This window comes from Rhipicephalus microplus, chromosome 9, assembly GCF_043290135.1.
Source record: "Rhipicephalus microplus isolate Deutch F79 chromosome 9, USDA_Rmic, whole genome shotgun sequence".
Classification (NCBI taxonomy): Eukaryota; Metazoa; Arthropoda; class Arachnida; order Ixodida; family Ixodidae; genus Rhipicephalus; species Rhipicephalus microplus.
The window spans coordinates 61,121,627-61,265,805 of record NC_134708.1 but is presented as its reverse complement, the minus strand read 5'-3'; the positions used below and the strand labels follow the sequence as shown (position 1 = coordinate 61,265,805).

At 46.0% G+C, this 144,179-nt stretch overlaps 1 protein-coding gene across 2 annotated transcripts; it reads left to right on the top strand.

Annotated features, from left to right (window-relative positions):
* The first annotated feature begins 38,067 nt into the window (after nucleotides 1–38,067).
* Nucleotides 38,068–134,267, top strand: Pxn (Peroxidasin). Of its 2 annotated transcripts, XM_037415247.2 has the most exons (23): nucleotides 38,068–38,293; nucleotides 53,346–53,417; nucleotides 54,255–54,326; nucleotides 58,219–58,290; nucleotides 61,252–61,323; nucleotides 61,444–61,515; nucleotides 65,926–66,089; nucleotides 69,032–69,149; nucleotides 81,469–81,659; nucleotides 83,209–83,487; nucleotides 85,635–85,751; nucleotides 86,865–87,029; nucleotides 97,374–97,640; nucleotides 100,235–100,522; nucleotides 101,249–101,482; nucleotides 102,354–102,598; nucleotides 112,815–113,120; nucleotides 113,553–113,812; nucleotides 115,227–115,509; nucleotides 118,189–118,378; nucleotides 119,806–119,923; nucleotides 129,979–130,190; nucleotides 133,952–134,267. In XM_037415247.2, exons 1-23 carry the CDS (start codon nucleotides 38,106–38,108, stop codon nucleotides 134,050–134,052), a joined length of 4,086 nt encoding a protein of 1,361 aa, XP_037271144.2. In that variant the 5' UTR covers nucleotides 38,068–38,105; the 3' UTR covers nucleotides 134,053–134,267. The 2 variants fall into 2 exon arrangements, with proteins under 2 accessions (XP_037271144.2, XP_075729831.1); XM_075873716.1 differs by lacking the exon at nucleotides 61,252–61,323 and having other exon boundaries at nucleotides 38,069–38,293.
* Nucleotides 134,268–144,179: the final 9,912 nt, after the last annotated feature.

Here is a 144,179-nt window from a genome sequence, read left to right as displayed (position 1 = left end):
GCCGGAAGCCCTCCGCTCTTCGGTTTTACGCGTCGTGTACGATCATCCAGGTGCCGGTAATTTAGGATCTACGCGAACACTCTATCGCCCCGAAGAATGATTTTACTGGCTTCAATCGCGCAAGACAACCGAAACCTACATAGCCAGTTGCACAGAGTGCCAAAGTCACAAAAGGCCTACCAATGCCCCCTTCGGTTGTCTATTGCCTGGGGCATCTCCGGACTGGCAGTCGGCGTGGAAGTGCTTTCATCCGGACTTGTAAGCAACGGCATCGGATTTTCGAAGTCTTAGCCTCCATCGTGTGAGACAACCTGAAGGGTTCTTCAAGTTAACTAGCCATCACAAGGCGTGGTGGTCGTTCACACAACTTTGAAGGGCCTGCCTTAGAAGTAGGGGCGAAACTTTGGTATAGCCCAGTTGATAGCAAACCTCTCTTTTTTTGTTGTGGAATAGTCGCCCTCTGCCTTCGATAGCGACCGGCTAGTATAACTAATAACCCTTTCTTTTCCGTTGGTCTTCTGCCCATGAACGGCGCCGAGACCTACGTTGCTTGCGTCGGTGGGAATTTCTGTATCAGCATATTCGTTGAAATGTGCAAGTATCGTAGGGGTCAGCAGTTGTCGCTTCAGTTTCTGAAATGCTTCAACTTGTGCCGTTTTCAACTTGAATTCAACATCGGTCTTTGTGAGCAGCGTGAGTGGCTCAGCGATCTGTTAGAAATCGTTGACAAAACATTTGTAATAAGCGCGCAAGTCAAGAAAAATCGGCCCACAGCCTTCTTTCAGTGGGTGATGGCAACATGGCGATGGCAGCTATATTCTGCGAATCTGAACACATCCCGGTCTTGCTGTTCGTGTGACCCAAAAACAGGAGTTCCGTGTACGTGAAGCGGCATTTTTCTGACTTCAGAGCGAGTTCGGGGCTCCTGATTGCGGGAAGTACGCATTTAAGGTGCTGGAGGTGTTCGTCTAAGCTTGAGGAAAACAGGACGACAACGTCCAAGTAAATGAGGCAAGTCTGCCACTTCAAGCCAGCCAGAACTGTATGAATGACTTGTTGGAATGTCGCAGGTGTTGAGCAAAGACCAGAGAACATGACCTTGAACTCGAACAGGTCGTCCGGCGTTATGAAGGCAGCCTTTCTCTTCGACTTCGATTTGCTAATAGCCGATCTTGAGGTCCATCGAAGAAAAGTACCTCAAATTGTGGAGTCGATCTAGGGTGTCGTCTATCTGTGAGAGCAAGTACACGTCCTTTGTTATTTAGTTTAGGCGACGATAGTCTACGCAAAAGGGTACAGTTTCGTCTTTCTTCTTCACTAACACCATTGATGACACCCATGGATTCCTTGAAGGCTGGATAATGTCGCGTAGCATTTCATCAACTTGTCTCTTTCTGGCTTTGTGTTCCCACGTCAAAACTCTGTACGGGCTCTGACGGAGTGGCATGACACTTTCTTATGTTAAGAATCGATGTTTTGCGACAGGGGTCTGTCGAATTCTTGACGACGACGACGACGAAAAGCAGTTGTATTTCAGGAGGAGGCTTCTTAGCTGTTCTTGTTTATGCGTCAGAAGGCTCAGGTTAGTGTGGAAAGCTAGTTGAAGGGCTTGGGTCGTCGGAATATATTCGGCAGAATCAATAAGGGCAAAAGCGTTGCTGGCTTCCAGTACCTCTTTGATGTAGACAAAAGTGCTGCTGGCTTCCAGTATCTCTTTGATATACGCAACCATCATACCTTTTCTCATCTGCTTGTACTCGTTGCTGAAGTTCGTGACTCTTGCGTTCTCTCCTCGTAGCTCAAATATTCCTCTGGCGATACGAATTTCGCGGTGTCAACAGATGCTGGTCGCCTTCGACGATGCCTTGCACGTCTGTTGATTCTCGAGTGTCGACAGAAGTGCTGACGCTGGAGCAAGGAGGAATGGTGACTTGGTCTTCCAGCATGTACAAGGTGTGCCTTACTGATAACGTGTGCGGCGGCAGTGCTTTTACTCTGGCTAGTGGTATGGACTTTGTTCTCAGGCTTACGATGGCACCATGAAGGATTAAGGAGTCCATACCGAGAGCGACACCTCTCGAGCATTGCTATGTACGATGAAGCTTGCAGGATAAATTTGGCAGTGAATGGTTACTCTGACTTTGAAGATTCCTGCCGGCGTAACTAGGTGACGTCCAGCTGTAAGAATTTCGGGGCCTTCCCAAGTGGTCCTAACTTTCATCATCTTTGTGGCGAATGTCCCGCTGATGACGGTATTGTCAGCTTCGCTGTCGACAAGAGCAGTGATGCTGTGGTTGTTGACGAGAACGTCGAGTTCGTTAGTTCGTCGCCTCGCGTTGCAGTTACGTCACGGCGTCGCATCTCGGCTACAACCGTTTGTACAACAGTTGTAAAATTGCATCATCAATCTTCTTCTGGCTGCAAAGTTTCAACGTTAGAACTCCGTTGCGGTTGCAGTGGGCTCTTGAAGTTTTGTCATGGCGGTGGTGGCGGAGGATCTTCAGCAGCTCGTCGCACAGAAACCGCACCTTCATCGATTGCTGCCCTTAGTTTTCCGAGTGTGGGCTAGGGGACCAGACCTGGATTGCGCCAGTGTACAGCGGGCGGTGAAGTGACATGTAGCAGCCGGGTGAGAGTGAACAGGAAGATCCTCGAGGCACCACTGTACACTGTTGCGAGGTAGCCGGCAATGCCGCGGAGTCTTTCACACCGCTGTGGATGCGGCACATCTATGGCAAAACCACGTAGTCCCAACCGGCGGTACTCGCATTGGTGGTTGGTGTGGCCATCTTCTCCGCAGTGGTAGCAGAGAGGCCGGTGGTCGGGGGCATTCCACACGTTGGTTTTTCTCAAAGTGTTGTGCTGGCCGGCGGGTGGATGATATGGCATCGACGGTGGCGGTGGCTGGTGGCAGAACAGTGACAATGCGGCCTCTTGACATGGGTGGTAGGGTAAGTTTAGCCTCGGGCTGCAGCAGTATGGCTCATCACTTATGTCTGACGCTGCGGTGCTTCGGAAACCTAAAGTAATTGCTATACTTCTTTGAGGACAACATGGGCAATTGAATCCACTTGGGGCTGCACTGAAGACAACAGCTTCCGTAGCTCCTCCCGCAGAAACTATCGCATTTTTCCACGTATGTCATCGGATCAAGGGCGTGAACAGCTGCGCTGTCTTGCATCGATCGGCGATTGTATTGGCGGGTGCGCATTTCCAGCATCTTCTCGATTGTCTTAGCCTTCAAAACAAATTTTTGAACTGTTTTGGGTGCGTTCCGCACAAGTCCCACAAACAGTTTTTGCTTGACCACTTGCTTCAAGAACTGGAGCTTCTTCTCTTCAGCCATGGCAGGGTCGGCGTGAAGAAACAGCCGGGCCATATCTTTGACAAAGATGGTACATTTTCATAATTGAGTTGCACCGGTGTCTCCAACAAGGTGGCGACGCTTTCCTTTGGAGCGATGCTGCCGAACGTGTCCATAAATGTGCCACAGAAGAGGTCCCATGTTATTTTAAGTGCAGACTCCTGATTCTGTGGGGGTGCTGACACCCCTCGTAATGATGTTTGCGCCTCGTGGCGTACCTGTCTCATGCAGAAGACGTATTTCGGAGTTGCAATTAGTGAGCGGTAGGTGGCGTTGTGTTCGCGAGCGTTGGTCACCACTATCGTCATTATGGTATAGCCCCGCCCCGCCGTGATAATCTAGTGGCTAAGTTACTCGGCTGCTGACGCGCAGGTCGCGGGATGGAATCCTGGCAGTGGCGGCTGCACTTCCGTTGTAGGCGGAAATGGTGAAGGCCCATGGGCTCAGATTTGGGTGAATGTTAGAGAACCCCAGGTGGTCGAAATTTCCGGAGCCTTCCACTACGGCGTCTCTCATAATCATATGGTGGTTTTTGGACGTTAAACCCTATATATCAATCGTGGTGTAGCGATGGCGGCGACGCCAGGCGACAAGCGTTATTGGTGAAATAAACCATGGTCTCTGTTGGAGTGAAGCAGTAGGGCGGACGGTTGCCTCCAGCAGTGGGTCTGCCATGGACAGCACCGCGGGCCGTCTGCGGTGGGCCCACGTGGTGAGTCAGGCGTTAGTGACACTACCTTTTTTGTCATGTTGTTGAGTGTTGTCTAATAGTATTGTATAAAGATGTCTTAGTGATGTTATAATGATACGGCTGACGGTATCTTAGATCAAAAGTAGTTAAACAAATATGTGTTTTTCATTTGGTTTGTTCCGACCGTGTCAATTCTGTCTGTTCTATCGAAGAGCGTGGCGTGACTCTCGCCATACCAGATCCCACAATTCTCAAACCAGGTCCTTGCTGAATTTTCCATGCAGAAGTAGGCGTGATGCAGCTTCTCTTTCATGTCCCAGTGGTTGAGTGTGGCCACTCAATTGTAGGTCTCCAACCAGGTATCCTGGTGGTCAAATGACGATACGCAGAGGGTCGGTGGCTCGTTTGGCTGCTGCATCACTACCTCTGCAAGAGACGTTGCGGCTGTCATTGTGCCCCTAGTCGCCATGGCTTTTGACTTGTTCGCTAGGGGTTCATATTTGGGGGCTATGCCTTTCAGTCTGTGGCTGGCTCGACTGTCGCTGACGGTGTTGATGTCTTTTCTGCGACGGGAACTGGGTTCAGAGCTTGAAGGGACCGTTCGATACATGGCCCGAAAGCACTTCCACCAATGTCACGGGGTCGTAACAGCGATGAACGCAGCGAACTGTAGGTTGGAAATCAAACTATTTGTTTGGCCGAACTTGTGGCCAGTCAATGAAAGTTCAGATTACAGCAATACACACTGGCACTGATAGCGGTGAATAGACCGTTGGCCGTCGGTCAACTGACAAACGGCGAAGCGCGTCGGCATTTATACTTGTGTCGTCGAATATTAGAGCTCTATCGCTGGCTGCCACGCAAGTCCCAGAATAATCTTTGATGTTCACATTGCATGCGTAGCTTTAACAAAATGGTCTACTACAGTCACAAAGCTTCTCGAACACTGCAGTGACGGTTTGCGCTAACGTTGTTTAGGGTCTAACAGGGCGATAACAAAACTTCAGGAAGGAATGTGGCAACAGCTAGTTAGAAAAAATTTTATGCACTAAGTGTTTCAAGTACACACTAGGGGCAAGATATCGCGATTGCGTTCCACTCTTAAAGACGAAGCTTAAGGGTCGCCCAATTTTTCATTGACCTTTGTTTTTCAAGATTTAGGCTGATCATTGCTTCTGTGAAGAGGTTTATTAGCCGTTAAAGGCAGCGACGAGACAGCGTGAAGAACCATCCAGCGATCGGCACAGCAACGAACCGAAGCACGAGCCAAGAGAGCCGGGCGTTGGCGATGCTGCTTGCTGCTGGCACATCTTCTTCTTCACAATCGCCCCCGCTGAAAAAAGAGCCATCCTGGCGACCTAAGAAGTTTCAGGGAGAGGCTCATGATACGGTTTTAGGCGGGAAACATGGACGATGTCACGTGCACGCCGGCGCATGTCATCCGATCGGGAAACTGGCTCAATTAGGTAATTAACCGGAGAGGTTTTCTCTAAAACGGTGTAAGGCCCCTCGTACCGGGGGACAAGTTTTGATGAGAGTCCCGGAGTTTGGTATGGGATGGCAAGCCACACGAGAGACCCTGAGGCATAGCTGGGATCCGGAAGAGAGGTGCAACGGTTTTCTTTCTGGCGTTGCTGCTCGTCCGAGGTGAACGCACGGGCGAGCTGGCGGCACTCTTCGGCTTGTCGAGCAGCATCGGAAATAGGTGGACATTCTGAAGCATCAGGACGGTAGGGAAGTAGAGTATCAATTGTATGGGAAGGGTCACGTCCATAAAGAAGAAAGAAAGGTGAAAATTCCGTGGTTGTTTGTATTGCAGTATTGTATGCAAATGTCACGTATGGGAGAACACGGTCCCAGTTGCTATGATTAGATGCCACGTACATCGAGAGCATATCACCCAGCGTGCGGTTAAACCGTTCCGTTAGCCCATTAGTCTGCGGGTGGTATGCTGTCGTTTTCCGATGAATGACGTGGCATTCCGAAAGCAGAGCTTCGACGACCTCGGAGAGAAAAGCGCGGCCTCTGTCACTAAGGAGCTCTCGAGGTGTGCCATGTCGAAGGATAAATTGACGTAAAATGAAAGAGGCGACATCCTGAGCGGTAGCGCTCGGTAAAGCGGCTGTTTCGACGTAGCGTGTTAGATGGTCGACCGCCACTATAATCCACCGATTGCCATCTGATGTCAATGGAAGGGGGCCGTAGAGGTCAACGCCAACGCGATCAAAAGGCTTGGAAGGGCACGGAAGTGGCTTCAATTCGCCAGTAGCACGTAGCGGTGTTGATTTGCGTCGCTGGCAGTCAGGACAGCACTGCACAAATTTGCGTACGAAATTGTACATGCCGCGCCAGTAATAGCGATGGCGAAGGCGTTCATATGTTTTGAACACCCCGGCGTGGCCACATTGTGGATCGTCGTGAAGAGAAGCGCATACCTGCGATCGCAAAGTGCGTGGAATGACCAGTAGCCACCGGCGGCCATCAGGAGAGTAGTTGCGTCGATGGAGAAGTTGATCACGGATGGCAAAATGGAAAGCTTGACGTCGGAGGGATCGAGATACCGGAAGGTTGGGCGTACCGGATAGATATTCAAGAAGAGATGCGATCCACGGGTCACGACGTTGTTCGGTGGCAATCGAGTCGATCGAGGTCTAGCGATGACAAGGTCTGGAGGCAAGTGTTTCCGCACGTCTGATCTGGTGGCAAAGGTGAGCGGGACAGGGCGTCAGCGTCAGAGTGTTTGCGTCTACAGCGGTATACGACGCGAATGTCGTACTCCTGGATGCGGAGTGCCCATCGCACAAGGCGGCCAGAAGGGTCTTTCAGCGTGGAGAGCCAGCAAAGCGCGTGGTGATCAGTTACTAGATCGAACGGGCGGCCGTATAAGTACGGCCGGAACTTTCCAAGCGCCCACACCAGAGCCAAACACTCTTTTTTTGTCACGCTGTAATTAGTTTCGGCTTTCGTCAGAGTGCGGCTAGCGTAGGCTACAACGTATTCTGAATAGCCGGGTTTTCGTTGCGCGAGGACAGCACCTAGCCCGACGCCGCTGGCGTCGGTGTGCACTTCGGTAGGAGCCGTCGGGTCGAAGTGGCGAAGAATAGGTGGCGAGGTGAGCAGACGGCGCAGAGTAGTGAAGGCAACGTCACATGCAGGGGACCAGGAGGAGAGGTTCACGTCACCACGAAGAAGCTGGGTTAATGGTGACATGATGGATGCGAAATTGCGAATAAAGCGCCGGAAATATGAGCATAGGCCTACAAAACTGCGAAGTTCCTTCATGGTCGTCGGCTTGGGAAATTCTGCGACTGCTCGAAGTTTTGCTGGGTCAGGTAATACGCCGTGCTTCGACACGATGTGGCCTAGGATGACGAGCTCGCGTGCAGCGAAGCGGCATTTTTTCAGGTTAAGCTGCAGGCCAGCGTTTGTCAGACAAGTCAAAACCTGCCTGAGGCGAAGGAGGTGCGTAGGAAAGTCGTGCGAGAAAACCACGACATCGTAGAGGTAGCAGAGGCACATATTCCACTTGAGGCCACGTAGCGTATTACCCATAAGTCGTTCAAACGTGGTGGGCGCGTTACAAAGCCCAAAGGGCATGACGTTAAACTCGTATAGTCCGTCAGGTGTAATAAATGCAGTTTTTTGGCGATCGGCTTCAGCCATTGGAACTTGCCAGTAGCCAGACCGCAAATCCAGCGCCGAGAAGAATTCCGCTCCGTGAAGGGTGTCGATGGCGTCATCAATGCGTGGCAAAGGATATACGTCCTTGCGGGTTATCTTATTCAAACGACGATAGTCTACGCAAAATCGGATAGATCCGTCTTTCTTACGCACCAAGACGACAGGAGACGCCCAGGGACTGTGAGATGTTCGAATAACGTCTCTACGATGCATATCTTCGACTTGATCGTTGATGACGCGGCGCTCTTCAGTGGAGACACGGTATGGTCTTTGACGCAGTGGCTGGTGTAGGCCGGTGTCAACATGATGCTTGACTTGCGACGTGCGGCCTAGTTGAGGTTGGGACACATCGAAGGAATTCCGGAACTCATGCAGAAGATCAAGCAGGTCGGCATGTTCGGTGGGAGTAAGGGTGTCGGCGATGGCGCTGGAAAACGTATCCTTAGACGACTCCTCGAGGGCCGACAGTGATTTTGGGTGGTCGCAGTAGTCATCCGGGACATCAACCAAAGACGAAGTCGAGATCCTGCACGCGGCCGAGACATTCTCCCGCAAGCAAAGTGACAGTTGTGGAAAGCGGGTTGAGTATGAACATATTGCTTCTTCCGGCAGCAAGGTCAATCGTTGCGAAAGGCAGCGGCAGAGCTCGACGACTCGTGAAGATATCGGAAGGCATGAAAAAGACTGTAGCGTCAGTGTAGGCGTTGCATGAAATTGGAACAAGTGCGAAGTTTTCAGGCGGAATATCGGTGTCTTCATGCACAAACAACTTCGGCGGCTGATGAAGAGCGTCAAGTAATGGGACATCACAAAAGGGTGAAAACTCAACTTCAGCGCGTGCGCAGTCGATGACGGCATTATGGCGGGATAGGAAGTCCCATCCTAGGATGACATCATGCGAACAGACAGCAACGACAATAAACTCCACAGTGTAAACAATGCCTTCGATGGACACTCTTGCAGTGCAGGCTGCGAGAGGCGTTACTTGCTGTGCACTTGCGGTGTGGAGTGACAGTCGAGAAAGCGGCGTCGTGACTTTACGTAATACACGGCAGACATTAGCGGCAATAACAGAAACAGCGGCGCCGGTGTCTACAAGGGTGAAAGTAGAATAACCTTCAACAGTTACTGCGACCACGTTAGCAGGAGAGGGGCGAGGGCTTAGACAGTTCGAAAATGGCGCAGTTCTTGCCTCTTGAACTGCGGTGCTTAGTTTTCCTGGTCAGGTCTGGGCCGGCGACGCATGGGGGAGGGCGATCGCCGACGAGGAGAGGGTGCGCGCGGCGTCACGAAGTCGGGGTCGTTAGGAGGGGCATAGCGAGGTGACGAGACCAGCCCGTATTGCGCGAAGGGTTGGCTGCCGGTTTGCGACGATCGGACATAGTCGCCGAACGCCTGAGGTCGACGGCGGCAGTAGCGAGCAACGTGTCCGGGAGTGAAGCAGGCGTAGCAAATCGGTCGGTTATCGGGCGTCCTCCAGGGATTGGCGACTGGTGCTGCCGCCCAAGGTGCAGTATAAGCAGCCGGGTGCGCGGGCTGTGAGCGCGTGGTGTAGGGTGGTTGCGGAAGCCTACGCACAGCGTCTGCATATGTGAACGGCGCTGCTACAGGCTGCATCATTTGCGAGCAGGCGACAGGAGGAGCCACAGGCTGCGCTGCATACGTTAGGGGCGCGGCCACAGGCTGCACGGCTGGCGGATAGGCGACAGGAGGGCCTACCGGCTGCGCGGCACGCTGGCAGTGGGCAAGGCTGGATAGAGGCGGCTCGTGGTGCGCAACAGGAACAACTTGGGCAACCTCTTCCGAAATAGCAGTGCGAAGCGGGGCAGGTAGACGGGTGGTGGTCTCGTGAGTGAAGGGCACTAGGGAAAGTTGGCGGGCGACTTCCTCACGGACGAAGGCTCGAACTTGCTGAAGCAGCGGTGAATTGTCCGGCAGGGTGTCGAAACTGGACAGTGACTCACCACCATGCTGAGGATGCCGAGTCAGAGTGCGTTGCTTCTTTAACTCGTCGTAGCTCTGACACAAGCTGACGACTTCGGAAACTGTGCTCGGATTTCTCGCCAAGAGCATTTGAAATGCGCCGTCGTCGATGCCCTTCAGGATGTTTTTGACCTTGTCAGATTCGGGCATGGTGTCATTCACACGTCGACAAAGGTCGACGACGTCCTCAATATAGCTGGTAAAGGTCTCGCCAGTCTGCTGAGAGCGGATGCGCAAGCGCTGTTCTGCCCTCTGCTTGCGGACAGCCGGCCGACCGAACACTTCAGCACATGACGTCTTGAAGACGCTCCATGTGGGGATGTTGTGTTTGTGGTTATTAAACCACAATTCGGCGACGCCAGTGAGATAAAATATCACGTGGCCCAGCTTCTCGGCTTCATCCCACTTATTGTTGGCGCTCACCAGTTCGTAGTGCTCGAGCCAGTCTTCGACGTCGGTCCCATCCGCACCGCTGAAGACCTTCGGCTCCCGTAGCGTAGGATGGCCAGGGCAGTTGAACTGGAGCGAAGGCGTCGATGTAGTGGCGTTGGCAGTCATGACAGGTGGTAGCGTGCGGCTTCGCAGCTCCAGGGTGTAGCAACGGGGATTAACAGCACCTTCCACCAAATGTGAAGAGGTTTATTAGCCGTTAAAGGCAGCGACGAGACAGCGTGAAGAACCGTCCAGCGATCGGCACAGCAACGAACCGAAGCACGAGCCAAGAGAGCCGGGCGTTGGCGATGCTGCTTGCTGCTGGCACATCTTCTTCTTCACACTTCTTTTAGTTTGGAAACCCCAGTGATAACACTGAAAACTTATTTCATGTGTCATGGTAGAGAGACACATTGCTGTTCGAAAGCACAGTACATGCAACTGTATTTAGTCGCTGGCTTAAATCTCGCATGTGTAACCATGGCCCTCCAGAGTGCCCGCGAAAAGGCCGCCAAGCTCGGCTTTGCGAACCGGTTCCTACGAGGGTCTAGTGAGATGCGGCAGGGTTTCCCCTGCATCATCTGTGGGCCAAAATAAAGTGTTTATTATCGTCATTATCATGTGTGTTCTATTTTGAACACAGCACCATGGCTCATTAAAGGCACATTTGAAATGTCCTTCGATGTGTAAAAAAGACTGTCTACACACTTGATTGCCTGAAATCAGTAGTTGACGCACACATCCCCATTTAGTCACAGGGCATCTGTTTATTATAGTCTACCCATATATTTCGTGCTAAAATCACGAAATGGACCCTTAGCTAATTGGTGTCATTTAGAAAGCATTTATATATTTCATGTCCTATATGCTAATACAACACAGCACCACTAATGTTCAATTTCATATTTCCCTCCGAATTCAAGTGCTTAACTTCATATTGCCCTATGTATGAGCTTGTCTCTAAAAAAATAAGTAGGTACACCAAATAAGTACTCAAAAGTGCTCACTCAATTACAATACTAAGAAACGATTGGTGAAGCCCAGGCAATCTTGGGTGTACTGTGCTGTTTGTGCTGGCTTTAACAGTTGTCTGTGTGCTTTTGCCGATGTGTTTATTACTTTATGGAGAAACGGAGAAGTCTCATGCTTCGGATATTGTCAGAAAATTATTGCTGCAGTGTCTTGCTGGAAGTCATTCATCATTTCATGAAAAGGTTGCTCCTTATTATTTTGTGAACATGGGATTGTGGTGGTGATGTGACCATGTTTGTGGACTGCTGCAAAGAATAGGTTTTATTAAACGAGTGAGATTGACTATTCATCTTCTGCCCCATTTGCAAATTGAAATTGGGAAGAATGTGAAAGATTTCCTTGTGATTTTTATGTATCGAGAGCTTAAAGCCGTATTGCTTATAAAGCACTAGATAATGTTAGGTTGGGGTGAAGAGAGCTCGTTGATTACAGGTTATGTTGAAAGAGTAGTTTGAGGATCGGAAGTTATCTTAGTTTGGTAGCTCACGATTGATAATGACATTAATTTTGGGGAGGAAAGGCGAGCGGTAGAAGATAGTGCAAAGGAGAGGCCGTCTTCTCGAGATAGTATCCACACTATCATGCACTACGTTTGGGTAAGACTCCTTCCATGAGAAAATCCGTTGAGTGGGCACAGGCTTTCAAACTGTGTGCCTCCCCAAGGAAGCAGGAAAAAAAAAATCTCCCCACCTGTCAAACTAGAAGCCGCAATTTTCTACTTACATGTCTGGTGATCTACATATTGAGGTATGGTGGCTGTGCTTTTAGGTACTTTTGTTCAGCTTGATTTGTTTCTCTTGATGTCATAATACTGCATATTAATGAGAAAGCACCAGAAATAATTATGGAGCATTTTTTTCGTCGGCCTACTCCCACATTCATCCTGCAAATCATTCGAATGTCTCGTAGATTGAAAGAACCTGAGGACAAGAATGTGTAGGTATTTTTAGTTATTTATTTTAGACAGACTGCAATGCTCATATTGAAGTTTTGTCAGGAGGGAGAAACAATAAGTATATTAAAGTCAGTAATAAATACTAGAAGTAATGCAAAATACTAGTACAGGCTTTCCTAGTTGAAGTGTGAAAATTATAAAGATCTACATTCGTAATTAGAACATCTAAATATACATCACTTACACAGTCACTCATACAGTCATATCATACTTAGAGGTATAAGGATACTATCATATTCATACATATTCAAGAGTTACCAAAACAAAAGGTTACACATTCTAATGCGATTTTGTGAAACCTATGCAGATTTTTTTTTCTTTCTCAATGTGGCAGGAAACTGTCATGACCCTCTTGGTGACATTGCTATGTTGAAGATGCCGTAATATGACAGCCATTATGAAGCACCATTTAATTCTGGAAGGAAAGATTTCATTGCCAAGCTTTTCGGTGAATTTTTTGAAAAAAACCTTGATATATCGATTTATTGAAATACTCTCTCTGAATTCAGATATCTAATAATATAGTTCCGAAATTTTATTTATATTTAATTTATCCATGCACCAATTTATCCATGCAACAACACACGTACACATTGGTTCGCACAAAGTTTTGCCAAAATGAGAAAGTTCGAAATTGATTCTGAAAAGTCACTGGCTAGACTAGCAAGTGTAAAGTGCTGGGCGCATCAGAAACAAATTGAATATACCAAAATTAACCATCCAAGAACGTCAATCACTGGTGATTAATTTGAATAGATGTGGTAACGAAAGAGTTAAACTGCGAGTCCGAGTGAATGATACCTTGATATGCTTGAGGCCGGCTGAGATTTTAGTGAGTCGGAGTCCGAGGGAGGGCTAAGCGCAAATTATAACTCGTGAATGAGTTCTTAGAGTTCTGCATTTCACTGTTGGCCTCTGGTGATAAGCGCTCAGGTTTATCTGTAGTATGAGCCTTATGTCGGCTAGCATTTATAATTATGCCCACTCGCACATACTTGAGTGCACTCGCGTTCATGCTCCAGCTCAGTATTTATTGAAGCACGAGTTACAGATGGCAGAGGTATACCTTGACCTTTCTCCCGCAATCTCCTTGGCAGGATGTTCTTATCGTTGAGTGTAAATCATATTATTCAATGTAAATGTCGTTACTGAATTGTAACAATAGACAACTTGTTTATAAAATACAAGACCAAATCTGTCCTGTAAAATACCGATTATGCGAGGTAATGCTTTTAAAGAGCATTGTCTCAATTGAAAAACTTGTGTGAACTAATGGACTCACAAGTCGAAACACTCATACTCAAATTGAGCCATGAGTACGGGGTATTATTGTTATGGTGAGCTTGATTCCGAGTGACTTTGGTTGAAATAAAGAAGTTTTAAAATTTTGTGAGCCTGAGTCTGAAGGAGTCCCCAGGAGGAAAATTTTGGTGTGTCTGAGTGCAAATGAGGCTTTCAAGCAAAATTTTAGAGGCTGATTTCGAGTCAGCTCTGCAGTTTTTGCCGATCTATGGCCACATTATCTAAATTTTTTAAAAGAGTTAGTGTGCAAGAATGTCTTTCACTTACAACAGTCATAGCATAGAGGGTACTTTCCTTGTTCCTTAGGATATGCTAAGTTGCTTAAAATAGCTTATGTGATGTAGTATTCATGGAGATGTTGATACTCTCTGGCATTGATGTCTGACCATATGTGCACCTCTTCTCCACCAAGATTCTGACACAGTGTGTCTAGCGAACGAGACCTGTTAAATACAAAGCTAGTATTAAAAACCATTCTCAGTTATCTATTACCCTTTTGCTGTTTTTATTATTTTTTATGCACTGTAGCTTGAAAAGCATAATTATTTTGAGCATGCGGCTTTAGGAAACCACTCATGTGAAGTGCAATAGCTAGCAGCCCAGTGACAACTGCCAGAGGACTTTAGAAAACGATACTTTTTTTAGTCTTCTGGAATTCACCTTGTGCTCTTTAAAGGCAGTTTTGACCTACTTCTAGTTGAATTACAATCTCCAATTTTCGTTGTCACGAAAGTACAGAAACTTAACTTGTGAAATCAAATAAAGCTGAAAAACAAATAATTTTTAAAAAAATAACATTTTTTTCTAAATTGTAAATGTTATTTTCTCCAAAATTGTCTATTTTTCAACTCCTATCTCACCTTAATTTGCTTGTCTCTCTGGTTTTGCGCACCAGCACAGCTAGTGCTGTGAATGTACTTCATATCAGTAAAAACCTACAGTCAATAAATTTTGAAGCATGTGTTTGTGAGCCTGCTCTCGCACTGATCTTGAGAATCATATAGCTGTCTCATAGCTTGAATGAGCCATAGGACTTATATATTATATACTTTTTAGATATTTGGGACATAGTGGCAGTCTCATTTTGAATTTTTAGAAAGGTCAAATATTTATTATTGTACAGTCAAAATGGTAGAAAGTAATCGTGTGCAATACAAGTACAAACATTTTAGTAGCAGTGTAAAGGTAAAGATGAACAGACGGGTCTACTGTTAAAGGGAACAGCTGAGTGCGCAGCACGTTTGGTTTTAGCTATCTTACAGAAGCATAGTGGCTTATATTTGCTTAAGTCTACTTGTTGTCGACCGTTGTTTTTCCCCTTGACAGACTAGCATTGTACATCAAGATTGTTTCTTTGTCCATTTGCTGTTAGATGGCCAGAAATATTGATGTTCATTCGAGTGATGTTCCCTTCAACAGTGAACTGTACTGTACATCCATGCATGTGAAACATCTCTCCATAAATAGAAACACTTTGATATACATCACTCAGTGATATCATATATATATGCATATAATCATGCTATCATATTTATAAAGACATATTAATTAGTTACTTGTTTGCAATAGAAGGTTATTTATTCTTGTAGTATTTTGTGAACCCCAAGAAAACCTCTTTTTTTTTCTGAACGTGGCAAAAAACAGGAATGACCTGTTACCATATTGTGCCTCATTTCATACGGCCAGTGCAAATTATGATTCAGTTTGCCGACAGACAGGCCTTATTCTGATATTCTGACTTTTTAATAATTTCTTTGATAAAGCCTCATGGTCATAGTATGGGTTAAGAAACTCTTCAAATATTCAATAATAAGTCTCCAAAATAAAATTTGCATTTAATCTGCTGCGGTGGTGTAGCGGTTGCAGTGGCTGCTGACCTGAAAGTCGCTGGTTAAATCATAGCTGTGGCCGTCGTATTTGAATGCAGGCGAATGGCTAGATGCACGTGGGATGTGAAACTCCAGATACTATTATTGTTACACATGCATTTAATTTGCTCATGCACTAATTGGTACAACATGGTATTTCTTTTAATAGCACAACATAACCGATTCCCTAAAAAAGTTCATGTAGTTCGCTATGTTGCCGCGACAGGTTGGCCACATTCAAGTAGCCCGCCGCAATCATCATGGCACGAGCACCAGGCAAGACCAGGCTGGCATGTGCCACGATGATTGATTAAGGATGATTTTACTTTTTTTTCAGGATCAAGTATGTTTTAGGGACAGCTATTTTGACACAGCAGAGATGTAATGTTTGGCAGAATTTTGAATAGTTTACTCAAGCATTTTCAGAAACTGTTTTAATGCAAGTGTAACAGTTTCTGAAATGCATGAAAATTTCTGATTAGACTTTTTTCACGTTGGTGCAGTAGGTGCGTTTGCAGCTTCTCAAACCTCTAGCAGTTTGTCTATGTCAATGCAAGGGAATTGCCGCAAAGCTTTCCCACTGTTCATTTTGAATGAATGCTGCAGTCACATCTGAGCCAAGGTCACATCAAGTGTTTCTTTAGCCTGCATGGCATATCCTCCCATGAAAGCTTGCCCCTACGGACATTACTGCCCCGGTATACCTATAAGCAGTTTATCCACAAGAAATATAAGTTCCTTCAAGAAAAAAAAAGAGAAAGAAAAAAATCAGGCCTGCGCAGAACAGTCACATCGAAAGCCTGTGGTAGACTTTTCTTCTTCTTCACCTCTTCTCATAGCTCTTACTCAATGCAGCGGATTAGCCGAGTGTTAGGTGAATTTTTTTTCAGTGTTTCTTCACAATATTTCCCGTTTAACTTGGAATAGTTATTAGAACAAACTTAATTATAGCATATTAGTCTCTTGGGGCAACTAATACAGGTACACATGCAGGGCACCCACTATGCCAACGTTACTTTCAGAAGGTAGGTAAGCACCCAATGTACCACAAGTTGATATTCTGAGGTTTGGCGAGGTACCCATTACAAGGATGTAAGGCATTATGCTCACCGAAACGCGACAGCACACTTTGTACACTTTGCTTGTGCTGTGGCTTACGACGATGAAGAATTGGTGCCGAGCCTTTTATTATGGGTGCGAGGTGTTCAGTTGCCCACCCGGTGCGAAATTCGTGTTGTGTGATGCCTGGTTGTTATTTCCCTCTTTAGAAATGCTATACTACATATGTTAAGGGGAGGTGAGAGTCGAAAAACTGAAGTCCTTTCCAAAATCACATATTTCTGTTGTTATTGGCTTTCTTGAATTTAGCTTCTCTACTTTCTTTACAAAAATAACTGAAAATTGTAATTAAGCTCAAAAAAAGGTTGAAATTACTTTGAAAGAGCCCAAGGCGGATACTAAAAAACTAAGAAGGGCTCATTGTCTACAGTACCTGGAAGTTGTCACCTAGCTGTTTGCCATTACATTTTGCATGAGGAGTTAACTAAAGCTGCATGCTCAAAATAACAATAATTGCCAAGCCCTCATGATGTAACACATCCAATTAAAATTGTATTTTTTCCACATAGATGACCTCTCACTTACACCTTTATGATGCATTTTTCTCAAACCTATGTTTGGGCAATTACTTGAGGAGATTTGAAATCATGTTTTTGTTACTTCTGACAGCCCGACTAGGATGAAATTTGCACTACGTGTTTTGTAACGTGCGAAGGACACAAGAACCTGCTTTAAAACTTCATATTGCCTGCAGAATCATTACAAACATTCATGGCGAGTGTATCATTCTCACAGACTGGGTGCCTTCAGGTAGTATACGAGGGATTATTGGTCAGCTACCATCTCGTATCAAGTTCGCGTGCAACGTGATGCCAAACAGGCTCATAAACAGTGTGCCACACTCGCCGCCGTCACTACTAACAGCGAGTGTGGCACATTTAATGGGCACATTTGTTTCACGTTTGATTCAAGTGGCACGTTTAATGCACATATATACCAAATGAAGTGAATGGGGGCATGGCCGCCGTGGTAGCTCATTTGGTAGAGCATCGGACGCGTCATTTGAAGGCGGCAGGTTTGGTTCTTGTCCATGGCAAGTTTTTTTTCATCCACCTCTTTTTTTCACACTTATATTACGATTATTTCATATAATATTTCCTGAACTCTTCCTGGCATGATTGTCTGTTAGATCTGTTTAATATTGTATCTAACAAAAAATAAGAGGAACCTTTAAGTGTATACTTCTTTTCTTCAAACCTTAAGTAAGCTAGAATGAACTGAAAATTCTACGAATTCTCACATTACAATTTTTTTTGTCCAGTAAAGTTTTTATACGCATTTTTTGATAATTATTTGCATTCTACAGCTAAGGTAAAGCAATATGAGCCATTAATGGCTCAGAACCGTAAAAGTTTAGTAGCAGAAAATGTTTGTTCAACAAAAGCTGAAATTTACACATTGCCATGGCTTTAAATAAAAATTGTGTAACCTATTGTACAACTTAGTACATATTTTAATTGGGATAAAAACCTGTATACACCGCAAAAATTTCATTGGCCTAGGCTACAAATAATACAACGGTTTTTTTATATCTTATCTCCCCTTAACACAGTTTCGTGCCCAATACGACACCTGTATAGTGTTGTGAAAAGTTTTAAGAACTGGCATGTTTGGCATGTTCTGATTGAATGTATACAAATATAGATACAGTGTAAACCCCCACTTTGCCAATAGTTTTAGAAGACACATCCCACTTCATCTATCACTTTTTATGTTATCTGACAGCTTCCTGTTTCATAGGGCCATTCTTAAGCAACAGCCACTTTTGTGCCTGTTCTTGAGACACTAGTGTCAGCCTCACCTTCATAGCTGAGGATAGGTAACGCTTGTATTTTCATGCTATTGGCTTGTTAGTACCTACAACCACGAGGCCACTTGATGAGTAGCCACTTCATTCTTTAGTAGCCCATGTTTTACTGTGGTTCTATATGCCTTTGTTCTTTTTACTTATGTATTCTAACATCACTGATGATCACATGCCCACTGCAATGACATGAGAGCTTAGTTGATAGTAAGCATTAAGATAGCAAATAATTTCTATCAAGGCGTTCAAATGATCACTGTTTTTTATGAAAGCATTCTTGGTATCTGTGCTCATAGTAAATGCATCTTGATAGGACATGTTTGCCGTTCATGTTCTCACAGGGATCAAGAATGGGCAAGAAAGACAGACGTTGCACCATTTATTGCATCAATGCGATTGTATTATTTTTAGTTGTGCCAGGTTTTGCAGTCAGGACTTTACACCCTTTTAAATTCACATTACCTTTGGCCATAGTCATTGATCACGCCAATGCGTATACATTTTACTCTATCTTTGTGCTCTATTCACTTTGTTGCCTTTACTTCATTAAACTTGAATACTAAAAAAAACAGTAGAGTGTAATAGATTGCCTTTACATTTTTTGTCGCTCAACCTTTATATTTCAGCACTCAACACTATCTGGTCTGTCTCTCTTTGAATCCTCTGCAACCCTGCTTGTCCTTTTAATTTTCACTGGTATTTGTTTTTCAACATTTCGGCTGATCATTCCTTCTTTCAGCGTGCAAACCCCAGCAACGACACTGAATACTCATTTCATGTTTCTGTAGTAAAGAGGCACAGTGTTATATGAAAATATAGTGCATGAAATTGTATTTACTCCCTGGCTGAAGTCTCACATGTGTGTTTTTTTCATAGCGCAGCACTTCATTATCACTACGACTCTAGTAAGACACATTCTAAATGCCCCACAATGTTTAAAAGTAACTCTCTACACGTTTGATTTTCTGGCATCAACATATAATGCACTGATCATTATTAACCACAGGGCCTCTGTTTATTATAGTCTACCCACAATTTGTGCTACGATAAGGGAATGGACTCATAGCTCATTGGTTTGGTTCACAGCACATTTAAATCTTCCATATCTTGTATGCACCTGCAACGCAGCGCAGCTCTAGTTCAATACGACATTTACCTTCCAATTCAAGTGCTCAAATTTGTATTGCACTATGTATAGAGGTTGTCTTTTCAAAAAATAGGTAGCTAATCAAACAGGTACTATAACGTAGTCACCAAATTACAATACTAAAAAAGTTTCATGAAGTTTAGCTGATATTGAATGTATTGTGTTGTTTATGCTGGCTTTAACAGTTGTCTGTGTGCTTTTGCAGATGTGTCCATCCATTTATGAAGGAACGAAGTTTGATGCTTTGGATATTGCCAGCAAGGTATCGCATCAGTGTCCTCCTGGAAGTCATTTACCATTTCGCGATTGTGCTGCTGCTTGATATTCCGTGAACGTGGGATTGTGGTGGTGACGTGGCAATGTCTGTGGACTGCTCCAAAGAAGGATTTATTGAAACAAATGAAACAGACTATTGAGTTCCTTGCACTGTTTTGTCAGTTGATATTTGAAAGAAATGTATGACGGATTTCCTTGCAGTGTTTATGTATCATAAGCGTAAAGCAGTATTGCATGTCTTTCAAAGCACTGGTTGATGTTAGGCATTTATTCATGCACTTCTTCACACATCCGCATGTGCCGAGAGAAAGAAATTTGCATCTTAATAAAGGCAACACTTAATAGTGACACTTTGATTTTACACTGTTGAATGTAAGCATAATGTGGGAACGTGGTGTTACTTTATAATGTATTTTTCCCTCCCAAACATTTGTGCATGTGTTTGTGTGTATTGTGTTTCCTTGTGAACAAAATGTTTGATATGGACACGTAAACTAATTTTTTTACAGTTTCACTCACTGAGCTACAACCATTTATATTTGCTTAAACCTTTCTCATTCTCATCTATCATCAAACATTGCACCATTCCTGATTTGATCATTCATATGTTTCTTTGCCTTTTCTCTTAGCGATGCTTAAAATGGAAGCAGTGCATTGAGTTGATTGCACTGTTTTCTAACATATCCAAGAGAGTGTGACCATACTGGTATATAAGAACAGTCGACAGTCATAACTATAAGTGTAATAGTCATTGTCTGCATTCAGTGTACAGTAAAAGTTTGATAATTCGAACATGTTAGTTGTTCGAGGCCTGAATCTGTGTTGTTCTATGGCACGAAGCTCTTGTAATTCGCTCATATTCGGTCTCGACCCGGATAACTTTTTTGGTGATTGTGGAGTGCTGAACGCTAAGTGCCAGCCATTTCACCTCCAGAATAGACGTGTGCACTTGGTATAGGTAATGGCAGAGGCTGTAGGTATGGGTATGGTGCAGAACACCTTTCAGGCTTATTAAAGATGGGGGGTCGTTGAGCTTGGCCACATTGTGAACAAAGTTACAGGATTAAAAAAACTTGCGACTCTTTCTCCTATTTTTTGCGAAATAAGTAGAGGCTCTACAAATTTATGAAGAAAAAAGTGTGTATATGTTAAATCTATTAGGGTTTTTTTTTTCATATTATCGGGAGTTTGGCATTTGGTCAACACAGATGTTTTGTCTGAGCTAACGAAATTTTTTCACGGTGAAGTGATAAACAAGAATTTGTGCTGATATGTCTCTTCGGTTAAGTGTCTGAAATATTGCATAGCTTGCTTATGTCATATACAATCATTATGCAGTCACTGATGTGCTAGTTTAGAGACATTTATGGGAACTGTGTAAACTGTACGAGTACGCAGAACCTATTTATTGTGCATTCCACATAAATTTTCCAGCAGCATTTCTAACCACCAAAACTGTGATGCCATTTCTATCCCTTCTGAATGATTTGTTTTCCCTTCTTTTATATTTTTTGAAGTTTGTTTTATATAAACTTTGTACACTCATATTTTAACTCTTATGTTTCATGCATTGAGTTATGAAGTTCTTTGATTGCTATGCAGTATTTTATGGATATCTTTATGGGGAAAGAAAAGAAAATACAATAAATGTATACTGGGCTGGTGCATAATCTATTAGCATATTAAAAATAAACTTTGTCATTGGGGTATAGTATCAGATTAAGATTGAAATTGCATTCCTGCGCATTCACTGGAGGCTTTTGCATGTATTAGACATAATATTCATTGAGAGGTAGAAACTGCTTGTAACCATGTCATTGTAGCGCGGTTATTGCTCCAGTCGCATGTAGCTCGCATATGCACAGGTGATTGTGTACTTCATCTACAAGTGCAGTAATCTTTCTTCATTTCCTCATGCCGTAGTGCAGTTGCAGACAATGCTTGTCCATGGTTTTCATTGCCTTTCTCTTGTCTCTGTGCTTTTGCAGGTTCCCTGTCTTCAGCGTCCCGTGAGGCGTACCATTCACTCGTGTCCATACATGGCAGACTGCATTCGTGTCGTGCAGCTATGTGACCAAAGACAAAGGAAACATGAAAAAGCACATTCACAGACACACAGGCGAGCGCCCCTTCCAGTGCCACCTGTGCCCAGCTGCATTTTTTCGGGACAGTGATCTCACAAGGCACCTTCGCACGCACACAGGAGAGCGTCCCTTTTCCTGTAACCAATATGGTGCATCGTTCTCACAGCAAGGTGGCCTCATGGGTCACATGCTCACACACACTGGGGAGCGTCCATTTTCCTGTGACCACTGCAGTGCGTCGTTTTCAAAGAAGGCGAACCTCATTAGGCACAAGCGTCGCCACACAGGAGAGCGTCCATTCCCCTGTGGGCACTGCAATGCATCCTTTTCGCAAAGAGACCACCTTGTAAACCACGTGCACCGTTATCATACAAGAAAGTTGACATAAAAAGTGAGTTGTCTACAGGCGCTTTCCTTCAAGGGGAGATTCAACTCACTATCTTTTTTCATCTGTTGAACAGTCCAATGAAATTTTCGCTCATTACATAACTTTTTATTCTGAATTCAAATATTTAATTGGTTTATAGTAATTTGCATAGCCTTGTTTTGTACCACGACTATGTTTAAGATATAAACGTTGTAGTGTATACATATCCCGAAGGATTACGGCCAGTAGCGTTGGTCCACTTTTAGCGAGCCGCAGAGCACGCGTTAACCGTCGTCGTGAGAACACGATACTGCTCAAGGTTCAACACTTTATTGTCTGCGGCAACACCAAAACGCAGTACAGAGCCCGATGCAAATTCACAAGTGTGGCAGCTTGGGCTAGTTGTTATGGCATGACGATAGTTATAGTGCGAGAACAAAACGACAACATTGAGACAAGGAGGACACCAAGGACACGACCGCTCGTGTTCTTCATGTCCTTCTTGTCTCTGTGTCGTCGTTTTGTACTCGCGCTATAACTATCGTCATCCCATTGCAAAGGTGCGGCGGGAAAGCAAATGGGCTTATCCATGCCACGGGCGAGAAGTATTACACAGGTGTGCAACGAGCACGTCTCCGTTGTAAAAGTTATTCTTGGAGACACCGGAACAAAGGCTCGGTTGCTTGAGCAAGGGCAAAGGCGCCCGCATTGGCTTCAGAGAGATACGGGTCGGCGAAACCTGGCCACGCACTAGGACACCGCACTGCTCTTCGGCCTAGCGCTCGGAAGGAATGACAAAAGACAAGCGTTTGCTGCGGGTGCAAGGTGCCGTTAGCGAAGTCGGAACGAGCCATGCCAAACAGGAGGATGGAGATGGGCACCATTCGTGATTTTCTGCGTTTTTTATCTCTTTCCTCCTATGTTTACACTTCTTTCTAACTTTGACCTTTTTCTCTCTTTATTTGTATTGATCTTTAGTATATATTTCTACTTTTTCTAATTTTTTTCTATGAGACTTTCTCTTTTTTTTCTATTTCTCACTTTCTTCGTCTTTAGTTTTACCGGCGCTGTATGCAAAGCAACGATAGCCAACGCCCGCCCAGGCCCCTGAAGGGCTCCGAACTCCATATCCTCGAGGAGCACGAAGAGCAAGAGGAAGAATACCTTTCCGTGGCGCGAGTGTACACTCACTGTGCCACGGATGTCTACGCTATACGGGATTTTACTAACGTCATGCCAATCTGCATAAGGTGACTATAGAACATGACACATCCGGGCCCCTAAAGCGTTTCGCACCTAATATTGCTGCGTTTTCCCGTTCCGAAAGGACGATATAGTTATGAGAGAAACCGCAGTGGAGCGGTCTGCGAATTTCTAGCACTTTACTTTCATCTAAATGCTAGCTCACGGAATCGAACCCATGAGTTAGCAGTTAAGCATAGCAACCACTGCGCCGCGATGGTGGCTCGCGTAATCACTTTAGAAGCACGCGTTTCCTGCATCCCCGTAGGAACGGACCCGTATATAGGATCAGTCTTGTTCACAATTGGTTCGGTGTTTTGGGGGTTGATATATCCGGAACAAGACACCCGTGGGAATACGCCGAGATTGGTTTGCAGACCAGCCGAATGCTCGTTGTAGAAGAACGGCAATTTTCTTAACGAGCCTCGTCACCAAAGTGCTGCTCCGCGCCGACATTCGACACTGTGTTCTTCAACGTATACTCCCGCACATACCACGGCCATTACGTGTATACGACTGCTTGCGAACGTTTGTGCAATCGCTGATTCAATTAGCGCGAATGCAGCGGGGCAACCCTACCGCAATTAGTGCAAAGCTGCGTTATTGCGTGAAATCCGATTCCGCCGTACGGAGAGGAAGACGGAGCTTATCGCATAGCCATGCACATGGATCTATAAGGCTCGCTTTCAGGGAGTTTGTAAATGAGCCTGAAATAAAGATTCAATCTTCTCGCCATTACGTTTCCGAATATGCAGTAGTGCCAGTTCATCAGGGCATTGTAACAGAACGTAAAGCTAGTGAACATCTGCCAGGCTCCTTCGGGTGGTGTTTATTGTGTGCAACGACTTTGTTATGAACTCTTGCAAATTTGTGGCCTGGGCTTGGGCCTTTCGCTGAGTAAAACACGTCGCCTCAATGCGTTAAAATACGGAGTGACGCTGTAATGTATGAACACTAAGGCTTTAACAAGCTGACACACAATAAAGGAAAATGATTGGGCATCACTTTTTCTGTGTTCATATCTATAGCATTCTTTCGCTCTTTATTATTATTATTTGTTTTACGCCACACCTTTAGTCTCACGTTCTACCTGTTTGCCATTATCCCACGCAAGACTGCATTTCTGGGAGGTAATGAAAGTATCAGTGCACAGGCAGGTTCAACTTACTCACAGTGTACAGCACAGAAAGGAGAGTTCGTCCTTACTCAATAAATTTAGCAGAGAAGAGCCAAACACTGTTGGGGCTAGTACAAATCGTGTTAAACTGTTCTTTGCTCATAGAAGCAAAATCGGACACAGATCGCGTTCGCGAAAATAGAAGCGTGTGTTACGGCATACTCCAGCCCTAGAGTCCACAGAAATTTCGGAAATATGGTGGGTGAAATATAAAGTTCCACATACATTCTTGCGCTAAACCTTGAAGCACGGTAGTCTTAGTTTATTTTTTTTATGTCATCCCGTTCTCGACATCAAGCGCCATGCGTCGAAAGTTGTTTTGTATACTCTTGCCTAGAGAGGCTCTCAAACACAAACACGGTTGTAATCTTCCACCACTGCTTGGATGAAGACCGAGTTCGGTTCAACATTCCGGGCATTACGTTCATCACTCCTGAATGCGAGATCACTTGACGAGCCACAGTACAGAGGCTGCCAGAGGATACAAGTACAGACGTCATTACACGTAAAAAGAGCAAATATACGATGTTTCGCTGCTCAAGGAGGGCGAGGCTTCAAAGCGGGCATTTATCACCATTGCATTCACTTCTCGTCTGTAGGGATGCGGCATACAACAAAAGGAAATGCCACAGTTTCTTGGCAAAGCATGCACTAGGAGCCAGTGTTACTATATTTCGCAACGTTACTGAATCTAGTAACGTTGCTAGTAGCTCTATAGGTGAAAAAACCACCAGGCCTGCACGGAACGCGCAGCACTGTCACAGCAAAAGGGGGAAGAGCGGCCATTCAGGGCCCTTTTTAACACTCTTAGGGTATACCTGCTGCAGGCCCACTTGCAGGGTACCCACTACGTCATACATCATTGCGTAGTTGGCAAGCATTCACTATGCCATCCTTCGTCATTCCTCGGAGAAGCGTGGCACCCGCTGCATACTTGCAAGGAAATTTGAGCATTTTTTTTGTGCTGTGACTGACGATGGTGAAGACTTATGGAAGCTTTTTGTGATCTCCACAATCCCTCTCAGTCGGTATCAACCACCATTAATAGGTTAACAAGATCAAGCACTCGTTGCGCAATTCACAATACTTGACACCTGGTTCTTTTTCTGTCCTAAAGCGTTTTATTACTCATAATAACGCAATATTTTTTTGGACATCAAGCCTGCCAAAGGCCCACTTGCGAGAGAGTTCCGAGCACCAGCATGGCTCACACGTGGGCTCACTGGTACCATGCTGGCTGGCACGCAGGGTGACCCGTGTTCGAATCCCATTGTGTCCTTGGTATTTTTATTTACAAAGTTTTTCTTTTGTATTTCGTGCGATAGTGGTTACGAACACCGGTGGCGGAAAACTACGGCGCGCACGCGACCCGCGTTGTGATTTCATAGCAGCTTTCGCTGTGAAATAACTACGTATACAGCCCAATTTCTACAATATATGAAGCACAAAATTAAGGGGTAGAACATCATGGCTGTGCAAATGCACACATTAAGTCGCCAAGCGTACATGTGCGTACACAGGCTGTATATGGTTTCCACTATGAGTCATTCGTACGGCCTTATTTATTAAGGCGAGAACTTCAAGTGCCTGACCACTCCCCGGCATCTACAGCAGCGCAACTAGCTGCTTTGCGCACTGCACTTTGTGTGGTCAATCGGGAACCGCCGCAACAATGGTCAATTTTCAGCAACTCGAGGGCTGCCCTACAATCTGTGCTCTCAGCGCTGCATCGCTGGTCGTACGAACAGCTTGTTTTCGAAATTCGATGCCTTCTCCACACTTCAGACGAGAAAGGGCATCATGTGACGTTCCAGTGGCTGCTAAGTCACTGCGGCGTCATAAGGAACGAACAGGCCGATACTGCCGTGCGGGCAGCCCTTGAAGGAACACGAGAAGAAGCCATACCACTTTCGCGGACCGATTCTGCCAGTCATCTTGAAGACTTGCACGTGAAATCACGTTTTCACTATGGTGCCCGCCAAGCATCGATACAAATCGTCAACACCACCTGTCCTCTTTGATGGCTCTCCGCATGCCCACTGGGCTCCACCAAAGAGAAGCCACCGTTCTTCATCGCTTATGGCTAGGAGTGGCATTTACAAAATCGTATTCCTTTGTCATAGGAATGACCGACAACGCTCTCTGCGATGCCTGTCATTGCGAAGAGACGCTACATCAAATCATGTGCGACTGTCAGTTGTATGACAACTAGAGACAGTCACTGGCATCCATTCTTGTGCGCATCGACAACAATCAAATGTCTGTGGACACTATTCTGTGAAGTGCCCGAGAGAAGACATTGCTACAGAAGGCGACAAAAGCGTTGCTGAAATTCCTACACGACACGGACTTGAACAAGCGACTGTAACAGCAACGTCACACACCGCGAAAGACAAGACTGGACAATGACTGAGTGTGCGCGCGTGTGCTGCCGAATGTGCTGTGTTTGGCTCTCTTCCCTCTCTGCTCTCTATCTTTCATCTCCCCCATCCCCCTCCGGTGCGCAGGGTAGCAAACCGGCTGCCTATAGGCTCGTTAACCTCCCTGCTGTTCTTTTCCTCCTATTTTCCTTCCTTCATTCAAGTGCTTCATCAAAACGAGAAAATGCACTTACTGCAGCTGCGAAGAAACGATCGCGCACCTTCTGTGTGAGTGTACCCATTTCAACGCGCAAAGACAAGAACTCCCTGCCGCTCTGGATAAACTGGACGATCAGCATTTGTCGGAACAAAGGATTTTGGGTCATTGGCCGAGCCCATCCTCAGCCCAGAAGGCTTTGAATGCTTTGCTGCGCTTTTTGCGGACAACTGGCTTCAGAGACAGACTTTAGTGTCTTATACTTTTTGATGATGCCTTTCCTCTGTCGCAGTTTTTTTTGTAATTTCTCTCTCTCTTTTTTTTATTCTGCTCACCCTCATGTTTTATTCCGCTCACCCCTTTCCCCAGCACAGGGTAGCCAGGCAGTCTAAGAACTGGTTAACCTCCCTGTCTTTCCCCTTTAATTTTCTTCCTCTTCCTCCGAGAAAATGACTAGCGTCCTTCGTGGGTGGCATCAACACGAGTGATAAAAAAAACCACCGCGGGAAGGGGTTCAACATATTGTCACGGGGTCGTGACGTGGCCGAAGACAGAAAACTTCGTGTTGGGATTTAACTGTTTATTTGGGCGAACCTGTACCCGGTAAAGGGAAAATCTAATTACAGCAGCAGCCTTGCACAGATAGCAGTCTCGGACTGATAGCGGCGAACGCAGCGTCGGCCTTCGATCAACAACTGACAAGCGGCGAAGCGCGCCGGCATTTATACCCTTGCCGTCGAATGTTCTAGCGTTATCGCTGGCGGTGGCGTAGGTTCTAGAACAATCTGTACCGTTCGCACAGTAGGCGTGATCTTATCGAAATGATCTACTACAGTCCGGAACCTTCTCGAAACCTGCAGGCGCGGTTTGCGCCGAGAATCGTGTGGTGTTTCGGAACGATAACAAAAACTTGGGAAATGGAACGTGGCATTGCCCCCCTCTGAAAAAAAGGCATCGTCCCGATGCTTTAACTAAAGATGAAGGTACAATAATAATGCAAGAAAGTACAATGAATAAATTACAATACAACAATACTACAAAAAACACTGTTTCAGTTTGTTAACGTGCATGAAACGGCTTGAGGCGCGCGACATGGACGACTTCAGGTCGCGATCGGCGTCGTTGAGAGTTCGTGATGCCGTCGGGGACAACCTCGTAATCAAGTGGGCCGATACGTCGAACCACCTTGTACGGTCCGAAGTACCGTCGCAGAAGCTTTTCACTTAGTCCACGTCGGCGTATCGGCGTCCACACCCAAACACGTTCACCGGGCTGGTATTCCACGAAGCGTCGTCGAAGGTTGTAACGGTGGCTGTCGGTCGTCTGTTGACTCTTGATACGGAGACGCGCAAGCTGTCGGGCTTCTCCGGCGCGTTGAAGGTACTCGCTCACATCGAGGTTTTCTTTGTCGGTGACGTTGGGTAACATGGCATCGAGCGTCGTTGCCGGGCTCCTTCCGTAGACCAATTTGTATGGAGATATCTGCGTCGTCTCCTGCACCGCCGTGTTGTATGCGAAGGTCACATACGGAAGAATGGCGTCCCACGTCTTGTGTTCGACATCGACGTACATTAACAGCATGTCGGCGATCGTCTTGTTAATCCGCTCGGTGAGGCCGTTGGTCAGTGGGTGGTACGCTGTCGTCCGGCGGTGGTTTGTTTGGCTGTATGCCAAGATCGCTTGAGTTAAGTCGGCAGTGAAGGCCGTTCCTCTGTCGGTGATAAGGACCTCCGGGGTGCCATGACGTAGGACAATATTTTCGACGAAGAACTTAGCTACCTCGGATGCACTGCCTTTTGGCAGGGCTTTTGTCTCGGCGTAGCGGGTGAGGTAGTCGGTAGCTACCACGATCCACTTGTTTCCGAAAGCCGACGTCGGGAACGGCCCCAGTAGGTCCATACCAATCTGCTGGAAAGGTCGGCAAGGTTGATCAATTGGCTGCAGAAGTCCCGCTGGCCTTGTCGGCGGTGTCTTGCGTCGCTGACAGTCCCGGCATGTCCTCACATAACGAGTGACGTCGGTGGTAAGACGTGGCCAGTAGTACCTTTCTTGTATCCTCGCGAGCGTGCGGGAAACACCGAGGTGCCCTGCCGTCGGAACGTCGTGCAGGGCCTGCAGGAGTTCTGGTCGCAGAGCTGAAGGCACCACAAGGAGGTACTTAGCTCGAAGCGGTGAAAAGTTTTTCTTTTGTAGAAGACCGTTTCGTATAAAGAACGACGCAAGTGCACGCTTGAATACCTTCGGGACTTCGGCGGTCCTGCCTTCGAGGTATTCTATTAGGGCCTTAAGTTCCGGGTCGGCCCGCTGTCGTTCAGCAAAGTCGTCGGTAGTTATCGTTCCCAAGAAGTAGTCGTCATCCGGGTCGTCGGGTAGCGGTTGATCGACAGGCGCACGAGAAAAACAGTCAGCGTCGGAGTGTTTTTTGCCGGACTTGTAAATGACAGTAATGTCATATTCTTGAAGTCTCGGGCTCCATCTTGCGAGGCGACCTGAAGGGTCCTTCAAGGTGGCTAGCCAACACAAGGCGTGGTGGTCGCTCACAACTTTGAAGGGCCAGTCGTAGAGGTAGGGGCGAAATTTCGACGTAGCCCAGATGATGGCGAGGCACTCCTTTTCTGTTGTGGAATAATTTGCTTCTGCTTTGGATAGCGATCGGCTGGCGTAACTAATAACCCTTTCAAGTCCGTCAGCCCTTTGCACAAGAACGGCGCCAAGACCTACGCTGCTTGCGTCAGTATGTATTTTTGTCTCGGCGAATTCGTCGAAATGGGCAAGTAACGGAGGCGTCTGGAGGCGATGTTTAAGCTCCTGGAAAGCGTGTTCCTGTGACGTTTCCCACTTGAACTCTGCGTCGGCCTTGGTAAGGTTAGCGAGAGGATCGGCGATGCGGGCGAAGTTTTTCACGAACCGCCGATAATAGGCGCACAGGCCCAGAAATCGGCGCACGGCCTTCTTGTCAGTGGGCGGCGGGAAGTCGGCAATGGCGGCTGTTTTTCGTGGATCGGGACGAACTCCAGACTTGCTGATAACGTGCCCCAGAAACAAGAGCTCCTCATACGCAAATCTGCACTTTTCTGGCTTCAGTGTGAGTCCGGACGTCTTGATGGCTTGAAGTACAGCTTTAAGGCGCCGAAGATGCTCGTCGAAACTCGAGGAAAACACGACGACGTCGTCCAAGTACACAAGGCAAGTCTGCCACTTCAATTCTGCCAGTACTGTATCCATAACGCGTTGGAAAGTTGCAGGCGCTGAGCAAAGGCCGAAGGGCATCACCTTAAACTCGAAGAGGCCGTCCGGTGTTATAAACGCCGTCTTCTCTCGGTCTCTTTCGTCGAATTCGGTTTGCCAATAGCCAGTCTTGAGGTCCATTGACGAGAAGTACTTGGCGTTATGGAGCCGATCAAGTGCGTCGTCTATTCGTGGGAGAGGATACACGTCCTTTCTTGTGATTTTGTTCAGGTGGCAATAATCGACGCAGAAACGTAGGGTCCCATTCTTTTTCTTCACTAACACCACGGGGGATGCTCATGGACTCTTGGACGGCTGGATAATGTCATCTCGCAGCATTTCATCAACTTGTCTCTTCATGGCCTCACGTTCTCGCATCGAAACCCTGTACGGACTCTGACGGAGTGGTCTGGCATTTTCTTTGGTTATGATTAGATGTTTCGTGATTGGGGTCTGCCGAATTTTCGATGACGACGAAAAGCAATCTTCGTATTGCAGGAGCAGGGCCTTGAGCTGTTCTTGCTTATCGTTCGGAAGTCTGGGACTGACGTCGAAAGCTATGGGAGGGGCTTGGTTCCTCTGAGCAGGTTCCGCAGAATCGGCGAGGGCGAAAGCACTGGTGGCTTCGACAATTTCTTCGATGTATGCGACCGTTGTTCCTTTGTTCACATGTTTGTACTCATTGCTGAAATTCGTGAGGATAACCGTTGATTTGCCTCCCCGCAGCTCTGCAATTCCTCTTGCGACGCAAATATTTCGGGTGACCAACAGATGCTGACTGCCTTCAACGACGCCTTCCAAGTCAGGTGATTTAGGAGCGCCGACTGAAATAACGACGCTTGAGCGAGGCGGAATGGTGACTTGTTCTTCTAGCACATTCAAGGCATGGTGTCCTGACGGCGTGCGCGGCGGTAGTGCTTCTTCTGTGGATAACGTTATCGACCTTGTTTTTAGGTTGATGACAGCACCATGGAAGCATAAGAAGTCCATGCCAAGGATGACATCTCTCGAGCAACGCTGTAGGACTACGAAGTCTGTAGGATAAATACGGCCGTTAATGGTGACTCTCGCTGTGCAGATTCCTGCAGGCGTTACGAGATGACCTCCGGCTCTGCGGATTTCAGGGCCTTTCCAAGCTGTCCTAACTTTCTTTAACTTTGCGGCGAACGACCCACTGATGACCGAATAGTCAGCTCCAGTATCGACGAGAGCAGTCACACTGTGGCCGTCGATAAGAACGTCGAGGTCACTAGTTCGCCGTCTCACATTACAGTTAGGGCGTGGCGTCGGGTCACGGCTGCGTCGGCATGTCCGCTGCTTCCATGTTGCGTCGTCCGGCCACCTTCGGTAAGTGAGCTTTTGCCTTCAGGGCTTTGCCTGGTTGGTGTTGTGTTCAAAAAGCTTCGTCGCGGCGGCGTCGTCATCGGAGGATCTTCGGTAGTTCGTCGCACAGCAACCGCACCTCCATCGGTTGCTGCCCTTAGTTTCCCGGATACGGGCTAGGAGACCGGCCCCGCGTTGGGCCAGAGTACTGCCGGAGGTGCGGTGACATGCGGCGGCTGGGCGACGGCGAACGGGAAGGACTTCGTGGTGTCCATTGAGTTCCTGCCAGGTAGTCGGCGATGTCACGTGGCCGATCTCCTGGCTGCAGACGCGGTGCATTGACGGCGAAGCCACGCAGTCCCATCTGTCGGTACTGGCAACGGCGGTATGTTTGCCCGGCCTCGCCGCAGTGGTAGCAGAGCGGGCGGTTGTCAGGTGCACGCCAAACGTTCGTTTTCCTCGGTGCACTGCGCTGGCCCGCTGGGAAACGGTAGGACGTTGGTGGGGGTGGTGGCGGCGGTGGCCTCTGGCCACGGAAGTGCGACGGGGCGGCGTTTCGGCGTGGACGGGGAGGAGCGTTGTGGCGCACTGCAGCGGCGTAGCTCATAGTTTCTGGCTCGGGCGGCGGTGTTTCGGGAATTCGAAGCGATTGCCGGACTTCTTCTCGCACAATGTCGGCGATCGAATCCACTTGAGGCTGCGCCGAAGGCAACAGCTTGCGCAGCTCTTCCCGCACGATCGCTCGGATCGTTTCACGCAGGTCGTCGGAGTCACTGGCTTGAGCAGCAGCACATTCTGGAGTCAGGTGACGATTATACTGTCTGGTGCGCATGTCCAGCGTTTTTTCGATGATGGTCGCCTCGGATACAAATTCTTGGACGGTGTTCGGTGGATTCCTCATTAATCCCGCGAAGAGCTCCTGTTTGACCCCTCGCATGAGGAAACGAACTTTCTTTTCCTCAGGCATGTCTGGGTCAGCGTGACGGAATAGGCGGGTCATCTCCTCTGTGAAAATTCCAACCTTTTCATTTGGTAGCTGAACCCGGGTCTCGAGTAGAGCAGCGGCCCTCTCTTTGCGAGCGACGCTCGCGAACGTTTGCAGAAATGCGCCGCAGAAGACATCCCACGTTCGGAGCGTGGACTCCCGATTCTCTAGCCAGGTACTTGCGGTGTCTTCCAGGTAGAAGTACACACGACGGAGCTTTTCTTCGTTGTCCCAGAGGTTGAGGGCGGCCACACGGTCGTATGTTTCTAGCCAGGTTTCCGGGTCTTCAAACGATGAGCCATGGAACGTTGGTGGTTCCCTGGGTTGATGAATGACGATCGCGGGCTGGGACGCTCCGGTTGTCATTGTCGCTGCAGTCGAGGTCATGGTTTTGGTCTTCCGCGCCTTGTCTTGTAGAAGGCCGTACTCCGGTGGGAGACCTTGCTGTCGGCGGCTCGTTCGCTGCTCTTGGTTGGCGTCGGTGTCTTCTCCGCGACGGGGGCTGGGTTCACGGCTTGACGGGGGCGTCCGGTACATGAACGAAGCAGCACCTCCACCAGATGTCACGGGGTCGTGACGTGGCCGAAGACAGAAAACTTCGTGTTGAGATTTAACTGTTTATTTGGGCGAACCTGTACCCGGTAAAGGGGAAATCTAATTACAGCAGCAGTCTTGCCCAGATAGCAGTCTCAAACTGATAGCGGCGAACGCCGCGTCGGCCTTCGATCAACAACTGACAAGCGGCGAAGCGCGTCGGCATTTATACCCTTGCCGTCGAATGTTCTAGCGTTATCGCTGGCGGTGGCGTAGGTTCTAGAACAATCTGTACCGTTCGCACAGTAGGCGTGATCTTATCAAAATGATCTACTACAGTCCGGAACCTTCTCGAAACCTGCAGGCGCGGTTTGCGCCGAGAATCGTGTGGTGTTTCGGAACGATAACAAAAACTTGGGAAATGGAACGTGGCATTATGACGTCATATATTGTCAGCATATCTGATGTCAAAACGTCCTCATTGCGACATCGCATATCGTTAAATCACATGGTGACTTCATCACACGACAACGTTAATTGGTGAAAAATTGGCTTACAATGCCTCCAATCCTGCAGTTGCTCAGAAACCACTTTAGTTGGAGAAACCTTTTGAAGTGGTGCGCGGAGGTTCAGTACATTGGCATAGAAGAAAAAAAAGGAAGGTGGTTTTACCTCTTAGCCCTCAGAGACGAATTCATAAGGGATATTGTGGGTTTCCGACTTAAGAATACGTAAAATGCCAAGTGTGGGTTATCTCGTGAGAGATGCGCGTGCTAATAGTTCATAGCTGTTCAAACGAATTGCTTGAAAGGCAGGGGCCCGGATTGCCTTGCGGCGTCGACGAGTCCAATATCAGGCTTTGGAAGCTCAGCGCTAGTTTTTGTTATAGGTAACATGTGTGTTCATAGCGGCTGCTGGCATCCTAAAATCTTCTTAACGTAGTGAAGTCAGTGTGGATGTTGGAATTCATTGTCTTATACCTATTTTTACAAATAAAGCAATTTTATGGAACTCTAAAGAACTCATCATCTCGTTATTTGTCTTTTTTATGCCGTGTTTTGTGAATCTTGGATCAGGCAAAGTGCGGGAGCACTTCTGCCTCCGCTACCCCTACCACTTGCTCAGCGATATCGCATGCTGTATCGCATTCGGTTGTCTCACTCGGTTAGCGTGCCAAGTACGAACGTGGCAAAGATAGGGCGTGACGTGACCTGAAGCCCCAGCAGGCCTCGTGAATTAGGTCAACCACGCAATAAACGAAACAGGCTCACTCGGGGCATCACATGTTTGGCGCGACTCAGCAGTGTGTTAACCCAGAAATTTTCAGTTCGGCGACAGTCTTCGAGGTTTCCTAGTGACTACATGAGAGCACAAGCATTCGGGTCTGTTATTTGAGCAGGTGTTCTACTGACATATGTGTGTGAGCAAATTCAGCTGTCTGCAAGCCTGACCGGACTAGCATGAGCGAAGTGTGGCTAGACTATTGATAACGAGAGCATGTCAGGCGCTCATAGAATGTTTCAAGAAAGGCTTAAGTTCACGTTTACTTGGCTACAGAGTTTGTTCATCCTTTACTTTTGGCCTGTACTTCAAGCGATGTGAAGCAATCATAGCCTTCTTTCTGTTCATGGAAATGTATATAGCGAGTTAGAAACTTGATGGGTTTTTGCTTCTAATACTGTAAATGAAATACATTCATTGGACTCACTGATGCTTTGAGATATAGTTGATCAAGGAATGTCACTGGCGCAAACGTTCTGACAAGTGACATTTCTTGGTCAAGGCAATGCCTTGATGAAAAGAAATTACCTATCCGAAACACATTCTCCAGTGGCATTCTCTGTTAAAGGATTCCTCATCGCTTCACGCCGCTATTTCATCTTTAACTGCTGTCTTGCTTAGTATCTTAATATCTGAAGAAAAATATTCTAGCTGCCATGATAAATGTGATTCAGTCAAGTACGACGCCACCTGCTTGTAAATGTTGACCACTTTTCTGTGGATTTGGATATTCTTGAACGATCTTTTGTTCACTATGTCCGTACTTCAGTTGTGAAATAAAGCTAGTGACTCTTCACATTCCATGGATGTCTTCGCTTTTAGTACGCCACGTGTGATTAAAAGAAAGACCAACTTGAGTGCGTTAAGCAAGTCTTGTTTTATTGAGAAATCGACCAGGTTTTGTTTGCTAACATGCACAACACGCAGACAACATTTCAAAATGGGTAACTAAATTTACCGGCTGGCAGCGTTGCCCGAGGCGGCCAGAGGACGTGCAAGAGAGCAAGAACAGATTCCGCTTGCATGCGAAATGGGAAAGGAATGCTTTCGTGGCAACTCTCCTCTCAATGGTTCACGTCCTTTCCTTCTATTTGCTGACCTCATCTGTGACGTCATGGAGGAAATGTTTTATTTACGAATTATTTACGGTAGGATACCCCGCAGCCGCCAGGGGTGGAAGCAGCGCTGTCATGGCGAATCACCATGCGAGTGCGCGTTTCATAAAAGGTACAGGCAGATTTCACCCCTGAAAGTATTGTCACACCCTGAAAATATTCCAAGCCATCGCTGTTATTTTGATAAGCGAAATGCTGCAGAGAACTACGGGACAATAAAGAGCCCTTTGGTGGTTTTTACGGCACTCAGTGCGATGAGCAGGCTTGACTTCCGTGTGTGATAGAGCCGTGACCGTTTGAGTGTCAGTAGAGAAAGTTACCCAGAAACGAGGATTAACTAGCATTAGCAAGAAACCATAAATATAATCTTGGCACGAAATGAACTGTACCAGTCTTTCTCAAAGTGCATTCTGCAGAGAGAGCCAAGGTTTTGCGGTAAGGGACTCTCGAACAAGTTACGTGAGTGCCTTTGCTTTTATTGCTTACTTTTTTGTTTGTTCAGCTTGCTTGCGTAAGTGATCACCACTGCTGATGCAGGCATCCCCGGAAGGTATTTTATTTCCTTCGGATCGTGTCTGCGAAAGGCAACCGCTGTTACAGCAAGCCTTTCGGGTATAACAGCACGAGGGTGTCCCCCATAGCGGTCGACAGCTGCGGTAACCCGACCTCGCGGCCGATAAGAGCGACGTCTCTGCTCTGGCAGCCGCACCCGCCCATGTGAAAAGCCTAGTGAAGAAACTTGCATGGGCGGGCCGTCTTTTTGCTTTACTAAGGGGAGCCACAGAGCGCAGACGGCTGTTCCTAGTGCGATCTGTCGGTGTCATTTGCTGAAGAGACGCATGATTGTCCCTATTCGTGTCTCCAGCGTACTGCTTGGCGAGAAGAGTACTTTTAGTGAAGCAAAGTCTCTCTCATAGTATCTATCTATCTATCTATCTATCTATCTATCTATCTATCTATCTATCTATCTATCTATCTATCTATCTATCTATCTATCTATCTATCTATCTATCTATCTATCTATCTATCTATCTATCTATCTATCTATCTATCTATCTATCTATCTATCTATCTATCTATCTATCTATCTATCTTTCTTTCTTTCTTTCTTTCTTTCTTTCTTTCTTTCTATCTATCTATCTATCTATCTATCTATCTATCTATCTATCTATCTATCTATCTATCTATCTATCTATCTATCTATCTATCTATCTATCTATCTATCTTTCTATCTATCTATCTATCTATCTATCTATCTATTTTTCTATCTATCTATCTATCTATCTATCTATCAATCTTTCTATCTATCAATCTTTCTATCTATCAATCTTTCTATCTATCAATCTTTCTATCTATCAATCTTTCTATCTATCAATCTTTCTATCTATCTATCTATCTATCTATCTATCTATCTATCTATCTATCTATCTATCTATCTATCTATCTATCTATCTATCTATCTATCTATCTATCTATCTATCTATCTATCTATCTATCTATCTATCTATCTATCTATCTATCTATCTATCTATCTATCTATCTATCTATCTATCTATCTATCTATCTATCTATCTATCTATCTATCTATCTATCTTTCTATCTATCTATCTATCTATCTATCTATCTATCTATCTATCTATCTATCTATCTATCTATCTATCTATACGAGGCATTTGACAGCATCAATACATCGACAGGCTCATTACATTTACTTAGAAGACAAATAGGATGGATGTCTTCATCGTCGAGCAATCTTGGGAGAAAGCATAAAGGAACCTATTGGTTTTTGGAAAATAAGTTTAATCGCTGACACTATAAACGCTGTCTAACATCAAGTTTAGGCAAATACGCTCTTTCATATCACATCTCGCATGCTATGATGTGGTTAAACTTTTCTCTCTTGTAGCAGTACTTTCTGGGTAACAACGTCCGCGAACATTCTGACTTGGCGCCCTGTATTGGAGGTTTCATTCAACAATAAAGTTTTCAAGGTTGAACAAATAAAATTACGTTGTTTCTCCCTCTCCACACCAATTAGGCCTCATAATTACTTGGACAGCTTTAAGCTAGCAGCTTTACTGATTTCGAAATTCCATCGCTGACGATGTTCGGGGCCGCGATCGAAAATCACATTCTTGCTAGGGCAGCGTGAAAACAATCATCTGGAGGATATTCGGACGTTAGTGACATCCAGAGATACATTCCGTGTATGTTTTCAAACAAGCCTGATGTTTTCGATCGTCCAAGCATATGGGCACCTGCTTTCAGGATCTGTCCTCAGTACTTCACCATTAGTACATCTTCTGTACCTGTCTATATTCTAGCCCACCCCCAGTCAAAGGCACTGAACTGAACACAAGCCATTTCGTAAACGCTTCCACTTCTCAGAGACAGATGGTGCTGCAAAGAGCGTAGCGTATCACGGCGTACAATCTTTCGGACCTGTTTGCTCTCCCATGACGACTGTAGTGTTCCCTCACTAAGCCAGCCTAATATGCCACAGCGACGCTGCACCCAAAGAGCAAACGCAGCCGACACATGCACGGCAAGATGCATCCGGCATGGTCGCTATTGCAATTTGTGTGTGTAGCGTGCCTACTGCGCATCTTCACTGCTGCGTCGGCTGCTCCATGTCCGCAAGGATGCCTCTGTGTCGGAACGACCGTTCGATGCATGTTCCTCAATTTGGACCACGTTCCCAGGGTTCCAGAAAACACAACCGTTCTGTAAGTTTTTATGCGACCCTGATTCAAGATCATAAAGCATATTTTCGATGCGGCACGAAGGCTGCAAGTTCCACCAAAGGCGACTGTGTCATTTTCATTGTTATTATCATTAAACTAATCGCGAGCTTCTTACTTGTTTCTCTGCAGATATAAGTTGCAAGTATAAAAACAAAATTCTTTTTCATGCCTAAACTTATTTTCACTGTTTCGTTTAACGTACGATTTTGGTTTAACAGAACCCCAAAAAGAAACAGCGACTTGGTTTAGATAGATGAATTAGACTCTGAGACCACTAATTCAATATTGTTCACACATAAGTTACCTATTAGCTGAGAAAATCAAGGATGAAATTTTATTTTAATTTTCGCGCTGGAATCTCCGCGCACGACGTCAAAAATTTTCACAGTGTATTTTTTGTATTTTCGAGACAGTGTCATAATGAAATTATCTTAAAATTCATATGCTAGACAATTTACCTAATCTCCAGGGCTTAGACGCTGCGTAAGACCCAAGCGCCACCTTAAAAATCTATGACGTCACGATGTTCTGGGGGGAAACTAAAGGTGGCGTTTACACCCTTATATTCTTTTCGTGCCTTTCTTGGCTTACCAAGCATTGTGTCGCGGCAAGAGTAGCGTTTTCGGCATTGTGAAATTGTACCTTATTGATACTTGAACATCATCTTTCTATCTCGTGTCTCTTTATTCCCACTCGATAAAGATATCTAATTCAGTTACCAAGAAATGCGTAATGTTTTGGCGCTCTTGTTTTTTAGAAGGTATAGTTAAATCATGCGCAAGGGTTCCCAAATATGTAGTAAGGCCTCACCGTGCAAGTTCTTTTCCAATAAATAGCATAAACTATCAGGTGCTGCTTAGAAAATCGGTTATTTGCTCAGTATAAAAATACCATGGCTATATAACCATCATCAAGATTGGCATATATGTTTTTACCGATACATACGTTGGTTTTCCTGAAACAGCGCGAGCCTTATGTGGCAGCCTGAAATTTTTATGAATCAACCGCAACTATACTTCCTAAGGCGTGAGTAATGTTTATACGTACATATAATGAACGCTGCTCAGAAAACATTCAGTCTAGTGAATGTTCGAGAAAACAGTCATTGTGAAGATAATTTTCTAGAGTCCACAAATAATTATAAGCAATTTTTCTCCTGCATCGAATATTGCAATACATCATTAGGCTCCTCCTACTGGCGAATCTCGCCAGCTAATATGGTCACGACTTCAAATTCAGGTTTGGTTAAAATAGGCCAACAACCGCGAGCCGCAAAGCGTTCCCTTTAGAGCAATGAAACCGAGCTTCTCAGTGGGCCCTTCTTTTACTCGTAGCACGTGTGGATACAGCATTTAGTAGTCTGGGAGAACCTTGCGGTAATGATAAGATGCGTTGGCACGCAACTTTCGAGTTACATACACTTACGCGAGTAATGTGAATCACTCTGCACAGTCTCACGCGAACGCGTGCTGCGCTGACCGATAAGATGGTCCGACTGCCAAGGCGGAGCTGTTACAGCGCGTTCAGTAAAGAACAGTTTCGCATTACGAAGTAGTAACTCAGCACGTGTCCCTATATACGTCTTCATGCGACGTTTTGATGACGTTCTTGAATGCTCAAACAAGAACGCTACTGAGAGAAAGTGACAAGTTGGTTGGGCCGTTAGCATGTGAACGGTGACTTGAACCGTCTTCAACAAGTAATCTCCTGCAAACGTCAAACATGCTCTTCAAGATACTCGTTTCGCACTCGCAGAGATATGCAAGTGCTTATCGTACGTAACCGTATATACTTATACGTCAATATATGCGCTAATGCGTTCTCTTGCACTGATCCACGTTATTAGAATATAGCTGTAGATGCAATCACTAGTACGTATATCTGACTCGCGACTGAGGACATTGTCTACTATTATATATATTTACGGGAGTTTTAATTACGACTCTGAAACGGCAATCAAATATGATACAGCCCTAAAGGCAGCGCCATTCCATTCTTTAGCATTTAGGAACTTTTTGCGTTTACTTTCCAAGCGCTGAAATCGCCCGCGACGTGTACACTCAACGCAACAATCACATAGAAGTAACCGTTTAGCTCACAAAAGCAGGGCGTGCAACTTCTCAGTTGACATAAAACGCCAAAGTAGGTGTGCTATCCGTCGAAATCATCAAATTTTCACAGTGTGGACATTCGGAAGCCAACAATACTAACTTTAAGCAAGGCAGAAAGAAGTTACGGGAGAATAAACGCATCCGAAAGAGAATCACAAGTTCAAAACCACACCAGTTTTCTTTTTATATGCAAATATGAAGTTTTAAACAGTTAATAAAAGGCCAGGTCATGTGAAGTTATAAAGTGATAGACGGCCAGGTGGTATTTGACAGTGCTAACAAAGTGCAGCAGAACCCCTTAAAGAGAGAGAGCCCAGCAGCCCAGCATGCGATGACATAATTTGATTCGAATATAGATTTTGGACCATTCCCAATAGTATATTTACTTAAAACACGTGAGTAAAGAATCGTTATAAAATAAAGAAAGAAATAAAAGAAAAGAAAAGGTCTGTGGTGCGGCTTCCCTGGCGACCACCTTCCGGTATTTCACTCCCAAATCAGAGCAGGATTGGCCACCCTGGTGCAGTACTTGGCCTCTACTTCGCATTAATACAGCAATTAATCCTTGGCCCTCACTCTCCAGCGGCTGCGAAGCAACTGTTCAATGCGGCGATCAAACCTGTGACTTAGCGGAGGGTGCTAAAAATCTCTGGGTCTGGACAGGCTGCCATTGGAATCTGAACTAGACTATAGTTCAACGCTAGAATGCTAATTTGTGAGGCTAGTCTGGCTCTGCTATTCTAGAAATTATGGGGTGTTAAATGGGATGTAATACGGCTCAACGAAGTTAAGAAGACACGTGAGGCTTATATATATATATATATATATATATATATATATATATATATATATATATATATATATATATATATATATATATATATATATATATATATATATAAATTGTAGTGAATAAGAAAGACGTTGATACCATCAGGTCAGCTATCATCAGCACAAGAAAAAAGCACGAGATCGGCGATCAAGCACCGTCATCTGGGTTCGCCTGCCTCCCTTAGAGCTACCACCCGCTTGCTGAGTCCTTCAATAAACCCCCTTTACATTTGGTGGATCGTGCTGGGTAACTGCATCACCTACACCCTGGAACTCCGATCCCGCACCCTGCCGTCGACCATGCAAGTTGACGCTGCCCAACTGACAGCACCTCTCGCGGCTCCTACTTGCCCCGGCCCGGTTCACCAGCGAGACCCCCCGATCTTTTCGGGCGCCGAAGACCAGGACGTCGAGGACTGGCTGTCGTCCTACGAAAAAGTCAGTGGACCAAACAGGTGGGATGATGCTGCTAAGTTGAGCACCGTCAACCTTTACTTGACTAATGTGGCGAAACTGTGGTACACAAACCACGAATCCGAGTTCGAGAACGGGGCCACTTTAAAGCAGGCAATATCCTCGGTTTTCGGTCGCCCTGCCGTGCGGAAGTTGCGCGCCGAACAACGCCTGCGCTCACGGGCACAAGAACCTGGCGAAACGTTTACCGCCTATATCGAAGATATACTCGATCTCTGCAAGCGCGTCGATGCCGCAATGAGCGAAAGTGCCAAGATCCAGCACATTATAAAAGGTGTTGATGACGACGTCTTTCAAATGCTCCTGGCGAAGTCTCCTGGCACGGTGTCTGAAGTGGTAACTCTGTGCCAGAACTACGACGAATTGCGACGGCAACGAGCTCTCACCCGTCGTCCATTTCAGCCTAACCAACCACTCGCTGCACTGGACGTCGTACCTGACCCCTCCCGCCTTCTAGCACAAATGAAAGACTTTGTGCGTGAGGAGGTCGCACGTCAGCTTTCCCTCCTGCATTTTGTCAGCGCCAAGAGCTCCCGCAGCAGCAGCAAGAGCAACCACCGACACCGTTAGCTCCCATGCTCCGACATGCACTTCAGGACCATATTGCCGAGGCTATGCCAGTGCCCTTTCAGCAGCAAGTTGTCGCCGCGCCTCTTACTTATGCTGACGCAGTAAAGAGGCAGCAGCCACACCAGCCCTCACCGTTCAATGGACTGCCGCATGTCACCGCTCCTACTCAGTCTTCCGTCGCATGGGCTCCTCCCCTCGCTACCACAGCCTCGACTCAGCCGTATGCCGCGTGGGCGGCGCCCCTTGCTGCAAATGCCTGGCAAACGCGCGATAACCGGCCGATCTGTTTTGCGTGCGGCGGACCTGGCCACATCTCCCGATACTGCCGTCGTCGCGTGCCCGCCTACACAGACGTCCGACCACGAAGCAACTACATGGACCGACCACCGTTTGGTTATGAAAGTTCGGATCGTCAGTCAAACACGTCTTCCCGTGACTATCCAGCAACTTCGTCTCGTCGCTCACCTTCACCCAATCGACGCTCCTTGTCCCCCATGCGTCCACGACCAGCCCCTCAAAATGAGGGAAACTAGCCTTCGCAGTTCAAGGAGTAAGAACTGCGCTATCGAAATCTTCAAGTCCACGCACCTTGCCGTCAAATATCGTCGAAGTTTTTGTAGACGGTGCCCATGCATACGCTCTTGTGGATACCGGTGCCGCTGTGTCTGTTATAGACGCCAAACTTTGCCGCAAGCTCCGAAAGGTGACCACGCCACTTGATATGTTCTTACGTGCAGCAAATGGAGAACCTGTTCGACCTATAGCCACCTGCACTGCCCAACTCAAAATCGCGGAGGATCACTAAATTGTTGAGTTTATCGTCCTTTCCTCGTGCTCTCATGACATCATACTTGGCTGGGATTTCCTATCCCGTAATCGCGCCGTTATATATTGTGCCCGTTTCGAACTTGAACTGCTTCCGTTCTTCGACCAGCCCTACGACCACACTAATCAAGCCGCGCACAAGCTAGTTGTTAAAGAAGACACTGGCATTCCACCGACAACAGCTGTTTTGTTTACTGTGGTCTCCGACGGCATGCGTGATGAAGTAGCATTTTTCGAGCCATCAAGCCTCTTTCTAAGTCGGAAACCACTTCTGCTCCCTTATTCAGCCCTCTCAATTTCTAATGGAGCCAGTGCTCTCTGCCTTACCAATCCCTTTCCGCATACCATCAAACTGTTTAAAGGCGAGTCTCTTGGATGCGTACAGCCCATTGATAACGGAGAAATTTTTACCGTGCCGCAAGAATCATCCCAAAGTGACCTCGCCGCCGTCAGTGCTCTTAACCACTCTCATCTACAGGCTTCAAAAGTGTTTGATTCGGCGATCGCAGACGGAGTGTCACCATCTGAACGATCTGAACTCCTTCAACTGCTGTACCAGGACCGCGAATCTTTCGATGTTATTCAACCTTCACTTGGCTGCACTTCTTCCACTCTACATTACATCGATACCAGCTCCCACGCGCCACTACGACAGCGACAATATCGTGTTTCTGTTGCGGAACGCCAAGTTATTACCGAACAGGTGAACGATATGCTCCAACGTGGCGTCATTCAACCTTCACAAAGTCCATAGGCCTCACCTGTAGTGCTCGTTAAAAAAAGGATGGTTCCGTTCGCTTCTTCGTGGATTACCGGCGCCTAAATAAGATCACTCGAAGAGACGTGTATCCTTTACCCAGGATTGACGATGCCCTTGATACTTTACAAGGTGCCGAGTTTTTTTCATCATTAGATTTGCGTTCAGGGTACTGGCAGGTCCCCCTTGCAGATGCCGATCGACCAAAAACAGCCTTCGTGACACCGGACGGTCTGTATGAGTTTAATGTCATGCCCTTCGGCCTCTGCAATGCGCCTGCCACCTTCGAGCGCATGATGGACTCGGTTCTTCGGGGTTTGAAATGGCAAATTTGTCTCTGCTATCTCGACGATATAGTCGTCTTTGCGCCAGACTTTGGAACACATCTCGAGCGCCTCAAACACGTCCTCACGTGCCTGAAAAATGCTCAGCTCCAACTCAACCTCAAGAAGTGTCACTTCGCTGCTCGGCAACTTACGATTCTCGGGCACGTCGTATCAAAGGACGGTATACTTCCAGACCCGGCTAAGTTACGTGCTGTCGCCGACTTCCCCAAACCAACGACTATGAAGCAGTTACGGAGCTTCGTGGGGTTATGCTCCTACTTTCGCCGGTTCGTGCGCAACTTTGCCTCTATCATTGCGCTTTTGACCAAACTTTTAGGCAGCACCCCTGATATTTCGTTATGGTCTTCTGAGTGTGACCAAGCCTTCTGTACCCTTCGTCGTCTCCTCACTTGGCCACCAACACTGCGTCACTACGATCCTACGGCAGCAACTGAGGCCCACACCGACGCCAGTGGTGTCGGCCTCGGTGCGGTTCTCGCGCAACGCAAGCCTGGATTCGCCGAGCATGTCGTCGCCTACGCCAGCAGAACTCTGACCAAGGCTGAATCAAACTACAGCGTCACCGAGAAGGAATGCTTAGCAATCGTTTGGGCGCTTGTCAAGTTCCGCCCATACCTTTATGGCCGTGCTTTTGATGTAGTAACGGACCACCACGCATTATGCTGGTTATCTTCGCTTAAGGACCCATCGGGTCGTCTTGCCCGTTGGGCTCTTCGGCTTCAAGAATATGACATTCGCGTGGTATATCGTTCCGGCCACAAGCATGCCGATGCTGATGCACTGGCACGATCTCCCCTATCCCCGGACATCGCATCTGTTTCCTCGGACAACACGTTGTCAGCGCTTGACGAGGACACCATCTCTTCTGCACAACGCAATGACCCATGGATCGCTTCGCTTCTTGACGCGTTATCCGAGGCACCGACACTTCCAACCACTCGAACCCTGCGCCGCCAGGCTCCACATTTCAGTATTCGGGATGGCCTTTTGTACCGGCGCAACTATTCAGCAGATGGTAGGAAATTGCTACTAGTCATTCCCCGAACGCTGCGCTCTACCATCTGCGCGTCGTTTCATTCCGACCCGCAATGTGCTCACGCCGGTGTTTTCAAGACCTACGAGCACCTACGAAAAAGGTATTACTGGCGCGGAATGTTTACCTTCGTCCGCCAATTCATTCGCGGCTGCCACGAATGTCAGCGGCGGAAAAGCCCGCCACATCCTGCAACAGGTTCATTGCAGCCACTTCCATGCCCAGACAGCCCATTCGACCGAGTTGGAATTGACCTCTACGGACCACTACCATTAACAACGGCAGGCAACCGATGGGCTATCGTGGCAGTGGATCATCTAACACGGCAAGCTGAAACTGCTGCTCTCCCCACAGCTGCAGCACAAGACGTCGCAACTTTCATACTCAATCGTTTTGTGCTTCGTCATGGTCCTCCTCGAGAACTCTTCAGTGACCGAGGGCGTGTTTTCATCTCCGATGTATTACAAGCACTTCTTCAACAGTGCCATATGGTTCACCGGAAGAGTACAGCCTACCACCCACAGACGAACGGCTTGACTGAGCGGTTTAATCGTACTCTGGGGGACATGCTCGCTACGCATGTCGCTTCTGATCAAACAAACTGGGACCTCGTTCTCCCATTTGTTACATACGCGTATAACACCGCTACACAAGTCACTACTGGGTTTTCCCCATTTTTTCTCCTGTACGGTCGCGAACCATCACACACCATCGACACTTTACTGCCATACTCGCCAGATCCCTCCGAATACAAGCCTGTCTCGGAAGCCGCTCGTTACGCAGAAGAGTGCCGCAAGCTAGCCAAGCGGCTTATTACATCCGACCAACAGCGCCAGAAGGAGATCCGTGACGACGACCATCGTTCTGCATCAACGTTCGTTCCTGGAGCACTTGTATGGCTTCATGTACCGCCCTGCGCCCCTGGTGTATCACCCAACCTACTCTCCAATTATCATGGTCCCTACCGCGTGGTCGAGCGTACTTCACCTGTGAACTACGCCATTGAACCCCTCACGCCACCGAGTGACCGTCGTCGGCGTGGACGTGATATCGTTCACGTAAACCGTCTGAAGCCGTACTTTGACCCGCTTGTCCCCCCCGTGTTAGATCGCCAGGATGGCTTCAACGTTTTCGCCGGGGGTAGTTGTAGTGAATAAGAAAGACGTTGATACCATCAGGTCAGCTATCATCAGCACAAGAAAAAGGCACGAGATCGGCGATCAAGCACCGTCATCTGGGTTCGCCTGCCTTCCTTTAGAGCTACCACCCGCTTGCTGAGTCCTTCAATAAACCCCCTTTACAATATATATATATATATATATATATATATATATATATATATATCATCACTAAGAGAGTTGCAAGTATCGTAAGTATGTTAAACAAAAAGGTACAAGATGAGGGTGGTACAGGCCTACGCACCTACATTGAGCCGTGGTGACCATTTAGTTCAACGCTTCTAAAAAGACGTAGAGCCAGCAATGAAGGAAGACACGATACATTATTGTGATGGGCGACTTTAATACCAAAGTAGGCAAGCAACAGGCCGGATATCATGAAGTGGGGGAATATGGCATTGCTTCTGGAAATCTTAAAGGGGAGTTATTAGTAGAGTTCGCGGAACGTAAGAATTTACAGATCTTCAATATCTTCTTCAAAAAATGGCATATCCGTAAGTGGACTTGGCAAAGTTTTAATGTTGAAGCTAAAACATGAATATACTTCATTCTGTCTACACAACCAGGCATTGTATAGAATGTAGAAATATTTGGAAAGATCTGAAGCAGTGGCCATAAAATGGTAAGAGTTGATATTCACGTAGATTTAAAAAAACAAAGGCGCGAACTGGTACGGAAGAAGCCATTTGATGAGATAGCGGTGAGAGGGAAAGTAGAGTAATTCAGGGTTTTGCTTCAGAATAGATTCACGGCTCTAAATGAGGTAACCGAAGTTAGCGTTGACACAACGAATGATAGTTTTACTAGTATCATCAAAGAATCTGCAATGGAAGTTTGAGGTACCGTTACTAGACAGGGCACTGGCAAACTATCTTAGAAAAAAAATTATTGAAGGACAACAAACAATGAAAGCCTCAAATGCAACCGCCGAAATTGAGCTAGTGGAGCTTTCGAAGTTAGTCAATAGGCGTATGGTAGCCGACATCAGAAGGTATATACCAGAGAGAATCAAGCAAGCTGTAAAAACTGGCAAAAGCCTAAAAGCTGCGATGGCAAACTTGTCTATAGGCAAAAAAAAACAAATGTATGCATTAAAAACAAGAAAGGCAGTCATAACCAATATGAATTGGATAGCTGAGGTGATGAAGGAGTTCTACAAAGAGCTTCATGGAAGCCGAAACAACCACGATGATATCGTAAGAAGCAATAGTAGGCCAAAAGAATCCGACATACTATCAGTAACGACAGGGGAAGTAAGAAAAGCCCTAGAAGCAATGCAAAGACGCAAAGCCACTGGTGAGAATTGATAACAACGGACCTAACGGAAGATGACGGAGAAGTTGTATTAGAAAAAGTGTCCAGATTGTATACGAAATGTCTCTTGACGGGAAAGGTACCGGAATCTTGGAAGAACGCCATCATCTTAATTCCTACAAAAAAAGACATGAAGGAGCAGCAGAATTACAGGCCGATCAGCTTACTGTCCGTTCTCTACAAATCATTCACGAAAACACTAGCTAATAAAAGTAAGGCGACTTTTAGAGTTCGATCAACTAAAGGACCAAGCAGGATTTTTTACAGGCTACTCCACAATAGTCCATATTCATACTATCAATCACGTGACAGAGATATGCGCTGAATACAACAAACCCCAATACACAGCCTTCATTGACTACGAAAAGGCGCTCGGCTCAGTCGAGACATCAGCAGTGACGCAGGCACAACAGAATCAAAGACAAATATGGTATGAAGAATGGCAGGAGGTTAACCGGAAAGCAAGTATCTGGTTTGCTACCCTGGTATTGATGAACCCTATGCATAAACATACCGGAAAAAATCTACAGCTGATTCACAGCCATCATAGTTCTCCATAAAGAAAGCGAGAAAACTCCCATAAAGAAGGGCGTAAGGCAGGATGGCATGGTCTCGCAAATGCTATTCACCACGTGTTTACAGGGGGTTTTTAGGGCCCTAGATTGGGAAGAGATAGGGATAAGACTTACTGGAGAGTACCTTAGTAAGCTGTGGTTCGCTAATGATATTGCTTTGATTAGTAACTAAGGGGATAAATTACAGGTCATGATTACTGAACTGAACACCGAAATCAGAGGAGTAGGTTTGAAAATTATTGTGAATAAAACTGAAGCAATGTGAAACAGTTTTGGCAGGAAAAAGAACTTTGTGATAGGTTTAGAGACGCTGGAAAATGCACAGGAATATTTCTACTTAGGACAGGTATATAATAACCACGGTGCCGAACCATTAAAGGGAAATAACTTCTAAAATAAAGATTGAGTGGACCGCATTCGGCCAGTGTGCTCAAGTAATGAATGGTAAGAAGAAGGAGGAGGAATAAATGAGGAAGGACAGGGAGGTCAGTCATAATGAATGGTAATCTACCACTAACCTTCACGGGGAAGATATATAACAGCTGTATCTTGCCGGTACTTACCTATTGTGCTGCAACCTTGAAGCTTACGAAGAGGGTTCCCCTTAAGTTGAGGACGACGAAGCGAGTGATGGAAAGGAAACTGATAGGTGTTACCTCAAGGGACAAGAAGAGTGCAGTGTGGGTCAGGGAACAAACAGGGGCTAAGGGTGTCATAGTTGAAATCAAGAAGAAATGAACATGGGCCGGGCACGTAGCACGTAGGCAGGATGACCGCTAGACATTGAGGGCAACTGACTTGATTTCGTGAAAAGGCAAATGCACGAAGGGGAAACAGAAAGTTAGGTGGACCGATGAGATTATCTCTACTGAGTGGATGATGGTGAGGTGGGCGAAGCTGTGGAGGTTTTTCGATGATACCGTGAGCCCTCCGAAAAACAGCATCCTGGCTTACCCGGCGCCACGCACGTTTCACTACCGCTTCTCGCTTTCGCACACCGGGGTCCGTTTCTCGTTGAGCCTGTTTCGCAGCTGGTTCCTTGGCGTGCACTGTATCGGGATCTGCCCGGCGCCGCACTCGCTTGACGGCAGCCTCTCGAGCCACCAAGCACGATCCAACTCGTACGGCGACGATCAAGGAGAACGAGAGATAACGGGCACTCCGGCGCTGCCCCGCGCATCCCGCACAGCAGCCAATTGGAAAGTAGTGGCACATCTAATGCCATCTAGTGTCTATCGACCTAACCACCATTTGCACACATCTCTATGGGACTGCGTCATCTATAAAACTGGACGAGAAATGGCGATGACGGCCCAGGATGCGTACAGCGCCATCTAGAATATTGTCACCCAGCTGTTTGGCATGCATTCATATGGGACAGTGCCATCTATTGTATGATAACAGAAACGCTAATGGGTACGCCGGAGGAACGAAGGATTGTCCTAGACAATAAGAAACTTCACTCCTAAAAGATCGTGTGGATAATGGTGCAGCGAAAAGCACAAGACCGGGATGATTGGTTGGTCATAGAAGAGGATTTTGCCCTTCAGTGGGCATAGTCAGGCTGCTGCTGCTGCTGCTGCTGATGATGATCTGTTCTTTTCTATGATTAATTATTGCTATGGGAAGGCTGAGGTTATTATATAGCACATTGGCTGCTTCTTTTTTATATGTTATGCAGCAATAACTATGGCTACCTTAAAACAGAAGGTCGAGAAATCAAATAGCCAACTGAAACAGTGAAGTGAAACAGGACTGCAATAGACATAACAGAAATAGACACTTCCTTTTCTTCACTGCGAATGTTATTACAAATGAAGTCAATGTTTTTGAAGTCGCCATTTAACAATGAACTATTCACAGTTCACTCGACTGTTATGTTGATACTTTGTTCGAGTTTTCTCATTTTTATTTATATTGTATGACTTTTAGATGTGAAGCGTCTTAGGGTCGAGTTGAATCGGGTGTGCGGCGTGACCACCCTTAGAGTGCATGTGTCCCTTCCGTTCCTACGCTTCCCCTCTCTTCCGAGTCGCCGACGAAGGCAACGAAATGCCTCCTTTGCAGTGCGGCGTCCACACCCCCACTACGCATGTGCATACCACTGCCCTCCTCTCTTCTGTCCTACGGTCCCCGCTCCTACGCTCACCGTGGAAACGCGTTCCACTTTTTCTTGACACAGAGCATGTCTGCGTTGTTAGTAGCCGTTGAATGTCAGCCCCCTCTCACGTGAGCGCAAGAAAAAGGAAGGACACGTGACCACCCTTACAGCGCTTATGCGCACCCTCCTCCCGCTCTTGCTCCTCTCCTACGTTCTCTCCTCTCTTCTGAGTCGCCGGAGAAGGCAACGAAACACCTCAGCAGCTCCGCATCCACACCTCCGCTGCGCATGTACATCCACTTGCCCCTCTCTCTCTCTCCTCTTCGTTTCCCCCTCCTAAGTTCCCCGTGGAACGCGGTTCACGTTTTGGTGAGACAGAGCGCGTCTGCTTTGTTTGTAGTTACTGCGAAGCCGTTGGTAGCCCTCATTCGCGCGGTGTGGACCAATCGTGCAGCTTTGCTTTCTGTCATAGGCTTTTTGAGCGGGAAATGGGGTAATTTTTGGTTACTTATTAACGTATTCATTATTTTATCATGTGGACATGACACGGTGTAATAGTGTAACTGGAATACTTTTCCATTACTCTTTCCGAAATACGCTTGTATAACAGTACACAAAAGAATATGCGCTACATGAATATCGAATTTCTGCCTAATATCTCTTTATTCATTATCATGACATAATTTTCCCAGTTTAGGGCTTTTAAAAGCTATTACTGTAAATAATGGCATTTCAGCCGTAATTTTTGTACATTTGGCAGTGGATGAACTAGCATGATAGTATACGTGTGACGAAGTTTTTTTTTTTTGCGCTTTGCTGTAGGTTGATATTCTAATTATTCCAAGGGAGCCATGTTTTCAAATTGCTGATTTTTTACGCACACATGCAGCTGCCGCTCCGAAAGGGTAAGTGCAGAAGCCGTTTCTAAGCGGCGGAGGCACACAAACTTGACCGAGACCTTGTGTACAGCTTTTCGAAATCAAGACGAGCCAATCCTTGACATTGAAACGACCAGACCACGAAGAAGTGCGCCGACCATTATCGTTCAGCTATAAACAGGCAAAACGAGACAAAAACGCGCTGAGAAATAATCTAAGGCCTTGGAAGTAGCATCTCGACTAATGGCAACAGGGAGCGTTGGGTGTTTCAGCAGCGACGACACACAATCTAGTCGCCTTCAAGAAGTCATCGCAATGAAAAAATGAAAATAATCGCCTCTATATAGCGTCGCGTGTACGGCAGCTTGTGCCAGAGTTTCAAAAAGAGCGAGGTCTGTAATTGCTAGAGGTGAGTCACCCGTATCAACACAAAGCACGTGACGTCGACAGCCTTGATTGGATGTTGCAAGTTTGCTACGCAGTGTGTTTTGTTTCTATTCCCTGGCTTAACAGTTGAGCGACTTCAATTCAAAGTGTATTTTGACGACAGTCATAAAGAGATTTCTACGAGTAGGATACTGAAAATTTAGCAAGCCATCCTTTAGGTGCTATTTAATATTTGCAATATTATATACAATGTAAATATTTATTAGTTTACGTATTTATTGACAAGATAAAGCGAAATGTGTGATTCGTAACATTTGACAAAGATTACAGATACAAACAAAATGCACTTTTGACATTAGTTAGACCGAATAAGCTCAGTGCATGATAGTTTTAGGGAGGTGTGTCTGTTCTATATGCCCTTATAGGTGTGGAAATGGAATGCTCAAAGCGCATAGAATGGATTGTGCACCCCGTACACTTGACGTGCGCATCGCATTTAGCTGATCTATAAGAATAAATTTTCGTGCTCGTTGCGTTTGAAGGTAAACTGCTGTGTGCGAATAAAGATAAGGACACAAAAAACATGAGACCGGGACGAGTGCAAACTTTTAACTGAATTTCATAATTGGCACTCTTCGAACGTATACTCACGGAAACGACATAGGCCCGTATTCACAAACCTATCTCATCCCTTCCTCGAGTTTTCCTTTTCGGTTTCAAGCCTTTATTGCACATGATGAAAAAATTGGGGCAGTATTTGTGAACCAGTCATGTCCTTATCTTTCACCTTGTTACCATTTTTGTGCCTTCATGGCGTATGCAGAGAGTACAGGAAGTTGAGGTAAACGTGAGGTAAAGCCGAGGTTGCTTTTTGAATACAGGCCATAGTCACGTCCTCAAAAGGTCAAAACCAAACAGCTTATACAAAGATACGCAAAACATCACGCTCAGTATCAAATAAAGAAACAGACGTGTCGCTAACACAAGCATTGCCTCTGGCAAATATATTGATTGATTGATTGATTGATTGATATGTGGGGTTTAACGTCCCAGTTCAGCTATCAGTTCGCGGGTGTTCTGTGAAGGGCCATGCACGAGCTTTCACTTGGAAATAACAGGAACGTGCATTTGCCCGCACGTTGCCAAGCTCGCATGTGCTCACGGATTTTCTGAGAGGTTGAGATTTTGGGTAGGAGAGGTAATACCGTAGCCCGCGAACTGATGGAAGCCTTTCATATATCTGCAAGAGCCAATGCTTGTGTTAGCGACACTTCTGTTTCTCCATGTGATAGTCAGCGTAATATTTTCGTGCCTTCTTGCGTGACTACGTGGCTTTTGTAGTTTACTAAGTATGTTGCAACTTGCCCAAAAAGCAACTTCCATGTAAGCTGTTTGGCTTTGGCGATGTGAGCAATCGGCTATGTCTTTTCCGTGAGTATATATTTGAAGGGCGTCAATTAATGAAATTCAGTTGTAGCTAGCGCTTGTTCCTGTCCCATCTCTTAGGTGTCCTCCTGTTTGCTAGCGAACACCAGTTTACCTTGAAATTTGAACCTACTCGCCCAGCTACAAGTTTTTCAGAATCACCAATTGCGTTTGTATTGACTTTTTCGCATCTTTTTTTCATAAATGCTCGTCTCGTAAACAACCAAGTGACCTGCGCTTCAACCAAATACAGCGCATACCGGCGAACGCATTTCAAGACCTACCCAACCTAGATACCCTGTAAGTATCGGCAGCATGTCCTACCCATCACTACCTGATTGGTCCTTCCTAACTGTGAATGAATGACCTCATAAATATGGATTCATATCAACATAAAATAGAACGCACTTTTCACCCCGCCTTTTCTAACTAAATGTATGCGCACAAATAATTAAATTGTGTTAGCGATATTCGATGCCTGTCATGAACACTTATTTTGTCTTTAGTAAGGTATACTACAGTATTCCGTTATTGGCAATTAAGTACATAAACCCGGGATGTAAACTAATAAGGCACGCGCCCATTACGATGGAAGCGCCATCAGCGAGCTATTTCTCATCGTAACAAGTGGCAGAGCTAGAGCTACTGTATATATACCGTATTTTTTGTTTTTCTTGCAGTATTTATTTTTATATTTCTTGCATGCCTTTCCTTGAGTTTGCAATAGTTTTTTTTATATTTTACTTTCGTGCTTTTCTCAAGTTTTTAGATATCCATTTTTGTACATCTTACTTTGACGCAACACTTTGTAACAGTTTCCAGATTTTTCACTCGCTGCATTATATTCCTGCAGAGCTATGCTTCACTTATGCTGCACACTTTCCCAATGTTGCCTGTAACCTACTCCTCTCAGTAACGCCCTGTTTGACCCTGAGGGTACAATGATTGAATTGAAATGAATTATGTTGAATTATTATATGTTAGACAACACTACAATGTGTACCTAGTCCATAATTCCAATGTCTGATCTAGTTTCGTGTGTTGTGTCATGAACTGTGTGAGATGTTCTTTCTTGCGTCGTATACCGCACGCCTGCAATAACCCGAACGTTTGCAAATATGCATGACTCATGTGCAGGATGCTGGACAGCAACCAGTTGCAGATTGTTGAAAACCAGGCTTTTGAGAAGCTCAGGAACTTAAGACACTTGTGAGTACCTATAATAAAAAAAATTATATGCGTTATTTGGATACCATTTTCAATGTGTTTGCAAGCAATTACCAATGAACAAATGTGGAGGTGAAATTTTCCTTTCCTAGCTCACGTGTAAGACAATCTAGTACTCTTGATCACTGTTGTGAAAATTCCGGAGCAGATACTTTGTAACAACACTCCATTATTCTCCTTGTGCTCCAGGCGCCACCTAAGCCTAGCGAGTGAAACTACACTGCGAGGCTCTTTGTCCGTAACGATCAGCGACCGCGGTGTGGCGGCACTTTCGGATGCATAACTGTTGCGTTAAGTATCGATCGAGGGCGCCACAAGTGCAAGCCAATGAAGGCTCCCCTAAAATAAGACTAGATTCAATGAATTGAAACTTAGCAGTGAGGACAACCTACCCAGTATTTGCAATATGTTCACATCCCCCCAAACATTTGTGTTAAATATTCAAACACGTCAATTCTCTCAGCTTTGCTCAATTCTTCGGACTATATTCCTACAAATACCTCACAGTTGTCGGAAGGAAGGATGCCAAATTACGATACGGAACCTTGCTGTATATTTGCTTGGCGTCGATTGTTCTCTTTAAGCCGCTTACGTTCTCAGTGAGTTCATTTTCAGCAAAGCATGTCTCCTAAACCGCCATAGGAATTGAGTGCCAATGCAATTTAGTCAAGGAACCACATACGTCTGCGCACCGATGTTCACGTGTAAACACACACGACACCGTCTAACTGTTGATTTCAACGTGCCTCTGTAACAACTGCGTCCATGACATTTTTCCGAGACTAAACAAATTAAATATTTATATACAAATTTCGATTTGTTCGCAACATGTCAAGAAGCTCGAGTATAAATCTTTGCTTTCGTCACTCAGCTATGACGTCATGTAACTGTTGTGAAAGTTTCAAAAAAAAGCTTTCCCTACAATGCCCCTACATTCTCCTTTAGAGTTACTGTATATGGCGCACCAAAGGGAGTCATATAAGGAGCCATATACAGTAACTATATCCTCCTTGGGCTTTCCACGCCACCTGAGCGTAGCGAGTGAAACTACACAGCGGGGCTGCTTGGCCGCAGTGATCAGTGACCCGTGTGGCCGTTACACTGTCGGATGCCAAAAGATGTCGCGTTGAACACTGATAGAGGGCGCCACAAGTACACCTTGATCGATGCGTCCTAATACAGACACAGGCCCAAGCATTGTATAGGAGTTGGTGTAAAGCAAGGCCATAGCCCGGTGTGTGTACAGGAAGGAGCGGAGGGGGATAACTATACTCTCTGTCGGATCAGATGTGCGTTGTTATGTGTGCGTCGCTACGCGAAATCGAAACTTTTCGGAGGGCCGGAAGGGGGGCAGTATAACAACGCAAAACCCCTTTGTTAGGACTACAGCGTGCATGATGTTGCACTATACACAGCGTTTTGCAGATGGCGCTTCTTTCTGTTTTGCGCATGAGAAGAAGCAGATAAAACTTCGCGCATGAGAATAAGCGAACAACAACGAAGGAAAGAAAAAAAAGAACAAAAAAAAAACAAAAAAAGCCTGTTGCGACGTAACAAATAACCTGAACTAGGCAAAAAAAAATATCTAACTTCGTTTGATGAAGACGTAGAAATAGGACGCTCAATGAAAGAATATGGAATAACTTCACCACACGAACATATTAATATATGGCACGAAGAGATACATCAATGAACAGGAGTAAAGCTGAAGGCTACGGTGTTAGAAGCGATCAGGTAAATCATTAAGGCCCCCTCCGCACATCTGACACTCTCCATACCTTGCACAAATGAGCAATAATAAAAAACCAACATCCACGAGCTCAGCTAAAGGTGCTTCGGATGTCATATTGCTTGCTGTTCTCGTGCAGTTCAAGGAAATTAAGAACAGGAAGCACACGAAAAATAAAACAGAGATAAAAAAGGGAGGTAGAAATGTTGAATTGAATAGAAATGAATAGAGGATAAAAAAAGAGAAAAAAAAAAGAAATTGAGGAGGCGAGAAGGAGAAAGCTTAAGAGAAACAAAGAATGCTGTCCGAATCTAGAGTTTCTTCGGGCTTAGCACCACAATTGGAAAGCTGCCCTAATTTTTTATTTAAATTCTGCTGAAAGCTTCAGTGCATTCGATCTGCACCTAAGCAGCATGAAAAAGGAAATTTTGATGAAAGCGCCCCCTGAAACACGCTGTGTGTACTCCACGCTAAAAAGGCGACGAAATCGCAGAGAGGAAGACGCCACAACACCGAACAGATCACCAAAGTCCTGGCCTTGACTTTCTTTTGACACACATGGCAATCGGAAAGATGCAAAACAACTCTCACTCGTGCTCTAAGAAGACTCAGGAACAGTCAAGGCGTAACTTAACAGCTCAAAACAAATATTAAAACAGAAATTAAACGAAAGGGTAACCGCCATATCCCTGCCACTACATCCCGTGCTAATAAATATGCTAAGGTCTTAACAGGCACAGTGACGGGAGGAGGAGGAAGTATACCATGGTCGCAACAAACAGTCGAAGCAACGTATAAGTTGCCTGCCTCTTTTCGGTGTCCACAAAGCTAACCACGAAAGGACTCACTTGTCGTGAGTTCGTTCGCTATGGGTTCCCACATGTAAACCTTAAGCTGTAGCTCCGGTCTTTATCCGCACTTCATCGACGCGAAGCTTTGCTTCTTTGCCGGTATTGTTTCAGGGTTGCCTTCAAAGAGGCATGCTCATCATTTATGTTTCTGACAAGTTTCCGCGATATGACATTAAGCTGTACGGGTACGCGCGATCACATAAAATGCTACCAATTTTATTTATTACTTTTACCCGAAGCAGGGAAGACGCTATAGAGCCTGCCTATGTCTTATGATTAGAAACTTACTTCTTAATTCAACGTACACTTACACTACTTTCTCCTAAGTGCTGTTCTACTTGACCCGTCACTCATGCTCTTTTGTAACTTTTTATTAAACGTTATATGAATGAAAATAAAGCATACTGATAAAAAACAAAAGGCCGACATTGCGAAACTTGGTTTCCCCCCGTGACTGTTTAGGATTTACTTGATTGCTAGCATATATATATATATATATATATATATATATATATATATATATATATATATATATATATATATATATATATATATATATATATATATAGGTATGGGTATGGCACAACGGGAGCGTTGTCAACAAGGATAAATATGTTTATTTCCCAACAGTTTCGGGAGGGGTCCTCTCTTCATCAGGGGATGAGTTATCCTTGTTGACAACGCTCCCGTTGTGCCATATCCCATACATTCACAAAGACTAACTGGCCCATTGAATTATTACTCCCACTATATATATATATATATATATATATATATATATATATATATATATATATATATATATATATATATTATGAGATCTAACAGACAGTAATGCCAAGGAATGTACAGGGGAAGTTGTTAGAACCAATAGATTGTAAATAAGAGGAAAGAAAAGTGGATGAAAAAATAACCAGCCGTGAGAAAAAATAACCAGCTGCTCACGGCTGGTTACTTTTTCATCCACTTTTCTTTCCTCTTATTTACATTACATTGGTTCTAATAACTTCCCCTGTACATTCCTTGGCATTACTGTCTGTTAGATCTCATTATTATTGTGTCAAAACACGGAAAAATGAGCCCTTAGGTATACACTTCTTTCCCTTTTATATGTATATATATATATATATATATATATATATATATATATATATATATATATATATATATATATATATATATATATATTGAAGATAATGATGTATGTTGCTTATTACCGCCCAAAAGCGTCGTCAGGATACGAGCACTACCGGTACTTTAATCCTTTCTTTCAACTGCGTTACTTTCACTTCAGGTTCCTCTCAAAGAACAGAATCAGGCGCATCGAAGATGACGCGTTTTCAGGACTGCAACAGCTTGAACAATTGTAAGTTACCCGGACTTTTCGTTCAGTTCAAAATGTCTTTTTTTCCTTACGAATTGTGCAGAATTATGAGAAATAGCTTGTGTGTTTAGAAAAGGGGGTTATTGATTTAGAGTACCTCTGTTTAGAAAAAAGTTTTCGCACTGAACTGTGCGAGAGCAATGATCCATTCATTCCTTAACAAGGAACTAACACCACATACCTGCGGAGACTGTGTCAAGAAAATGTTTTTAACCATCTAAAGTACGTGGTACTCGACTATCAAAGAGCGGTAAGCCGATCCATTGATGTGAATGAAAGAAGGAATTCTGTATAGAAAAAGCGCTTAATAATTTAGAGTACTTAGCACTCTACTATGGCGGAGCAAATGCCGTCCCACGATATACACAGACTTTAGACAATGAAGAAGGCCGTCACTAATCCGAGCTCAAGTTGTTTAGAAAAAAGTGGCAAAAATTTAGAGTATACTTAGTACTCTATTATGGGGGAGGAAATGCCGTCCTACGATATCATAGACTTTGGGGAATCAAGAAGGCAGTTTCTAATCCAAGCGAAAGTTGTTTGGAAAAAGTGTTAACAACTTAGAGTACTTAGTACTTCACTATGGTATAGCCAATGCCGTCCCAGGATATGCGCAGACTATAGATAATCAAGAAGGCAGTCACTAATCTGAGCTCAAGTTGTTTAAAAAAAGTGGTAGGATTTAGAGTACTTAGTACTCCACTATGGGATAGCAAATGCCATCCCAGGATATACACATACTTTATGTAATTAAGAAGGCTGTCACTAATCCGAGCTCAAGTTGTTTAGAAAAAGTGATAACGATTTACAGTACTTAGTATTCTACTATGGGAAAGCAAATGCCGTCCCAGGATATACACAAACTCTAAGGAATTAGGAAGGCAGTCACTCATCCAAGCTTAAGTTTAGAAAAAAGTGGTAGCGATTACGAGCACTTGGTACTCTACTATGGGGAAGCGAATGCCGTCGCAGAATATACACAGGCTTTAGGGAATGAATAAGGCAGTCATTAATCTGAGCTCAAGTTGTTTAGAAAAAGTGGTAACGATTTAGAGTGCTTAGTACTGTACTATGGGAAAGTAAATACCGTCCCAGGATATACACAGACTTTAGAGATTGATTTATATGTGGGGTTTAACGTCCCAAAACCACCGTATGATTATGAGAGACGCCGTAGTGGAGGGCTCCGGAAATTTCGACCACCTGGGGTTCTTTAACGTGCACCCAAATCTGAGCACACGGGCCTACAACATTGCCGCCTCCATCGGAAATGCAGCCGCCGCAGCCGGGATTCGAACCCGCGCCCTGCGGGTCAGCAGCCGAGTACCTTAGCCACCAGACCACCGCGGCGGGGCAGACTTTAGAGAATGAAGAAGGCAGTCACTTATCCGAGCTGAAGTAGGTTAGAAAATGTGGTAACGATTTAGAGTACTAGGTATTCTAATAAGGAAGAGCTTAAAGCCGTCCATCTCACCCTTCATGAGGCCTACACATGATCTTGATACATCACGCCTACTTTATTCAACCGTCCTAATGAACATTAAATTGCAACACTGTACATGTCAAAACCACGATATTATCATGAGTTGTCCCATTGTACTTCGCAGTGAAAAAATGGTTACAAGCAGCGGTTTATTGAGAGAAACATAAGCTTATGCACACAAAATCTCTTTCGTACTTAGCTTTTATTGAAACACAGCTAGTCTAACTCACGTCCTCCGGCGGAACAACGCATAGCTATAGCTGCTTAGGTACAAAGAAGGCCCAGTATCTTTCCACCACTTCAAAAAAAAAAAAAAAAAAGGCAGCATATCCACGGGGTGAATGATGAAGAGAGCGGAGAAGCATTCGTCGGTCCATTCGTTCTTGCTTCCGTCCATCCACCCGTCCATGCGTGCGTCTGTTCGTGCGTCCGCACGTCCACCCGTGCGTCCGTCTCTGCGTTCATCCATGCATCCACCCCTGCGTCCGTCCATGCGTCTGTTCGTGCGTCCGCACGTCCGTGCAGCCATCCATGCGTCCGTCCATGCATCTTTCTGTGTGACCGTTCGTCCATCTAGTCAACCCTCCAAGTACCACCGTCTCGCATCTTTTCATCATATATTCCGCACATAGAAGCACCGCCATCCAGTGGACATTCCAAGGACTAAACGAGATGTGGCACACGCACACTTTCTTACGGCTTGTGCTTCGTATTTACTTCCCACCTTTAACCACCTCGAGTTCAAGGGATAATTCCTGTAGTGCAATTGAGTGTATATTAGGATATATTAGCAATGTCTTGAGAACGAACAATGTAACACATAAGTGTGTTCTCTGTATGTATGATTTTTTCAGAAATAGAATTCTCTTAAACATCTTGCGCATAGGACTTGCTCAAACTCCTACTCCTCAATATTTTCCTCAACCGGATTCAATCGGACTGAGGCTCACGACAATTTCCCTCAACCAGACTCACTCAAGAACTTCTCCAGAAAAGCTTGTGGAGGGGTAGTACAAGGCATCCCCCTACGAGATGCAGCCCTATAGTTAATAACTATTGAAATGGTTTATGAACAATACTGTTTCAAACTACTTGTGAGACGTCAGTGCAAACGAAAATCCAGGTAAGGCCCATGGTAAGGCTGAAGATGAGTAGATAAGTTGGCAACCTTAATAAAACTCACTCATACTTACTCAAGAAATATACCTTGCTCTCTGGACTCACTAAGACTCAGACTCGCCATTTTTTTTGTCTTTTGTGTCGGATTCACTGCGACTTGGACTCCCTAAAATTGTTTTCAACCTGACTTACTCGGAGTCAAGCTCTACAAAGCACTACTCACTAGGAATCACTCAGAGTCACAGCCCAATGTGAGTCTGATTGATTCTGTGTGAGTTGACTCATGACTGAGTTCACTGACCCATGCTCACGAATGCCATCCGTGAATGACTCTTCCGCAGGTCTCTCCAGGAGAACGAGCTCGGGGAGATCGCGGAGGCGCCGTTTCGGATTCTGCTGTCTTTGGAGAGGCTGTGAGCTCTTGTCGCGCGTTCGTGCGCCATCCGCGGCTGAGCATTGAAATGTCGCCGTACTAGTTTGCGAGCCTGTCGGTATGCTATGCCCTCCAACGTCGCTGGCGCCCTCTTTTGCAGGCACCTCAACGACAACCAAGTACGCACGGTCCAGAAGGGAGCCCTGCAGAACCTCAGGCAGCTGAGACGTCTGTAAGAGCGATGTGCATTTTATGAGGCACACTTTGTTTATGATTTCATAGTGCGTTATGACAATCCTCTGCTCGAGTGAGTGTGTGTTTTTCTTTATTATTTTCTTTTACCCTTTTTTTTTTCTTCCTCACTTTTACATCCTCTCACACCTTACCCAGCGCAGAGTAGCCAACCGAAAATCTTTTTTTCTGGTTAACCTCCGTGTTTTTCTCTTGACTTTCCTTTCTCTCATTGCTACTCAAACAAAATTAACAGTGCTCATGCTAATTTTTGAATGAGTTATCAACACATGCGGAAAGACACACAGAAAAGAAGAGAGATGAATTCCAGTGTGTTTTTTTGTTTTTTCAAGCTGAAGAATAATTAGAACATCAATTCCAGATCACCCAGCTTCATAATGCGGCAATTCCTAAGGAAGACAAAAATACCTGAAAACAAGATAGAAGTTGGGTCTCCTCTTTGTCTGGTCTAGTTAATTTTTTTTAAATTTTTGGGTGTCAACTTTCCCAGCTAGCTCCTTTACAGCAACCATACTCGCATGCAGATATAATGTGTATGCTAGTTGCGTATATTGTTTAAGTAGAATGTCTTCAAGGATTAGTTCATTCTGATTAGGATCAGTAAATGTGGGGGCGAATCAATATACAGGATACATTGCAAAAAAGAGAGAACTGTAATTGCTTATCACAGTCTACTATACTGCGATAGGTCGTCTAGTATGCGCTTGTTTTTTTCATGTGCGTGCGTGCGTGTCTACCTCTCTGTAATTTCTTATTTTCTAATTCAGGCACTTAGCAATCACTGTTTCAGTATTGCTTACACGCAAACATTGTTAGACTCAAGCAATAAATAATTACAACTATTCAATGTACGCATTTACTCTGCGGAAAAAGTTTTGATCTGGAACATTCAAGTTTAGTGCAAAAGGAAAATGAGGGTACAAAAGAAGACACTCTCGTGATACACCCAAACTGAAGTACTACCAGCTAGGGAACCACTATATTTTGTTTAATTTAGAAGCTAGACAAGCAGCTATGAGAACAACGCAATAAGTGTTGAAATAGAAGATGACAGAAGGTTACGAGAGTAACATTGTTGTTTGGACTCGATAGAGAAAACAGTTATATATTTGACCATTTTGTTTGTGTTGGGCGGATGAAACGAAATTCAGCTAGATTTTCAATGCATGAGTCAGGTATCCAGTGGTCAAATATAAAGAACCATTGACAGATTGCAAGAGGATACAGACCCAATTGAGGATGGTTGAAAATCCTCCAGAGAAAAAGCAAAAGAAACCAAATTGAGAAATTTGAAAAAATATAAACTTGAGCTGCTTGGCTCGTCCTGGGATGGTATGGGCAGAGTGAAAGTTGTATTGAAAGGAGACGTAAAAGTGAATGAGGAACTGCCTTTCTCTTGACAAAAAATGTTGAGACAGAATTCCTTATTTTTTGCAAATTCGTAAAATATAAAATGACAGGGTGACAATTAGTAGCGAGAGCCATATCATAAAGAACCATCTCCTGAAAGTACGGGAGTACCGTACCAGGGTGAAATTGTCCGCAGCCTTTTTGTAAAATTATCGGGCCGTGGAATCGGCTATGCGAAGAGCGAGGGGGCTGTACGAGGAAAAATTTATCTTTTACTCTCATTTAAACCCTTGCTATGACGTTTTTAGGCTATGTAGAGTGACCCTTGAATATGGAATAAAGAGTACAAATATTAGAGGTTGGATAAAACTAGCAAACTGTCACGTACTAGCTGATATCAACTGGTGCAAGATAAGAATGATTCGGCTCATTGTAGACACGGGCAGGCATCTTACAGTATACATAAGCAAGCCAGCATTCGCGAAAACTTGGGACAAGCAAAGCATCAACAGAGCTAACAGGAAAGAGGTCGTCACGTACTACAGAGTGAATGTTTTATTAAGCGGAAGTCGGTTTTATGTACGCGTAGGACCCACACGTGTGGAAAGGATAGAACACCGTCAGAGGTAAGAGACGCTGTTCCCTCAGCAATAACATTGACGTGACAGCTCTGTATATTTTTTTGCTTTCTATTGCCTTTACGATAATGTAGTTTTCGAATCGATATTACCTGTTGTCCTAGTGCCCGTATAACGTGAGCGGATCCCTTGCTTCTGTGTTTTACGGACGTGCTTACAATTGGACGTACGTAGAGCAACTTCCGCGTAATAAAGCTTTCAGCTCGGATAAACGGGCTGTATGCCGTTCTCTCTCTTCTTATTGCAGACATGTCTGTGCGCTGTATTTCGGGCTTGTTGACAAGCGTATAGAAAACCTTCGTTACGTTCTAGTACGATGGAATATTTCATTCACGCGATGACGCTCGGGGGGCTTTATTGGTCCTCACAAAGTTCGACCAGTCCATAAATTTTGTGTACGCGAGCTGACGTCTCCCTTTATACGAGTGCCAGGTTCTCCCCAGAGTTAATGACACGAGCACATCCCCGTTACCCATCTCCCTCTCCCACCCGCTCCTATCCTAAAAAAATGAAAGTCTGATGTAAAGTATTATTTGCTGCGTATCAGTCTTGTGCACACGCGACCAACCATCAACATTAATTTCTTTCCGCACATTGCCGGAGAATGTGATGCCCTTCCTTCACATATCGCCCTCATTACTGTAATCACTCAAATCAAGGCTGCCGTTGAAAACCTTTTTTGACGTCATGAAATATAACCCCACCCGTCAGTTTTCTGTTCGCCCACCCCTCATGTATTGTGCCATGGGGGAGCTTTGAGGTATTATGAACAAATGAATGAATAATTTTATTTTAAACACTCAGCATCGTGATGTACATTTAGCGGTGTTTTGATGCTCATAAATTTTCAACTAAAAACAGTAAAGAAGATAAAGTTACACGCTTTTGAAGCCTGACTGAACTATGGAGCTTACAAGAAAGGTACACCAATGCAGATTGAGTCCTTTTTCCATCTTTCGTGATTATCTCATTGATTGTTTCTTTCCTCTTTCAAAACAACCACCTTAAACCTTTTGCCTTCTTTCTTTTCTTCTTTCTCTCTTTCTTAATTTCCTACTATATTGCTCTTTATCCTCCTATCCTTCGTCCTCGCCTTAGCGTAATTCCTCCTCAATCTCTTTTCCTTTTGCCGCACCCTCTCTGTACTATATATACTACGCATGGCTATGCTATACTCGGAACTGTTTGACACATGCTACCCGCTTCCTGTGGCACATACCCACTGCGTTTGTGCGCACAACGCCAGCTCGGCCCGACTTCGACAGCTCCGCTATTAAAATACATTGCGTGAGTGTTAGGCTGTAATAGTTGCATCGTGACAGCACACATTTGTGGACTGTAAAAGGATTGAAAACTAACCTATATATTGATGTATTCTGCTTAATGGCATAAGGAGAAAGGTGGAGTATGCTTCGCTGCATTATTATTAGTGTTTCTATACTTGGCGACAACTTATCTTGACATTGACATTGTAGCGTAAGCTGTGGGGCGGGGCTTCTGCGCGTTCGTGTTGCTTCGAAAGTGGTACGGCAGCTTGCGCATGATTTCGGTTTCGCTCGCTCGCATCGGTAACGCGTTTAGATTGATTGATTGATTTGTGGAGTTTAACGTCCCAAAACCACCATATGAATATGAGAGACGCCGTAGCGGAGGGCTCCGGAAATTTAGATTACCTGGGGTTCTTTAACGTGCACCCAAATCTGAGTACACGGGCCTACAACATTTCCGCCTCCATCGGAAATGCAGCCGCCCCAGCCGGGATTCGATCCCGCGACCTGCGGGTCAGCAGCCGAGTACCTTAAGCACTAGACCACCGTGGTCGGGCAACATGTTTAGACAAGTCTTTACACAAAACAAATGTGAATAGAAGAGAAGTTTCGATTGGGCATTGCACACTCAAGTGTCACATCACGAGTATGTTTTTTGAGCGAAGCTTAACAGCGTGTTGCCGTCTGCACACTGACCCACTGCGTCGTAGACGTCATGTTTACTTCGGAGATGAGGTGTGGCGAAAAGGTGACGCTGAAAAAAAGTTGGAAAAAAAAGGAAAGCTTTGTTGCAAACTAAACAATGACCCTATTTTACCTATACGAGTTTCCGTAACTGTTTAGGTATCATAAAAAATAAATCAGCATTTCTTTTTGCGAGAAAAATCAGAGAATTATCAGTAAGCTAGAGCGATAGCAGGCATGCACTTCGGTTCTGTAGTTTCCGCAGAACAAAAAAAATTATTGCCAGGTATATATAACAGTAAACAAAGAGAGAGTTTATATTAGGTGATGTTGTTTTCATGCAGTAATTTTGCAACGCTACTGGAAAAAGAACAATCGGGAACCGTGACAAAAATTTTGCTGTCGAACCGCATGAAACAGCACGAGAGACCACGTCTTGCCTTCGTGCAGGCGCTTGGACGGTAACCCGCTGCTATGCGACTGCGGTCTCGTCTGGTTCACACAGATGCTTCGAGAAAAGCAGACCATTACGCAGGCCAGCGGTCAGTGCTCCCAGCCGGACTCCCTTCGCGACAGACCACTGACGTCACTCGACAGCGGTGATTTTGCTTGCGGTGAGTGCATTAACATCCACTACTTCTCTTGTTACTTGCGATTTGTTCCATTTGGAGTGTGATAAAAATATTGGCAGTGTCGCCTTTCTTAACAGTTAGGTTTTCACTCACTCGCTGAAGCAATCCGATTTTAAATCGAGCGCCCCAGCACTCTTGGAGTTACATAGCGTCGTAATCCTAAAGCCTGTCACACGGCTTCTTATGCATTAGTCTAAGATGGCTCGAAAGTGAGCGTCATTATTGTTGTGTCGTTTCTCAGTCGGTTTTATTGATTCAATGATTCAGCCCCTATCCCTCTGAAACTTATCTGTTCTTCAGATGGTTCTGCAGCGCCTCTGGGATCACCCCCTTTTGAGCAAGCGTCGATGTCAAGTGATGACGACATTACGAGACGTCATGTTATGCGATTGAATAGAAATTTTACAAGATTAAAAAATATAACCACAAATTTTGGTGAATAATGAGATCTAATTGACTATCGTGCTAAGGAAAGCATAGGTGGCTTTACTAAGAGTTATTGTAATGTGAACGTCAAGAAAGAAAAGTGGCCGAAGAGATAGGTTGCAAGGGCAGGAACTGAACCTGCGACCTCCGAATAACGCGTCCGATGCTCTACCAACTGAGCTATCCCCCTCGTCCACTTTATGGGGTATATATGTGCATTAAACGTGGGAGCTTCCGTCAAAGACACCAGTAGACCATGACGGCGAGTGTAGAACACTCTTTATCTGCCTGTTTGGCGTCACGTAGTACGGGAACGGAGTACGAGCTGGCACCTGACAAATAATTCTTTGTATACCACTTGAAGGCACCAAGCCTGCCATAACGAGACTCTCGCTATGTATCAAGGAAAAAAAACAAGATGTGTACACGTACAGTTCTTTTCTGCATTTTGGTGATGTGTGACGTCTTAACGACTCCATCACATGATCTTTCGCATCATTTATGCTAACGTCTTCTGTGGCTTCTCGGGCTTAATGAGGCATTCAGGACTCTCGCCTGAAAATGTACCGTGATAGCTTACCAGTTAAAGAGTTGGCTTGCTAGGTTCAAGGCACACTACATCGCAAGAACGTGCAACGGTTGGGAGGAACACAAACGATTACGATGAATGGTAACTTTGAACAAGCTTTATTGGAAAACTGCAAGTATATTTACATTGTCAAAATCAGAGTTCATCCACTGCGCATGCATAGATACGCCATCTCATTATGAGTAAGTTAGGGAAGCCACACTTACACATTCCTCTCCAGACAGGCAATGCTTTCTGCTTCAATACTACATCCACGTTTCGCTCTTCTTAATAGCGGAGGTGTTGTTAAAATCGCGAGAGCAGACCTTACAGGTTATGCAATGAGTGGCTAAGAGACCTTAAAAAATCTTTCGATCACGCGTGTTTCTTGTATTGTTCGCATGCTCCTTTAGAATAAGTAGCAACAAGCCCAACTAATCACTTTAATCAGGTTCAAGGACATGGGTTCGATTCCCTGCCATGACAGCAGCCACATTTTAGGAGGAGCGGTTACTTGAAAAAAAAAACAGCAATGGGAATCCTTACTCTTTTGTTTTTAGCAGTGAGCTTGTCACAAGAGCCCCATTTCCACATAAATGCTGTTAACTCATTCACACCGGGGTTCCACTGATTTTTTATTCGGTTATTCTTTTTAATTGAGATGAATTCGAAGTAAAATAAAATACCAACAAGCACACTTCAGATATTTAAACATTTTGCTGAGCAATGCTTTTCTCCGGAATTGGGTTGAGCAGACAGTGTGAACACAGATAGGGGATAGTGTATTGAATTGGGGGGGAAGGGTTGAGGCTGAAAAAGGCTTTAGGGTGAGGGGACTATTGCTTTTGTCGTCCCTCCCTTCACTCTAAAACCTCCCCTCCGCTGCAGCAACAGTTAGAGAGGAGTGATATGCGAGCGAGAACACCCGTGCACAAGAACACCAGTTGATGGATGTTTATCCGAATTGCCCCATCTGGCTATGTGTCCTAATCACAGTCCAACAGAAAACTTGGTGGCTTTCACCAGTTGAAATATTTATGGAAAAGAGCCTGAGGGAACTTAGGACTGTACAGGCAGCAACACTGGATACAGCCGCAGGAATTAGAGCTCAAAGACCTGCATTATTTGATATTTTAAAGTAATGTAAATGTTTTGCAAAAGAAGAAAAAAAGAGGTATGGGAACAGTCAATACAAATAGGTAACATCTTTGAAAGTGCGCACAAAAAGTACAAGAATGTTAAATGTAAAATTGTGTGATCACATGGATTCGCATTATGTTACAACGGTTCCTTATTCAATTGTGCATTATGTTCAGTAGAAAAAGTCTTATTTGATATGTGAATTTATGAAATAGAGTACAGGAGTTTACTTCGAAAGTCACGCGATTTATTTGAGATACGTATTGCACAGCTAATTGTGCGAAATGTACATGTTCAAGCAGGTTATTGCGTATCGCTCGATTGATGTGGTGTGCATACTGTGCCTGAATCTCATAGCAGTGGTGGCCTTTCGTCTGTAATAACTCTCTGAAGTGTTCGGTCCTGCTTGGAACGTTGAACAAGGTTTCAAGAATGACAATTTTTTTCCTGTCTCAATCATATAAAGTTAGGCTAATGCATATTTTACTTCCTTCAACTCGCTATGAAGGCACGCAGAACGTGAGTTGACACATGGTGCTTAGCGGCAGTGCATCGTGCCGTGAGATGGTTGTAACATTATGGTTTCATTTGCAATATATAAACTCCTTTTTTTGTAGGCCAACTGCTGCGCGCTTCTATCCCTGTTCTCGTCCTTGTGCAACATCCAAAAAGTGGTTCTCTTGTCATTCATAGTGTTCATTCTGGTGTATGCTATGACTTCATATGTTTGTCTCCATTAGAGGCCACATTGACAAACACTTAGTATTCTAAAAATGCTTCCCTTCCCCAGAGAGGCCACGCATTGTGCAAGAGCCACAACCCCAAGAAGTGGAGTTAGGTGAACCCGCCAACCTGACGTGCAAGGCAGAAGGACAACCCCGACCAGACATCTACTGGACCCAGAACGGGTACGGCAAAGACGTCGTAGCAGCTCACACGTTATCTCTGTTCTCTTCTGTTCTAACTGGCTTCCTGTGAAAAGGTTGAGGTATATATTACTTCAACTACTTCATTTATATAAGTTCGTGAGCGTAAGAAACAAGGTCATCCATAAACGAAAGCAAGAAAAAAAAACATATATAGAAAACTGAAACATTGATAATAACGTACCATACTGCACCTCCCCCCAATCTGTGGTTCTTCTGTGAGCTACTCACCGACAAAAGGTACGGTCTCGAAATTCGTGCATCCAGAGGCTTTCGTCCAAGGAACATGTCCCCGTAAACCATGCGAATCGTCTATTGTCCGAAAATTGGCTCCTTTTATCTTGTCAAGGCATGCGGAAAACTTGACGGCGTGTTCCAGCAGTAGTCATACGTCATCCTCGTGTCTTTCGTACCTTCCATTCAATTACAGAGTTCTTCCCCTGCCACGTTTCATATTGCCACGTTTCATGGGAACCACCAACGTTTCATGGGTCATCGTTTGAAGACCCGGAAACCTGGCTAGAAACATACGACCGTGTGGCCACCCTAAACCACTGGGCAATGAAGAAAAGCTCCGTCGTGTGTACTTCTACCTAGAAGACACCACAAGGACCTGGCTAGTTAATCGGGAGTCCACGCTCCGAACGTAGGATGTCTTCTGCGGCGCATTTCTGCAAACGTTCGCGAGCGTCGCTCGCAATGAGAGGGCCGCTGCTCTACTAGAGACCCGGGTTCAGCTACCAAACGAAAAGGTTGGAATTTTCACAGAGGAGATGACCCGCCGATTTCGTCACGCTGACCCAGACATGCCTGAGAAGAATAAAGTTCGTTTCCTCATGCGAGGGGTCAAACAGGAGCTCTTCGCGGGACTAATGAGGAATCCACCGAACACCGTCCAAGAACTTGTATCCGAGGCGACCACCATTGAAAAAACCCTGGACATGCGCACCAGACAGTATAATCGTCGCCTGACTCTAGAATGCGCTGCTGCTCAAGCCAGTGACTCCGAAAACCTGCGTGAAACGATCCGAACGATCGTGCGGGAAGAGCTGCGCAAACTGTTGCCTTCTGCGCAACCTCAAGTGGATTCGATCGCCGACATTGTGCGAGAAGTTCGGCAATCACTTCGAATTCCCCAAACACCGCTACCCAAGCCAGAAACTATGAGCTACGCCGCTGCAGTGCGCCACAACGCTCCTCCCCGTCCACGCCAAAACGCCGCCCCGTCGCACTTGCGTCGCCAGACACCACCGCCGCCACCACCCCATCGACGACCTACCGTTCGCCAGCGGGCCAGCGCAGTGCGCCGAGGAAAACCGACGTTTGGCGCACCCCTGACCACCGCCCACTGTGCTACCACTGCGGCGAGGCCGGGCACACTTACCGCCGTTGCCAGTACCGACAGATGGGACCGCGTGGCTTCGCCGTCAATGCACCACTTCCGCAGCCAGAGGAACGGCCACGTGACATCGCCGACTACCTGACAGGAACTCAATGGACACCACGAAGTCCTTCCCGTTCGCCGTCGCCCAGCCGCCGCATGTCACCGCACCCCCGGCAGTTCTCCAGCCCAACGCGGGGCTGGTCTCCTAGCCCGTATCCGGGAAACTAAGGGCAGCAACCAGTGGAGGTGCGGTTGCTGTGCGACGAACTACCGAAGATCCTCCTCCGACGACGACGCCGCGACGGAGCTTTCCGAACACAACGCCTACCAGGCAGAGCCCTGACGGCGAAAGCTCACTTACCGAAGGTGGCCTGACGACGCAACATGGAAGCAGCGGAACAAGCCGACGCAGCCGTGACCCGACGCCACGCCCTAACTGTAATGCGAGACGGCGAATTAGCGACCTCGACGTTCTTATCGACGGCCACAGTGTGACCGCTCTCGTCGATACTGGAGCCGACTATTCTGTCATCAGTGGGTCGTTCGCCGCGAAGTTAAAGAAAGTTAGGACAGCTTGGAAAGGCCCTGAAATCCGCACAGCCGGAGGTCATCTCGTAACGCCTGCAGGAATCTGCACAGCGAGAGTCACCATTAACGGCCGTATTTATCGTACAGACTTCGTAGTCCTACAGCGTTGCTCGAGAGATGTCATCCTTGGCATGGACTTCTTATGCCTCCATGGTGCTGTCATCAACCTAAAAACAAAGTCGATAACGTTATCTACAGAAGAAGCACTACCGCCGCGCACGCCGTCTGGACATCATGCCTTGAATGTGCTGGAAGAACAAGTCACCATTCCGCCTCGCTCAAGCGTCATTATTTCAGTCGGCGCTCCTGAATCACCTGACTTCGAAGGCGTCGTTGAAGGCAGTCAGCATCTGTTGGTCACCCGAAATATTTGCGTCGCAAGAGGAATTGCAGAGTTGCGGGGAGGCAAAGCAACGGTTATGCTCACAAATTTCAGCAATGAGTACAAACATGTGAACAAAGGAACAACGGTCGCATACATCGAAGAAATTGTCGAAGCCACCAGTGCTTTCGCCCTCGCCGATTCTGCGGAACCTGCTCAGAGGAACCAAGCCCCTCCCATAACTTTCGACGTCAATCCCAGACTTCCGAACGATAAGCAAGAACAGCTCAAGGCCCTGCTCCTGCCATACGAAGATTGCTTTTCGTCGTCATCGAAAATTCGGCAAACCCCAATCACAAAACTTCGCATCATAACCGAAGAAAATGTCAGACCACTCCGTCAGAGTCCGTACAGGGTTTCGACGCGAGAACGTGAGGCCATGAAGAGACAAGTTGATGAAATGCTGCGGGATGACATTATCCAGCCGTCCAAGAGTCCGTGGGCATCCCCCGCGGTGTTAGTGAAGAAAAAGGATGGGACCCTACGTTTCTGCGTCGATTATCGCCTCCTGAACAAAATCACAAGAAAAGACGTGTATCCTCTCCCACGAATAGACGACGCACTTGATCGGCTTCATAACGCCAAGTACTTTTCGTCAATGGACCTCAAGACTGGCTATTGACAAATTGAAGTCGACGAAATAGACCGAGAGAAGACGGCGTTTATAACACCGGATGGCCTCTTCGAGTTTAAGGTGATGCCCTTCGGCCTTTGCTCAGCGCCTGCAACTTTTCAACGCGTTATGGATACAGTACTGGCAGGATTGAAGTGGCAGACTTGCCTTGTGTACTTGGACGACGTCGTCGTGTTCTCCTCGAGTTTCGACGAGCATCTTCGGCGCCTTGAAGCTGTACTTCAAGCCATCAAGACGTCCGGACTCACACTGAAGCCAGAAAAGTGCAGATTTGCGTACGAGGAGCTCTTGTTTCTGGGGCACGTTATCAGCAAGTCTGGAGTTCGTCCCGATCCATGGAAAACAGCCGCCACCGCCGACTTCTCGCCGCCCACTGACAAGAAGGCGGTGCGCTGATTTCTGGGCCTGTGCACCTATTATAGGTGGTTCGTGAAAAACTTCGCCCGCATCGCCGATCCTCTCACTTACCTTACCAAGGCCTACGTGGAGCTCAAGTGGGAAACGCCACAGGAACACGCTTTCCAGGAGCTAAAACATCGCCTCCAGACGCCTCCGTTACTTGCTCATTTCGACGAATTTGCCGAGACAGAAATACATACTGACGCAAGCAGCGTAGGTCTTGGCGCCGTTCTTGTGCAGAGGGCTGACGGACTTGAAAGGCTTATAAGTTACGCCAGCCGATCGCTATCCAAAGCAGAAGTAAATTATTCCACAACAGAAAAGGAGTGCCTCGCCATCATCTGGGCTACGTCGAAATTTCGCCCCTACCTCTACGGCAGGCCCTTCAAAGTTGTGAGCGACCCCCACGCGTTGTGTTGGCTAGCCACCTTGAAGGACCCTTCAGGTCGCCTCGCACGATGGAGACTGAGACTTCAAGAATATGACATTACTGTCATTTACAAGTCCGGCAAAAAACACTCCGACGCCGACTGTCTCTCTCGTGCGCCTGTCGACCAACCGCTACCCGACGACCCGGATGACGAGTACTTCTTGGGAACGATAACTACCGATGACTTCGCTGAACGACAGCGGGCCCACCCGGAACTTTAGGCCCTAATAGAATACCTCGAAGGCAGGACCGCCGAAGTCCTGAAGGTATTCAAGCGCGCACTTGCGTCGTTCTTTCTACGAAACAGTCTTCTACAAAAGAAAAACTTTTCACCGCTTCGAGCTAAGTACCTCCTTTTGGTGCCTTCAGCCCTGCGACCAGAACTCTTGCAGCCCCTGCACGACGATCCGACGGCAGGGCACCTCGGTGTTTCTCGCACGCTCGCGAGGATACAAGAAAGGTACTACTGGCCACGTCTTACCACCGACGTCACTCGTTATGTGAGGACATGCCGGGACTGTTAGCGACGCAAGACACCGCCTACAAGGCCAGCGGGACTTCTGCAGCCAATTGATCCACCTTGCCGACCTTTCCAGCAGATTAGTATGGACCTACTGGGGCCGTTCCCTACGTCGGCTTTCGGAAACAAGTGGATCGTGGTAGCTACCGACTACCTCACCAGCTACGCCGAGACAAAAGCCCTTCCAAAAGGCAGTGCATCCGAGGTAGCTAAGTTCTTCGTCGAAAATATCGTCCTACGTCACGGCGCCTCGGAGGTCCTTATCACCGACAGAGGAACGGCATTCACTGCCGACTTAACTCAAGCGATCTTGGCATACAGCCAAACAAACCACCGCCGGACGACAGCGTACCACCCACAGACCAACGGCCTCACCGAGCGGCTTAACAAGACGATCGCCGACGTGCTGTCTATGTACGTCGATGTCGAACACAAGACGTGGGACGCCATTCTTCCGTATGTGACCTTCGCATACAACACGGCGGTGCAGGAGACGACGCAGATATCTCCATACAAATTGGTCTACGGAAGGAGCCCGGCAACGACGCTCGATGCCATGTTACCCAACGTCACCGACGAAGAAAACCTCGATGTGAGCGAGTACCTTCAACGCGCCGAAGAAGCCCGACAACTTGCGCGTCTCCGTATCAAGAATCAACAGACGACCGACAGCCACCGTTACAATCTTCGACGACGCTTCGTGGAATACCAGCCCGGTGAACGTGTTTGGGTGTGGACGCCGATACGCCGACGTGGACTAAGTAAAAAGCTTCTGGGACGGTGCTTCGGACCGTACAGGGTGGTTCGACGTCTCGGCCCACTTGATTACGAGGTTGTCCCCGACGGCATCACGAACTCTCAACGACGCCGATCGCGACCTGAAGTCGTCCTTGTCGCGCACCTCAAGCCGTTGCACGCGCGTTAACAAACTGAAACAGTGTTTTTTTGTATTATTGTTGTATCATAATTTTTTATTGTACTTTCTTGCATTATTGTCGTACCTTCATGTTTAGTTAAAGCATCGGGACGATGCCTTTTTCGGAGGGGGGCAATGCCACGTTCCATTTCCCAAGTTTTTGTTATCGTCCCAAAACACCACACGATTCTCAGCGCAAACCGCGCCTGCAGTTTTCGAGAAGGTTCCGGACTGTAGTAGATCATTTCGATAAGATCACGCCCACTGTGCAAACGGTACAGATTATTCTGGAACCTACGCCAGCGCCAGCGATAACGCTAGAACATTCGACGGCAAGAGTATAAATGCCGACGCGCTTCGCCGCTTGTCAGTTGTTGAACGAAGGCCGACGCTTCATTCGCCGCTATCAGTCCGAGACTGCTATCTGTGCAAGACTGCTACTGTGATTGGACGTTCCGTTTACTGGGCACAGGTTCGCCCAAATAAACAGTTAAATCGCAACACGAAGTCTCCTGTCTTCGGCCTTGTCACGACCCCGTGACAATATCTAGGACTGCACATTTGGACAGCATAAGAGAGAGGCAGGAGCAGAAGAGAAATGCGAGATATTAGGTTTGAAATTTTAGTTTGTTTGAAGATTTCTGTTTGCTAGACTGTCTACTGCAAGTGTACTACGTGAAATGCCCGCTACACCATAATTCTTCCTTCTGCTGATTTGCGAAGTATCACTACGCATCCAGGTGACACGGGTATACCTGAGCAGCTGCACACTCGAGAAGCATGTCTTGTTGGGCTAGTTGGTAGGACATATTGAAATTTAAACTGCGCATAAGACGAGACCCCACAGAAGATGCAGACACGACGAACGCAGACTTACAACTGAATTGTTGAAATCGTACATTCTTGCCTTTACAAACAATGCGCATGCGCGAAAAGCAGTCATGACCGCACAATGCTAGTACCCTCCCCCGCTAGGTCCCTAATAAAGCTCATTCTCGAAGCGAGACAGATGTCTCACTGGTGTTCTTATCCTCCTGAGACCCAGCGTGAGTTAAGGATAATGATTTTTGGTGAAACTCCCAAAAATGACTTTTCTTGGTACGATGGTAAAAAGTGTCATCCAGTTTTCTGGCATCGTACATTGCTTGGGCGTGGCCAATTGTCCAATGTATTGGACATCGGGTCTGAAGGTGTCTGTTGTCGGTTGATGATATTGGAGCAAGCATGAAAAAGAAATTGTTTCATTTGGTATAAAAGAATGCACACAAATTAAAAACTTTGTAAAATATTGATGGACAACATCATACAAACGACGCACAAGAATGGAGCTTGATTCCAAAACAACTTGTGATTCCAAAAGAACTTGTGGAAGAAACACTTTTTGCATGACTTTCATAATCGTAACAATTCCGCGTACTTTGCACCCCGAAAAATATTCATGAAAACGGTAGTACTCTTCATACAATCCCAACATCATTTCGAGTGTGCTTTCTCAAAGCAGTGCCTTTCTTTTGTGATGCAAAAAAAAAGTTTGCATTTGGTACAAAAAAATTTAGTTTTCATTGAGCAGCCCTCCCATCTACAACGAGCAGCATTGGGGATGTCGGCAAGCCTTGGCATGTGGCCCACGGTTTTTGTTCTCACCTCACTTGGAGGCAGGGGAGCTCGTTTTTCTGGAGGAGACCAGAGTGCGTCGTCATCGTCACTGCTCAACTGGCTCATCTGGGCCACAAGCACGTCAGCGACTGACATCCGAAAGTCAAGGAACTTTAAAATGTCTTTTTTCTGTTTGCGCAAGCTGGACATGTCTTGCATGTACAAGATCCAAGCGTTGCAGAGTGCGATGTCAAACAGGTGAAAAATACAGCGTATCGTCCACTTCTTTACACGGGCTTTCATACGGTAGAAGCTTAGCATGCGGTCGGCCATATCGACTCCTCCCATGTTAGCATTGTATGCCTGGACAATGTGGGGCCTCGGGACATCTATGTGCCTTTTTTCTTTGGCACACCAGCGTCTGCAAGTGTCTTGTGGTTCTTTTCCATGCAACGACGACATCAGTGTCACCGGCTTGTTGTCATACCATCTGACAACAACCTGTTTATCGTCGTTTCGGACCCACATCTCTGATGCGCCACGACCCCTCTGTTTAAGCTGCGATTCCGACGAAAGCTTTACAGTCTTTGGCACACGATTGTTCATAACTGTGCCGGTTGCTGCAATCCCTTTTTCGGCCAGCTTGTCGAGTAGCCCTGAAGAAGCGAAATACCTGTCGAAAAAAAGCTTCGTTCCTTTGGTTAGACTCTGTATCAGCCTCAGTACCGCGGATTCACCAATGCCTGAGCTCCCAGGGTGAAGAAGCGACTTTTTTCCCTGATAGATTTCAAAGTCAAGGATAAAGCCAGAGGGACTAGCCAACACAAAGTTTTTTAACCCTTCTGGGTTAGGTTTCCTTGGAACAAACTGCTTCAGGTGGGTACGCCCAGTGAAAGGTATCATTTGCTCGTCAATACTCAAAAGTTCTTCGCGAGGAAGACGCAGACACCCATTTTGTACCTCAACAACAAGCGGCCGTATCCTCCACAACCTGTCCTGCGCTTTCGTGGCATCATCTACGTCAAGGGCATTCACAACTTTGAGTCGCGACCTCAGTGTGAAAAAACGCTCTCTTGTCATGTGGTTTGCAACTAAAGGCACTTTCGTTCGTTTTGCCCAGTACATACGAATTTGAGGGTACCCAAGACACGACATTGTGATCGAAAGAGCAAAAAATACTTTCAGCTCTTCAGGAGTCGTGCAAAGGCTCTTCCCGGTCTCGACCACATGTGCAGTGTTCATAGCGGTAGACATCGTCTCCCACATTTCATCCGAAATGTATTCTTGAAAGTACTCGAACGGTCGCCACAGGGCTCGCACTTCACCGCTGTCTGAGGTGACGTTGAAGTCCGGCAGCCATGCCTGGGGAGAACTGCAAGTAAAGGGCGTTTATTTGTTTATTTGTTTTTTTATTTATTTATTCACTTATTTATTTATTTATTTATTTGCTTCTTACAAGAAGCATTACAAGAAGCTGGTACTGTGCTAGAAAAGACGTTTCTCAAACGACGAGGGCGAAATATTTGTTTTGAAATTAAGGTAAGCTCGCGTCTTCGTCACCAGAAATAGTAAGTCATACCTGTCGGTGGTTTTCCAAAGCGCGGCCCTTTTTGGAGCAGCAGGTGCAGTGTGTACGGGTTCCTCGTCACTGCTGTCAACATCCGGTTCTAAATCTTTCTCCAGGTCATCCAAAACGGCAACGTCCTCAGGCGCTTCTTCATCGCTGTCAGACAGGTCCAAGTCGGATGATTCCCTGGCTGCAATTCTTTCGAGTATTCGCTCGGCCGTTTCGTCACAAACGCGTGGTCGGTTTCCTGTAAAAAAAAACAGTAATAACACTTTTACCAAAAAAAAAACGAGACAGCGAAATACAGGCAGACCATTAAGCAAATAAAAACATATTGAAAGAAACGAACGGGCAAAAAAATGTGGGTTCGGTCCCGTTGTCCAATAAATTGTACATCACTATCCCATGGAGATGTAGAAACTACGGATGCAATTATGTACCCGCCTCGCAAATTAACGCGTTCTGGGTACGTTATACTTTCTTTCTGGTCGCAAAAATCATGGCAAAAGACTCGAAAAGTAGAAAAATCTCACTTACTTTCACGCACGCTGCCGTAAAACGCCGCGCCGCTGAAGGCTGCCATCTTGACTGCGTCCCACTAGGCTTGCTCTCGACCAATTTTTGTCCCACGCCGCTGGTGGCGCTAGTAGTTGTCCTATTTGTTGGACAGCCGGTTTCAGGGGCGTCAGAACAGCCATTATTTCTGTACTTTCCCAGAACCGTTGTCCAATAAATTGGACAAAATCTCCATAGCGGGGTCTCAGGAGGGCCATGCCTTGCAATTCACGAATCTTCGTAGATTTTGCGTGCTCTTCGGGCCCTTATGAAGCACTAAATGTTTAGTGCTGCTAAAAATGGCCTTGAGAAGTTTTACTATGAACTGGCAGGAGCTTTGCGTTATCATCGCCTAGTGAATAGTTCTGTTCCAATAAACACCTATAATACATCTCCCGTTCTGCCCACATAGGCGATACCACTGGTCCGAAGTAATTCATAGACAACTGAGTCCGTTCTACAAGGTACATACACGCATCTGAGTTTTACGTCGCATCGATATTTTTTTTTATTTTTCCGTGGCAGAAATAGTCCAAAGACCACTTACGGGGTGCTGGGAAAATCACGTCATCCCCGTATTTTTCCGCCGCGCTCTTGAAGTAAAAATAGGCATTTCGGTATTGTGCTTGAAGTCCTCTGTTATTAAGTCTTGTCACCACAACGTCAAAGATAGCTTCTCCTACCAGGTGAATTGTTAATGCACGTTTCCCACAGTAGTTACTCAAAACAGCAGCAGACCCGCCGTTGAAGGTCCTATGCTCTGCGTACCTCTGCCACGGGTGAAAAAAAAAACAGAAAACATAGACGAAAGTTTGCTATAATGTTTTATGTACACAAGATGTCGCATGGCTTGAAGAGCGTGGCAGGAAAACACAGAGCTGATGTCATTTTCTCGGTTACCATAACTTGTCGTGCTACTGCGCCACTTCTACCATGAAAAAACAAAAACAAAAGAAAGATTGTTGTGGCGTAAAACACGGCCCCGTGTATTTACCTTGTGGAACGAAAGTTGTCTACGAATTTCCTCTGACCAGTAGCACGGTCTACGTGGGGCGGACCGGAAGATGTATAAATAAGTGTTTAATGGAACACTATAACTCAATAGACAATAGCACTACAAAACACCTGCCTGTTCATTGTATAAAACTTGTGCCAGAAAGTGCACGCGCATTTTCAGTAGCACTAAGCTGTCGGGGCGAGCGAAGGGCCAAAGAGCACGCAAAATCCTGGACACATTGTGGATACCAACGCATCGCACACATGAGTGCATCAGTTAAACACCTCTCTATGCCCCACCGCGGTGGTCTAGTTGCTAAAATATTCGGCTACTGACCCGAAGGTCGCGGGATTGAATCCCGGCTGCGGCTGCTGCATTTCCAATGGAGGCTGAAATGCTGTAAGCCCGTGTGCTCAGGTTTGGGGGCACGTTAGAGAACCCCAGGTGGTCAAAATTTCCGGAGCCCTCCACTACGGCGTCTCTCATATTCATATGGTGGTTTTGGGACGTTGAACCACACATATCAATGAACACCTGTCTGTGCCTTCGAGAAAGAGTTTGATTTTTCTCCTAAGAAAGGGGCCCCTATAGCAGGGAGCGGCGATGACTGTTTTTTTTTTGCGCATGCGATTTGTTCGAAAAGGCTGAAATGTGTGATTTCAATAAATCAGTCGGCGTTCGTCTTGGCTGCATCTTCTCTGGTGTCGCGTCTAAAGAGCAGTTTGAGTTCGAATCATTTGTATTAAGCGGGCAACTCTGAAACACCTACTCTGGAAATTCAGATGTTCTGACGCCTTGTGCAGGTCTACAGTTATTCCACGCAACATTCTTACAGTGCTTTTTGTGAATGGGGAGGGGTGGGGGTGAGCAATTTCAGACACTGACGTGGCCCCTTTGTAGAACACCTTCTTGGCACGCAGAAGGTCTGGGCTTGATTTTCACTCGAAGCAAACGTCTTCGTTATTTATCCCATTTGCACCATTCGATCAGAATTCTTCACTCATGAACACCGCCGATTTTTCTATCACAACGAACGACACCGACACCGGAATTTCTTCTGAACTGCATCTATTTAATGATGCTGCAATAAAAATGTGCTGATTATTATTGGAACGTACCTAAATTGACCTCTACGAGGATCGATGTACGCGTTGTCCCTTTGATTTTCAGCGTAACAACGCATATTAAATATTCAAGGTATCAAAGACCGGTATTAGCCGAAAGCAGCCATCGTACATATCTACACAGGTAGTTCATCTACATGTAGTTAGTTGCCTGAATATTATTGAAATGGTATGGTAATTAACATGTTGCCGTTGGTGACTCGCACCGTTATTCAGGCAGTTAAGCAAGGCACGCTGTGAATTTCATCGAACACTATACGCCACTTGCTCACACTTGTATACTATTAGTAAAACTGCTATGAAGGCAAGTTAGTACGAATGTCTTGCTTATTACGTTAGAGTCGTTTACAACCCAAAAACAAATAGTAGCTTCACATACAGCTGTCGCTGGGTTTATAAAAAGTGTTTAACAAAACATAATATCTTCCCTCATTGCCCAATCTTATTCAATAGCGAGAAGCACGTCTTGATTATTTCGAGTAGGTGACTTTCTTATACAAGCGCATGCTCGTGTCGCTAGTTTTTGGTCCAAAGCTCGAAATTCCTCGCAAATGAAAGTAAAGCTTACGGCTTCACTGGTGAGAAAAGCATTACATTTCAACAAGAAGCGAGGAACTCCTAATTCACAATACACATCAGCAGTGAAACGGTACTCATGATTAACACGAAAACCATCGAGCTTGACTCTTTGCACAGATGAATGATTAGCGCTGCGCTGTGCTTGCTAATAGCTTGTATCTTTCATTAGGTTATAACCACTTGTAACTGACTAACTTATTTGAATAACTTGCAGCCCAAAGACACCAGTACCGTGAGACAAGAGCACTCAGACACGCTCTTTGCTTGTGTCCTCTTTTATGTCCTTAACAGTATTACTATCTAAATCAGGTCCCGGAAAAAGGAAACTGGGCAAGAAGGTCGAGTGCCCTGGCTACGTCTGCAGAGCTTTCATTGGACGTGAAAATGTGTGTACGTGAAGATACCACACGAGATATATTACATTGGAACACTAGTCTGCATTACATCGTTGACGTGTAATTGCTACTTTATTCAGGTCCTGGGCAAAAAAACTTGAAATAGCAAGAAAACTGCACAAGAAGTTATAGTGTCCTAGCTATAAACGGCACGTTCCGCCGGACATAAATATGAGTGCATTCGAAGATACCGTATCAGAGATCTCGTATTCTAACACTATAGTTTACGTTACAGGGCCGACGTGTACTTCGGAGGTCGGAGCGATATTGATATGCTCGAAGACGGAACGCTGGTTATTCGCTCTGCCAAAGAAGACCATGAAGGAGTCTACAGGTGCAAAGCGGAGAACGCGGCTGGAGCGGCGATCTCCAGAACTGCGCAGCTAAGCGTCGTAGCAAATTTCGAAAACTACGTAGATAGGCAAGGTAAGTGCGCGGTATAAATTTTCTGTTTCATTTTTGCCTCGGGTAGCCTATCCTAACGGTACTATTTGTAGACGCCTTGGATTTTGGACTCATGACTAGGGTCAAAGCCTTCTTCACTTCTGGCTCTTGGGGCGGTTTTTAAACGTTTGGTTCGGAAAATCATATCTTTTTGAGATGCCAGTGCAAGAAGATAGCCGTGAAGTACCAGAATGATTGATGAGAAAATTAGGACACTAGATTAACAGCTTCTGGTGCTGGCTAAGTAGCGCTCTTGTTGAGAGAAGGCATCTTAGGCTCAAACATGCTAGGCTGAAATACGTGGCGCAAGGTTGACCAAAAGAAAAAAGACGAGACAGAAAGATCGCTCTTTCTGTCTCATCTTTTTTTTTTCTCTTGGTCAACCTTGCACCACGTATTCCAGCCTAATATGTACCAACTAGCCCAACATAACGCACTATCAAACATGCAACACGACATTCATCCCAACAGAAATAAATAGGTGCGAAACGCACACAAGAGGACACACGAGTTCTCTTATTTTGTATTTGTTTTAGATGCGGAAGCATCTTATACTCGCGCCTTGTAGTGCGCCGTCCGCGCCGTCCGCGCGTCCGCACCGCTTCTCGAACATTCGACAGCTGACGCGCGCGCATGCGCCGTCGCGCCGTCGCCCACTCTTCCACCATCTGTGCATCCCTTCCTCCTCTACACACCGCGCGCGCTTCACTCCTCCACCATCTGTGCACCCTTCCTCCTCTACACACCGCGTTCGACATCTACAATTCTCCGGATTCTCCAGTGGACGCGCATGTGGCGTCGCGCTTCGAGAACATTCAACAGCTGACAGTGCATGCGCCGTCGAGCTGTATATATACTCAAGGTCGGCGCTCGCTCGCTCAGTTGCCGCTCGTCGGTTGGTTTGTACGGCGCGTCGACGTCCAAGGTCGCGGTGAAATGAATTCCAACGAATCCACAAACACAATGATCGACGTCCCTTCGACCAGCGCCGCCCTTTCGCATACGTGTGTACGTGTTCACTCATTTAACACCCCCTCCTACAACCACGTTAACCAATTTAGCCATCGACCCAAGTAAGTCGCAATTTAACACCCCATTTCACAACCACGTTAACCAATTTAGCCATCGACCCAAGTAAGTCGCACTTTAACACCCCGTTAACCAATTATATGCTCCGCATCCTCCTCAGTGTTCCCCCGAGGGAAGCTGCGGGCAATTTTAGGCTCCTTACTTTCTTTTATGAGGAATATTTGCCAAATAACTCAGCTTACTATTGTTTTATACAATACTGCTTGCATAAGAGACCGAAGCGTAGCACCAATGCCGTTGTAACTTAACCACAATATAGTGAATCCGGGTATAACGATATACTGGATATAACAAATTAAATAAAAAATGTTTTATATTGCATATTTTGTTGTAAATATATCTTTACAACAAGTTTTTAGGAATAACGAATTTGCTTTCGTGCACAACGCAACTTTGTTATAGTACGTGCCATTTCAGTGCGTGCTTTGCCAATATCGTGCAGATTACGAAAAGCCGCGCATACTGGTGAGCCCCTCCGACGTTTCGGTTATGGCTGGCCGCAGCGTGACGTTACGTTGTCCGGCCACGGGTAGGCCCACGCCACTGGTGACATGGAAGCGGGATGGTGTGCCCTTGCTGCAGCACGCCCGTTACCACGTGTCGCTCACTGCCGGCATGCTACTCATCTCGGCCACCGACCCCAGTGACGCCGGCATCTACCGCTGCACAGCCACCTCACCAATCGGCGAAGACAGCGCTACCATTAGGCTTGACGTGCAGCGTGAGTGGTGTAACACGTACATTTCGTGTATTTTTTTTATTTTGCTCCACCGCGGTGGTCTGGTGGCTAAGGTACTCGGCTGCTGACCCGCAGATCGCGGGATCGAATCTCGGCTGCGGCGGCTGCATTTCCGATGGAGGCGGAAATGCTGTAGGCTCGTGTGCTCAGATTTGGGTGCACGTTAAAGAACCCCATGTGGTAGAAATTTCCGGAGTCCTCCACTACGGCGTCTCTCGTAATCATACGGTGGTTTTGAGGCGTTACACCCCACATACCAATCAATCAATCAACCAATCAATCAATATCTTATGTATTTTACCAAAGCTAAAAGTAGTGTATTTAGCCAAAATTTTCAAGTGTTGGTGCCGCACTTAAATGTTACAATTAGTTAAACAAGTGCAAAACTTGATTGAATACCGTGGTTTGTGTCGTTTCATACTAGTGTAAGTGATCAATGTGTACATAAACATTCGGTCGAGTGTGTGACAGAAAGAATTGCACACACACACACACATATATATATATATATATATATATATATATATATATATATATATATATATATATATATATATATATATATATATATATATATATATATATATATATATATATACAGACACAGAGAGAGAGAAAGAGAGATGTCAAAAGATGTCAAAACAAAGTTAAAAAGTAAGACGGAGAGGAAAAGCAGGGGCGAAAAACAAACAAGATAGTCCAGTTGAAGTAAAAAAAAATAATAATCGCAACGATCAATATATTGAAGCTTTCTCTTTCGAGTGGTACATTTATAACACTATTAGGCAAAACTATGTCTCAATTAGTGAGCAGTTTCGTTTTTCGTATGTGTAGTATATCAATGGGTGCTTGGTACATTTACCAGTTACGTATTACGGAAGTGTACCACCAAGCTCCTTATACCAATTTACCAAAGCAAGCAAGTGACAGGTTACGGCATATTTTTAGCAGTTTCAATCATCAAGGTCAATTGCATTTCACGGCAGATCATTTCGCGCATCGTTATCGGCTTGATTACACCCCCAGAAGAACAGAGGCTTCTCCCACGTTGTGCCCATCAATCCGATCCTGAGCTTCACGCTTCCACGTTATTCTACCCGCCAGATTCTGAACATCACAGGACCCCGCCCACTTTCACTCTCTCCCTCCCACGTTCGCCTTCTCTTGGAATCCTCTAAAGACTTCTCCAGCACAGATGACTTTCGTGAAATTTGCCGAATATGCTGTTGGGCAGTTAATTAAACATAAAAACATTTTTTTAAATTCAAGAACAGGTTTGTGCCAATGTGTGGCGCCATCTACTCTTCTGCCCTGCCATAGAGGTCATCATCACATAATAAAGGTAACAGACACAAGCCTATACAAAGGCACATAGTAGAACAGTCACGCACTGAGTTCAAGTTTTTTTGGTACAGAAATCGGTTCACGCGACGCCAAGTTTGTAAAAAAGAAACATAAGTGTTCACGGAATCAAAATGTCCATACAAAGTGTGAAAGCTCACTAAAACGTCGTAAAAGATTATCGTGTCTCTTAATAGCAGTCTCGGAAATGCTTCACTGCAACTGCAGCAAATAGGCTTTCAGAAAGTTTGCTGGACATTTCGCAACTAACGCAAAGCTAGGAACACGAAGTAAAAAAAAAAAAACATGAAAGAGACGTCTGTCTCTCTCTTCTTCACTTTTTCATGTTCTTAGCTCTGTGGCACTCACGAAATGTTCATAAAACTAAGTGCTGTGTTTATCTCTCTTCCCTCGCTGCTCTCTATCTTTCACCTCCCCCTCTCCCTTCCATGCGCAGGGTAGCAAACCAACTGCTTATAGGCTGGTTAAGCTTCCTGCCATTCTTTCGCTCTTATTTTCCTTCCTTCAGGAAACTAAAGCTACAACTTGCAAAAAAACTAGTTTTTTTTACAGTTTTCACAATAGTTTTCTGCGAAAATGAAAACACAAGAATATTGTAGCTCACTACACCGGTTAAAGTAACAGGAGCACATTTTTTTTTTACTTTTGTGATAATTCTGCTTTGTGATTTGTAGATATCCTTATACTTTTCCGTGCGACTCAGAAGGAAGTCAGTGCTTGTTATAAGCAGTTGAAAAAGTACAGCCCCAGCCTCTCCCTTTCCGCAGAAATACCGTACTTCTTGGAAAGACCACGTGAGCAAGATGTCCTGGAAGGCGAGAACGTCGAGCTTATCTGCAGCGGCGCCGGTTCCCCAGCGCCGGAACTCTCGTGGTACAAGGATGGTATGACGTTACTTACGAATATTTTCAAACGCTTCAATTTTTTTCTGACTGTTCTTAGTCTGCGAGCACTTAAAGAGGGCTCTTTGCATTGCTATTTTTTTAGTGCTTTCTAAGGCGAAGTTGCAATTCTAGCATTGAATAAGTTACGGGGATAGTGTACAAACTCACCATGGTAAGTGATCCGATTAAATGGAAATCGAGAACAGATGCAAGGGGAGCAAACACTACAGAAGACTAAATAAACACTAAACAAACAGCAAGAAGGGCAACAGATAATGGTGAATTCACGCTTGCATTGGCGCGGGACGGGCATCTTTTTGCCCTCGGAGTTCGCATTTAGGGAGCGTATCGATCTATCGATCTATTGGTCCGTCCGTCCACCCGCCCCCCCACCCGCCCGTCCGTCCGTCCGTCTGTCTGTCCGTCCGTCTGCCTGTCCGTCCGTCTGTCCGTCTGTCTGTCTGTCTGTCCGTCCGTCTGTCTGTCTGTCTGTCTGTCTGTCTGTCTGTCCGTCCGTCCATCCGTCCGTCACAAGAAGGTCTAGCTAAACAGCAGATACGCCGAAGAGCTGCTTATTTGTCTACGTTTCGGTCGGAGACGGACATTTCTAAGACTACTCTCCAGAAAACAGTCGGACTCCAACCGAAAGGCTGAACAAAGAACGTTTCCATATACAATGCATGTAGTGCCGCCCCCGGCATGCTGTCAAATACGTCTCCAATTCCAGTGCGAAGACCGAGACAGCAGTTCGGAACTAACACACGATTTTCACCTGAAGCCTGTTTGACTTGGAGCTTGTCATATGCGTGCTGAAAATAAACATGAATTATAGTTAGGTTTAGAACATTTTTGTCAATTAGTCAAGTTTTTTTCCGTACTCATAGCTCCCCCTTCCCGCCCACACGCACAGACAATTTGCCGTATGGCCCGCCACTACGTCAGCTGTCCGCTACTTGGCCCTTCGTCTCAAGTGGTTGCCAACCCTTGCTTTAAGTTGTGCAGTGTCATAATTACACAGTGTGTGACGATATCTGTTAAGCATTGTAACATCATCTGGAAGGCTCATCTCCAATATGCGTGTGGTGATTCGATACGTTCTTCCCCTCTCGTTAGGTCAGCGCATAACGCCGGACGGAGAAAGCGTCAAGGTACTGCACAGCGGCAAGGTACTCCGACTCCAGGGTGTGGCCAGGCAGGCGCAGGGGGTCTATACATGTCACGCCGAGAACACCGCTGGCTATTCCGAAGCTCACGCGGACCTCTCCGTTCACTCGAAAAGTGAGTACTTATAACACCGAATAAGATAACAAGAATGCCAAGCATTTTTTATGGAGAAAAAAAAAATAATGTGTGCAGCTTGAACCAGCGGTGCAAGGCCGGATCCATCGGCAAAGCTATATATAACCTACATATCGATGAAGATGAAAGGGCGTTGTGTTAGCGAAGCTTCCGCATATGGCTGCATTCAGAGTAAAGGGTAGCATGCTTTAAACCACAAGCATTTATGCGCGCGAGATATTTTCAAACTTGCTACTAACACAAGCCACTTTCAACTTTATCAATTACACTGCAGTAATCCACAATTTCAACTTTTGGAGTAGCATCACGCAATCAAGGCCAAGCCCCATAAACGCGAAAATATACGCGGCAGCAACGAGCGATGCTATTAACGACGAAGCAGGGCGACGAAGCACGAAGTGTCGCGTGGTAGTTTTCGCGTGATCGCTCGGTTCTCTAGATTTGGAAACCATCGCTCATCGCCCGGAAGTGCTGTGCTAAAAAGCGCCGGAACAGGATGTACTTGACTGACGTACTGCCGGTTCTCTCCGTGTGCCCCAATACCATCACTTCCTCTCATGCTCCCCTCCGCCCGAGTAACGTGTGCACAACGAAGAAATAACGGAATGCTCATGCATGCACGTTCGTGTAGAAGCAGTGCTGCAAGACGATAATAAACCCCTTCCGTTTCATTATAAAAAAACAGATTTTATTTTCACGTTGCGCATTGCCAACTACGCGGAAATTTAGGTGCGAGTAGACGGCCTCGCGCAAGCGACTGTACGCGCGAAGGAAATCTACGTCGCGTCGCTCGTCGATGTCGCGAGCATTTTCGCAATTATGGGGTTTGGCCTTCAAAGTGGGCACCAAGTTGTTGAAATGCGCCCTAGGTAGAGGATATCGCTATCCTGTTACACTCCTAAACACCAAGCCTAAGTGTACTCTAGTTTTGCTAATAATGATAAGCTTTTGTATATATAGATAGGCTCTCCCTAGTAGCACTAAGTATGGCTAGACTTGGCTAAACTTGGCTAGACATGTCACGTGACTACGTCTTGCAGGATTTTGTTTTCGTCAAGTAAAGAATTATTTGATTAGTCGCAGTAACATGTAACAAGACTGGCTATTACGTGATGTTGCGTGGTTTTGGTGACGTGACTAAGTGTTACGTGATTTTAGTCACGTGACAAGAGCTTACGTCACGTTACGTACTGTTTAGTCATGCGATCTCTTCCGTGATGTTGCTTGATTCCATTGATGTGACTAGTTACGTGATGTGACGTAACGTTTAGCTGCGTTTCTAGTTGTTTGCGTGACATGCGATTGCAGTCCAGTGACTAGTTGACCTTCATAGTTCTTACTTTCAACGCCGGAGAAATCAGTGCTCGTGTTGTGGTAGGGATAAGAAGTTGAAGAGGACGAGACTGCCCTGTACCAATTCATGATGATGATGAATCTTGTTCTTACTACGCAACGTAACAAAAAGATTAAGCTTTGCTCTTAAAACTCACAGATATTCTTGCGCATTACTCCTACAGAACTGAAAGCAACAGCCATCATCTTTTTATTCGATGCACTGACCATCCGCCACCCTCCCCCGAATATTTTCTGCACCTCTCCTGGTTTTGTAATGCCTGCCCTATCGGCCTAAGTTCGACAAAACAACATATCCGGTAGAGACGTCTTTATGGGACGCTACGTTACGTGACGTAATAGTGATGCCTTAGTGATGTTGCAAACTTTGGCGATATGTGATGTCTTGAGACGTTATCACGTCTTGACGCCGACACCACGGGACGATGGTCCACACCAATGGTGAATTCTCGCGTTTCACAAGGCATACAAGGCTTTCGCCTTTTATGGACTTTTAAGAACGAAACTATTTTTCGCGAATTAATGGGGAACAATTTCCCAATCCCGAAAACACCACTGTTGGCGTCACAAAGCGCTCGGTGAGGGAAAAAAAATAGAGCGAAACGAAAAGGTGGGTAGCAGCGCCACCTTGTGACGCCTGTTCTGAACATCAGGACGTAAGAAATTTTGAAGGTATGAACTGGATCTTACGTAGCCTCCAATCAATAAAAATGAAGTACATTGTCATCTTTTTGTGTCATAGACTTAGAATATGAAATTTCAAAAATATTTGTTGAGGAAATGCCACGAAAATTGCCCAAATACATTTTGCCACTTTTTACATCACGCAAAACTATTTCGGCACAATATCTATAAGTGAAATTTCAATCTAGATTTTCGCCGCTGATGATGAACTTATGATGGTGAAACATATGACAATCGAGTTCTCACGGTACAGTTGGTCAAACTAAGCCAAGCACTTTTTCCTGCTTAGTGTCCTTTTATAAGCACTTTATACAATTCGCAACGCAAAATAAAAAAGATCTAAAATCAGCACCTCATACTATTGGACATGTTATGAGCGATTTGTCTTATTTACATGTGCGTATTTCTATTGTTTCATATGAGGTCGAAAGCTTCGTAATGCACAGCCCGTGCTACAGGCACTCAGACAACAGCGACGCAGTGCGGCATTGATTGCACGGCTGCGTCGTGGCGTTTTGCCGGATTCACCTGGTCCCAGCACAGGCACGGGGCAACGCGTGATTAACTTGACCTTGATAGATAGATATGTAGGGTTGAACGTCCCAAAACGACCATATGATTATGAGAGACGCCGTACTGGAGGGCTCCGGAAATTTTGACCACCTGTGGTTCTTTAACGTGCACCCAAATCTGGATTACCTTGGCCTTACATAAGTTGGTTTTGCTAAAAAGGGGTCAACAGCAGCAGGAAAAAAGAATGCCGGACCTACTGGTTTTCCACTCTTATAGCCTCCTATTGCTCATTAACTTAATATATTTAAGTAATCACTATATATGTAGTTATAACCATACATGGCGCCAGATTCGACAAGACCCTGCTTCAATCCATACACATCATATCTTTTCCACCAAACATCCAGTACCTATATAAACATTAGGCATCATAACATAAGGGTGAGAATTGTCGCCATAAAAATTTAGTACGTCTTCCACAGTTCACACTCATGAGAATAGTTGGAGTGAGTGCCTTTTGGCAGGTACTTTTTTTGCACTGGCCCCATAGAGAATAAACTGGCACCATTTTCGTCACAGAATGCATACTTTTCTGTCACGGAAAAGTAGTCTCCCGTGGGAGAGTACAAAGCTATTTTTATAATGTTTATTAACACAAAATTGTTTTATGCCAGGGTCTCCCACGGCTCCACTGACTTGCTTCCATCACGGAAGTGCTGTTGAAAAATATATACTAAAATTGCAACGACAAAAAATTAAAAGTCAAGCATCTGCCACGTGGAGTCCAACCAGCAACCTCTCGATTCTCAGCGTGCGGCGCAAACCACTGCGCCACAAAACGATCGTTGTCTAGAATTCTTACGGCAGAGAATTTATATACACCTAACAGTGTTTCCCAGTCCTATAAGCTTCAAAGCTTTAGCTGTGAAGCTTATAGGACTGGGACATCAGTGGTGAAATCAGTGGTGAAATCGCACGACAGGCTTGCGTTGGGCGCGCTCTAAAGGACATCGCCTGCGCTGAGCGCCACCTGGCTCCACGGAGCGTGGTCTCTCAAGCGCGCGGGCTTACCAGACTCGTGATTCGGCAGAGGATGAAGGTTCATTCGCACGCTGCCACGGCCGCGTCTACGAAAAGGATTGCGCTGCTGACACACAACGCAGGAAGAATTGTGACAGTTGTTCGGGCTTGTTCGGTGTATACTTGTGCGCTTGTTTTGCGCGTCTTTCTGTTTGAACAGCGCGCTTTGTGTGTCGAGCTGTGGCAGTTCTCAGTCCGCGCTCGTCCTGTGTATGCTGATTTTGTGCACGATTTCTGATTGAAATGTAAGTTGCAAGCTTTTAGCTGCTTGCCGTGCCTAACGTGAATTTGCAATTTGTTGCTCAAGCAATCCAGCAGAAACGCTCAGTTACCTCTGCAAAGACACGTATTACTTTCGTTTTATACCTATTCATATATAGGGGGATGGGCCACGTTTTTCTCTTTTTTAGATTCAAGGCTAGACAAAGTATTTTATAGTGTGGTGTTTAGCATGAAATATATGCAGAGTTACTGTTTAGAAAAAATTGTGTTTAGAAAAAATGTCTAACGATTTCGAGTACTTCGCACTCAACTATGGGAGAGCACTGAGCCGTCTCGCTAAAAGCCTACACATTTGTGTGTTTAAAAAAAGTGGATAACGATTTAAAGTACTAGAGGTACTCCACTATGAGAGAGCTTCAAGCCATCCCGTGGTGTTTGATGCTCGATTCACAACCCGAGTGCCTGGATCCCTACACATTTGTGACGACATAATATGAGCAATCAGTGCTTCAATGGTTAATCGCACATGGCATCCACCAAACGCCACTCTGTCAACTCTCAAAATTTATCCTTTTGTTGACTCTTTTTGTCTGAACAATATGCTGTGTCTTTTTATTTGAGTAGCTCAAGAGTCCTTTTACCGCAGCGTAGAACTTTTATCTGAGCTTACATAATATTCCGGGCATTAAGAAAATCAATCTATCAACGACTCCAAAATTTTATCGAGCTCATCATTCAGAATGGCTCGGCCTTGGGGGGGGGGGGGGGCTCAGAATAAGCGCACTATGCGAAATATACTTCAGATGCATTTTTTCAGCGTTACGAGCATAGCGCTTTTCACAAGCTGTAAGCAGAGCAGCCAAAAGTACAGCTCTCTCGTTCAATCAGGGCTGTAGGGGCACATCAAATATTCCCTGAAATATTTTAACAACAAAACTCTATTTTTCAGGCTACACTACATAAATCGTAAACATTGTTAGGATTGACTTTTTCAAAGCGTGCAGGGTGATCCTATCGTTTGTGAAATTAAAAGAGGAAGGCAAGGGCGCATCTCTGTGGAGGCATGCTGTGGAGCGATGGTTCGCCTCCATTTGGAGACAAGGCGTCGCTCGAGTTGGTTGTGTCAGTGCAAGATGCCTCTCAAGCTGTGCGACCAGTGAGCCAACCTTCCAACGTACGCGGTTTTCCAAAGCTGGCGAAACATATACTTTTACACGTTCTCGAAGGGCTTCGCGTCAAGTGCGAGGACAGTGCAAGAGTGGAATCACTCATGAAGAGGACCGCAAAACAACCTAGATGAGCGAGCGAACGCTGCACTGTGTCGGTGGAAAAAAAAATTGGAAGATCACATGTACACGGGGAATCGACGATATGCGACGCACGAATAAGAAAGGTTGATATGTCACTTTCAAATCAGCACAATGTTACGAGGATGACGTAAATGACACCGTACATGACTTCCGTGTCATGATTGTCATGTTTGAATGTGTCGTTTACCTTCGTCATCTATTCACTTCACCTGATACCAAGTTTAGTATACGTGGAGCTAGCGAAACGCCCGCGCGCACGCCATGAGCATGGTATGTTGTCGTGTTCTTGCATGACACGCGTGTCAGGATTATTATGTTTGCACCAGTCATAAATTTCGTCATCCGTTAACGTCATGTGACACCTAATTTAGTATATGTCGAGCTAGCAAAACGGCCACGAGCGCATCTTGAAGGGCCCAATATACTCCATGTAGCGTTGACGCCTGCGCACGCTGGGCACACCGGCGCTGCGTTAGCAAAACGCGAGCATTCTATAGTCCGACGCCCGGCGCGGCCGGTGCGACCAGCGTCCGTCGGCGTGGCCTGACGGCAACCGGCGCAAAATGCGACATGCTGCATTTTGTGCCGACGCGTTACGCGGACAACACCGCAACTCCCTTTTAGGGACGAAACTCCTTATAGCGGCACCCGTTCGTCCCTCCTAGTATGTAACAAGTATAACATTTTGACCTCCAAGGTTGTGCCGGTGAGAGACTTCTTCTGTGCGTTGTTAAACAATAAAAAATAATGCTCAATGTACATGTCAATGGCTGCTAATGGGGTATGAGAGACAGCAGCATTCGGCTTTTAGTTAACGCGCAAGCTGCGATCACCATTAGCAGCCATTGGCATGTACATTGAGCACTATCTGACAAGAAAGGGTTGCTACGTTATACTCGCTGGGTGTAACCTCGTTGGTTTTAGAAAGGTTTAGCGAGTGTTGAGCCACAGTGCCATGTATACAATGAAATTGTATATGCCATGAATGAACTCGAGGTGGTTAAAAATGGGAAGTAGATACGAAGCGCAAGCCGTAAGAAAGTAAAAGCCGAAATCTCCGCCTCTCATTTCCCATTATCAGCCATTGGCATGTACATTGAGCACTATCTGACTGAAAAAGTTTGCTACGTCATACTCGCTGGGCGTAACCTCCTTGGTTTTAGAAAGGTTTAGCGAGCATTGGGCTGCAGTGCCATGAATACAGTGAACTAGTTTATACCATCAACTCGAGGTGGTTGAAGGTGGGAAGTAGACCCGAAGCGCAAGCCGTAAAAAAGTGTGCGTGTGCCACCCCTCGTTTAGTCCTTGGAATGTCCGCTGGATGGCGGTGCTTCTATATGGGGAATAATATGATGAAAAGATGCGAGATGGTGGTACTTGGAGTGTTGAATAGATGGACGAACGGACACATAGAGAGATGCATGGATGGACGCATGAACGAACGCAGGGGCGGCTGCACGGATGAACGCAGAGATGGACGCACGAACAGACGCACGCACAGACGGGCTGATGGACGCATGGATGGTCATACTGACGGACGCATGGACGGACGGAAGCAAGAACGAATGGACGGACGAATTCTTCGCCCCACTCTCCATCATTCACTCCGTGGATATGCTGCCATTTTTTTTTCGTGACGGAGGGACGCCGGACGCCCTGAGACGCGCATGCCTCAAAGCAACGAAGTGCGGCATGCGCCTGCGAGTATATGGCAGGACCGGAGCCTGGCATGGCAACGCCGGCGTGACGCGACAAAATGAACGCTGGCGAGAACGCGCACCACGCCACGTTGAAATGTATTGGTGCTTTGACTGTGGCTTGTAGTCATGTTCTCACATGACACGCATCTCATGATTATCATGTTTGCACCAGTCGCATACCTTTATCATCCATTGACGTCACGCAATACCAAATTTGGCATATGTGAAGCTAGTGAAATGGCCGCGAGCGCATCATGAGTGTGACATGTAGTCATGTTGTTACATGACACGCATGTCCTGATTATCATGTTTGGATGTGTCCTTTACCTATGTCATCCGCTCGCGTCGCGTAATACCGAGTTTGGTACATGTGAAGCTGGCGAAACAGCCGCGAGCGCATCATGAGCGTAGCATGAAGTAATGTTACATGACACGCATCTCATGTTTGTATGTTTGCACCAGTATCATATTTTCTTCATTCATTCACGTACTGTTGTACCAAATCTGGTATAAATGAAGCTAGCGAAATGGCCGTGAGCGCATCATAGGCGTGACATGCAGTCATGTTGTTACATGATACGCATGTGATGATTTTCATGTTAGGGTCTGTCGCCTTTTCGCCATGCAATTGTGCCATACAATACCAGTTTTGCAACATGCCATGTGAATGAAACCAGCGCAAGAGCTGCTGGAACATGAAATATAAATTATGACATTCATGGCATACATGTGATGATTTTCATGTTATGACCAGTGAGATATGTTCTTCATGCAGTCATGTTATCCCATACCAAGTTTCGTATTGACACCAATATCGGAACCGCCAGGAAAGCTAAACGTCATAGGCGGGTGGATAGATAGATTGATAGATAGATAGATAGATAGATAGATAGATAGATAGATAGATAGATAGATAGATAGATACGCTCAAAGTCGACGAAGTTCGCTAAGAAATGCTTCGCATTTAGAATTCAAACGTGACGAAAACTCATAGGAACGAATTATGATAACAATAAATAGAAATAGAAAACGTCGGACCAGTTTCATTGCAAAGCTGGTCGTTCCGTCTAAAAAGAGCAAAACACAACAAAAAAGTGCCAAGCGCCATCTAATACAAAAAAAAAAAACAACCAGAGACAATTAGTTCAGTGCCCCTATTTTCATAGAGATCGGGCCACCTGTCAAATTAATGGATACGACATGCGCGTATAGAAAAGACTAAGGAAGTGTGCTCTTCCATGATTGGCTGAGAGTGGCCGTACCTTTCACAGGGCTGCAAACAGCTTGTGAAACGTAATATAAATGCAGTGGTGTGTAAAAAAATGCATAACAAAAAATTGGCCCCGTGTCTGCATGTTGATATGCAAATGTCGTAAAAAGACGATAGTGTTGCGTGTGAGGAGAGTGAACAAAGCATTTATTTAATGTTTTGCGCAAGAAATCGGTTGTATTCTGGAGGCGCTGCGTTAGAGTGCCTCGAGCGCGCAGTGGAGGCAAACGAGCGCATCAAGTGACGTCATACGTGTGACGTGAGCGTTATCTGGCAGTTTTCTTAGAAAACAAGACGGGCGTGTGCGCCCGTCTCAGAGGTGATAAGGTGCAGAACGCAAGGCGACCGGTAGGAGCCACCACCGTGTCGTCTTAGCAAAGCGTTGGAAACACTCGCCTTTTTGTGCAAGCATTGCACGGTCAGCGAAGCGTGATAAACGCTACGGTTTTTAGAACTACTGAGGTCTGTTTTTCTAGTAAAAGACATACATACAGAATATATGTGTTTCTATGGTGCCTCAGATATGCGCGATTATTGGTTTTTAATTGACAACCGCACATGTATATAAACGCTGAAGCTTGAGCAACATTGGTGGGTGCTGCCGATGGGGTCGGCCGTTCAGGGCATGGGCTAGTGCCGTTCAAAGTACGAAGTACCATTAATAGTGGACAAACAGGCAATTGTACAGACAGATAGACAAAAATTTTTGCTTCAAAGATCCCTAAGAAAGGCTATCGTCTTTAAAATTTTGCTCAACATAGTCGTATTTCACACCATACAAGCTTACATTCTTCTATTTCTTGACGCGCCACAAAGCTGCAACTGCTTTAATGAAGGCACGTTTCGTTTCCCTGTTATGACCCACTCCAAGTTTTAAATAGACCTCAACCATCACTTTTAAGTAGAGCGCATTTCCTAACCTCCGCTGGCGTTCACCTGCACGAAATTCACGCGCGAGAGTTCACGAGGCTCCCAGACGCGGCTTGCGTGGAGCTGTAAAAAAATGCACGTAGCCTTCTCCGAGTGAGTGTGGTGCGTGGAGGGAAGGGTTTGTTGTGAATTCACAATGTGACGTCATCATGACGACCTACGAGGCAAACATATTGACGTCACCATTACGGCATCAGTCAGCATCTCCGGTTGGTCAATGGCGGGCTGTTTCTGGGGACACTGTGACGCTACCTGAAGTCCAGAAAGCTTCGGCAAATGAGGAAAAGGATCACTGAGGGGCAATGCAGTGTCATTCTCTGCAGTGGGCGCAGTCACCAGGCTGTTGCTGCTGCTAGTGATTATTATTATTATTATTATTATTATTATTATTATTATTATTATTATTATTATTATTATTATTATTATTATTGTGGTGGTGGTGGTGATGATTACAACGATGTTAAGATAAATTATTGCCTGTACCTTGCTATGCGCCTAATTAAATCTTGCAGCGCGTCTGGTTCTCGAATACAAAGTTCTCAGCAAGCTTGACTCGAACGCTCCGGAGAGTGTCCTTAAACGGTTTGATTGACGCGAGAGCGACATAGCTTCAGGTTTTGTTGCCGAGAGATTACGAATGCATACCGAGGTATTATTTCGGCAACAGCGCCCAGCGATTCTAGGAGTCAGTCAAACTGGTTCAGGCTATACTGCGCCACATTCGAGTTGAGCTTTGCTAACCGCTGTAGAACATAACGCATAACCAAACTGCACAGAGATATTTCGCATTCAAATATTTGAGAGTATAACATGCTGGTGATTTTACACCAAATTGAGGACGACGCAGCGAGCAATGGAAAGAAAAATGGTAGGTGTAACCTTAAGAGACAAGAATAGAAGCAGAGTAGATTAGGGAACAAACGGGGGTTAAAGATATCATAGCTGGAATCAAGAAGAAGAAATGAACATGGGCCGGGCATGTAGCGCGTAGACAGGATAACCGCTGGTCGTTAAGGGTAACTAACTGAATTTTAAGAGAAGGCAAGCGGGTTAGGGGGAGACAGAAGGTTAGGTGGGTAGATGAGATTAAGAAGTTTGTGGGTATAACTTGGCAGCAGCAAGCACAGAACCGGGTTAACTGGCGGAACAAGAGAGATACCTTTGTCCTGCAGTGGGCGTAGTCAGGATGATGATGATGATGATGATGATGATGATGATGATGATGGTGATGATTTTTACACTGTGACTTTGCCGCATGCAGCATCTCCACATTTCGTGAGTGCACCGGCAAACACCGAGGCAGACCCGGGGTCCACCGTCGAGGTGCTGTGCATGGCCGAGGGACACCCGGCGCCAACCCTGTCGTGGCACAAGGACGGCGCACCGCTACCGCTCGGTGGGCGATTCAGCGCGGGACCAGATGGCCTTCGCGTGGTGAACGTACAACCACGGGACGAAGGCCGCTACGAGTGCGTCGCCGAGAACGAGATGGGCCGAGCATCGGCCCCTTTCTACATACTCGTCCGGGGTAGGTGCATGCTGTTGTCGCAGCAGGAGCAATACAGGGCAAAAGGATCTGTTTGTGACAATATGAACCCTGAATACCCGTAGCTTTAGAGTTGTCCCACTTTAATGAGGACGCTTTGGAAATGCAAGAAGCTTTCAATGTTATTTTTATGGATCAGGCTGAAAGCTTTGGCAAGGGAATTAATCGTCAGCAACTAGCCTGCTTATTTTCAACACTTTCGTTCCTGTAACTGGCCAAATATTATAAATATATTTTCTTCTGAGCTACACACAACATCATGAAATTATTTCCTATACTTTACGCTCCTTTCCTTTATCAGAAACTGCGAAAACAAGTTATCCATTACTGACGCACAACTCACAACGGAAGCTTTTTGCGTAGCGTTAGAAGATGATTACAGAAGTAACCGGAAGTTTCTTGGGAAGCAGCACAACCTTTGGTGTCATACATTGGCCGATTCGGAGCACTTCCGGTAATTCCTTCTTCTGCTCCATGCGGAGCAAGTCAATTCTATTAGCAGATTGTGAGTGCAACCTGTATGTTCCATTGGCAGATCTGGAGCAGCTCAGTAGCGAGATCCACTCCACGGAGCAACTTTTTCTACTCCGAAAAAATCAGAGGATTTGACCAGAAGTCGAGAGCGCCCCGTGCCTTGAAACGGTGCCGACCTCGGGCGTGCCAACGGACGCCGGTCGCGTCACTTGCGCCTCGCGTCGGAGCCAAGGAGGATCGAAAAAAAAAATTCTGAAGGGGAAATTGTTGCGCAGAATTGATGGCGGCTGTGGCGGCCATCTCACTAGGGGCATGATAAAGCATCACCCTTCAGCGATTAAAAACGAAGCGTTACCCTCGCACGCCCAATGAGTTTAATGTGGGAACTTTTTCGGGTCACATAGTGCTCCAAGTGCGTCTTACAGTTACTAGTTTTCCTTAGTGAGCCTCTAAATAAAGGCAAAGTTCTTTGAAGATTCAGTCATCCATACTCGTTTATGTGTGTTATTTCGACGGGAACAACTATCTTTTAATATAGAACTGACGCAGCATTTACATAACATATCAAAGACACTTGATCTTTAAGTGGGCACTATCAGAAAAGAGCATATTTCCGCCATCTTGGCAGTGGCAAAAGCTGGCTTCACTTCTACTAGCAAGGCGTTGCGGGAGCTTCCACTCCAGCAATTTTTCTTTAATCCTCCTTGGTCGGAGCTCACGTTTTGCTAGAGTAGCGTCTCAGTGCCCAGCACGCCCACTGATGCCAGAAAAGAGAAGCACACTTCGTGTTCCATTTGGACCCTGCCATTTGCTCTAGTCGGAGCGCGTGTGTTCCATTGGTAGATTGCCTCCTGTTGCCCTCCACCTTAGTGGAGTGCTCCGGCGATGAGTTTGTCAACCACTCCGCATCGGCCAATGGATGACGCCACTTGACACCGACCGAGAAGCCAACGAAATCATTATTGACAATATTCGAGATGTTTAGTTCTAATGCAGTACTTATGACACAAATGACAATGAAATGAAGGGTGTGAACATATTTGCATTTGGTCGCACCCGAACACGCAACCATCGAATCACGTGTAACTTGAAAGTACAAATAGTGGACTTTCAGCTTTGTTTGGCTTCGTTGCTGATTGGCTTGGCTAGGGTGAGCCTAAAAAACAAACAAGTCACTCGAACCATATCCTTGATTTCGTTCATCACTGCAGCACTAAGTGGAGGAATGCATGAGAGGCAAGCTTCTTAACCAGACATTTTCCTAGTTACTACACTTAACAGTAGATAACTAAGCAATTTTATTCAATACATTAAAGTACCAATGTTTAGCGTTTCGGTAGCAGCGCGGAAAAACCACACATTTTCTAAAGCCGCAACTATCATTGGTTCTAATGAGAACATAATGTTAGCGCAAAACCTGGGCAAATAAGCAGTCAAGGTACCAAGTTACTTGTTGAGCTCTTGTTCTTTCACGTTATGTTCTTTATAACTGAACCAAACAAACTAGTTGAAATGCCTGCCTAGCGGCATATAAAGGTTGTCATAATTTTTAACACTAAAATGATGAAACGTAATTATAAAGGTTAATTTATTTATAATTTATGGCGTTCCACCGGATTATTTACCACGAATGATTTCCTCGATTAACTGTCGTTACGTCAAGCGCTATCAAGGCCATGAAACACGGAAGTCATGTGTACAGCCACGTTCATGCATATATATAATGAGGGTAAGGTCTTCGTTCTTGCTATTCTGTTTACTTATTCCCTTATTCACAATTATGTCTGTTTTTAAATACATTTTTTTTCGCGCAAATAACATTTCTTTGGGTGCCTCATTCTTTCTTATTTTAATGTTATTTTTATGCTTTATATATGCATATAAGCATTATATAGAGATGCATGCAGAGAGTCGCACAATATGTCGCTCCGAGAGGGGATTGGCCCATTCTAGGGCATTCGTTCGCCTTTTCGCCATCTTTTCAAATTGAACCACTGAATGAGGCATGTAGGCTTGAAGTGATGATAAATCAAACCTTAAACGTACAGAAACCGCGAAGTCAACAGCCTAAGATGGGGGCATTTTAACGCGTTATCTCGCAGACTATATAGAGGGCTACACCGGCACGCACCCTGGTGACCGGTACGTGCTTTCCGCGCTGCACGAGGCCGAGCAGTCAGTCGACAGGGCTGTCAACAGTACACTCGAAGATTTGCTCAACAACAAGCGAAGCACCGTGGGAGGACGCCACAGGCACGCCCACTTGCTGCGCATATTCCGCTACCCGGACTCGGAGGCCCAGCGCTCCGCCAGAGCAGCCGAGGTGTTCGAGAGGGCGCTCAACATCATCCAGGAACAAGTAGCGGCCGGTATGCGATTCAACATTTCAGGTGAGGAGGCGATTGATTTTGTGCCAGTTTGCCTTTTTTCAGAATGGTACACGGCGAAACGCTCTTGGTCTCGGAGGCTTTTGTTTTGGCAATACTGGTTGTTCTGGGCCCCACTTAAACCCTACCATAACTGCGGAGGATAGCACAGGGCCACCGAAGAGGTGGATTGACGGCCCTTAAGACGTCATTCACAGATACTATAGCGCTTATGAATATGTATAGAAAATCAGTGCAGCAATGGAAAGCGCAGTGCATAAATACCAATGTGCCCATACAAGATCTTTCGATTGGCTCTGGTCCAGTGACAATCCGTTCAGGTAATGTTAAGAGCACAGGCAAAGTGCTATGGCCTCTTGAGACACTTTCTAAATTGACTTTTTTTTCTCCCTAAGTTGCATTGTATCGCCACCAAACCCACCAAGTTTTCTTCGTCTTAACTGTCCGGTGTTCTACTGTACCAAAGATCTGTGTGTACTATTGACCCACAACTAACCAAGTTATAGTCATTCGATGACGTCACAAGATTGTCAATCGTCATTTTACTTTTTGTGTGATTTCATGTTTCTGCGGAGTCATGAAAGTAAATGTCATTAGTGTTCGTGCCACCGCCTGTCGCTAGCACCAGACACCATATTTTCGGATTTACGAGACATTTAAGGCTTCATGCTTAGAAATGAAAAAATCAGTAAACGTGTTGGCTTTCTTCTTTTTTTTTCGTACACACAGACACGTCGGTTGACAACCTGTTGTCTCCCGGATACCTGGACCTGCTGGCTGAAATGTCAGGCTGCCTGCAGCACCGCCAAGTGCCGGACTGCTCCGACACCTGCTTTCACAGTCGCTTCCGCACGTACGACGGCACCTGCAACAACCTGCGTCACCCTATGTGGGGCGCATCACTGACACCTTTCGAGAGGCTCCTTCCGGCTGAGTACGAGAACGGATTCAACACACCCGTGGGTGAGCTGCTCGTTGCGCATAAAATTAACTCAATGAACTCCTCAGATCATGCGTTTACGAAGCACAGGTAGTATATGAACGAAGATTCGAAAGACCCATCATGCGGTACTTAAGGAACGAAGGAACAATAAGTTGAATGAATGTAAATTCAAGTGGTGTATATACCTTCTTTATAGACCTTGCCAGGAATGCTGTTGGGCATGCTCATTCACCACCCTATTGTTTAAAGTTGCGACGATGAACTGCCTTTGGACCAGCTGGTGTTAGGAGCCACCCAAAAAGTTTCTCTGGGACACGCATATTGCGCAGATATGAGACCCCCCCCCCTTCCCCCAGCAAGACACCAATTCTCGACACGTGAACTGCCTGCGAATTCACCCAATACACTTTCATTTCATTGTTTCCTGTAGCATTCCACGCAGTTTACTCGGCAGACAGTATTTATAAATGTGACCGTAAAATAAAAGACTGGCCAAATTTAACACTGGCTTGAAAAAAAAAAATCTGCCAACAACAAACGTTTATTGGCAATGTGGAAGAAGGAGAGCAAGTTATTGGTTTCTATGTAGACATCATTGCCGTCATATGATAGTTCTATTAATGTGATTTGATGAATTGAAAAAGATTATCTTAGGGAAATATATAAATAGTGCTTTGAATTGATGAGAAATTGCCAAACGAGAAATACTGCTGGAGCATACGTGTCGACTAAGGTGCTTGTATTCTCCACAATAACAATGCATTTTGCCAAAATATGACTTGCAACCATATTTTATGCTCAATAATTTTTTGTATAACTCAAAAGCCCTTTTTAGCTATTAATTGACAATCATGCACTCGGCATATATACGCCACTTTGTCGTTACCGCAGGATGGACCGCTGAAAAACCGGTCAATGGGCATCCCCTCCCACTCGCTCGAGCTGTCTCCACCGGTTTAGTATCCACGGAGGTTGTGGAAGGAGACTCCGAACACTCCCACATGCTCATGCAGTGGGGCCAGTTTCTCGACCACGACATGGACTTCTCGATGCCAGCCATCAGCCACGAGAGATTCATCGACACCGTCGACTGCGCAGACTCGTGCGACAACGTCATGCCTTGTTTCCCTATTGAGGCAAGATTTTTCTTCTCTTATTCTTGTATATTGAATAAAATAATACTAGTAGGGACCTCCATTTGTATTCATTCAATTACAAACTTGTGTTGTCTGGTGCTTAAAGAACTTTGGGGAACGTTAATAGGGAGTTTTCGAATAGGAGCCTCAAAAGTTTGGGGACCCAACGAAATAGCGTTAAGGCCACTGCGCATGCGGAAAACCCAAACCGCGTTTAGATTTTGCGTTGGCAATGCGACACATCGAATTTAGTGGGGGCCCCAAAGCCTGCCCCAAAAGTTTTGGGTCAGACAAATGTGACGGCACCACTGAAGTATACGGCTCTCGGCCACGACTGGAGTGACATTGAGTAGCGGGAGCGTCCAAAGCACCGCAAACCCTATTAACAAGCTCATCGCTTCTGCTTGACCCAAATACTCCATACAAAAAAGGTGCTTTGGGGCCTGTTATGACCGTCGTCAGTAGGCGCCATGCTGTCGCTGAGAATCGTAGCCGGGCAGCGCTCCCACGCCTGGAACCCCAGTTCTCTCGGAACCAGCGTCCAGAGCTAACGGGAGAGCGGCGCTCTTTTAATCCTCAAACATGTAGCCGACTGGCCTGCTGCCTATGCCCTCCAGGTATTGTCCCTGCTAGCCGGAGGATGAGACGTCGTGTCACCACGACGCCGTAAGCCATTCCAGAGAGGACAACAAAGACAGCATCTTCCTTAGAAGAAACCGCGGCCGCCCTCACAAATTGCCCTGCTAATTGAGCGAACAGATCGGCGGACCGTTTGATGTATGCTGTCAGGAGCTTGAGACCCCTCGACCAGCGGCACACACACGACGAAGAAGAGCCCCTCTGGCGCCACCTTGCAGTGCAGTGATCACGACTCAATATTGGATCTTCACGTGGGCCGTGCATGCTCGTACCCCTCGCTTGTTGTGTGTGTGTGATTGGTGTTCCACTCAAAAAGGAAAAGCCTGACAGGGCTTATAACGAGGTCGCAGAGTGCGGGACGTCGCTCTGAACCATGTAACGGTTCAACCACCACGTTCGTGTTTGTGAACTCCTAACCTTTCTATGCTGTAAATAATTGTAAATAGTGCCATTAACCTGTTCGTTGTTCGTATCCCCATTTTGTCAACGTTCGTTTCCTCCACCCGAAGTTACACCACGCTACCACAAAAGACCGGGTAGACCTCGATCCGCAACAACTGGTGATCAGCGCTGGGATTCGAAGCGACAACTGGAGAACAGCGCCGCGAGCCGCAACAGGCCCGAACTTTTGGGGCCCCAATTTGTAAACTCCCTTATGTTTCCTTTAAGTAGCTTTAATTGAGCTATAGCATTCAGCGTTTGTTGAATTTTCGATTCAATTGGGCAGATTTTAGAGTGAGAGAACATAACTATGTTGTGGGTATGTTAGATCTTAAGGGCACATACTAGTAATAAGTGACTGTGCACTTTTAATAAACGGAATTGAAGCGCACTAGATGAGTTGAACTGCGCTTAATTCTGTGTGACATTTGAAATTGACTCCGGCAGCGGGCTGTCATGCTGCATAGGTGGATCACAGAGGTCACGTATAAATAAGCGCATGGCTCTGAACTTTTTCGCCAGGTGCCGTAACAATCCAAGCTTATTTCAAATAACAGTATCCTTTTTGAATGAATTCATCAAGTTTCCTTGCAAAAATTATTGTGACAGTTCACTCGTTTTTATTTTAAATAAACTTATTCTTCGATATTAAGTAAATTTTATGCATTATTTAACTTGAAATATTACCTTTTTGTGCTACTTTTATTTATTTTTTATTGTAATTCTGCCATAGTGGAAGCAACGCTCCCTTTGTTGGCTGGCGGCGTATTTCGATATGCTCTTTGAGAAACATTGTCCCTGTAGGTGTTAAGTCCAGGGACTTATTTACGCTTTACTCATTTATTATCCTTCTGCACAGCTCTTCCAGACAGCTGCTATTCCAAAAGTATTTAGTCTTTACAAATCACGCCTAGTTCTTTGATGTAAAAATGAAATAAAAATATATGCCAATACTTCAAGGAATAGCAGAACTAGTCGAATGTGTGCTTGTGTACCCTCTAAGACTGACGGATGGATTGGTGAAAAACTTTATTTGGGTCATGAAAGATTCCACCCCCGTTTTATATAGGGGTAGGATCGCGGGCCGCTCCCACGTAGGGATGGAGAGGCCTTGCCTCACGAAAAAAGTTAAATATTCACGTGCAGATTAATATTCACAAATGTGAAGAATTAGTTTACTCTCTGCTTTAAATGTTTCAGCACGAATTATCTTTACATTATTGAACGTTGAAGGTATGTCTCAGCTTCTAGCGTATTTTTTTTTTCACGCAACTGATGTGTGCACTTTCTCGCATGGTGTGGCCTTCCTGAATATTCTGGGAGCTTATTTGTTTTAAATGCTGATGACTGTGCGCGTAATGATTGTTCTCACTTTGTTAATGTATATTTTTGTAAAAAAATGTGTGTATTTCAGCGGGATGACGTTGGACTGTAGAAGGTTTGCAAACCTAGTTAAGCTCCACTGATCTTTTCTTTCCGAAGCCCTCTGCTTTCTGAAGTAGTAAATAAATACAATGAAATGAAATAAAACAACATGTATAAATAAGCCTGATACGGGCTCAAGCAGTTTAGTACGATAGCCTGTCTAATGTTCACGATAGTTTTTCTTTCACTGGCGTGGTTCAGTCATTTAGAGAATGTCGATCTCCCCATACTTCCCGACTTTCTTCGCATTCACGTCGCAATAGCCATCTTATAATAAACCAGACTAGAGCTGGCTGTTCAATAGCTGTAATAATTGTATGAGGCGATTTCGGACTATTCATGCTTCTTTAAGACGTTGAAGGTGTATGAGTTTAATTTAACGGAATGGCAGCCTAAGATGCCTCACCAGCGCAATCAGCTAACGCACCTTCACTGACCTTCTAACACACGCGAAATAAGAACATCCATGCACAAATGTATCATTACCACTCATTTCATGGAAGCTAACAAAGAAGTTGATTGATAAATACAGTTCAATTTTTAAGCGTTTTTTTCTTCGTTCAGCATATCTCACAGAAGCGGATATTGAAAATCGGGGAAGTTCGTCGAACAATGCTGAGCGTGGAGTTCACTATAGTGTTACGGAGCTCGCAAACACACGGAAGAGAGGAATGAGCGTATTTCCTATATTTACATGCCAAAGTGACGCTTCAGAGCTGCCAGTCTCTCGCGCGGCGAGTCCACTTCTTTTTCATCGAACTGTTGTCCACGACGGTAGAGCCATGCCCACTGCCTCGTAATATCACCCCCGGCGAACAAAGCGCCGTCACGGCGCCCCTAAGTCAATCAGGACTGGCAGTATAGTAGGGCTTTAGGCGCGACACATGAACAACATCAGTAGATGGTGTAGCAGAGGATGAGTGCGGTTGAACGGGAGTGATGAGGTAGTCGACGTCGGTGACCTTGCGGAGAACTTTGTAGGGTCCTGTGTATCGTGGGAGGAGCTTCTCGCACAAACCTTCACGTCGATACGGCGTCCAGAGTAGGACAAGAGAGTCATCAGGGTAGTCAACGTCGCGGTGCGAGTCATCGTAGCGGACTTTTTGTGCGGCCTGAGAAGCACTGAGCCGAGTGTGCGCGATTTGGCGAGCGACGCGGGCTCGAGAAGCAGCGTCCTGCGCATACACCGTTGGTTGGATAGTAGCAGAAGGAAGGAGTGTGTCGAATGGCAACGCAGGGTTGCAGCCGTACAAAAGAAAGAATGGAGAGTAGCCGGCGGTGTCATGTCTTGACGAATTATATGCAAATGTAACGTAGGGGAGCATTGCGTCCCAGTCACGGTGGTCAGCAGAGACGTACATAGACAACATGTCTGTAAGAGTTCGGTTGAGACGCTCCGTGAGACCGTTAGTCTGGGGATGGTAGGCAGTAGTAAGGTGATGTTCGGTAGAGCAGCTCCGGAGGATTTCGTCGATAACTTTTGCGAGGAAGCAGCGGCCCCGATCCGTCAAAAGCTGGCGCGGAGCTCCATGCCGCAGAATGACGTCATTTAGGAGAAAGTCTGCGACGTCTGTAGCGCAGCTAGTTGGCAATGCACGAGTTATCGCGTATCTGGTCGCATAGTCGGTTGCGACAGCGATCCACTTGTTGCCTGACACGGACGTCGGGAAAGGTCCGAGCAAGTCGAGGCCGATGCGGAAGAATGGTTCCGGGGGAATGTCGATAGGTTGGAGCAGGCCAGCCGGACGGAGAGCAGGACGTTTCCGACGCTGGCAGCGCTCGCAAGCAGCGACATAACGGCGCACAAATTTATACATGCCAGGCCAAAAGAACCGTTGCCGCACGCGGTGATAGGTGCGTGAAAAACCCAGGTGTCCCGCCGTCGGTGCGTCATGCAGATGTTGAAGAATAGTGGCACGCATATGTTGGGGAATAACTAACAAATATTCCGGGCCATCAGACTTCATGTTGCGACGATACAGAATGTCGTTGCGAAGGACATATTGACGGAGAGAAGGGTCGGAATGTCCTGAAGATACTCGCTGAATGACCTTCTTGAGGGTTGCGTCCCGGCGCTGCTCTGTGCCGATGTCGTGCAAATCAGATATGGCGAGCACACAAGAATCGCCTTCATGGACAGCGAGGCTAGCAGGGTCCACCGGATAACGCGAGAGACAATCAGCATCTTGGTGCAACCTGCCCGACTTATAAATTACGTCGAAGTTATACTCCTGGAGACGTAGAGCCCAGCGACCTAGGCGACCAGTTGGGTCCTTGAGCGACGACAGCCAACACAGAGCGTGGTGGTCCGTAATAACTGAAAACTCGCGGCCATACAAGTAGGGGCGAAATTTCGCTACAGCCCAGACCAACGCAAGACACTCGCGCTCTGTTATCGAATAGTTTCGCTCAGATGTGGAGAGAAGGCGGCTGGCATACGCAATAACACGCGTTTGGCCTCCCTGGTGTTGAGCGAGGACGGCGCCGATTCCGTGAGCACTGGCGTCTGTGCGTACTTCAGTCGTCGCAGACGGGTCAAAGTGAGCCAGTATTGGTGGTGAAATGAGCAGGTCGATCAGCGTGGAAAACGCAGCTGCTTGGTCTTGGCCCCACGAGAAGGGCACGTTCTTTTTGAGAAGATCAGTTAGTGGTCGTGCAATTGTAGCGAAATCTCGTATAAAGCGGCGGAAGTACGAGCATAAGCCCACAAAACTCCGAACATCTTTGGTTGAAGAAGGCAGAGGGAAATTCTTGACAGCGCTAATCTTGTCAGGGTCAGGTCGGACGCCAGCAGCACTTACAAGATGACCAAGGATCGTGATTTGTTGTCGGCCGAAATTGCACTTTTTCGAGTTCAGCTGGAGTCCTGCTCGACGAAAAACGGCTAAAATGGTCGACAAACGAGTTAAGTGAGTTTCAAATGTTGGGGAAAAAACAATCACATCGTCGAGGTAGCAAAGACAGATGGACCATTTATAACCACGAAGAAGAGAGTCCATCATGCGTTCGAACGTTGCCGGGGCGTTGCACAGCCCAAAAGGCATAACCTTGAACTGATAAAGGCCGTCCGGTGTGATGAAGGCAGTCTTTTCTCGGTCTAAGTCGTCGACAGAAATTTGCCAGTAGCCCGAACGCAGATCAATAGATGAGAAGTATCGCGCGCCATGAAGGCAATCAAGGGCGTCGTCGATTCGTGGCAGCGGATATACGTCTTTGCGGGTTATCTTGTTCAAGGCACGGTAGTCAACGCAAAATCTCCAGCTGCCATCCTTCTTTTTCACTAAAACAACAGGTGACGCCCATGGACTTGAAGAGGCCTCTATGACTCCTTTGGAGAGCATTTTCTCGACTTCTCGTTGTATGACCTGGCGTTCGGACTGGGAAACACGATACGGTCGCCGTCTAACAGGATTAGCATCGCCGGTATGTATTTGATGACGCACGAAGGACGTTTGCCCTAAAGGGCGGTCATCGAAGTCGAAAATATCTCGGTAGGTAGTCAGAACGTGGTGAAGTTGCGCCAACTGACAGGGCAGAAGATCAGGGGCGATCATCATCGTGATTTCGTCGCTAGGTGCGTTTGCTCGGCTGGCTGCAGTAGGGGACGAACAGTCTTCAGGGTCCAATGCCACGATGCTACATGCATCAAGTGGGGAAACGTGGGCTAACGAAATGCCTTGCGGGAGAACTTGGGTCGAACTACTGAAGTTAAGGAGCGGAAGCTGAACGTAGTTGTCCACAATAGTCACGATTGTATGCGGCACAGCAACACTTCGAGCCAAGAGCACATCCACCAATGGAGACACTATGTAGTCACCGTCAGGAAGAGCTGGTGATATCGTTAAGGCAACACACGTGGTGGCTTGCGGTGACAGCCGAACATAATCAACAGCGCACAAGCGGTGTGACGGTGAGGACGGCACAGGTCCAAGTCGAGGCAGTTCAAGTTGAAGAACGCCGGTTGCACAGTCGATGAGAGCAGCATGGGTGGACAAGAAATCTAAACCAAGAATTAGGTCATTTGGGCACTGCTCAATAACTGCAAAGAGAACAGATGTGGGGTGATCGGCGATAGTGATGCGTGCTGTGCACATTCCTGTGATGGCAAGACTTCTTCCGTCGGCGACACGAATAACGCCAGGGGCAGCCGGTGTGAGCACTTTCTTCAGGCGGCGACGAAGTCGGGCACTCATCACAGAAATATGCGCCCCAGTATCAACAAGTGCAGAAACAGTCAGGCCGTCAACGTCGACGTCGATCAAATTTCGTCGTGTCGGCAGTACAAGGAGAGGATTTGAGGTCGGTACCGAGGATGCAGCTTCACCTCCAAGAGCTGCACCGCTTAGTTTCCCTGGTGAGAATTGAGCGGGGAGGTCGGGCGTCGTCGTAGAGGAGAAGGGGACGACGGGCGACGTCCTGGCGGCGAACGAGACTGGTGACGTCGAGGCGACGGTGAGCGGCTGTGCTGCGTATCAGGGGCATCGCAGGCGTAGGAATCGACGGGCAGAGGCCGGCGGTAGTTGTCGGCGATCGGCTCAGGAGGTTGGAAACGACGGTAGCTATCGGTGCGGCGAGCAGTGTTATACTGGTTTCGGGACGAAGACCAATGGTTGTGGCAATACCGTGCGACGTGACCTATGCGGCGGCAGTTAAAGCAGATCGGCCGATCATCCGCAGTTCTCCATTCGGCCGGATTGCGAGAGCGTGGATAAGACCTTTCTTGGGGTGGTGACCTGGGGCGAGGCGGCGACCTTGAACGGAAGCCAATTGGTCGAGACTGAGCAACGGCGCAGACATCGAAGCCCAAATTGCTCAGTTCTTCCCGCACAATCGACTGTACCAAGCAAACCTGAGGTATTTGCAAATCGACGTGGCCGTTGGCGGGAAGAGTAGGTGTAATTGCTTCGATTTCCCGCCGGACAATTCGCGTAATTTCAGACGCTGGTGAAGACTGCCGATGGGAGGACAGTCCATCTTCGCAGGAGGACGTCGCTGCGGTGTTCGGCAGTCGAGTAAATGATCTTGAAATCCGCCTGCTTTTGGCCAGTTCAAAACGCCGGCATTGCTCAATAATTTCGTCGACGGTCGCACAGTTCCGGCACATTAGCAGGTTGAACGCGTCGTCCGCTATGCCCTTGAGGACGTGGCCAACCTTGTCAGACTCCGACATGTCGTTGTCAACTTTACGACATAGAGCCAGCACGTCCTGTATATATGAGATATACGGCTCTGTGGACGTCTGAGCACGTATAGACAACTCCTTCTTTGCAGCCGCCTTTCGACCGATGGGCTTCCCAAATAAGTCGCGAAGCTTTTCCTTGAAGGTGTCCCAACTGCCGATCTCCTCCTCATGGTTCTCGTACCAGACTTTGGCCGTGCCTTTCAGGTAAAACAGCACATTGGCCAGCATAAGAGTCGGATCATACCGGTTGAGAGCACTGGTGCGTTCGTAGTCGGCTATCCAGTCGTCGACATCAACTTGGTCCGTACCGCAGAACGTTCCAGGATGCTTCGGATGCGTCAGCACGTACGTGGGTGGGGGTGGGGCCAGTGGAGGCGTTGCCGTGGATGGTGCGGGCGTCGCCGAAGCCGATGGAGAGGTGGCCGTGGGATCAGTCCCGTGTTCCATCACGGAAACTCCGATTTGACGACCACTGCGGAGCTCCGTTGTATGGCGCTTCGTTACCCAGCACTCCCACCAATTTGTTACGGAGCTCGCAAACACACGGAAGAGAGGAATGAGCGTATTTCCTATATTTACATGCCAAAGTGACGCTTCAGAGCTGCCAGTCTCTCGCGCGGCGAGTCCACTTCTTTTTCATCGAACTGTTGTCCACGACGGTAGAGCCATGCCCACTGCCTCGTAATAATAGAACAAACAGCACAGGGAAACAAACATTTACTCTAACGACAAGCACAGAGATGAAGGCACAACTGTAATATTTAGCTTGACACCTCGTGATACCATAACGCAAAATAACTTACTCTAATACGTTTTCTGAGTCACATATAAATAAGGTTCCGCAACGCACGATGTTGTGCTAGTTGGTATATATAGAAAAATGTGAAAGACCTAAGGCGCAAGAGTTAAAATAAAGACTAGGAAACAGAAAGAGCACTCTTTTTCCGCCCTCTCTTTTTCTTCTTTAGTTAAACATGCGCGCTACACAGTTAATATTGAGATACGTACCAACTATCGCAACATAGCACGCTGTTGTACTTATTTTTTTTAACTGGACCTTTTCTTACCTTCTGCTCCTTTTATTTACAATAAGGATATTACGAGTGCCTAATAGGATCTGCCTCGGGCAGTGCTAGACTCATCAGGCTGCCCCTCTTTGAATATTAGTTTTGAAGCCGACGGCTTCGGATGCCTTCTTAAACCCGAAAATTGACCGCAGCAGTGCCAGCAGAGTATGCCGCAGCGTCGACCTCAACACGAGTGGTGCGAAGAATTATGCCATGACGTCATCCCACGACATCATAATGACACCAGCTCTCGTAATAAATATGTGAAGTCATTATAATGTTCTGGGGGGACGTCACCATGCAAATACATTGCATGACCTCACATAGTGATGTCATGAACGGACATAATCCTTGGTCAAAGGTGTCCCGATTACGGATGCAGTGTAAAAATCAGGTGAGGTGCAAAAAGCTTGCAATGAACTTTATCGCAGAAGCATTGAAAAAAAAAAAACATTATGGGCGGAATGGAAGGGCAGGTGAGGCAAGTTAAATATAAAAATTGCAAATAAAATGACTATTCGAAGGCTTTCACTTCAACGTCGACTAAGCTGAATGCGTAAAGGTCCTTGTTATATTGTTTCTTTATTACTCTAACCTTTCCGTCTTATCATTTTACCATTTAACACATGAAAATATTCTGCTGAAATGAAGAAGCCCTGAACTTGATGTCATCTTAACATGCAGGAAGATTTCAAATGCTCATTCCAGATTTCCTTCGTTATTTTTCTACACAATACCAAACTCGCTTATCGTGGCGTAAACAGTAGCGTTAGCTAGTGACGTAAGTTTACTTTTTTATTTTAATCTCTTTTTGCCAGTAGGTCCCAAGTCGAAGACCCGAAACTGTCTCAACCATGGAATTATTCTCGTCAATGTTCTACAGCCAAAACAAGATAAAAGCAAGCGACATTGTTCTAAAAACTCCCAAGCATTTCCCCGAGGGTGAACATGGTTAAGTGCGAATACACTGGGTGATGCTATGAGGGGTATTTATTAATTCGCACTATTATATTTATTAACCACACTATATGGTGCCTTTATGGTGTAATGGTTCCTGGGAATCGCAATTTGATCACACGGGGGAGTTTACGTTTACTCACTGGCGAATGCCAACGGATTTTAACTTTACTCCCCCTCATGACCCGCTCTCGACGGGAGACTGAGAGAGAAGGCGGGCGCGCGCGAGAGAGGGGTGCGTGCGCAGCTGCAGCGAGCGAGGAGAGCAGAGGAGCGAGCGAAGGGGGAGGGGGTATAAGGCGCGTTACTGACACCGATATCAGCGTCGCGTCCGTGGCTTATTCGGTAGAGCGTCGCGCTGCGGCCCGCCAAGTCCTCTTTCTTTTAAAGATAGAGAGAAGACTGCGGACGCCGCCGACGGCGGTGGATGGTTTGGGGTTGCTTATAAAGTGTATTCACACTTAAAAAAGCTACCGCTCACTCGTATCGCGATCTCATTACACAGGTGCCGGCGGACGACCGCCGTGTCCGTGGCCACCGGTGCATCGAGTTCGTCCGTTCAAGCACGGCTTGCGGATCGGGTCGTACGTCCGTGTTCTACGGAGCGCTGGCACCGCGCGAGCAAACCAATCAGCTGACGGCGTTCATCGACGCCTCGAACGTGTACGGCAGCCGAGCCAAGCAAGCCATTCACCTGCGCAACCTGACCAGCGACCGCGGTCTACTGAGGGTGGGACCCCGCATGCCTTCTGGGAAGTACCTGCTGCCTTTCAACGATGGGCAACCGAATGACTGCAAGAGAAACTCGGAGGTTGGTGAAAGCTTTGTCAGCCATTCAGTGCAAATGGAATGTGAAAGTCGTCGTAAAGGATACTTCTGCCTATGTAGACTTTGGTCGCCAGGAGTCTGCCGTGGTGCTACTCTTGTTACCTTTCGGCTGACCAAAAGCTAGCAAGTGCAGATTATTTGCAAATTTCTGTCTTGTTTTGTTCGTAGTCGCACCCACTTCAAAAGTGTTCTTAATTCACTGTGTGAAGTGCAGAAAATCTCCAATTCTGGTGGCTGCCTACAGGGTGCCATATAAGTGCTGTCTCTGGAGAGAGAGAAAGAAAGAGAGAGAGAGAGAATTATTTTACGGGGTAGCTGGAGAGGTTTGCCTGGTTTTTCACCTGACGTGCTACTCCAGTTGCCGTGTCTCTGGTTACAGCGTTTCACTGAGTACAATAAGAAAAAATACGTGCAGATAAATGACGTGGACTGTTTCCTCTCGGGAGACGTGCGCGCCAACGAGCAACTCGGCCTGCTCGCCATGCACACGCTTTGGTTTCGGGAACACAACCGTCTAGCCGAAGCGCTCAGCGAGATCAACCCACACTGGGACGGGGAGCGGCTGTACCAGGAGGCACGCAAGATTGTCGGTGCGCAGATGCAGCACGTCACCTACGAGCACTGGTTGCCCAAGATTCTCGGTCCAGCGGGGATGGCTGCCATGGGACCGTACAAGTAAGTTGTACATTGGCGGGAAATGGCAAGCTCCGAGGACTAATTGAAATATTAAAAAAAATAGATGCTATGGGAGCCACACTAGCGGTGGCTTGTTTTGAGTTCGGTGATGACCGGTTGGCCATACGCCTCGCGATGTGCAATGAAATTCATTTGTTCACAATTTAGTGATGAGGCGTGTGGTTCACCTTTCGTCACCAAATTGAGAACAATATGCCCCGGTAGGGCGGGCCAAAACGTCTTTTCTTATTTCAGTGTTTGCTCAGTAGTCATTATTTCTCGCAATACATTTTTCTGACCGAACACAATTCAGTAAAACCCGCATCTGAAGTTTTTACTTATTCATTTATTTATATGGGTGCAAGTGATCAACCTTGTACCGCTTTTCTAAACATATGGTCTTACAGATAACACTGACAAGGTATATTAAATGTAGCTGACCAGTTTAGCAGATAGCATTGCGCGTATTGTACGCTAAAAGGCGCTCTGGCAGAACTCTTGGTCGCAGGGGCTTAGCAGGGCGTGGCACACAGGGCCTGTGCAATCACCTCCCCCGCCCCCCCCCCCCCCAAAAAATTATTTTGCAATACCCATTTTATAGAGTTGCACCCCCTCGCTGAGAATGAGAAAATTCCCCTCCCCTAGAAAAAAAAATCCGCTCACGCCCCTGCCCGGTCGCTGCCACATGCGGGACGTAACATGCAGCCACGAAACCTCAGCAGAGACGTCACGTGATACTTGATCGTCGGAAGGGCACGTCACTGTCAACTCTGTTATTTGCACTACAGTGTTCCTGGCAAACGAGGGTGAACCAAAAAGCGGCACGGTGCATGGCCTTCCACTGACCTGGGCCAACTATTGACACTGGAAAAATAGCGATACTTACGCGACGCGAGGGAGAACTTTCTTTTCCAGTCACATTTTGGTAGTGCTGCGCCGTCCTTTCCATATATGAAATATCTGGGGACTTCATGCGGAAAAGTTAACCTTGCTATTGCTCTGAACGATGCCTCTGCGTGGACAAAACTACGAACCTTTTTTGCTGGCACCTCTTCACCATTTGTGCTTTCATTTCTATCTTACAAAGGCTATTCCAGCTTATTTTCACCAAGTTTTAATAAGTGATCGACAATAAAAAATTCATACCATGTAGGGTTATCATAGCAATTACGCTTCTGATGTTCTCTCCAACGTTGTCAACAATACCATTTTTGTGTGCCCGTGACTTGGATAATTGACGTATGCATGTGGAAACATGGCAGAGGTCTTTGTCCTGCAGTGGACGTAGTCTGACTGATTATGATGATGACATGGATAAATGACTCCGAAGTGAGATAAACGACACCTTGACTAACGTCATCTGGGGCACCCTATATGAAGCAGTCATTCATATATAAACGCTATTTTGCTTCAGGGGCTACATGGAGGACCTGAACCCATCAGTGGTGAACGTGTTTGCCACGGCGGCCATGCGCTTCGGTCACTTCCTGATCAACCCCGTGCTACTTCGACTGGGCCCCGACTGGAGACCCGTGCGCGAAGGCCCGGTGCCTCTCAGGAGGGCCTTTTTCGCACCGCACTTGATGCTCAGGGAAGGTGGCATCGATCCACTCATGAGAGGCCTGCTCCTAGCTCCCGCCAAGCTGAGAAAGGCCAATCAGCTGCTCAACTCGGAGCTCACTGATCACCTTTTCGAGGTGCGTTGACGTTTCTTATATCCTGGTTGGTCCAATAAAACTTGCAGGTGGGTGAGTTGGTTGACGCTTGGAAGGTATAACAATGGTTGAGCACGAATAAAACAAGGACAAGAAAGACATGGACGGGCGCAAACTTACAACTTTAATTTTCTTTCATAGTCAATAAATACGCCCATCTCTTACGTGATGGGTATCAACAGTCATCGCATTATCCCACTCTGCAGATTGAAACAGGCCACGCATGAATTCACCATCCAATAAAGAAACTGAGGATTTGCTAACGCAGGCTTCACCTCTGGTCGCAATAAAGAAGGCTCCCATCATTTCCCTGGCCGTACTACGATGGCTTCAGCGCAAAACCATATAGTGGCTCGGAAATTCGAAGGACACGTGCAATGCTGGACGTGTGCACTGGTTGGTTGACTGGTTGATTGGTCTATGGCACTTAAGCTCTCAGAGCAACGAGGGCTGCGGGCGATGCCATCAGAAAAACTAGAGTCTGGCTTCGTTGCCGCTAACTGTTTGACATCTCAACTCTACACAAGAGACAAGGATAGCGCGAGATACGACGACACGGGCGGAGTTGTACATGAGATCCCCCTGATGTGTGGCAAGTCATATACATAGTGTAGACGCGGTAGTGCTTAAATATTCGAGCCAGGGATCACGAATAAAAGTTTTAAAAAGACAATCTGGCGCACTTGCCTGTGAACAATAGTTTTGGGATATTGAGATTCTGGGCAGTAGTCAAGATAAGACAGTTCGAGAGCTAATGTGGGTCTATTGTATTAGAAAGAAAGTGGTCACTGTGCAAGCGATACATCTACTTGATTATTTCAACCTGGTGTAGAATTTTTTTTATAAGCCACTGCCCCGCTAGCCTGATGAGTAGATTAAAGGGCCTCTGCGCATGTCATAGGTTCCTATATATTGCGACGTGTTTCTGTGAATAAACGAGATGCCGTAGTTCTGAAGATCCGTGCGGTCGGCTGGAGAGATTGCAAAAAAAAGAATTTTCCTTCCCACCTCCCAAGCCACACCAACTCATCCTCCCTCTCTTAACTCATGAGCGCATCACAGCTAGCGTACAATTGAGCCTCTACAATTGAGCATTCATGAAAATGCGACTGCGATTGATCCTGTTCTGAATAGGACAAATATTCATTTGTCATTGAAATAACAAGGATTTTGGCCCTATGTTCACGCTGCGCTGTAACTGCGCAGAAATTACGTGAAAAAAATCAAATCTTGCAAACAAAGCTGGTTATAAAAATTGACTCACTCTTACAACACAAGTGAACCACTTGAACAGGCTGGCAAGATTTTCCTAGCGTGCAACTTAACACGAAGTTTCCCAAGAGGTTAGAATTCTTTACTGCATCATCAATGAAACGCTAGTATAGGCTTAGTTGAAATGTTCAAGCAACAAGCTGCGTGTCGTGAAATCATAATTTCACAAGAATGCTTGAATGGTTCTGTATTATACATAAAGTCTGACTTCGATTCGAAGGCGGAGCTTTCTTCTTTGACATATGATTTTTGTTTTGATAATTACTCTGCAGCTCCTGTGATATGTGAACGCTGTTGAGAGATGGCGTTATGTGCACCAAATACTGACGATGGCCTCATTTGCAGTGCGTGTATATTTAAAAGTAGGTCTTTCCCATACCTGATATACGGGTTATTTCATTAGGTTAATTCGCGTCAGGATTCCAGAAACCTATTCATACCAACCTTCGAGAGAGAGAGAAAGAAAGAAAAGGAGAATGACAGGTGGTTAACCAAGCTTGGCTCGGTCGGCTACCCTACACTTGGTGTGGGGGAAAGGGGCCATAGTAGAAAGGAATGAGAGAAAAAAAAAGAGTAAGAAAGAGACGGTTAAATAGGCAGTTCGAGACTACACAGCACGGTCTCGCGTTGTTCTTTCACAAGCCCTCGTGGTTTTGTGCGTGTGCGGGACTGTTGGCCAGGGTCTCAGGATCTTCTTTTATGTAAGTGGTCGTGAGTCTAGGTGACGCAGCTTGGCTTCTATAGCCCGTCGTTGAGATTGGTATGATGGGCAGTGGCATAAAATGGGCTCAAGCGTCTCCTCGTAGACGCAAATGTTGCATGCCGCACTGCTGGCCAATCCAATGGGACAAGAATACGCATTCGTAAATGACACGCCCAACCACGTGCACGGGACACAGCAAAGTTTCATTGCGCCGTCAAAGCCCGGGTAGCAAACGAAGAATTTAAGTTAGGGTCAATCGAATACAGGCACACGTTGGAGAAACCCTGCGTATTTCATTCCAGAAGAGTGATATGGCGAGCAAGTAATTGTAGCCCCCGCGCAGCGCCCGTTTTCTAGAGCATTTGACCATGTCACTCACAACGCAGCCAATGGTGCGCACGCTATAGGGTACGACACTGAGAATGACGTAGTTCATAGAACAAAACGAAAGAGTAAAATAGAATGGGACATCCTATTTCACTGTATGCTGGCGCCGTGGGCTACGCCAGATGCCTAAATAGAATAACAACATTTCCAAAACTTGCATTAACTCATCTGACAGAGTGTGCTCGTCTCATTCCTTCATGTGTCCCTTTTTACAGATCACCCTGGTATATGATGTTCATGGATACCCGGCTTGTAAAGTAATACTATTTATTTATTAAAACTACTTTTGCATAACGCAGCCCGCCCTGGTAGTGGCTCAAGATTTGGCATCATTCAACATCCAACGTGGTCGCGACCACGGAATGCCGGGATACAACAAGTGGCGTCAGTTCTGCAACCTCTCGCGGGCCGAGAGTTTCAACGACCTGAGTCGCGAAATACCCAGCGCCGAGCTCAGACGCAAACTGGAGCGCCTCTACAAGACTCCCGGTGAGCCGATTTTCAAACAGTGACGATTCGTCGGCACGTGCTGCCCAGTCAAATTCTTCTAAGTATTAAGGCTCATTCGCTACAGATTGGGAAAAGTACGATACATGCAGCTCGAATACGCGCTGTCATTATTATTATAAGCTTTCCCATTTAACTAACGTCGGGCTAAATACTTCTTGTACCGCATAGCAACTGTACTACTGGTGTCTTCAGTTATATACGAACCAGAATAGTTGTCATAGCTTGACAAACTAAGGGAATCTCAACATTTTTTTATCCAACACCAATGAAAGGGGTTCTTCAAGAGGCTGTGCTTTTGGATATTTTTGAAGTGTTAGCTGGTGAGGGGCTTTTATAAGCGACAGACTCTTCTAATATGAATGAAAAAAGGCGAATAAGAGATTAAGAGAACCGGAATCGTTATAATACAGAGCACATAACTGAGCATCATAACAGAAGCTTGCTTGAAAACAAGGCAGCCGTATGTTATACCGTAATAGATGGAGTGGCACATGGCAGTCACAGGCAGGGTAAGTGATTACAAGGCCCAACACTTCTCCAGTAGGGATGTTGATAAATATTATCATCCGTTTATTATCTCCAGCGACACAACACGTCGCTGAAGATGACGTTTCGGCAAGCGGATTCGTCCTCTTCAATGCCGCGACTATACTTTACTAGTAGCGCGGTTACTGAAAGTGGGTAGCTCATGGTGCGCATAACAAGTGTGGTCAAAAGAGATGAATGAGACCACGAAGCTACCAATCAAGGCAGCCCACAGCTGATAAAGAATTACTATTCGTTGGAAGAAATGATTACTTCATTAGTGTCGTCAAATGCTCCTTTTAAAGCGAATGTTCCGCCCTATATGACCTAGCCTGTAGACTAGCAAGTCACATTGACGGCCAAGTTGATCGATGTGTCGAAAAACTCCGCAGCTATATTTAGCAACGTCTAAGCTTGAAATGACTTTCTCATCGCAGTAATATATACTTGGCGTCACCATCGCTTTACTCAGACTTCTAAGATTGGCGAAGAATAGTGTGTTAATGTCGGTTCGACTTCTTAAAAACTTTTCTATGGGGAGTGTTACGGCTCTTTTTCAATATCAATCGCGCACTTGACCAAAAGTGAAAAGTCATAAGGACTTACACTCTAAACACATATGTAAATAATATTGCAACTCCGTTGCACGCCAGAATTAGGGAGCTTTAGAGATAGAGCAAACCTTAACCTCAGCTTCGTTGCCAGCCATTTTATTTCCAGTACGGATAGTATGTGTCCTCCTATACTTTGGTATCAAATCTAAAAAACAACAAACTCGTGAGATACAGTTGATGTATTGATGCGAAAGAATTTTCTATAGCGTAAAACTATCTTTTTTTGTTGTTTTGCCATATCAAGCACGTACGTCTACTTTTTCTCAGACAATATCGACGTTTGGGTCGGGGCCATCGGCGAGGAGCCATTGCCGGGTTCCAAGGTGGGACCGACGCTGACCTGCCTATTGAGTCTGCAGTTTGCAAAACTGCGTGATGCGGACCGGTAAGCTCAAACTAAACCTCTCAAATAGTCTTCAAAACCGTAGGCTCGCATGCAGAGGGGCAAAGGATAAGGGGCCCTAATTAAGCAAAAATGGTGTCAAGATTGCCTATAGACAGGCCAGTACTTCCACTGCACGAAGTAATGACCATGCAAGTCTTTCATCATACTGGTGGCCCAGGGCCCCCTGATTTCGCATCCTTCGTACAGTCTTACTTGAACTGGTATAGCGCATTACGGGAAAGAAGAAACGGCCGAGCAGACCAACACAAGAGGACTCGGACGTTTCTTCTGCTCAGCCGTTTCTTCTTCCCCGTAATGCGCTATACCAGTTCAAGTACGTCGAACCAACTCGCCCAATCTTCAACATTCGTACAGTCTACCTCCCACATTTTTCCGCGAAAAGCCGGGACCTAAGGAAGGACGTTCTGAGAGCCACGTTATCGCATCACTTCCATTTCGCATTCATTGTGACGCTAGTGTTCTTAAGGACTCAACCTATTTGGTGTGAGTGAGTGAGTGAGTGAGTGAGTAAGTGAGCGTGCGTGCGTGCACGTGTGTGTGTTTAGGCGCAGTTTAGGCCTTCGCCATGAGTGATTGAGTGAGTGAGTGTGCGTGCTCTTGTGTTTGTGTTTAGGCGCAGTTTAGGCCTTCGTGAGTGCTAAGCACAGTTTAGGCCTTCGCCATGAGTGAGTGAGTGAGTGAGTGAGTGAGTGAGCGAGCGAGCGAGCGAGCGAGCGAGCACGTGCGTGTGCTGTGTCTGTGCGTTCGTACGTGTACGTACGTGTGTGCGTGCGTGCGAATGCGTGTGTGTATTTAGGGGCAGCGCTCTGGTTAAACCTGCCCCCCCTTAGCCTGATGGAAGGCCTTCCGCTTTTTCGCGTTCATGGCACACCACACTTTATTATCCGAAGTTGTGTAGCAATGAGATCATTGATTGGCCAACATTACAGCGGAGAAATAATATGCCAAAATGAATGAACAGGGTAGTATCGGTTACTACTTTTTTTTCTTTAAAAAAGTTAATTCCCATGGTTGGTAACCGCTAGGGAAGTAATAGTTATTAAAAGCTGGTAGTAACAGAAGAGGTAGTAACTGTTACCAACCTCCCCGTTACTAGCTGCGCTTACTACCAGGGTTGTAACATATGTGACGAACCATTACTACCCCGAAGTTAGCAAGTACTACCACCTTTTTTCTAAGAGTATATGTTCAAAATAATACTTGTCGCAATGCAAATTTTTCTGCGCACTTGAAGATGCAATATTAAGAACTTGATGAAGAATAAGGGTTCCCAAACATAGTTATTAATCAAAGAATAATGCAAAAAGTAACCACCAACGTATTCAAGAAAATAAGAACAGTGGTGCTAAGATAACGGTACAAGGTTTAGCGTGTACCAACCTAATGAGCTCGAGCTGGTTAGATGGCCACACATTTGCCTACACCACTTTCCGCACTGTAAGCAAAAACTATTCAAGATTGGAGTTCTTGAGGCTCGTGACCTCTAAAAACTCCCCCGTGTTTAGAATGACTCCCTCGCGTTAGCGTAAAAGGTTGGACGTAACATACATTTACCACCACCTCTGAGGGGGCAGTAGTAATGGAATGTCAAAATACAGTTTTACTTCCTGTGGGGTGTTTTCTATGACGTGGTTTTCAACCATCATTTGGAAGTTTTTTGACTTCGCGATTGCAACCTGCAGCTGCTTCGGTGATTTTTGCACCCCCCCCCCCCCATCGAATCGCGCTTTCATTATCGTGAATCCTGAAGGTATGCAAGCATTACTTTTTTTTTTTTCAAGGATTGGTATGACATCGTTGCGCCTCATGGCTGACCTCTGGTCAGCGCACTTTCACATGAACAGGCACCTTTATACAACGAGCTGGAAAAGCATCCTCTGAAAGAAAAAGAGGGGCCTACTCCCCCCTCCGCGCAAAATAAAAGCCTGCTGCAAAGTTGTTCTCTATTTTTTTTAGATTCTTGCAAATTGTTGGCGTCAGCGTTGCCAGACAACCAGATTGCGAAAAACCTGGTGAAAATTGCAGAATGCTGGTGTTGAGGTTGCAGAACAGATACACCAGACAAATCTGGTGAAAAGCGGTGAAAAATGTGGAGGAATGGCTTTTCCCTATAAATATCCGCATTTTCACCGCGTTTGCCGTCGAGTTGTTTGCCCTTAACAGACTGGTGAGGACGCATTTGCCGTCGCATTAAATAAAATGCGGAAACTTGTGATTTACAGCACACCGTCTTTACGTTGATCAATAGCTCTCCAGCGCGTTGGTAGCGTGGGCGCGTCCTTTTGTCACACACTACTACTAGAAAAAAAAGCCTAGCACTACATGTTTGCAAAAAGGACTCTGGCAAATATAATCAAGACCGTTGTTCATACGAAAGCGTTCGTAGCCCCAAGTGGTAAGAGACAGTGCTATTTTCTTTAAGGCAGGGCTTTTGCAAAGCAAAACAGCTGAAAAATGGCCGCCCGCATCTTCCCACGGGGAAACTCGAGCAAATGCGTCACAGACAGGGGTGAGGGAGGGGTATTGCGAGAACGTTTCGTAATTGGGTATGGTTCGGGAATGCTAAACTGTTATTCCGCCTTTATTATTTTTATTTATTGAATGGAGGAGAAGCGTTGCCTTCAATGAGTCGTGGGACGCTGATGTGCGATCCAGGGCCTACACATACCAAGGTGGGGTGCCGTGAACAGTTGCACCGCTATAGCAGTCGGTTTTTACTAGCAGACGCTGCCTGCGTCGACCTTGCGAGGCGTGAGAGGGGGGGAGGGGAAGAAGACAGCACGAGACGCAAGCATGCGACGCGAGGCGCGAGCATGCGCAGTGGGCATGTGGACATCACCGCCGACGCACGTCGTGTGACATCTTGCGACTAAGAAATGCTCCACACATAAAATTTATTTACGATTTTGAGTGCAATAAGCTTCCCGCCAATGTGTGTTTAGAAAAAGCGGTTAACGAATAAGAGTGGTAGGTGCTTTACTGTGGGAGCTGTCCCGTGGGTCTCACACTTGATGAGGCCGAACAAAATGTGTTTTAAAAGAAGTGGTTAGCGATTTAGAGTACTTGGCACTCTACTATATATGAGAGGGCAGAAAGCATTTCCTTCGGCCTCACAGTCAATGAGGCCGCAACTCTAAGAATCACCACTTGTGTTTAGCAAAAGAGGATAATGATCTCTAGTACTAGGTACTCTTTTATATGAGAGCATAAAACCGTCCCGTGAGGTACTTTTCGCTGTCCCAACGTTACTTGCTTCGAAAAAATGTTTAACGATTTCGAGTACTTCGTACTTAAATATGGGAGAGCACTGAGCCATCCCACTAAAAGCTTCGATCGTACTGTGTGCGGTGTTTAGAAAAAGTGTTCGACGATTTAGAGTACTTGGTACTCTACTATGGGAGAGCAGAAAGCCGTGTTGTGTTTAGAAAAAAAGGGTTAACTATTTGGATGGAGGAGGAGGAGGGATGAACAACAAGAGAGAAGGCAGGGAGGTTAACCAGTCAGATGCCCGGTTTACTACCCTACGCTGGGGGACTGGGAAGGGGGCATAAAGATAACAGAGAGGGAGGAAAGAGAAGAGAAAGAGAAAAAAAAAAGATTGTCCGTCAATCGGCTGGCGCGTATGCAGCAGTGGCACTACACAAAAGTTAAAGGTGGTCACATAGGCCTGTAGCCCTCAAAAAGCACAAGACAGCTTTGACTGCTTTTTTAGCCGACGAAAGGTGAGGACGGTGTTCCAGTAGCATCTGCATACAGAGTGGCCGATCGTCCAATTATAGCAATGCGTCCGAAAGCTTCTGTATTTCAGAGGCAAATCGAGGGCAATGGCATATCAGATGGTCGATGTCTTGTTTGGTGCAGCAGACGTCACATTCTGCATTGTCGGTCAATCCGATGAGGGTTCTATATGCTTTTGTGAAGGCAACCCCCAAACATAGGCGACAAAAAAGTGAAGCTTCACGTCGACGAAGTCCGGATGGAGGCCGAAGTTCCAGTCGAGGGTTTATTTGGTATAGTCTCGTATGTCTTATGCTTGGGGTGTTCCACTCCTGCAGACACAGACGACGTGCCAGGTGACGAAGTTGATTTGCAGCGTCAGTCCTTGACAAAGGAATCGGAAGGATGTACTCTTCTTGGTGCGATGTGCGAGCCGCGTTTTGTGCGGAATCATTGCCACTATTCGGAGTACTAGGTGCCCTACTATGGGAGAGCATAAAGCCGTCCCATGGGCCTCACGCTCACTGTGAAAGTAGGAATAGACTGCGCACTTGCGCGTTTTGTTCAGCTTGAGAAGGACAAATTTGAACCCAAAGAACTACGCGGCGAGTTGCCAAGAAGAACACAGATCACGCGGTCTTCATTCCTACCTTTTCAGCAGCTTTCATGTGATTTCTATTGCCAACTTTTTCTCTGGCATACAAATGATATGTTACTTCTAGCAGATAACCCGCAGCGGCACTTTTTTTTTAAAAGTAAACTAACATATCTCTCGAAACCCTCTGCCGAGCTTCATTTAGGGAGCCACCTTTTTTGTCGTTTATCCGTTCCATTCGCTGATTGACGTCCACTACGTAGCTCGTTTGCTTTTATGGCTTATTTCAAAAGATTTTAACAAATCACACTTCAAATGAGCATGCATTTACGATATGAGGGAGACTTGTGAAAAAAAAAATTAACAGCTTATCCACGGAGTGAATGAATGAGGATGATTGGGGCGGAACGTCCATCAGCTTTCCGCATTCCCATTAGTCCGTTCGTCTGTGCATCTAACCGCCTGCGCGTTCATCCGTCCGTCCGTGCGCCTGTCCATTCGTGCGTCCATGCGTCCATCCCTGCGTTTGTCCGTGCGTTTTTTCGCGCGTCCCTCCGTGCGTCCGTGCACGCGTCCGTGCGTCAATCCGTCTGTCCGTGCATCCATCCGTCCTTCCGTCCCTGCGTTTGTCCTTGTGTCCGCCCGTCCAATCGTGCATTCATTCGTGCGTCCGTCCATGCATCCATCCATTTGTGCGTCAGTCCGTGCATCAGTCTGTCTGTCTGTCTGTCTGTCTGTCTGTCTGTCTGTCTGTCTGTCTGTCTGTCTGTCTGTCTGTAAGTCCACGTGTCCGTCCATTCATTCTCCATGCGTCCGTCCATCTATCTAGTGAACACTCCATGAAGTACCACCATCTCACATCTTTTCATCCTACATTCATCTATATAGAAGTACCGTCATTCATTCCAGGGACTAAACGAGAGGTGGCTGCCTACTACTATGACGATAACTTCTGCTATTACTACTACATACATAGCGGACGGATGACCAACGGCTTAAGGAGCTTTCCCTCTAAAATGAAGATCTCAACAGGGTTACAAAAATGGAAACGATGCCTTTGACCAAGAAACTGCCTGGAACAGTTGCTAGATACGACAAAAGCTGGCAATGACTTAATTTTAAGGGCGAAGCTTCTTAGCCGTAGGCTGTGCGTCTTTGATGTATGTAGTAGCAATAGTAGTGGTAGTGGTTGTAGTTGTACTAGTAGGTAGCCAGCTCTCGTTTAGTCATTGGAATTTCCGCTGGATGGCGGTACTTGTATGTATGATGAATATATCATGAAAAGATGCGAAATGGTGGTACTTGGAGTGTTCGCTAGATCGACGGGCGGGTTGTCGGACGGGCGCACGGACAATAGATGGTCTGCTGGAGTAAAGTACAGGTGAAACCAACGTGTGGCCGCTGGCAAACCTGGTGAAAGTCCGGATGGTGAGCCATCTCGTTCATTTTGGGAGTGATTCACTCCATAAAATTCCGGGAATAGAGGACACGTATATTAAAGACATCATCTTAATGCATAAGAAAGGCGATTACAAGGACTAGAAGAATTACAGGCCGATCAGCTTGCTCTCTGTAGTATACAAGCTATTTGCAAAGGTAATTGTTAACAGAGTAAAGAAAACATTAAAATTCAGTCAACCAAAGGAACAAGCAGGACTTCGAACAGGCTACTGAACGACTGACCACATTCATACTATCAATCAGGTAATAGAGAAATTCTCAGAATATATCCAACCACTATACCTAGCCTTCATAGATTACGAGAAGGCGTTTGATTCAGTAGAAATATCAGCCATCATGCAGACACTGCAGAATCAGGGCGTAGATGAAGTATATATAAACATTCTGGAAGAAATCTACAGGGTATCAACTGCTACAATAGTGCTTCATAAAGAAAGCAACAGAATACTAATCAAGAAGGGTGTAGGCAGGGGGACACAATCTCCCCAATGCTATTTACCGCGTGCTTACAGGAGGTTTTCAGAAGCCTAGAATGGGAACAGTTAGGGATCAAAGTTAATGGAGAGTACCTTAGTAACATGCGCGTCGCCGATGACACTGCATTGCTGAGTAATTCAGGGGACGAATCGCAACTCGTAACTACGGAGTTAGACAAGGAGAGCAGGAAGGTGGGTCTTAAAATTAATCTGCAGAAAACAAAAGTAGTGTACAACAACCTCGGAAAAGAGCAGCGCTTCGAGATAGGTAATAGTGGACTTGAAGTTGTAAAAAACTATGTCTACTTAGGGCAGGTAATAACCGCAGAACCGAACCTCGAGATTGAAGTAACTAGAAGAATAAGAATGGGGTGGAGCCCATTCGGCAAGCACTCTCAAATTATAACAGGTAGATTGCCACTATACCTCAAGAGGAAGGTATATAACAGCTGTATCTTGCCGGTACTTAGCTACTGAGCAGAAACCTGGAGACTTACAAAGAGGGTTCAGGTGAAATTGAAGACGACGAAGCGAGCAATGGAAAGAAAAATGGTAGGTGTAACCTTAAGAGACAAGAAGAGAGCAGAGTGGATTAGGGGACAAACGGGGGTTAAGGATATCATAGTTGAAATAAAGAAGAGGAAACGGACATGGACCGGGCATGTAGCGCGTAGACAGGATAACCACTGGTCATTAAGGGTAACTAACTGGATTCCCAGATAAGGGAAGCGGGTTAGGGGGAGACAGAAAGTTAGGTGGGCAGATGAGATTAAGAAGTTTGCGGGTATAAATTGGCAGAAGCAAGCACAGGACCGGGTTAACTGGCGGAACATGGGATAGGCCTTTGTGCTGCAGTATAGACGTAGTCAGGCTGATGATGATGATAATTTTAAAGACGATAGTTTTTCTAGGGCACTTTTGACGCAAAAACTCTGGTCTATCTGCCTGTAAATTTGTCTGCCTGTCCACCCTTAACGCAAATCGGGTACTCTAAACAGCACCAGACGATGTATACAAACAGCACCAGGCGCTACGGATTGGGCCGACCCCATCCGCAGCGCCCACCAATGTTGCTTAAGGTTCAGCGTTCATACCTGTGCGATTGTCAATTAAAAAGCAATAATTTCGCATATCTGAGGCACGATAACAACACGTATATATTCTGCATGTGCGTCTTTTACTAGAAAAGGCATACATAAGTAATTCTAAGGACCGTAGCGTTCATCACGCTGCGCTGACTATGTAACGCTTGCACAAAGAAGCGAGTGTTTCCAACGCTTTGCTAAGACGACACGGTGGTGGCACCTACCCGTCGTTTTGCGTTCTACACCTTATCGCCTCCTAGACGGGCGCGCATGACTGTCTCCAGGCCACGCGCTTCATTTTACAAAAAAAAAAAAAATGCCAGATGGCACTCATGTCTCACGCGTGACGTGACTTGATGTGCTCGTTCGCCTCCGCTGCACGCTCGAGGCACTCTAACGCAGCGCCTCCGGAATACCATTCACCGATTTTCTTGCACAGAACATCAAATAAATGTTTTTTCACTCTCTCCACACGCAAGACTATCGTCTTTCGCCGACATTTGCAGATTCTATGCAGATACGGGGCTAATTTTTTTTTCATTTGCGTTTCAAATGACGACAAAAATTGCGCAGGAGATGCATTCTGTGATTGCCAACTGTCTTTCATCGCATAGCTGGCCTCCTTGAGAAGACCTAGTGATGCCGTCGGAAAGAAGCCTGTACAGGCGTGTGACCGGTCTTCGCTCACGTTCCTGAATACGGGCTGCTTTACGGTGTTTGTGCACCCCTCGCTCAATGAAAATGACCGAACTGCCGTGGTTCGTGTATGCACATGTATATTTTGTGGACTTGTGCATCAGCTGTGCTAACGCGGGTGGGGCCAACAGACCGAAATTGCAGCCAACTTTTGGATAATTGAAAAGATGATATCGGACGGGTTTATACTAAAAGGCTAATGTGATTCACGGCGGCTCGCAACGCACCTTATGTTTACGCGTGAGCTATGAAACTTCATTTGTTCATCGAAGCAAAAAAAAAAAAAAACTTAGCGCTTTCCTACCGGCACTATACCGGGTTGTCGAAGTACAGTTGGGTAACGCGAGCGGTCCATTCTAATACGAAAAAGAAGTTGGGGTACCCTTTAGCTTCACCTTGAAGAGTTGAACGTGTTAGCGTTATTCCGTTCTCATAGTGTGTTCTTCAAAAAACTTAGTGAATGAAACCTTTTCGAACTTTCGATAGGTGCATCCACTATACGTGGGTACAGTAACGTCTGTGCCTTTTGTAGTGGGGGACTGACTTTAAACTACGAAGTCGTCATGATAATCCCATGTTCTGACGCCCGATGCTGATGTTCGCTTGTACCACGCATTAATACGGCAATACTTCAGGTTGTATTGTGAAGCATGTAGACGGGACGCGCGTGTTTGTAAAACATGAAAGTCACTCTCACTGCATTTTTAACTAGAGGAAGTTGTTTTCACTGTATTCACAAGCAGTGACGTGGCGGTGTGGCCACGCAAACGACCAGTGTTCGATCCCTATTCAGACCCAGAATTTTTATTACTTATTTTATTTGCATCTTTCTGGCTTTTTTGGTCCCGCAAAGATGCTCAATTTTTCGGTCACGCAAATAATGGTTTGTTCGCTCATAACCTACGAAGCCAATGCCGAAATTTCAACGAAATGTGTTCTTTAACGCTCTCGCGTTAAACAACGAGAAATCAGTTCAGGTGGTGTTTTATTCCACATTAGTTGTGTGAGTGTATGTTTTTGTCTATGTAGTATCTGTAGGTGTCATCAATTCTACGTCATGGGATATATAATAAATTTGTGGACTCATTGTGCGATTGGAACCGTCACCTTTTATTTATTTCTTTAAATAGTTCTCAGAAGTTCCCCCTAAAACTGTGTAAAGAAAGTAAAAAATTACTCTGTTTATACTCGCTCATAGCCTCGGTGTGGTAAATAATTACTACCCTTCCTACGTTCAACAACTCGGTTAGCATAAGAGTAAACTTATACTTCAACTTGTGAGTCGTTAAAAAAAACACATAAGAAAATGCGCTGAAGACAAGCAGTCTACAGCGTTTTCCAGGTTACCTCAGTTTATTTTGGTTCAGTGTGAACTGGGTGTCTCATGATTTTGCTCGTCACCTCCGCGTTCTCTTCTAAGGGCTCCGGCCAACCACCGTCCCTTGGAAGACACGTGGCGCCCGACGTGGGGCCATGTGCCACAACAATGTACCCTAGCCGCATTTTAAAAAAAGTGCCACCATATGCACGAAGTGAATGATGATGAGTAGACGAAGCTCCGTAGGTAAACCTTGCAAATCATGAATCCCCCGTACATTCTGCATGCCTACTCGATTTTATTACAACGCTCTCCCTATCGTACGTCGCCGCACTAAATCGAACGATTGCCTTCCACTGATGACACGCACCATATGTGACATCATTCCTATTTTATAACATCTCGCATCTTTCATTATCAACTACAAGTACAGCCGTCCAGTTTATAACATCTTGCATCTTTTCATCATCAGCTGCAAGTGCCGCCATCTAGTGAACACTGCAAGAACTAAACGAGAGGTGGCTACATACAGGGGATGCACAACCCACGCCTCAAGGAGCTTCACCACAAAAAGAAGAAAATTAATGAGCACCATTATTTATTTGGTCATCAGGAGTATTTTTATCATGTGAGACAAAATGTCTTCTCTCATCGTATTTTTCCCGTGCTTTTTTCATTGTTACCAGGCTGTGGTACCTGAACGAGGGCACCTTCACTGCTGAACAACGCGAGGAACTGAAGCGCTCTTCACTGGCGCGCGTACTCTGCGAGAATGGTGACAACATTACGCACGTCACTCGCGACGTGTTTACCCTACCGGATCGGCAACACGGGGGCATACTCCACTGCACGGAGATACCTTCCCTAAACCTCGACCACTGGAGGGAACAATCACCAGGTCCGCTGTTGTTGCCGCTTTTATTTGCTTTCATCACTCGTTTATCAGTTATATTTGCTTTAATCGCTTCTATCCTACGTGTTTGGTTGGATGCTGGTCTAGACGTCGTAAGCCATGTACCTAAGCTTACTATATTCACTGGAGGGTGAAATGTCATCTAAATCATCGAAAAAAAGTAGCTAATGAACTCCTACCTGAACAAAGTGATGTTTTGCTTGGTTTTTAAAATTCTGCAAACACTGATCTCTTCCTCTTTTGACACGTTTTTTACTATAGCTTAATTATTCTAGAGCATAATCTAATTTGTTCTGCAGAGCATGAGTAAGCCCTAGTCAAAGAATTTCTTGTATTAATGATGATTGAAAGCATGCATTTGTTGTATTGCAACCCCTTCAGGGGGAGCTCTGTGGATATATGTGGTCTCGGTATTCTCTCAGTTCTCTTTTTTGCCGTGAAAGGCATATAGAACAATACGTACAATTTGTGTTGTGTTTTTTGCCTATAGTCTTTCTGCTTACTGATGTGTTCCTTCCGCTTTGTGGCCAGGGTGGCACGACTGACTCAGGCAATTACTCAGCCTTTAGTTGTGTGACTGGTGTGCCCCAAGAGAATCTTGTAACAAGTTTTCCTTGAATAAGACTATTTAAACCAAACACTTCTTGAAAAATGAAACCGAAACTCATACAGATGAACTTCAATATAATAACAATATGTCATAACGAAGAGTGTCGTGGTCTTACGTCCCAAACCACGATATGACTGTGAGAAACACCGCAGCAGAGAGCTCTGAAAATTTCTACCAGCTGGGTTTTGTTTAACGTGCACCAAATGTCTAAGCAGATGGGCCTATAGCTTTTTCGCTAGGAGCGCTAAAGCTCCAAGCACACATGGACCATAAAAATTCGGTTATATTGATGCAGTACAGCCCTGTCAGCCCTTGTCTGTCGTATCCTGCAGAAGTTGATCAAGCCTTATTTTCTTGGGACGGCTTTCATCTCACCCATAGTAGAGTACTAACTACTGTAAATCGCTAACCACTATTTCTAAACACATTACCCATCAATGCTAAGGTGGACGGAATCGTTTGCGGACGAAAGCTTACATGTCCCACCCATTTAGCAAATTTTAATACTCACCACTGGTCCACTAATAATGAAAAAAACACATGGGCGATGGACCACTTAAGGATTCGAAACAGACCTAACCAATTAACGTGAAATAGTTATTAACCTTCGAGGTTAGCCCAATCAGAAACACTGATCTGCGTGTTCTAGCTTCACTATATCATTTGCGTGAAGTACTTGGGTGGGGATGTTTTCTTTTCTTCTCGCGCCTCGGTCTCAACGCAACAGAATACGGAATTGTAAAGAGGGTATATATTAATACTATATATTCCTTATTTTTTGGTGCCGATCTGAAACCGTGGAGAGAGCTTAACAACAAAAAAGACGTACATGCGTCGTGCCCAGCTCCGATGAGTCACCACACGAAGCGGCATGATGGGGACCAAAACATGCACCTCTAATTACGCGCAGGCTGTGACCGTTTCTGTGAGCTTCAGCGAACATCCTGCCTCATTAAATTGTAAAAAAATAACAATTACATAGAAAAATAGAAAAGCTAGAACATTAACCAAGAAAACGAGCAAACGCAAAGATAAAGGTCTAGCAGAGTTTTCTTTTTTCTTTACTTTCAAAATGGCAGTGATGATGAGGAATTGAAGTAGCGCAGTTGGCCTGTGTATGAAGCCGGGCTAAATCACTCATAAGGACCTCGGCGGTGAACGCCTGGCTGGCTTTGAACCGGGAAACGGGGATGTTCTTGCTCAGAAATATGGTTTTGTGTCCAAACATTAGTCCTATGTGCCCGCTTTTTTAGACGAAACTATCATGCCGTGAATTACGCTCGCGTTGTACTCACGTACGAAGGAGCTTCTTTTTAAACACGCCAATGAGCGCTTGGTGAACAAGACGAATAAAAACAACATAGAAGTTGAGGGGTTGTGTGGCGATGCTCCAGTACTTCTTGGCAACTCAAGAGGGGACGCGTTGCTCGCTTCCGCGTTGCCAGTTGCACTTTCTTTGCCACGCGAAGATTCTAAATTCCGTCACGGGAGTGCTTCCGTGCGTGGGAGCTGGCGGAGGTGGCTCACCTGGGTACGCACGCCAGTTCAGTCGCTCTGTGAGTGCACCCACACTTTTCCCAGCCTCCCGAGGACGCGCGGCAACAAGTACCATTTGTTTAGCGTAGAAAGTGCTTACGACACGTAGCACTCGCATGTAATGGCTGTTCCCGATGTGTACAACAGCTTTCGAATGGTTCTTCAAGCCTCCGGCTGCGTCGATTCAAGGGCAAATACCTTGTTCTTCTTCACTTTTAGGTCTATGTATTAAACCTTCAGCGCCACCCTTCGAAAGCCTTCTGCGGCTAACGTGATTTCGCTATGCCTTCGGGATCGGAGGCATTTCTAGCTTGTTGTCCATCGAGTGCGCTGGGGCTGCCTTTGTGATCACTGACCTTTGAGCAAGCAATGACGTCATGTGGTCGCTTCACGTTACGTAACGCAATGATGATGTCATTAAGTGACGTCATCACGTGATCATTTTTTGTCACCTATGTTGATGTCGACGTAAATTTCAGCATTTGATGAGGCCATACAAGGCTTTCGTCTTTAAAAAAGCACATTATACACCTGGACATTTTTCCTTCACGTGCCAAGAACAACAAGAGTGCAAAAGTGGCAACGGGGAAGAAAATTATCACATTATTTATGTGTAACTTTGTGCTGGGCTCAGACGTTCACTTTACTTTATTGAAGTGGAACCTCCCACATGACTAATCAAATGGTGAAAACAGGTCGTCGTCGCCAACATGAATGATGAAAAAATAATAATGATGCGATGTCAGTGCCCCATGACGCGAGGTCATTTCAGCATCACTATTGGTTGACTCTGTATCATGACGCGATTACATGACATCGTCACTAGGTCAAAGGTGGGTCTATATGTCGGAGGCAGAGGGAAACCACGTTGGCTGCAAGAAGCTTTTTTTTGGGGGGGAGGGGTGTTAGTACAATGACTGGAGACGAAAATGAAATTTATGGCTATCGCTTATCATCATAATCAGGGATCACAGATGTATTAAGTGGCTTATTTTGGAGGGGGGCGAGATAAGGGGCATAAAATGCATGCTGCGGAAGCGCTGGGTACTAGGCTTCGAAATATTTCCTGTCACTAAAAGCCACTGCAAGAGCACGTTTCGAATTCTACGGTATGTTGGTGTTCTGCATGTTTAATAGAACTCCATAGACCTGATTTGGCCATCAGATAAAAAACTGTGATGCTTTCCGTCACCGAAAATCTCCCGTTTATTTACATTCCCAATGCCTTGAATGCCTACACACATCGCCGCGGTGTTCTAGTGGCTAAAATACTCGGCTGCTGACCCGGAGGTCACCGGATCGAATCCCGGCTGCGGTGGCTGCATTTTCGATGGAGGTAAAAATGCTGTAGGCTTGTGTGCCCAGATTTAGATGCACGTTGAACAACCAGAGAAGGTCGAAATTTCCGGAGCACTCCATCCATTACGGCGTCTTTCATAATCATATGGTCGTTTTGATCGTCTCTCATAATCATATGACGTATCAATCAATCAAATAAATGCCTACAACGATATTCCCTACATTTCAATTTTGTACACAAGTGGTATAATTATCAAATAACTTGTAAATGTGTCACATTTCTTTGATTTTTTCTTTTTAGACCCAGAATGCCCAGAGGTTCGCAGCAAGTTCAAGGCAAAGAAAACTCGGTCTTCCGCGCAAAGTCTCCGTGGAAGTCGACAGCAGAGCGCACATGCTTAGCCTGCAGGAGCACTCACATTGTGTTTTGTGGGCATTTTGTTTCAGTTCATCAAACGCGACAATCTCATCTCTGAACGCAACTTTCACTAGCAAATCTTGCAAAAACCTTGAAGACATCACAGGCCGCACCAGCCATATCACCTTCAATCGGCAGCATAAAAAGAAACATGTGTAAGATTGATTCACACTGAAAATCAAGGATCTTTTTTTTTTTTGCGTACGTCCAAAAAAATAATAGGAGGTGGGTGACGTAGCAGCACCATAACTTCCAAAGCAGCATCTTGAACATTTCAAAGCTTGCTTCTTCTGTGAACATTTCATACTTCAAGATTGTCAAATAACTTCCACAACAGCATTCTTTTTCCAAAGCAGAGCAGATTCAAAGTAGCTTCCGCTGAAACACGTTTCCCGAGGATCACACAGCTCCTCTATCTGTTATCAGTGAAGTGGTGAAACAGAGACGAACTATGGCTTTTAAAAAAATTAATAACAAAGAAAAGAAAGGTGCACAGACGAAATGTGTGTACCGGGGAGTTCACCATTAGCTGATCGTATATGTGTCAATATCTATGATTTCAAGACATCTGAATATTCTTATGATTGCTCAATAAAAACACAACGTAATATTGCAAATAATACGTCTTCAGGTACAGCAAATAACAAGTGCTAACAATCCCGGCGTCAGTTAACCTCACCGCTTCTGCTGAGCGTTGTTCCTGAGCTCAAGTTGTCCATGTATATAAAACGAAATCGCACTTCGCTGTGTTGTTGCTGAAGACATCTATGGCGAAACGCAGGAATGAATGTTTGTTGTTTGTATCACGAGCTTGAATTCTAGTGAAGCGTTGACACTGCCATAAAGAAAACTGCTTTAATCATATTTTACGTTTGTTTACATGACCTGTTATTGTTTCTGGTGTAGATGTGATAATTGCTTTGCTTTGGTCATGCTTTCATGAAGCGTTTGCTAATTTTCTCCTCACAAATAAAGTGTATACTGATTCACTGTATTTTTGTCAAACTCTTTCATTAGATCTTTCAAGACAATCAAATTTAGTTGTCGTGATACTCGGATCGTAATCTTAAATACTGGATAACGTGGGTTCAACACAGGAAAGGAAAAGAACATTGTTGCACAGGATAGACACTTGTCTTGTGCACATCAAGTAGCACTTGTCCTGCGCAGTTTCAGTTGTAAAGATTAGTGGTGTGGGAATATTTGAAAACTTTCATTCGATTCGCTACTTGAACTGAATACAGCATACTGTAAAGAGTCAAATTCAATGAAATCAAAGTTTATTTTCTGTTCTGCCGTACTGTAAGAAAGGAATGTAAAAAAAAGTGTTGTCTTCTCTCTCTCTCTCTCTCAGGTCCCCCGTCTCTTAGCGCTTAAAATGTCAAGTTTCGTTTACCAACACGCCAAAAAAATGGCACTGTTTTCAAACAGTTTGACTAGTTGACAGCCTCATACAAAAAATTGCAGAAAAATACTTACAAATAAAAAAGTCGGAGTGGTATAGCAGCACCTTGGTTAACACGGAGATATAGCATGCACCTCACGGGCAGTGCGCCACAACCACGCGTTCATAATGTAGTTATGATTTATTACATATATTAACAGCAGATTGCAAGCGAAATTATTACACTGTGTAGAAAATGAGCATGACAAAGCGATTGTCATCCAGAAACAAAATGTAAGGCACACAATACGTTACATAAAAAAGACGTATACCTTGCAACTTTATACACCATATACCAAACAGTTTCTAATAATCAGCACTTGTTAAAAAATCTCAAAATAACGAAACGTTGAACGTACAGAGCTAACGTTCCTGGTTTTATTCGGTGAATAAACAAGACGCATACAACCGACAGCCTTACGGGACTATCCACCATATACTGATCACTGGATGGAGACGTTTTCGCTGAATATACCAGTATTGCTAACACGACACAGTCTTCAATTCACTATAATCATCATATAACCATGAAACTCCTTATGACATTGACTCGTGAGTATTGTTTCATATTTATACATTACTTTTATTCAAAATCTCTTCGCACAGTGCTATATTCTCCGTTGTAATTTTATTTTCCGTTTAAAAATATTCCTACAGGTCTTTAGTACTGCACACCAGTATCCTTCTGCTGAAAGAATTCTGGTTATATTTTGTAGGTTAAAAGTAATCAAAGTCTTCTTTTCTGAAATTTTCGAATGTTTGAATATTTAAATAAAATCGTTTGAAATTCTTAGGCTGTTTCGAAAACAGTGACATTTTAGAGCTGCCTATAGAAAGTGGTTGGTTTACCATTTGAAAACTATTCAAATAGTACTCTGTTCGCATTCATATTCGACTCGGTATTCCCGCTATTCGATTCGGAAGCGAATCGTCTACATGTTTATGATGCGCTGCAAGATAAGACATTGAGACACAAACTAGAGCCTGTGTTTTCGGTTTTCTGTAGTCTGTGTCCTATGTTGTAGCGCATGACAAGCATAAAGTCTTTCCAACTACTCTCTATCGCCACCTTATGAAGCGATTCGGTTGCGAAATTTCTTGTTCGCGCACCACTATGGCAAATATGTTAACACTATGCAGGTGGAATGTACAATAAAAGACCGAAAACTCGTATCTGTTTAACTCAAACCGGCTTTTTTATTTGCCATTTTAAAGCAAATTTAAAGCTATTTCTGTGATCGCAAACTAGCGCAGACTGAGACCTACGTCCGAAGACGATCCTATGTATAGTGCTTCGTGTAAGAACATATTTCACCCTAACGTATTCACGTGATGACACGGACATCTTCACCCGAAGGTTGTGCTGATAGAATAGCGGCTGCGGCGGCCGCATATAGGAGGTCTCGACATGCTAGACGTCCGTGTACGTTGACTTTCTCGAACGTTATATATGTAGAACTCAAAGTGGTGGACACTTCCGGAGCCCTCCTACACGGCGTTTCCCATATTCATATGATGGTTTTGCGACGTCAGACAGCAACAAGTATTCCATACTATCGTGATATATATTGACGTAAATATTGAAGAAACAGCCTTATTTACATATGCGTATACTTATTTTGACATTAGTAATCTTGACTTACACTCTAAGCCAAAAACGGCCGAAATGGGAGCAACGGCTGTTTTTACTCCTTCAGACCGACTGTTACTCTCCGAAAAGACCAAGCGGAACAAGGTGGCCGACTTGTTCGAGAATGGGGGAGCAACTGTATTCATTTTAAGTTTGTAATGGAGCAACGGAAGGAGGAACCGCTGTAAATGCTGTCGTCACACAACGGTTACTCCCCGGCAGGACACCGCACACAAATATGCATGCCACCCGCATTGATATTCATGGGCCAGATTATCGTTTGTTCTGTGTGCCAAACTTCACCAAACGAAAACAGTGATTTATTTTAGCATCCGCAGATAATAAGATAGCAGCGCTGGCTGAACACAGAAGGCCAGAGAATACAGCTACGGCAAGTACCTAACACACGCAGCAGCAGAATGGAGAGTTGGCACGTCAAAGCGGACCGAACGCCGAAACACGTGCAAAACAACGATAAAAAAAAAGCCTAGACACGCCATTCGTCCGCGAAGGAAGGGCGTCAAAGTCGATCACGCACCGAAACACGTGCATGAGGAGCCCCCCCCCCCTGATATATCGGAGAAGAAAAAAAAAAGCGGACCCAGACGCGCTTTTCATCAGCTGTACACTTAGTAGCACGCTTCACCGTGTAGTTGGAGGGCAGAATGACAAATCTGCGCCATCTGCGCCCGCACAACAAGTGTGGCGCTAGTGTAGCAAGCAATGTAATTTACAAAGTAATTTTTAGTCAGTGTTTATGTTTTCTAGCACTAAATAAAAATTACACTCAATTTTTTCTATTTAATTATGAGTTTTAGTGTACCTCAGTTTTTTCATAAGTGTATTAGGAGAACACACTGAAAGCATTGCGCTGACGCCTGTGCTGCCATTGCTCGACGTTTTTTTTTTTTCAGCGCAACTAGGTTCGCGTTCGCACTACTCATATTCATAAGGTCTGTGAGGTCGGCGAGCACATGGACATGCGAGCTTGTGAGCTATGTTTTGATCGTGTGTGTGTGTCGCAGATTTGCGTTTCTACTTATTCGATTTGATTGATTGATTTGTGGGGTTTAACGTCCCAAAACCACCATTTGATTATGAGAGACGCCGTAGTGGAGGGCTCCGGAAATTTTGACCACCTGGGGTTCTTTAACGTGCACCCAAATCTGAGTACACTTCTACTTATTCGTGATGAAGGTTAGTGTATATTGTTACGGGGAGAAGGCGTCTGAAAAATGCCTTTACTTTCGGTAAACAGGCAGGCATACAATATGGAGCCCGGTCTGCACGAGCTCGCGCTAAACATCGTCCTCTTTTCTAGAATGTTCATTTGTGGCGCCCCGTAGCATCACCCCCGGCGGCGAAGGCACCGTCTCGGTGCTTGGTTGGTCTGAGTAAAATCGTTTCAGCCGAGTGACGTGAACAACGTCAGAACACGATCGCGCGCTGGTGGCGTTAAGGGGTTCAATTTCATATGTCACGTCAGTGACTTGGCGCACCACACGGTACGGACCCGAGTACGGTGAAGTCAGCTTTTCGCACAGGCCAACTCGCCGCGACGGCGTCCAGAGAAGGACTGTGTCACCTTGACTGAAGTGGACATCACGATGGCACGCGTTGTAGACCTGTCGTTGTCGCTCCTGCGAATCGCTCAGACGCCGGCGAGCAATCTCACGTGCCTCTAGAGCTCTAGAAATCACATCACGGGCATATTCAGACGTGTGGCCAACGGCAGGAAGGAGCGTGTCGAAAGGCAACGTAGGTTCTCGTCCGTACAGGAGGAAAAATGACGAGAAACCTGCAGTGTCATGCCGAGACGTATTATAGGCAAAAGTTACAAATGGAAGGGCGAAGTCCCAGTCACGATGGTCGGAAGAAACGTACATGGCGAGCATGTCCGTGATGGTTCTATTTAGCCGCTCCGTGAGCCCGTTGGTTTGAGGATGATACGCTGTTGTGAACTTGTGCTTTGTAGCGCAAGAGTGCAATATGTCTTGGATAACTTGTGATAAAAAGTAGCGACCCCGATCGGTGAGCAGTTGCCGAGGAGCGCCGTGGTGTAATATGACGTCTTCTAGAAGAAAGTCAGCGACGTCGGTCGCACAACTGGTAGGAAGGGCCCGTGTGATTGCATACCGAGTGGTGTAATCCGTGGCGACTGCTACCCACTTGTTTCCGCTCGCGGATAAAGGAAACGGTCCTAGTAAGTCAACACCTACCCTATCAAATGGTTCGGATGGGATCTGAATGGGTTGAAGGCGTCCCGCTTTAAGGGTTGCTGGTTTTTTGCGGTGTTGACAGGATTTGCATGAGGCGACGTAACGGCAGACGGATCGGTAAATACCGGGCCAAAAGAAGCGACGTCGAACGCGGTCATAAGTTCTTGAAACTCCCAGGTGACCAGCTGTCGGAATATCATGCAACTGTGCAAGGACAGTCTGACGCATATGTTGTGGTATGACCAACAGCAGCTCAGGTCCGTCAGGATGCATGCTGTAGCGATATAAGACGCCATCTTGGAGCAGGAACATACGGAGAGAAGGAGGAGTTGTGGGACCACTAAGCCGAAGAATTATATCTCTGAGGTGAGGATCACGGCGTTGCTGATCTCCGATGTTGCTAAACGCGGAAAGTGCCAAAACGCCAGTAGACTCACCGCTCTCAGAAAGGTCTGCTGGGTCTACTTGATGACGCGACAAGCAATCAGCATCCTCATGGTGGCGACCTGATTTGTAGACAACCGTGTAGGAATATTCCTGTAGCCGTAGAGCCCACCGGCCGAGACGTCCACAAGGATCTTTTAAGGACGACAACCAGCATAAGGCGTGGTGATCAGTGACAACCGTGAACGGGCGTCCATACAAATAAGGCCGAAATTTAGCCACTGCCCAGACGAGTGCGAGGCATTCGCGTTCTGTGATGGAGTAATTTCGCTCTGCTGGCGATAAAAGACGGCTAGCGTATGCAATAACGCGCTCGCAGCCATGCTGTCGTTGTGCCAAAACGGCTCCGATGCCGTGGCCGCTGGCGTCGGTACGCACTTCCGTTGGAGCGCATATATCAAAGTGGTCGAGAATCGGTGGCGTCGTAAGTCTACTCGTCAGTTCAACGAATGCTCTGGTTTGTTCAGGTCCCCACACAAAAGTCACATTTTTTTTAGTAGTTCCGTGAGTGGTCGTGCGACGTCAGCAAAATTCCGCACAAATCTACGAAAGTAAGAACAAAGGCCCAGAAAGCTTCGAACATCGTTCGCAGAGGTCGGCACAGGGAAATCTTTGACGGCACGGATTTTCTCAGGATCGGGACGAACACCAGAAGAATCGATAAGGTGTCCAAGGACAGTAAGCTGCCGGCGGCCGAAGTGACATTTCGAAGAGTTTAGTTGGAGCCCTGCTTTGCGGAAAACCGAAAGAATTATTGAGAGACGCTCGAGGTGTGTTTCGAAAGTTGGCGAAAAAACAATGACGTCATCAAGGTAGCATAAGCAGATTGACCACTTGAAACCGTGAAGAAGAGCGTCCATCATTCGTTCGAATGTAGCCGGGGCATTGCATAAACCAAACGGCATTACTTTGAACTGATAGAGCCCGTCGGGAGTTATAAATGCCGTCTTTTCACGGTCCAGGTCATCAACTGATATCTGCCAGTACCCGGAACGAAGGTCGATGGAAGAGAAATAATTTGCGCCACTAAGGCAGTCAAGAGCGTCGTCTATCCGCGGCAGAGGATATACGTCTTTTTTCGTAACCTTGTTAAGATTTCTGTAGTCGACACAGAAGCGCCAGCTGTTATCCTTCTTTCTCACAAGCACAACGGGCGAAGCCCAAGGACTTGAAGAAGGTTCAATGATGTCTCGGGCAAGCATCTTGTCGACTTCTTGCTGGATCACGTGGCGCTCGGTGGAGGAAACTCGATAGGGTCGCCGGTGTACTGGATTTGCATCACCGGTGTTGATCCGATGTTTTACGACGGTCGTTTGACCTAGGGGTCGGTCGCAGAGATCAAAGACGTCTTCATACGACGCAAGAAGGCCACGAAGCGCAGACACATGCTCGGCCGGGAGATCAGAGGCAATCATTCCAGTTATGCAGTCTAGTGTACTGCGCGACTGAATACTTGTAGATGACGGTGTATCCTCTGTTAAGGCCGATATGTGGAAGTCGCCGGCCGGGGCAAGGGTTGCAAGGGATATTCCTCGTGGCAGCACTTCAGAGCAAAGTCCAAAATTCACAATAGGGAGACATGCCACGTTGTTCTTCATTGTGATGATGGTGTGAGGGAACGCAACATTGAGCGAACAGAGTACTGTAGGATTAGGTGAAATGACATAATCGCCGTCAGCTACAGGTGGATCAGAAGAGACGTCAATATACGTCACAGCTCGGCAAGATAGGCGAACAAAGTCGGCGGAGCATAGCTTTGGCGGCGCAGGATCAGGAGGGTCAACGGCGTGTGGTAGGACGAGCTGAACAACAACAGCAGAACAGTCAATTAGGGCGGAATGTTCCGACAGAAAATCGAGTCCCAATATGATGTCATGTGGGCAGTGGTCCAGTACGTAAAACAGAACAGTGGTATGACGTCCAGCAACAGTGACACGGGCGGCACACATCCCGGTGACCGCTGGTGTTGCACCATCAGCTACTCGGACAAGAGTGATCGGAGCAAAAGTGAGCACTTTCTTGAGTCGAGCACAAAGGCTGGAGTTCATGACTGAGATGTGAGCGCCGGTGTCAATGAGTGCTGCCACAGAAGTACCGTCAACATTTACTTTAATCAAGTTGTTGTGTCCGGGTATCGTGTGTAGAGGAATTTTGGGTCGGGTCGTCGAAGCAGGCTCACCTCTAGGAGCTGCGCCCGTCAGTTTTCCGAGGACTGGTGGTAGGAGGGCGAGGGGGAGCGACGTCGGTTAGTTGAGCGGGACATGCGTCCAGAGGGTGACGGAGAGCGGCAATGACGTGAAATATGGCCCACTCGTCCACAGTTGAAGCAGATCGGTCTGTCATCGGAAGTTCGCCATTCTGCCAGGTTCCGGTAACGTGGGCGGTTGTTCGGTCCGCGGTACATATTAGGTGTACTGGGCAGTCGGTAGTCAGGTCGGTTAACGGGGCATAGCGTCTGAAGTCCGGCGTTGGCTAGTTCCTGGCGTACGACACTCTTGATTAAGGAAATCGTGGAGCGAGAGTCGTCAGGGGCCTGGACTTGGTCAGACAGAGGAGATGCTGCTTCGATTTCGTGGCGCACGATGCGCACGATATTGTCGGAAGCAGCATGGGCTGGTGCCAAACGGGCGTCCTCGCAGGTTGATGTTGCAGCCGTGTTGGGAAGACGCGAAAAGTGGGGAGTGATGCGGCGACTTTTCGCGTCTTCGAAGCGTCGGCATTCATTAATAACGTCATCTACGGTCGATGAGTTTTGATATACGAGGAGATTGAAAGCGTCATCGGCGATTCCTTTGAGGATGTGCGCGACCTTTTCAGATTCCGGCATCTTGTCATCAACCTTCCGGCAGAGGGCGAGCACATGCTGTATGTATGTGACGTACGACTCGGTGCCGGACTGTAGTCGGGACGCTAGTTCTTTCTGCGCAGCACGACGACGCCTGATGGGCTTGCCGAAGAGATCGATGAGTTTTTGCTTACAGATGTCCCAACTCGTGATATCTTCCTCGTGGTTGGAAAACCAAAGTTTAGCTGTACCATCAAGGTACAAAATAATATTGGCCAACATGAGCGTCGGATCCCAGTTGTAAAGAGCGCTCACCCTTTCGTACAGCTGAAGCCATTCCTCCACGTCAGTACTGTCACTGCCCGAAAATGTGCCTGGGTCACGCGGTTGAGTCAGGACGATGGTGCGGTTAGTAGCAGCTGGATGCGGTGCTGTTGGTGGCTGCGTAGTTGGACGAAGCACGCTTGGGGTAATCTCCGAAGAATCCTCGTGTTCGTCTTGATCAGGCATCGCACAGGCAGCCAAGGAACGTCCGCTGCGTAGAATCGTCGTGGTGTTGACTGTGGGAAGACCCGCACTCTCCACCAAAATGTTACGGGGAGAAAACGTCTGAAAAATGCCTTTACTTTCGGTAAACAGGCAGGCATACAATATGGAGCCCGGTCTGCACGAGCTCGCGCTAAACATCGTACTCTTTTCTAGAATGTTCATTTGTGGCGCCCCGTAGCAATATTTATCTTTATGAAGCGCGAAGTTATTGTGGATTTTGCTGCTGGGTGGAACAAACACATCGTAAACACGTCTTCAGCTATCTGCAAGCCTGTTCGCTCGTCGGACAAAGGACTGTGCATGCGTCAGCGTGCAGATAAGTGGCATTTGCAGCAACATTTAATGCTCCTACAATACGTTGTTGAGTGGTTGCGCTATTAAAAGAGAAATGATTTGCTCTTTCTTTTTTACCGTATCCATTGCTAGCCGTATCGGACTAAATTACCTCTATTATTACCGCCTGCATACCCTCTTGCTTCCCCTGTCACCACTGCAGTGCCAGTGTACTTTTGCAATTAAAAGTTCATTTCCGCAACACTACCTCGCTTGAAAAAACATTGGGTTGGGTTGTAGCTGCCTTCATACTGGCACTTTTCTACCATTGGCTTCATGTAACGTTAACGGCTAAGTGTTGGGGCCTTGGGCCGCATTTTTTAGAGCTGTAAAGTGTATGTAAATCAGTAAGTGAACAAATCATTGTCGCATCCCTTCCCTGGCATAGCCAGGCGGTTGCGCACAGAATTTTTTTAGGCCGGGCGTAGCGAGCCCTTAATGACGACCATATTCGCTTGCCCGGCCTCCAATTCAGATAAGCGGACCCCCCCCCTCCTCCTCCCCGCACGCCTAAAAAAAAATCTGCCTACATAACTGCGTCACTTGCTTCACCTCTGTGCTGAACGTACTATTTTATAAGTGCACCATCAAGCGAGCAGTTTACATATGGACAGAATAATTGGAGGAGGAATGACCCAAATCTTTCAGATTTGTTTAGTGACGCAAAACCTTCGCAAAACTGAATATTGTAAAAGACAATCATAAAT

What these genes read in the sequence shown, in the direction of transcription:
- Pxn (XM_037415247.2), top strand. Translation starts at nt 38,106, where the DNA reads ATGCACGGCAAGATGCATCCGGCATGGTCGCTATTGCAATTTGTGTGT. An exon ending in CTACCCAACCTAGATACCCT is followed by an intron (nt 53,418 to 54,254) that starts GTAAGTATCGGC and finishes ACTCATGTGCAG; the next exon opens with GATGCTGGACAGCAACCAGT. An exon ending in CTGGAGGGAACAATCACCAG is followed by an intron (nt 130,191 to 133,951) that starts GTCCGCTGTTGT and finishes TTTTCTTTTTAG; the next exon opens with ACCCAGAATGCCCAGAGGTT.